General features: G+C 42.8%; 3 protein-coding genes and 1 pseudogene across 8 annotated transcripts; 1 reads left to right on the top strand and 3 right to left on the bottom strand.

Annotated features, from left to right (window-relative positions):
• Positions 1-2,090: 2,090 nt before the first annotated feature.
• On the bottom strand, positions 2,091-50,503 carry LOC112261751 (kinectin). 5 transcript variants are annotated; one of them, XM_024437344.2, is made up of 34 exons: positions 50,346-50,503; positions 32,769-33,412; positions 32,323-32,481; positions 32,028-32,132; positions 30,622-30,857; positions 30,354-30,485; positions 29,885-29,991; positions 25,383-25,527; positions 24,876-24,972; positions 24,516-24,694; positions 24,136-24,204; positions 23,988-24,025; positions 23,741-23,831; positions 23,264-23,332; positions 23,105-23,142; positions 22,771-22,861; positions 22,582-22,665; positions 22,436-22,473; positions 22,232-22,322; positions 21,904-22,013; positions 21,719-21,818; positions 21,582-21,619; positions 21,357-21,447; positions 20,333-20,419; positions 16,418-16,507; positions 11,269-11,388; positions 11,077-11,166; positions 10,890-10,982; positions 10,706-10,774; positions 10,517-10,600; positions 7,467-7,550; positions 6,077-6,166; positions 5,718-5,828; positions 2,091-3,087 (listed from the first exon to the last, which is right to left on the bottom strand). In XM_024437344.2, the coding sequence occupies exons 2-34, from the start codon at positions 33,409-33,411 to the stop codon at positions 3,058-3,060; spliced, it is 3,699 nt and encodes a 1,232-aa protein (XP_024293112.1). In that variant the 5' UTR covers position 33,412; positions 50,346-50,503; the 3' UTR covers positions 2,091-3,057. The 5 variants fall into 5 exon arrangements, with proteins under 5 accessions (XP_024293112.1, XP_024293114.1, XP_024293113.1 ...); XM_024437346.2 differs by having other exon boundaries at positions 22,582-22,650; XM_024437345.2 differs by having other exon boundaries at positions 29,885-29,985.
• A 363-nt stretch (positions 50,504-50,866) lies between these two features.
• On the bottom strand, positions 50,867-71,245 carry LOC121847829 (annotated as a pseudogene).
• Positions 71,246-82,721: 11,476 nt separating this feature from the next.
• vcpkmt (valosin containing protein lysine (K) methyltransferase) lies at positions 82,722-85,058 on the top strand. The gene is made up of 5 exons (XM_024437983.2): positions 82,722-83,012; positions 83,282-83,395; positions 83,584-83,656; positions 83,869-83,988; positions 84,140-85,058. The coding sequence occupies exons 1-5, from the start codon at positions 82,753-82,755 to the stop codon at positions 84,242-84,244; spliced, it is 672 nt and encodes a 223-aa protein (XP_024293751.1). The 5' UTR covers positions 82,722-82,752; the 3' UTR covers positions 84,245-85,058.
• Positions 85,059-103,361: 18,303 nt separating this feature from the next.
• LOC112261750 (ADP-ribosylation factor 6) lies at positions 103,362-107,599 on the bottom strand. 2 transcript variants are annotated; one of them, XM_024437343.2, is made up of 2 exons: positions 107,472-107,599; positions 103,362-107,230 (listed from the first exon to the last, which is right to left on the bottom strand). In XM_024437343.2, exon 2 carries the CDS (start codon positions 106,491-106,493, stop codon positions 105,963-105,965), a length of 531 nt encoding a protein of 176 aa, XP_024293111.1. In that variant the 5' UTR covers positions 106,494-107,230; positions 107,472-107,599; the 3' UTR covers positions 103,362-105,962. The 2 variants fall into 2 exon arrangements, with proteins under 2 accessions (XP_024293111.1, XP_024293110.1); XM_024437342.2 differs by having other exon boundaries at positions 107,375-107,597.
• Positions 107,600-118,111: the final 10,512 nt, after the last annotated feature.

The following is a 118,111-nucleotide window of genomic DNA, read 5'->3' as shown; positions in this document are numbered from 1 at the left end:
ACTTTTTCAAAGTAACTTTAGTTAAGTAAACTATATTTTTCTTTAGGGTAGCTTTAGTGTAGCTAAACTTCTTCCAGTGTGAAGTAATTGGTAGTTTGGCAAACAATATTTTCAGAGTAGCTTCCCCAACACTGGAGAAATCTAGTGACTGGATTCTTGGAGATCTGCAGTGTAGGAAAGTTAATCAACTGTGTTTATTCCATAGGTTGCATACATCTGATAAGGGGTTTGACAGAGGCACTGATGTACCATAGAAAAGGCCTCACCTGTATCATATCAGTGTATAGAGGGGTATGCTGAGGTTATGGTGTGGTGCCTGTTTGTCGCTAGCTTGGTCTCCATGACAGGCCCACAATCAGCTGACTACAGCATGACAGTGTGGGAGAATGTTTGGAATGTGCTGATCCTGTGCTGCTTTCTCCCCTGACCCCTTAATGTACAAAAGTTGTCTTGTTACTCTGTGTTGCTCTTCTACAGTCCTGAAGGACCACATGCAGATTTACAGACAACAACAACAAGAGCAGAGCAATGACTGTACTCACTGTATCAAATCAAATTGTATTGGTCACATACACATGGTTAGCAGATGTTATTACGAGTGTAGCGAAATGCTTGTGCTTCTAGTTCCGACAGTGCAGCAAATTATCTAACAAGTAATATCTAACAATTCCACAACAAATACCTAATACACACAAATCTAAGTAATTCATGGAATAAGAATATATAAATATATGGATAAGCAATGTTAGAGTGGCATAGGCTAAGATGCAATTGATAGTATAGAATTGTAGTGCTGGTAAGTTGACGCCGCTCTGATATCCAATAGTTCTTCCCGGCTGTAAGTAATAACACTTAAGATTTTCTGGGCAAACAATGTAAGAAATAATACATAAAAAAAGAAAATACTGAAACGTTTCCTAAGGACTAGAAGCGAGGCAGCCCTCTGTCAGCGCCATTTTCCTATATCTGTCTCACACACCGAATGTCAATCCCTTGGAACTGGCATTTCCTCTCCATCTAAGCTAATATAAAGAAGTTGGAGACAAACACTCACTCCACACAGACAATTCTTTAAGATCTTTCAGCTCTTCCCCACGTCTAATATGTTGAACTTCTTTGGGAATGGGAGGTAAAACTTGGACGTCATTCACAGATCCACTGCTTGTACATCTACCACAGTGACAAACCTGATGTAATTTCCAGTTGTAAAGTATGACAGGAGGGGGCAGTCCTTGGTGAGCCATTATGACAGCCACACAACAGCCATACCTCCTTTCAGTAAACATGATGAATCGATGTTGCACAATGTTTCGCAAGAGTGAGGTTAGAACCTCAACACAAAACAAAGTGACGTGTAGGATTCTGTTTTCACATGCAAAAGTGATTGCTTTACCTACCTTCCCAATGAATTCAAAAATATATTTTATGGAAAAGAGATGTTTCTGGACAACGCACCATAGACAACATGACCGCGTGGTGCAGGTTACTGTTCCATTTGGGAAGGGCGGTCCTCCCTCACTGCCTTTGACCGGTGCACCACGTCTTCAGGTTAATATAACTCCCTCATACAAAGAGCACATAACTAAAATTACACCCACCACATGACAGTAAGATGTTTGTCTTGAAAGGGGAGGACAGCGTAACATTATTCTGCTTATTAGTCAGTCATGCAGCCCGTAGCACGTTTGTCATCAGGGTAAAAACCAGAGCTGAGGGAATGGCCTAACCTTTTATTTGTAGTAAGTCAGGGTCTAATCAAATTGAATGGCACATTGCAGAGATACAAGATCATCCAGCCCAAAAGTCAACCCCTAGCCGCAGCCCGTTACTTCTAGTCTGATGGCTCTTCATAGGTCTGAAAGTATAAGATAAGTGAAAGCAAAAACAAACACTTCACTCTAGCCTCTAGTAGGCAAAGTAGTACACTACATTTGGAGGTGGTGTCTAGATGTGTTAAGGGGTTGATTTTGTATGTGCAGGATAGACAACATTTTAACAAACAAATAGAGGGATAAGGACATTGGTGCCCCACGGTGGTATGGCAAAGGAAGTCCAGTCAAGAGAAGCAGAACTAAACACAGGACAGTGAGCAGATTTATCAAGCATCCCTTTAATTAACTGTCACCTGTTACAAAAAAAAAGAAATATTCCATGTTAATGAAATTAGCAACAATATAGCGAGTGTTGATTACAGATGATATGGGACAGCTCTTCCTAAAGTAGTTACAGTAGGATTAAAACCTCCATTCTGTAGACCTGTCCTACTGCTCCCACAGCGAGGATGGGTCACAGCCTCCCTCCTACTGGCTCTGCACTTAGACTTCCTCCATGGTTAGTTACTTAGTGACCCGTCTGACATGCTGGGACCCTCCCTCATGCCCTTGCCCCCTCCAAAATACCTCAGCCAAAGTATGCATATACAGTACCTATGTATTCATGGATCAATGCACATTTACAGTTTGTGAGCTGTCAGCAAAGGAGATCAACAATTGTAGTGTAATGTCAGAAGGTCCTAACAGTTACTTTTTTAACAATACATTTTTCCTTTTTAACTTAAAAAAAAAGGAAAGAGAACCAAAGTTAATTTAATGAAGTAGGAATCCACTTCCATCACCCTCTGGACAAAGAAAACTAACAGAGAAAAAAACTACATCTGTATTCAAAGATTTCCATTGAAAAAAGGGGGTAAACAGGGGGAGATGCCACAGTCTGACATGTGTAGGATGTCTTTAGCGCTGGCTGTGCTACTGTAGGGATCATGAGGAATGTGGTGGGACTTTGGAGTAGTAAGGTCTGGTTTGGTGTCCGGAGTGTGTGTGTGTGTGTAGCGTGAGGGAGCCCCTCTCCTCTGGGGCCCAGCGAAGTCTCTCCCTGACCCTGCTGAGGAGGAGCAGCTGGAGGTCAGAGGTTACAGGTCAGTGGCAGGCAGTGACAGAGGATCAGCAAGAGGCTGCCTACAGTACAGGTGAGGGGAAAGAGAGGAGTGTGACAGGAGAGGAGGTGGGGAGGTTGGGGGTGGTCTTTGTAGTAAGATTGGGAGTGTCCATCCTCCCCTCCCTATACTTCAGGCGAGTCTTTGTCCGATTCCTGAGAGAAAAAAAGGAAGCACAGTTTAAGACCTCTTTGTGTGTTACAAGAAAGACTTGCTTGCCAGTTACAACCCCGATTTAACAGATGTGCTTGCTGAAAACCAAGCACAATTTTAGAAACTGTTCATACTTATTATTATTCTCCTCCTGCTGGAACCTGAAAAAAAACATTGATACTACTTGTACTTTTTACACGACATCCATATTTGCATAAATTCCTATGTATTTCAACAGCCATAGACTGAATGGTAAAACTTTGCACCGTGCCTAGATTTCAACCATTTATGCTTTTTGAACTATAACCATTTTAAAATGTTCATAAAAGATCCATGGGCTTCAATGGAAAGTATTTGGATCTGCCATTGCTCTTGAACCGTTAAAGCTACAAACACCAAACCAACGTTGAAATGTGCAGATTGACTCAACTTACAGTGCCTTGCGAAAGTATTCGGCCCCCTTGAACTTTGCGACCTTTTGCCACATTTCAGGCTTCAAACATAAAGATATAAAACTGTATTTTTTTGTGAAGAATCAACAACAAGTGGGACACAATCATGAAGTGGAACGACATTTATTGGATATTTCAAACTTTTTGATTTATTGGATATTTCAAACTTTTTTTGTGAACACAAATCAAAAACTGAAAAATTGGGCTTCCCATCAGTCTTCTCCTTGTGCAAAATTATTCAGCCCCTTTTTACTTTTCAGTGCAGCAAACTCTCTCCAGATTTAGTTCAGTGAGGATCTCTGAATGATCCAATGTTGACCTAAATGACTAATGATGATAAATACAATCCACCTGTGTGTAATCAAGTCTCCGTATAAATGCACCTGCACAGAGGTCCGTTAAAAAAAAATACAGTTTTATATCTTTATGTTTGAAGCCTGAAATGTGGCAAAAGGTCGCAAAGTTCAAGGTGCCTTACTTTCGCAAGGCACTGTAGATGGCTACAACCCAGCTTCTTGCAACCATTCATAAACTATAAAGATTGTTGTATCCCCATTCATTTCAACGGTGGAATGCTGGATTCAACATTATAAACTGAAATCACTGCCACAACTTTTAGAATGTTCAAACTAAAACATTTTGAGATCTTGAAAACACAATCTATGGCTTATGACGCTATAGTACTCACTCTAGCCTACTATACTAGCCAATTACAGTGCATCCAGAAATTATTCATACCCTTTCACATTTTCAACATTTTGTTACATTACAGCTTTCTTCTAAAAATGGATTAAAACAAAAAATAATCTCATCAATCTACACACAATACCCCATAATCACAAAGCAACATTTTTATTTTTAAAGTAAAAAAATAAATACTAATTGCACATTTTACATAAGTATTCAAACCCTTTACTCAGTACTTTGTTGAAGCATCTTTGGCAGTGACCACAGCCTCGAGTCTTCTTGGGTATGACGCTACAAGCTGGGCACACCTGTATTTGGGGAGTTTCTCCCATTCTTCTCTGCAGATCCTCTTAAGCTCTGTCAGGTTGGATGGGGAGCGTCACTGCACAGCTATTTTCAGGTCTCTCCAGAGATCTTTGATCGGGTTCAAGTCCGGGCTCTGGCTGGGCCACTCAAGGACATTCAGAGACTTGTCATGTCGTTGTCCTGATGAAGGTGAACCTTTGCCCCAGTCTGAGGTTCTGAGCACTCTGGAGCAGGTTTTCATCAAGGATCTCTCTGTACTTTGCTCCAGAGATAGTTGTCCATAAAGGAACTCTGGAGCTCTGTCAGAGTGACCATCGGGTTCATGGTCACCTCCCTGACCAAGGCCCTTCTCCCCTGATAGCTCAGTTTGGCTGGGTGGCCAGCTCTAGTTAGAGTCTTGGTAGTTCCAAACTTCTTCCATTTAAGAATGATGGAGGCCACTGTGTTCTTGGGGACCTTCAATGCTGCAGAAATGTTTTGGTACCCTTCCCCAGATCTGTACCTCGACACAATACTGTCTTGGAGTTCTACGGACAATTCCTTCGACCTCATGGCTTGGTTTTTGCTCTGACATGCACTGTCAACTGTGGGACCTTATATAGACAGGTCTGTGCCTTTCCAAATCATGTCCAATCAATTTAACTTACCACAGGTGGACTCCAATCAAGTTGTAGAAACGTCTCAAGGAAAATCAATGGAAACATAATGCACCTGAGCTCAATTTCTCATAGCAAAGGGTCTGAATACTGTAAATAAGGTATGTTTAAAAAAAAAAATGTATAATACATTTTCTAAAAAAAATCTAAAAACCTGTTTTCACTTTGTCATTAGTGTAGATTGATGATGAAATGTTTTTATTTAACCCATTTGAGAATAAGGCTGTAACGTTACAAAATGTGGGAAAAGTCGAGGGGTCTGAATACTTTCCGAATGCATTGTGTATATCCCACTATAATAACTACATAACTACAAACCACCCCAAAATAGGTCACTATAACTAACCCACAGCCTATGTAAACCATATTACTATCATTACTACTGCTGTCACTACCACTTCACAACCATAAATACTGCAAGAGTAGCAAGCGCACACACATTTACTTCAGTGAATGTCCTTTTCTATATTTTAAAGCCTTCTTTTGATGGCTGTATTATCTAAATGTGGATCCATAATAAATACGTCGTACCGCCTCCTGTCTCTTGGTGAGTTGCCGGTTGACGGCCTGTAGCAGCTGCTGCAGTTCCCTCACAGTTTGGTTCAGCCCTGCAGTCTTCTTCTCCTTCCTGTCAATCTCCTCCTGAGGGACACAGTGACAGGTTGGTTACTACCCTGTAGTCACTTTTAATATAACTTGTCAATAAAACTACCCCTATTTAAAGACTGGTTACATTTAATACACAACTACATCTAATAATTATGAATATTAGAACTCTTAGTAGCTAGATACCTTTGTTTTGACCATGAATATACACTACCTAGATCATATGTGCAATGGACTGTCTTTAACATATAGCCACAGACAGTTCCCCGTCCAGTGAGTCTTACGTGTGATGAGAGGTTGCTGTTCTCTATCAGGTCACCCTGGCCGGTCTCTTTGCAGACCTCCTCCTGGATCAGATCCAGAGACTGCTGGGCCTGAGGTGGAGCAGGGTGGGGGAAATTACAAGAAACATTTAAGCTTACATTTCATTTAATATAAGTGTGTTCAACTCATCCACGTATTCAAATGCTCAGTGTGTATTTATCTCCTAGTAGGGATGCACATTTTGGTCAATTTTGCTGCCGACTAACTGACCCTCATTAACCGGTCAACAAACTGTAGAAAAAATAAATAAATGAATTAAAACAGTAAAATCATGTGACCAACAAAAAAATACTATTAGAGATCGTTATATAATGATGAGATGCTTATGTTTCCGCCCTAACAATGAGAGTCGACCCAAGGCAGGCGACAAACTTAGTCCCAAAATAAGCCCATAGAAACGTATTAGGCTTATTTTGGACAGATTTTGTGGAGAGTGAAACCTCTCCCTTTGCCTCTTCCTCTCTGGTACTATGCATGCGCAGGACATTTTTCATTAAGCACTTAATAGAAACATGCAATAATAGCAAGCCTTTGTAAAATATTTGCCTCCACGTTTCTACAGATGGATTTTCACAAGGCTACTTTGAAGCAAGTTAAGACATGCCTCATTATTTGAAGTGAACTAAAACAATTCAGGTTTCAAACAATTCCACTGCCTCAAGCTCCCATTGCAAAGTGGTGGGTGACCTGCTGGTAGTCAACGCTAGGCAGGCTATAGCCTATGCAACCGAATGACAAATTGGAGGCGCGCTTTAATTACGAGTTGTGATGGAGGAATAAAAATAGCTCCTTTAATTCGTGGCCACCGAAGTTAACAGGTGACTGCATTTAGAATTGTTATTTGTTGTGCAATGACTGGGCTTACAAAAGCAGGTTTCATTCCAGTAGCTTAGACTTTTTAAGGAGCTAGTCTCACGCCGTCTGACATGTGGTAGGCTATTCCGCTCCTCAAACTGGTGTAGTAGGGACAGGTTATGAGAGCTCCGCCCATTTGGGTGAGCAAGGCTTACCAAATTCAGCTCCTCATTTTGCCTGACTGCTTCTGTATAAGAGCCATCAAGTTTGCTCTGCAGTTCAGTGTTGTGCACTTGTGATAAATAAGATGCATGGCGACTAACAAAAATACACACTCGCCAATTTAATACAGCACAATTATGCAAATGGCCCTATAGACCAATAAGCATTACCGGTCAAATGTTTTTTTTGGCGACTAACCGCTAACATCCTCAGCTCCTTGAGTAAGTTGCTTCTTTCTAGACTTGGACTGGTGACTAATTGTTTCTCTAACAGTAATGTAAATCCAAACAAACTAAAGGTAGTCCAATCCTAAGGGACAAGGGGCCGTCTTACCTTATAGAGATCTCCAGCCACCTTCTGCCTCTCACTCTCCTCGGTCTCCAGTTTTGACAGAGTCTCAGTCAGCTGGGTCTTCAGCTGCAAGCGAAAACACCAGCGATGAGATAAATGACAATCACAGACCCACTCCTGGTGAAATCTGATCTCAAACTGTTTGGAGGGGGGAATTTGCATAAACACAGAGGTGGTATTCAAATAGTTCTACCAAGACAAATTAGACCATTTTGCATACACCAAAACTGGTTTCACTTGGCTTTTAGAGTGGTTGAGACATGTATAGATAGCTACTTATGGCAACTCTGATGTCAGTTATGTCTCTACTAAACTCGCTATGCAATGATTAGCTAGAGACTGATAAAGATATTAAATATTGTATTATCAATGAAAAACCAGCAGAGATGCTTTAATTATCATTGAAGATGTTCACAGACAGAGGGTGGCAAGACAAGAGACAAACAAGACCAGACAGACATTGAAAATGTTTCAACTGTGTGTGGAGGCAGATGAATGATGAAAGCGTGTGCAGTTGAAGGCATAGAATGTATCCCCAAAGATGGCCGACATGGAAAAGCTCATTGTGCAGGAGTAGCAGTAAGCCACTATAAGCCTGTTAGTAGAAGTGATGGAAGAGTAGATAGTGTGCCGAGTGGAAACAGTAGTGTGTGTTAGTCTGTCCTCTCACTGAGTAAAAGTGGTCCATCATCTATAACCTATGATACTAATACTCCAGTCTAACATTACACTAAGAAAAAACTGGCTCCTAAAAAGCAAAGAAAACACACCTTATGCATGCCTCTTGCATATAAAAACAGTTTAGCCCATGTTGCATTTGAGCTTACATCACTATTGTATCCATAGGTTGTAGATCGATGAACTGACTCCCAGAGGACAAAGAGAACCCTGTATTCCCCAGGCAGGTGGTGATGGACACAGTAATATTTCAGTAGTGAAATGAGGTTTATTGGATGAACAGAAAATGTGCAATATGCATCAAAACAAAATTAGACAGGTTCATAAATTTGGGCACCTCAATAGAAAAATCACATCAATATTTAGTAGAGCCTCTTTTTGCTAAAATAACAGCCTCTAGACGCTTCCCATAGCCTCTAAGGAGTGTCTGGATTCTGGATGAAGGTATTTTGGACCATTCCTCCTTACAAAACATCTCCAGTTTAGTTAGGTTTGATGGTTGCTGAGCATGGACAGCCCGCTTCAAATCATCCCACAGATTCTCAATGGTATTCGGGTCTGGGGACTGGGATAGCCATTCCAGAACATTGTACTTGTTCCTCTGCATAAATGCCCGGGTAGATTTTGAGCAGTGTTTTGGGTCGTTGTCTTGTTGAAATATCCAGCCCCGGCGTAACTTCAACTTTGTGACTGATTCTTCAACATTATTCTCAAGAATCTGCTGATATTGAGTGGAATCCATACGACCTCTCAACTTTAACAAGATTCCCAGTACCGGCACTGGCCACACAGCCCCACAGCATGATGGAACCCCCACCATATTTTACTGTGGGTAGCAAGTGTTTTTCTTGGAACGCTGTGTTCTTTTGCCGCCATACATAACATCCCTTGTTATGACCAAGTAACTCAATCTTTGTTTCATCAGTCCACAGCACCTTATTCCAAAATGAAGCTGGCTTGTCCAAATGTGTGTTTGCATACCTCCAGCGACTCTGTTTGTGGTGTGTGTGCAGAAAAGGCTTCTTCCGCATCACTCTCCCATACAGCTTCTCCTTGTGCAAAGTGCACTGAATTGTTGAACGATGCAGTGACACCATCTGCAGCAAGATGATGTTGTAGGTCTTTGGAGGTGGTCTGTGGGCTGTTTTTGACCGTTCTCACCATCCTTTGCCTCTCCGATATTTTACTTGGCCTGCCACTTCTGGCCTTAACAAGAACTGTGCCTGTGGTCTTCCATTTCCTCACTATGTTCCTCACAGTGGACACTGACAGCTTAAATCTCTGCGATAGCTTTTTGTAGCCTTCCTCTAAACCATAATGTTGAACAATCTTTGTTTTCAGGTCATTTGAGAGTTGTTTTGAGGCCCCCATGTTGCCACTCTTCAGAGGAGAGTCAAAGAGAACAACAACTTGCAATTGGCCACCTTAAATACCTTTTCTCATGATTGGATGCACTCGTCTATGAAGTTCAAGGCTTAATGAGCTCACCAAACCAATTGTGTGTTCCAATGAATCAGTGCTAAGTAGTTACAGGTATTCAAATCAAAAGAATGACAAGGGTGCCCACATTTTTGCATAGCCTATTTTTCACATCTGATTTAATTTCATACAACTTAATATTGCTACATTAAAAATCTTTGTCTGGACAATACCCCAGTACTGAGATTTTATTAGAAAATGAATGGCATGCCACTGTGATAATTTTCTGTGACGACAGAGTAAATTATTATGCAGCCTCAGAGGGGTGCCCAAACTTTTTCATACGACTGTAACAGGCAGCTGTGGGATCGGAGGAGCCAGGGGACAGAATGCTACACAGCTGAAGCAGGGGAACGGGATGGTCGATCGGCTGCTATGGTGAGTGTACAAGCCTATAGCATCAAGGTGTTTGGTTGGTTTTTCTACATTTAATCAATGCTCTACAGCATCTGCATAAAACACATTCTCAAACAATGGAGGAATTGTGTGGTGATATGAATGAATGCAGCTGGCTGACAATGTTTTTGTTCTGTGTAACTGCAGTGACACCAATGTTGTAACAACAACGGGGCAGACTCAGTCTGTAGGTTACTGTGTAAAGTGTGTAAACCCTCTCAACCAAAATCTATAACAGAACATACCAGAATGAACTGTGTGGTGTGTGAACTGTGAATGTAATGTCTAGTTGTTGCATGAACAAACACTGGTGGATACCACAAACAGTAAACACAGAGACATGCACCATAAACATACAGTACAAATCCACCCACAAACAATGCAGAGGCGAATGACTAGATCTATGACGACATAGATGAATAACCACTATGACATGACCGAGTATGACTGGTAGATGACAGGAAGTCTAGTCAGCTCACCTCTCTGACCTCTGTCACATAGGTGGCGCTCTCACGCTCTGCTCTCTCCAGCGCAGACTCAAGGTGCTGCTTGTCTCTTATCAACTATGAAAGAACAAAACAAAAAATCACTTACATTTAGTGAGTCAACTGATGTAAAGTGCCTAATACAATTGCTGAGAGATGTGTTAAGTGTGTAACTGGACTGACGTTGTCCAACTCCCCGACGTCACTCAGTCTGTCTACATCCTGCTCCAGTGCTGCAACTTTCACGCTCATCTAGGAAAGAGAGGGTAGGAGAGTGACCATAAGCACCACACATACCAATTATATAGTGGTTAAAAGGGCAATATAAATACAAATTCAGTTTGATCGAATGGTCTTCAGTGTTCACCTCTTTCAGCTCTGTCTGTGACAGATCCAGCTTCACCTTCCATCGAGACTCCTCCTTCTCCACACTGCTCTGGAGACGTTGAAGGATGCCCTCCTGTGGACATTAGAGGGTATTACAGGTTAGTTTAAAAGACCTCATGACGCCTTTATAGAGTTATCTACAGGACACTGATAGAGCATCACCTCACCGTCTCAGCCAACACTTTCTTGTACGTCTCACAATCTTTCTGTAGAACCTTCTGGGCCTCTTCAGATTCCTTCAGCTTATCAGCCAACACCTGGTGTAAGGAACAGCCCGGGTTACACTTATTTTCACCTCAGTTCTCAGACATTTGAAAACACAACTATTTTTAAAGAAACAGTAAAGGCTGTGCCGTCACCTTGGTGTCCTCTGAGCCCTCTGGAGCAGGTTCAGGTGCTGCTTCAGGGGCAGAGTTGGGCTCTGCTGCCGGGGCCTCTTTCACTGCAGTCTCAAACCTCTGCAGCCACTCCTGGTGGTTCTGAAAGAGAACACAGTAGAAAAGATACAAAACTATAGGATATGTGGAAAAGATGAACTTATAATTTAATATCACATCATATGGTCCTCTGTAGTTCAGTTGGTACAGCATGGCACTTGCAATGGGTGTATGGTGGGTTCAATTCCGGAGACCACTCATATACGTCTGCTAAATTACACATATATACACACACACACACACACACACACACACACACACACACACACACACACACACACACACACACACACACACACACACACACACACACACACACACAGTACCAGTCAAAAGTTACACAAATCAAACTTTGTCACATGCACTAAAAAAAAGACTTTACTGCAAAATGCTTACTTACAAGCCCTTAACCAACAGTGCAGTTGAAGAATATTTAATTTAACATGTAGACTAAAGTAAAAAGTAATAATAAAACACAATAACGAGGCTATATAGAGGGGGCACCGGTACCGAGTCAGTGTGCGGGGGTACAGGTTAGTTGAGGTAATTTGTACATGTAGGTGGGGGTGAAGTGACTATGCATAGATAATAAACAATGGGGGGGGGTCAATGGAAATTGTCCGGTGGCGATTTAATTAATTGTTCAGCAGTCTTATGCCTTGGGGTAGAAGCTGTTGAGGAGCTTTTTTTGTCCTAGAATTGATGCTCCGGTACCGCTTGCCGTGCGGTAGCATAGAAAACAGTCTATAACTTGGGTGACTGGAGTCTCTGTCAATTTTATGGGCTTTCTTCTGACACCACCTATTATATAGGTCCTGGATGGCAGGAAGCTTGGCCCCAGTGATGTACTGTTCGCACTACCCTCTGTAGCGCCTTACTGTCAGATGCCGAGCAGTGCCATACCAGGCAGTGATGCAACCGGCCAGGAAGCTCTCGATGGTGCAGCTGTAGAACCTTTTAAGGATCTAAGGTCCCATGCTAAATCTTTTCAGTTTACTGAGGGGGAAAAGGTTTTGTTGTGCCCTCTCACAACTATCTTGGTATGTTTGGGCCATTATAGTTTTTTGGTGGTGTGGACACCAAGGAACTTAACTCTCAACCCGCTCCACTACAGCCCCGTCGATGTTAAATGGGGGCCTGTTCAGCCCGCCTTTTCCTGTAGTCCACGATCAGCTCCTTTGTCTTGCTCACATTGAGGGAGAGGTTGTTGTCCTGGCACCACACTGCCAGTTCTCTAACCTCCTCCCTATAGGCCGTCTTATTGTTTTTGGTGATCAGGCCTACCACTGTGCTTTTGTCAGCAAACTTAATGATGGTGTTGGAATTGTGTTTAGCCACACAGTCGTGGGTGAACAGGGAGTACAGGAAGGGACAAAGTACGCACCCCTGAGGGGCCACAGTGTTAAGTATCAGCGTGGCAGACGTGTTGTTGCCTACTCTTACCACCTGGGGGCGGCCCGTCAGGAAGCCCAGGATCCAGTTGCAGAGGGAGGTGTTTAGTCCAAGAGTCCTTAGCTTAGTGATGAGCTTTGTGGGCACTATGGTGTGGAACTCTGAGCTATAGTCAATGAACAGCATTCTCACGTAGGTGTTCCATTTGTCCAGGTGAGAAAGGGCAGTGTGGATTGCAATTGAGATTGCGTCATCTGTGGATCTGTTGGGGCGGTATGCTAATTGGAGTGGGTCTAGGGTGTCCGGGAGGATGCTGTTGATGTGAGCCATGACCAGCTTCTCAAACCACTTCATGGCTACCGATATGAGTGCCACGGGGTGGTAATCATTTAGGCAGGTTACCTTCGCTTCTTTGGGCACAGGGACTATGGTGGTCTGTTTGAAACATGTAGGTATTACAGACTCGGTCAGGGAGAGGTTGACAATGTCAGTGAAGACACTTCACAGTTGGTCCGTACATGCTTTGAGTACACGTCCTGGTAATCCGTCTGGCCCAGCGGCTTTGTGAACGTTGACCTGTTTCAAGGTTTTGTTCACATCATCCAGAACAGCTGGTGTTCTCTCGTACATGCTTCGGTGTTGCTTGCCTCAAAGCGAGCATAAAAAGGCATTTAGCTTGTCAAGTAGACTTTGCGTCACGGGGAGCTTGCGTCTGGGTTTCCCTTTGTAGTCACTAACAGTTTTCAAGCCCTGCCACATCCGACGAGCATCAGAGCCAGTGTAGTACGATTCAATCTTAATCCTGTATTGACGCTTCGCTTGTTTGATGGTTCGTCTAAGGGAATAGCAGGATTTCTTAAGCGTCTGGATTAGTCTGGAATAGTCTCCCGCTGGATTCGTCTCCCGCTCCTTGAAAGCGGCAGCTCTAGCCTTTAGCTCGATGCGGATGTTTCCTGTAATCCATGGCTTCTGGTTGGGATATGTACGTACGGTCACTGTGGGGACAACTTCATCGATGCACTTATTGATGAAGCCGATGACTGTGGTTGTGTACACCTCAATGCCATTGGATGAATCCTGGAACATATTCCAGCCTGTGCTAGCATAACAGTCCTGTAGTGTAGCATCCGTGTCATCTGACCACTTCCGTATTGAGCGAGTCACTGGTAATTCCTGCTTTAGTTTTAGCTTGTTAGCAGGAATCAGGAGGATAGAATTATGGTCACATTTGACAAATGGAGGGCGTGGGAGAGCTTTGTATGCATCTCTGTGTGTGGAGTAAAGGTGGTCTGGGATTTTTCTTCTCTGGTTGCATGCTGGTAAAAAATTTGGTAAAACTGATTTAAGTTAAGTTTTCCTGTATTAAGGTCCCCGGCCACTATGAGCGCAGCTTCTGGGTGAGCTTTTCTTCTTTGCTTATGTCCTTATAGAGTTGATTGAGAGCGATCTTAGTGCCAGCTTCGTTCTGTGGTGGTAAATAGATGGCTTCGAATAATATAGATGAGAACTCTCTTGGTAGATAGTGTGGTCTACAGCTTATCATTAGGCACTCTACCTCAGGCGAGCAATACCTCGAGACTTCTTTAATATTAGACATCACGCACCAGTTATTGACGAATAGACACACACCCCCACCCCTCGTCTTACCAGAGGTAGAGTCTCTGTTCTGCCAGTGCATGGAAAATCCCACTACCTCTATATTGTCCGTATCGTCGTCCAGCCACGTCTCAGTGGAACATAAGATGTTACAGATTTTAATGTCCCATTAGTAGGATAATCTTAATCGTAGGTCATCAATTTTATTTTCCAATGATTGCACGCCTACAGATTCTCAAAAGGCTGCCCGATCCGCGGCCCCTTTTCCTGTGTCTTTTCTTCACACAAAAGGCCGGATCTGGGCATGATCCAGTGAAAGCAGGGTATCCCTCTCGTCAGACTCGTTAAAGGAAAAGGTTTCTTCCAGTCCGCGGTGAGTAATCGCTGTTCTGATGTCCAGAATATATTTTCGGTCATAAGAGACGGTAGCAGCAACATTATGTTCACAATAAGTTAAAAAACAAGTTACACAAAGTGCAAAAAACTAACAAAATAGCACAATTGTTTGGGAGAATGTAAAACGTCAGCCATGTTCTTCGGTGCCATCTTCAGCCTACTCATTCAGGAGTTTTTCATTTTTACTATAGTGCAGAATAATAGTGAAGACATCAAAACTGTGAATTAACACATATGGAATCACGTAGTAACCAAAAAAAGTGTTAAACAAATCAAAATATATTTTATATTTGAGATTCTTCAAAGTAGCCACACTTTGCCTGAATGACAGCTTTGCACACTCTTGGCATTCTCTCAACCAGCTTCACCTGGAATACTTTTCCAACAGTCTTGAAGGTGTTCCCACATATGCTGAGCACTTGTTGGCTGCTTTTTCTTCACTCTGCGGTCCAACTCATCTCAAACTTTCTCAATTGGGTAGAAGTCGGGTGATTGTGGAGGCCAGGTCATGTAATGATGGTGCACTCCAACACTCCTTCTTGGTCAACTAGCCCTTACACAGCCTGGAGGTGTGTTCTGGGTCATTGTTATGATGAAAAACAAATGGATTGTCCCACTAAGCGCAAACCAGATGGGATGGCGTATCGCTGCAGAATGATGCGGTAGCCATGCTGGTTAAGTGTGCCTTGATTTCAAAATAAATCACTGATAGTGTCACCAGCAAAGCATACCCACACCTCCTCCTCCACTGTTCACTGAGGGAACCACACATGCGGAGATCATCCGTTCACCTACTCTGCATCTCACAAAGACACAGCAGTTGGAACCAAAAATCTCAAATTTGGACTCATCAGACTCATCAGATTTCCACTGGTCTAATGTCCATTGCTTGTGTTTCTTGGCACAAGCAAGTCTTCTTCTTATTGGTGTCCTTCAGTAGTGGTTTCTTTGCAGAAATTTGACCATGAAGGCCTGATGCACGCAGTCTCCTCTGAACAGTGAATGTTGAGATGTGTCTGTTACTTGAACTCTGAGGTACAGTTAGTTGCCCATTTCTGAGGCTGGTAACTCTGATTAACTTATCCTCTGCAGCAGAGGTAACTCTGGGTCTTCCTTTCCTGTGCCAGTCCTCATGAGAGCCAGTTCCATCATAGTGCTTGATGGTTTTAGCAACTGCACTTGAAGAAACTTTCAAAGTTCTTGACATTTTCCAGATTGACTGTCGTTTCTCTTTGCTTATTTGAGCTGTTCTTGCCTTAATTTGGACAGGTTATTTTACCAAATAGGGCTAACTTCTATATACCACCCCTACCTTGTCACAACACAACTGATTGGCTCAAAAGAAGGAAAGAAATTCCACAAATTAACTTTTAATAAGACACACCTGTTAATTGAAATGCATTCCTGGTGACTACCCCGTGAAGCTGGTTGAGAGAATGTCAAGAGTGTGCAAAGCTGTCATCAAGGCAAAGGGTGGCAACTTTGAAGAATCTCAAATATGTTTTGATTTGTTTAACACTTTTTTGGTTACTAAATTATTGTTATTTAATAGTTTTGATGTCTTCACTATTATTCTCAATGTAGAGAATAGTAAAAATAAAGAAAAACCCTTGAATGAGTAGGTGTGTCCAAACTTCTGTTTGGTACTGTATATATAATATCTAGATTATATTATTTGAGCACTTACCCGTTCAGTGGGCAGAGGCACGTTCGGAAGCAGTCTGTGCAGAACACCTTGACATTCTGCCTGGGCTATCTCCAGGGCTGTCTGGTTCTCCTGAAGAGGTAAAGGAGGAGGATAGAGAAGAGAGAACATTCAACATGGACTGCTCTCAGGGAACACACACACACACACTTGGGGAACCTGTACAGTAGTTAGCTGAATAGCTCTGCAGGCAAACATCCAACCTCAAGTCACTACCTCTGCTTGCTTGGTTTCACTCCTCCCATCTCAAGAGTACATACAGGAGCATAGCCTCTGACCAGCACAACTCCCTCTCCATGACACTCCAGTGAACAAACTGCTAACATTTACAATGGCTCAATTATTTAGTGTGCGCTCCAAGCAAGTATTCATACGCCCCTCTGTTCAGCAGCCACACACAACCACAAGACAAGTTCCTCAGGCTTTAGACCTCACCCTACACAGGTTAAATTATTTCAGATGTTTATCCTCTCAAGGAGGAACATCAAAGTCACTTGTGTTCATATAGTTGCAGCACAGTAATGCCCCTGAGTATCTAACATTCTGTCCAGAGACAGACATCCATAGAGCACCACACATACTTCTGTTATCAGGAACCCCAAAACGAAAGCCACAATGTTGGTGCGGTTAAGCACATTAGCCGCACAAGGCTTGAAACTCTCAGAAGGAGAGCGATGTCATGTATAACCCCTCTACCCTCCGATGGAGTGAGTCCTGTAACAGACAGCTGGCACATTCACTACTCCCATTAACACATCGTGTTGTAAGGGGAATAGGTTCTACACTACGACATATGCTTTAGGTTGTGTACAAGCATGCACTTTCCTGAGCGTACACAACAGGTGTCCAGGAACGCCTACATTTTTACTGTACCAAAATGGCAGAGAGCAGCTGCTGGGTAAATCAGTTCACTATGTGCCCTGTCTGCTGTATTGACATAGAGAGGAACGGGGGTGACAGCTTAGGCAAAAATTCCCTGAACCCCCCAACTGTTTATAGTAAGAGCAATCTGTTAGTCTATGGTTTACTAGTGCATCCCTAAATACATATGGTTAAGCAAAGGTAGGTGTGGCAGGTAGCCTAGTGGTTAGAGCTTTGGACTAGTAACTGAAAGGTTGCAAGATCGAATCCCTGATATGACAATGTAAAAATCTGTCGTTCTGCCCATGAACAAGGCAGTTAAGCGCATTGAAAATAAGTGTTTGTTATTAACTGACTTGCCTAGTTTAAAAAAGAAAAGAAAAAAGGGCTATGGCAGATCAGATTCTCACTGAAGAGGAGTGGCAGGTAGCCTAGCAGTTAAGCGCATTGGGCCAGGTACCGCAAGGTCACTGGTACGAATCCCGAGCAGACTACGTGGAAAAATTTGCCGATGCGCCCTTTAGCAAGACACTTAATCCCAATTAAAAATGTAAGAGGACAAAAAAATCCTTAGGAAACAACTGGGTGGATATAAACAGCAGTTAAGCTGAGGGGCTGTCTGGTTTCTTATGGTTCCATGCAATAAGTTGATAGACATGTCCACACAGAGTTAAAGTACCACCGTTGTTGTATAATAAATCACTGATATTCAGTATATGTTTTGTTGCTTCCAAAAATGATTGTACACAAAACAATTATGTTGACTAATTACACATATTCTGGACATAATTTCTCAAAAAGGCAACTCTGAAAGACCAAATTTATTTTGAAAATCTTATAATCGAATTTCATTAGAGGCTGATTGCTGTAATGATGACAGTATATACACAAAGCAGAATGGAACACATGCTGGATTTGGGAGAGAAAATGAGGAAAGCACATGACAGGGAGCAAGAGGAGCATCATGAAGACCATGGATCTCAAACTTATTATGACCATCTACAGGAAATCTGGAGTCAGTCACTGCACACTCATTTTCAAATGTCTATTTCTTTACTTTGTATTGGAATTGATGTACAGTGCCTTGCGAAAGTATTCGGCCCCCTTGAACTTTGCGACCTTTTGCCACATTTCAGGCTTCAAACATAAATATATAAAACTGTATTTTTTTGTGAAGAATCAACAACAAGTGGGACACAATCATGAAGTGGAACGACATTTATTGGATATTTAAAACTTTTTTAACAAATCAAAAACTGAAAAATTGGGCGTGCAAAATTATTCAGCCCCTTTACTTTCAGTGCAGCAAACTCTCTCCAGAAGTTCAGTGAGGATCTCTGAATGATCCAATGTTGACCTAAATGACTAATGACGATAAATACAATCCACCTGTGTGTAATCAAGTCTCCGTATAAATGCACCTGCACTGTGATAGTCTCAGAGGTCCGTTAAAAGCGCAGAGAGCATCATGAAGAACAAGGAACACACCAGGCAGGTCCGAGATACTGTTGTGAAGAAGTTTAAAGCCGGATTTGGATACAAAAAGATTTCCCAAGCTTTAAACATCCCAAGGAGCACTGTGCAAGCGATAATATTGAAATGGAAGGAGTATCAGACCACTGCAAATCTACCAAGACCTGGCCGTCCCTCTAAACTTTCAGCTCATACAAGGAGAAGACTGATCAGAGATGCAGACAAGAGGCCCATGATCACTCTGGATGAACTGCAGAGATCTACAGCTGAGGTGGGAGACTCTGTCCATAGGACAACAATCAGTCGTATATTGCACAAATCTGGCCTTTTATGGAAGAGTGGCAAGAAGAAAGCCATTTCTTAAAGATATCCATAAAAAGTGTTGTTTAAAGTTTGCCACAAGCCACCTGGGAGACACACCAAACATAGGGAAGAGGGTGCTCTGGTCAGATGAAACCAAAATTGAACTTTTTGGCAACAATGCAAAACGTTATGTTTGGCATAAAAGCAACACAGCTCATCACCCTGAACACACCATCCCCACTGTCAAACATGGTGGTGGCAGCATCATGGTTTGGGCCTGCTTTTCTTCAGCAGGGACAGGGAAGATGGTTAAAATTGATGGGAAGATGGATGCAGCCAAATACAGGACCATTCTGGAAGAAAACCTGATGGAGTCTGCAAAAGACCTGAGACTGGGACGGAGATTTGTCTTCCAACAAGACAATGATCCAAAACATAAAGCAAAATCTACAATGGAATGGTTCAAAAATAAACATATCCAGGTGTTAGAATGGCCAAGTCAAAGTCCAGACCTGAATCCAATCGAGAATCTGTGGAAAGAACTGAAAACTGCTGTTCACAAATGCTCTCCATCCAACCTCACTGAGCTCGAGCTGTTTTGCAAGGAGGAATGGGAAAAATTTCAGTCTCTCGATGTGCAAAACTGATAGACATACCCCAAGCGACTTACAGTTGTAATCGCAGCAAAAGGTGGCGCTACAAAGTATTAACTTTAATAATTTTGCACGCCCAATTTTTCAGTTTTTGATTTGTTAAAAAAGTTTGAAATATCCAATAAATGTCGTTCCACTTCATGATTGTGTCCCACTTGTTGTTGATTCTTCACAAAAAAATACAGTTTTATATCTTTATGTTTGAAGCCTGAAATGTGGCAAAAGGTCGCAAAGTTCAAGGGGGCCGAATACTTTCGCAAGGCACTGTAGTTAAAATAAATAGTTGTACTGTATGAAACAAAAAGATTGTGTCCTTTAAAAGAAGTCAATGCATTCTAGCGCAGAATAGCAAGCAGAACTCAAGTAGAGCAGTGTTTTTTCTACATAAAAATACATTAGAGTCTTTTTGAAATTACTGAGGGGAATAGATTAATGGAGATAAACTGCCAATTATTCAGGGCCAGAATGCAGAGGGAGGGGAGAAATGAGTATGCAGCAGCATGTAGAAATGATGGAGTAATCTCACTGGTCGATTATGGCAATAACTGTTTGGGGATGCATCAGATTTTCAATCTAGAGTGAAGCAGACTGGAAGTGGGATCCGAACCTTGAGGGCCTTGCTGAGTTTCCCCTGAAGCATGGACTCGGTGGCTGCCAGAGCCTCCATAGCGCTCCAGTTTTTCACCCGAAGCTCCTGGTCAGTTTCAGAGAGATATCACTTTCAGTTTAGCCTCAGGGAAAAGTATGCAGTGACCCACAAACACAATTTATATTGGGATGAACAGAGAACCATTAGCAAAAATAAATGTGACTCCTTTTCTTTACGGCTGTCCTGTCCTATCCTATCCTGTTTCGGAGTCTAGGTTTAAAGAAAATCCTCACTGCATTTTACCGGAAACCAGTCTAAGGGTCAAGCTCAACTTAACATGAGTTGGCCATCTAAAGATTGAGTCTTTAGAAGGATCAGACACTAAACTGTATTGTCAAAAACAAACAGTGAAACAGCTCTGATAGTAACACAGTAGAGAGGTCTTTGGCATAGACAAACTGAAATAACGTGAAGAATGAGAGCTGCAACTCACTGCCAAAAAAGTCCAATGAGTCTAGATAGGAAAAGCCAAATCACATAACATAGAGCTAGTCAACACGGTAGCTGTCTGTCTCTGCAAAACAAGGCCATTGTTAAGCCCCAGAGCATTCACACGCACAGACATGCATGCTGACACACAGAAATACAGTCCTTGTAAACATGGCAAAGGACAGAGCAGAGTAGACTGACTGCCCTAACAACTGTACTGTTTGATTGTAGCAAGCCTTAGCGAGCATAAGCATAGAATAGCAAATGAACCGCTCTAAAATATAAATGGTAAATGTATCATTGTCTTGAATAGTTTCAATTAGATGAATAAATATTCATAGTCTGCAATAAAATGCAACCTAACAACTTTGTAAAAGGAGTAGAGGGAGATTATGCATGCATAGTGTGACATCACTGAGAGGGTGTGGTTTAGGGGAGCACATCGAGGATGAGGTCTGCAGATGTATCGCAGGGCCAGACTGGAGATGTGGAGGGTAGGCTGGTAGTGTGGGCTGAGGCAGTAGCAGCACTGTCTACAGGACAGGACACCTACATTGTTCTTGTTCCTGTGAAGCTCCAAGGACTCCCTCAGCTTAGCCAGCTCTCCCTGGAGATCAGACACCTGCTTCTCCTTCTCTGCCAACCTGGAGGACAGAACACCACCACACATACATTACCAACACTACCACTACCAATCACAACACTGCTGGGTGGCCCCATGCCAAGGGACACCTACTGTATACTGAAGGGAATTCAGTGAAGTATTACAGTGACTCACGCTGTCAGCAGTTCCAGGCTTGGGGACTCTGTGTGGGTCTGCGAGAAGAAGAAAATAAAAGTAGTTAACTCTCGTTCTTTTTTCTCCCTCTCAGCCAATAAAGGTCACCAATCAACTGTTTCCACCCCTTCCCTCACCTGTTTCTGCTGTAGTTCCTGCACCTTGTCGCTCACCTCCTTGGCCCTTGACTCCAACTCACTCTGTAGTGTCTGGATCTCCTGGTCCTTAGCAGCAAGCCTGGACAAAGACTGTGTTAGTCTATCTTTTCAGAGTACAATGCAGTCGAGTAGGTCAGAGTAGAGGGATAGTACAGTAGACTTACTGTGTCTGTAATTCTAGGAGCTGGTCGCTGGCACTGGTGGTGTCCACAGCCTGCTTCTGTCTCAGCTGCTCAATGTCAGACTGCAGCCCTGCCACCTGCTGCTCCAGAGACTGCAGGGACAACACACACACACATTTACATAAACACCCAGCAGGGAGACACAGCACAATCGAGAACCAAAACCGTAACATTGGGCAAAGTCAAAACACACTATATACAATGTTTAATTTCACATTTGTTACAAGTTTGGCATTCCAAAATCACATGAATCCAAATGCAGAGTACATTGCTGTATGTCAGAGAGAGAGATGTACTACTATGAACACACCTCAATGGTCATCCCATTGCTGGAGCCACTCGCCTGTGCTGCCTGTAGGCTCTCCTCCATTGACATAATCTGCTCATCTTTCTCTTGGATCCTTGAGAAACACGGATTTACAAAACGTATCAAACACAGAACAAATTGTCTATGAATGTGGCAAGAGGTTTCATAGCAGTTGCTAGACAAAAAGTGGTATTTTCATTGACTTACTTGCTCTGTAGACCTTCCATTATCAAATCGGATGATGTCTTGAGAGTAGGAAAAGACAAGAGGAAAAAATGTAATGAGAATCCAATGAGGGAACGGGGTTGAGACTATCCAAAATGAAAACACAGGAGATCAGTGTGAGTACTTACCTGCTCAGTAGTCTGAAGAATAAATGCCTCCATTTCACGTTTCAGAGCCTTATTCTCTTCTCTTACAGTCTGTGACAGAGAAAGCTATTTGATTTTAAACAACACTTAAAACAATATTTGTCTAAACAACGACCAAAACAGTGATTTCAGGTGGGTCAAGCTTATTCCCGACCCTTGACCCCTACTCACCGTCAATTGCTCCTCCTTATTGGCCACCTCAATCATTCCCATCTTCAGCAGGTCCTCCACAGTCTTGATTTTCTCCTCCCTCTCTTGGACACTGCAGGGGGCACAACACAAAGACAGGGTTATAAGGGTTACAATCATAGCATTGTTTTCAGGTGTGGTATTAATACCACGTTTCTAAATAGAGGCAAGACAACACCATTTTATCTACTTGTAAAACTACCCAGCAATAAGGATCAAATTTGTGCACATTTGATGTAACTAGATAGAATGGGAAGCAGAACAGTCAACTCTCTGGCAGTATCTAAATTGCTTAAAAATGCTCTCACACACACACCTCTTCTGGAACTGATCCAAGGCCAGCTGAGAAACAGTCTAGATGAGGATAGAAGGAGAGGAGGGAGAGAGAAAGGGTGTCAGAGGGTGCACATACTGAAGGACTGGTAGATCACAGCAGGAGTTCCATCTAAGAAAACAGGCGTATTTCACTTCTGACCTGTTCAGAAATCTGAGCCTGCAGATTCTGGAGCGCTGCCTTCAGTGACATGTTGTCATTGTGCATGGCCTGTGGAGGCCAGAGAAGCAACATAGAAGGAAAATAGGGTGAGGGCAGGAGGCCAAGAGTCAACAACATTCATCTCAAATAAAGGAGACAGCTTACTATTACGTTGACAGTATGTATGTATGTAGGTCTACAGTAGTATGATAATATCTTTATACTATTGAATTTTTCAAGCTAATTCACTTTGCAAAATGGACAAAAGCGGCCCAGAGGGATGCCATATCTGTTTTATTACTGCATTAACTAATATGCTTCACGAAGACAGAAATTGCTTGTACAGTAAGCCCTTCAAATCAACCCACCGTACTGTGTGCAGCATTCCTGTAGCTCAACACATTCCAGCTGGTCAACAGACCATCATATATAGAGCAGGAGTAATAATGGGGGTTTAGACATTACTACTGTAGGTACCTGCATGTTAGTTTCCCTGCTGGCGCCACTGCTCCTCTCACTATTCAGGGAGTCCTCCAGACTCTTCCTCTGCAGCTCCTTCTCAGCCAGCCTGGACGCCACACATGACAGGAGTCAGCAACACAACCCACAGGACAGGGAGAAGAGTCAGAGAGGACATTATATGGAACAAATGGACATTCAAGGATCAGGCTAAGCACATGTGCAAGAGGTGTGGGCATTCATTTCAAACTTGCAAAACACTTACAGCTTCTGCAGCTCTTCAAAGTGGGAGACAGTAGTGGCCTGAAAGAGGAGGGAAGACAGTAGTCACAACATACTCACATACCGGTATACAAATAGAAACATATCAACTCTTGTTGATGAACTAAAGGGTGAACAATGTTCGTCCATACCTGAGAGCTCAACTGGGCCTGCAGAGTCTCAATCTGGGCATTGAGGCCACTTTTTTCACTCAGGAGATCCTGTCAGGAACAAAGGAGGTTATTTTCAATGCATACCAGAATATCTTTGTGCAAAAAAATATAAATATTACAGAAATACTTAAAAATAAGCCTATTGTTTTATCCCTGTTTCTCAACCAAGCCATTTCACCGTTTTTAATTACCCCTCTCCCTTGTTTCTGAAAGGTTTGAGAGTGTAAAGACGACCTGTCCACACCTGGCACAATAACCACAACATCCAAGTAGAACTGTCAACTGTAAATCCTAGAGAATGTGTTATTGTTATACACATCACATCTGTCATTACAACAATAAGGGCTGTGTTCCCCTACCTGGACCTGCACTGAGTCTTCAGCCAGGCTGTGCTGGGACACCTCCAGCAGCTGCATCACCTTCTGCTCCACCTGGTCCTTGGACACAATGGTGTCGGTCAGGCTGCTGTGCAGCGTCTGGATCTCCTTGTTCTTGTTGCTCATCTCTGTCTCCACCGCCAGTAGCTGGCTCTGCAGCTCTGAGAGAGGAGCCACAACAGATAAAATCACTTACTGGGTATACAACACAAGCCACTTATACATGTGGTGCTCATTACAATGGTGCTCAAAATTGGCTTACAAATACTATTATTACTTATTAGCAATGGGAGGTTCATTAGCTTGAGTTTAGAAGTCTGTTTCTAGAAACTCTGTGAGCACCTTCTTTAGCAGCATGAAGTTTCTCCCTCTCTGCGTTGACATTGTGGAGGTAATTCTGGAGCTCCTCCCAACCCCGCTTAGCATCCTGCAGTTGAGCCTGGTGACAACGGGACACAACATTTAGCATTTTAACAGTGTACATACACTGACACAACCTCTCACTGTACTGTATTGGTTATGAAAAACACAGGAAAGGCTGACCTGGGTGTGCTTTGCAGGGAAGCAGTGTTTATACTGAGCACAAAGCTTCAAACAGCCCCACTTCCTAAACCAACATATTCTCCACTTCCCTGTTCTATGACACACCACCCAGCCCTCCTTAGGATCGACGGACACAGGCCCTCCCATGGTTACAGTGAGAAACCCGAAACAGTCCAGGTCTCACCATGAAGGAGAGAATCCTTTGTGTTTCATCTCTGTGGGGCAGCCTAGTGAACTATGTGCTGAATAAATAACTAAATAAGATGCCTGTGTTAGGCACGGTCCCTCCCCTGAAAGACAGCACACCTCCAGCTGAGACACGTTCTGCTTGTAGTTGACCTCCAGCGACTTCCTCTGGTGCTCCTCCTGCTGCAGCTTGTTGTTGTTCTCCGCCAGCTCTTTCATCAGACCAGAGTACTCCGAGCGCAGCTGGTTCAGCTCCGACGACTGCCTGCCATACACACCACACCAACTATTACAACCCACACACTCATCAATGCCATGCTTCAAAGACAACTACTATTTATACGATGCGATACAATACCAAACAAGGCAACACTAAACATGTCATCCCCCAATCAGTGTAATTTTGTAAATTACAGATCTCTATGGCAAGACGCATCATTCACCCAAATTTCGTCAAAATGGGGCCAGTGGTGTATAGCTATGTTATGTGAAGCGCTACACAAATTCAACAGTCACAAGATGGGGACTTCAAATAGGACTATGGCACATCAAAGGAACTGTGTCCTACTGTTAAGATGGGTTAAATGGAAACTGAAATCTGGACACACTGTAGGTCAATAACCTCTTTCACAGCCTTAATATTAACTCCTGCAGAATGAAGCATTTCTTGGGAGTAAAATGATACACCAAATGTAGGCAAAATGTGGACTTGGGAACAGGAGTGGAGGAATATGATTTATTTATTTCAGCATCTTGAGAGAATGCAAATGCTCAGTTTGATACCATCTGTAGAGGTGCCATCTTTATTAGCATCATAAAAGCTGACAGTATTTCAACCACATGAAATATGCATCGAAGCCAAGCTAAAATCTTATCAGAAACACGTTGGGTCGTTTTCACAGCTTTCTATTTCCTTACAACCAGTCAAACTGATGTCATTTGGTATATTTTGCACTGATAATATTTGAAGTTTTGTTTTTGTTATTGCATTTTCTCCCCGGTCCTTAAACGTCTTTGATCCGCGAAAGAAGCAGAGACTACAGAAAACTTTACCGATGTCAACTAGATAGAATGAATGCTTCAATCGATTTATGACATTCTGGTGAGCAAGGGTTTATTTAGGCTTCTATGGCAACATATAATGACAGAAGAGAAGCTACATACATCTAACTAGACAAGTTTAATAAAAAAATAGCTTACGAAAATGTTGGAAATTATAAGCAGAAACATGTAAAAAAATCAGGCAAAACAAATCCTGTACCCCGTCAAAGAAATATATTCTGCCCTCTGACTTTAGCCTACAGCGCATTTTCTATATTAGTGGGTTAGGGTTGGTTGCAAGCCTCAGATTTTCACTTTATCACATATAGTCGGGCGGTTGCTGATGGGTTATTAGCAATTTTGGGCGGGTGCGAGTGAACAAACAGCTGACTATGTACAGTTGACTACTACAGCGTCCCCCTTGGGCCAATCAGTGTAATTTTGCAAATGGCTCATCTCTACGGCAAGACGCATTATTCACCCAAGTTTCATAGAAAGTGGGCCAGTGGTGTCAGATATCACGTGGGTTAGCTAGACTCATATCCCTGAGCATGGGTGCCAAATTTCATCAGAGTCAAACAGATCAAAGAGATAAACATGTGCCCGTTATAGCGTCACTGTGAGGTCAATATAACTGTTGCATATGTTTAGTCTTGACACTGTTTACAACATGTGTACCAAATGTTGTTACAATACGAATATCCATTTATGCATTTATGTGCCAGACCACGCCCACGGCAAAGTTTTATTGGTCAATATTGTTTTAGGTAGTAGTCTGGAAAATATTGTGTTGAGAGACCTTTGTCCATAGATACCACATATGTGATTCAAGACGGCGCCGGTGAAGACGTTGTAAAAACAGATTTTGTACATAATGTTGCTGCTACCGTCTCTTATGACCAAAAATAACTTCTGGACATCAGAACAGCGATTACTCACAATGAACTGGCAGAAGCTTTTTTTTCCTTTAACGAGTCCCGACGAGCCTGACGTGAAGGACATACTGCACGCCCAAATCACGCCCAAATCCCTGTCATTTGTGTGAAAAAAAATAATAAAAAAGAGGACGGAGGTCGGGCTGCCTTCTGAGAATTTGGAGGTGATCGAATAAACCCCACCTGCCTTCCGTTCTACTAACTAACGTGCATTCATTAGAAATAAGCATTCATTAGCATTAAAAACTGTAATATCTTATGCTTCACGGTGTCGTGGCTGAACAACGGCATTATCAAAATATAGCAGGCTGGTTTCTTCTCTGTATCGGCAGGACTGAACAGCGGTGTCTGGTAAGACAAGGGGTGGAGGACTATGCATACATGTAAAAAAACAGCTGGTGCATGATATCTAAGGAAGTCTCTAGGTTTTGCTCGCCAGAGGTAGAGTATCTCATGATAAGCTGTAGACCACACCATTTACCTAGAGAGTTTTCATAGATGTCTATATACCACCACAGACCGATGCTGGCAATAAGACCAATTCTAACCTCCTGATTTCGGTCAATAAAAAAGTGGGCAGATGAAGCAGATGCTAAGCTACAGGATTGTTTTGCTAGCACAAACTGGAATATGTTCTGGGATTCTTCCGATGGCATTGAGGAGTACACTACATCAGTCACTGGCTTCATCAATAAGTGCATTGATGATGTCGTCCCCACAGTGACCGTGCGTACATACCCCAACCAGAAGCCAAGGATTACAGGCAACATTCGCACTGAACTAAAGGCTAGAGCTGCCACTTTCAAGGAGCGGGACTCTAACCCGGAAGCTGATAAGAAATCCTGCTATGCTCTCTGACAAACCATCAAACAGGGAAAGTGTCAACACAGGACTAAGATCGAATCTTACTACACCGGCTCCGATGCCCGTCGGAGGTGGCAGGGCTTGCAAACCATTACAGACTATAAAGTGAAGCACAGCCGAGAGCTGCCCAGTGACACGAGCCTACCAGACGAGTTAGAAGTCATTTATCTTTGCTTCGAGGAAAAAACACTGAAACATGCATGAGAGCACCAGCTGTTCTGGATGACTGCGTGATCAGGCTCTCCGCAGCCGATGTGAGTAAGACCTGGACACCTTTTAAGAATCCTATTCATTGACTACAGCTCAGCGTTCAACACCATATTGCCCTCAAAGCTCATCAATTAGCTAAGGTCCCTGGGAATAAACACCTCCCTCTGCAACTGGATCCTAGACTTCCTGATAGGTCGCCCCCAGGTGGTAAGGGTAGGTAACAGCACATCCGCCATGTTGATACTCAACACAGGGGCCGCTTAGGGGTGCGTGCTCAATCCCCTCCTGTACTCCCTGTTCACCCATGACTGCACAGCCAGGCACGACTCCAACACCTTCATTAAGTTTGCCGATGCCACAACAGTGGTAGGCCTGATCACCGATGAGACTCTCCCTCAACGTGATCAAGACAAAGTAGATGATTGTGGACTACAGGAAAAGGAGGACCGAGCACGCCCCCATTCTCATCGACGGGGCTGTAGTGGAGCAGGTTGAGAGCTTCCACATCACCAACAAACTAACATGGTCCAAGCACACCAAGACAGTCGTGAAGAGGGCACGACAAAACCTATTCCCCCTCAGGAGACTGAAAAGATTTGGCATGGGTCCTCAGATCCTCAAAAGGTTCTACAGCTGCTCCATCGAGAGCATCCTGACTGGTTGCATCACTGCCTGGTATGGCAGTGATGCCTTCAGAGGAAGGCCCTAAAAATTGTCAAAGACTCCAGCCACCCTAGTCATAGACTGTTCTCTCTGTTACCGCAAGGCAAGTATGGGAGCGCCAGGTCTAGGTCCAAAAGGCTTCTAAACAGCTTCTACCCCCAAGCCATAAGACTCCTGAACATCTAATTAAATGGCTACCCAGACTATTTGCATTGCCCCCTTTTACGCCGCTGCTACTCTCTGTTATTATCTATGAAGTTACATGTAGGTAGAGTTATTAAAGTATCTATTACCTTGACTAACCGGTGCCCCCCCACACACACACATTGACTCTGTACTGGTACCCCTCCCTGTATAGTCTCGCTGTTATTTTACTGCTGCTCTTTAACGACTTGTTACTTTTATTTCTTATTCTTATTTTTTAAACTGCATTGTTGGTTAGGGGCTTTTAAGTCAATTTCACTGTAAGATCTGCAACTTTTGTGCAGTGCATGTGACTAATAGAATTTGATACCAAGATTCACGCAGTTCGGTCCTTCAGTGCCAGAACAGTAGCGTTTTAAGTGTTTTCCACTAAATTCTAAATGGCCGAAAATTCTTAATGGCAAAATTGCTCCTTGTGAGTAGAGGGACCTATGTACCAAATGTCATGACTCTAGGTCAAACGGGGTGAGCAGCGTGACCTTTCAAAGTTAGCATTTTCAATCTTTTGTTATAGCACCACCATCTGGCCAATCAGTGTACTTTTGTAAATGCAGGATCTCTTTGGCAAGACGCATCATTCACCCAAGTTTAGTCAGAATTAAGCCAGTGCTGTCCGAGGTATTGTGTGCGACTAACGTACGAACGTGGGGGACAACGAAGACCTTAACATTTTTCAAACTAGGAGGGCTAGGAAGTGGCTCTCACTTGCTCTCCATCTGGTTGGTGGCAGAGCTGACTGCGTCTCTCAGGATGCCGTTCTCCTGCTGCAGCCTGGCGATCTGACCCTCCAGCTGCTCCCTCAGCTTCTGGAACTACACAGTACAAATCACTGGGAGTCAATTTAACTTAACTAGGCAAGTCAGTTAAGAACAAATTCTTATTTACAATGACGGCCTAGGAACAGTGGGTTAACTGCATTGTTCAGGGGCAGAACGACAGATTTTTACCTTGTCAGCTCGGGGATTTGATCTAGCAATCTTTCGGTTACTGGCCCAACACTCTAACTACTAGGCTACCTGTTGCTCTAACCACCTAACATACAGCATCAGAAACAGTACTCTGTATACTGCCTTAGGACTGATGTCTGAGTATGAAGCATGACAGTAAAAGGGTGATGGTAGTTGAGGTTTGGCCTGTTAAGGTAAAGGTTGTATCAGTGGTGGATGGTGCTCACCTTCATCTGCATGCCCTGAAGCTCTCCCTGGGCTTTAGCCTGCACGACATTCAGCTCCTTCTCCATTGCCCCACGCTGGTCCCTCAGAACTGCCTCCGCTCTCACAGTCTTCTGCTTCTCCTGCTGCAGCTCCTAACAGAGGAAAGGGCAGAAACAGCAGCAGTGAAATGTCACCAAGCCACAGGTAGTCAACCAGTGATGTAGTCAATGGATATGCCATTATTGTACCGGTATCTTAGGGTTATCTTATGAGTGTGTGCAGCTGTACCTTGCTGAGCTGCTGGACCTTGTCCTTGGCGATGGAGGCCTCCTCCTGCAGAGTGGTGAGGAGCCTCTCTCTCTCCAGGGATGAGGGGTCAGTCTTCACTGCAGACTTCTGCCAAGCGTCCAGGGCAGAGGGGTTCTTTTCTTTAAGCACAGTAACCACACTCACAGCCTCTGCCTGTGACAGGGCCAGACTGCCCAGGCCCACTAGCAGCTCCTTCAGCTTCACCTCAGAATTCTCTGCAAATATACACACATACAGGTAGAGGATGAATTATATTATGTGTTGTATGGTAGCTGATGTGTTGAATAAATTAGTGCAGTGTAAATACATTTATAAAATATCACTGTTCATATGTCAGCTTTAATTAAGTTATAATGCCAGAGAAGCCGGTGTCTGGAGGATATATTGGCACAGGTGTTGTTTATTCATACTATTTCATCCTTCCACAAGTTATAGTCCGGACACAAATCTAGGGTTGCTACCCAAGCCGGCTGGTCGTTCGTTCTAATGGTTCGGTTGCTAGAGACACGACCCAGTCGTTCAGTCTTTTTGTTCTGTCTATGGACGCGACCCAATCGTTCATTCAAAATGCTCCATTGCCATACAGGCTGGCAACGTTCTTAAACCTTGCTTGCTAGCTAGCCAACTATGGCTAACTTACAGTCACTTCAAATAGTGCAGCCAGAATAACAGCAAAGTAGCTGCATTTGCGTTCGTTTAAGCTGTTTGCTAGTGACATTTATTTGGATACAGCCATAACAAAAGAGCTATGCACAATTTCGCCTGGCATAGAAAATGTGCTTTCTCGTCAGGACACCGTTGTTCAGAGGAGACAGCCAACAACCCAGCTAACACAATCACTTCCAACTGAAGCTGGAAAGATAGCAAACTAGCTGCACCTTGTTTCGTTTGACCTGTTTTCCATTGATAGTTATTTGTATATCCATAAAAATGAAGCTGATTCATGATTCCGACTGGCTGAGAAAAGCTGCCTGGCTGTCTGTCTCATCCCGACTCCTGAAACGTTCACAATATTACGGCTGGAGATCGAATTTGAATATTGAAACAATGTTGCAAATGTCGGAGAGACAGACAGCAAGGTTTATGCAAATCTCTGCTGTTGAAAACTAAATGTTAGTCTAAAAGAAATGTGAGATAATGTCTAGATGCTTTTTTATAATGGAGATCAAGTTGATAAATTGCCTGGCTGGGCTGATGAGACAGTGGATTGCGCAGTCAGATGGAACAGAGGAAATAGCCATTTTAACATCATAAATTTAGCCGGTGGTAACTTGCGGAATAGACACTGGCTGGAATTATGTTTTAACCAATCAGCATTCAGGATTAGACACACCCGTTGTATAAACATGGTATAGCAGCTATATGTTAGAGCGTAGGTTTCGCACCTTTGTTGGCCTCGTTCTTCTGTTTCTTGCCACTCCCCTTGGAGGGCGCGTCATCATTGTGGTTGGCAGAAGTCGCAGAGTCAGCCTGGACATCATCCACTGGGGCTGGGGGAGACAGAAGCACATGGTCATATTTGGTGCCAGACACATAAATCAAGATATTGTTGGCCCAAGGATTTCATTTTCAAAAAAAGGCAGATTTAGATATATTCTGCTTTTTGCTAGCAGTGTCAAACAATGTCTCTGAACCTGCTCTGACTTTGATTACACTACAGTAAGTATTCATCATCCTTACCATGCTCAGTCTTCTGCTTCTTGGCAGAGTTTCTTTTCTTGCCACTGGTTGTGGTGGTGTCTGGGGGGGAAGGACCATCCTGTGCTTTGGTTTCCACCAGCACTGGAGCCTCCTTTTTGACTGGAGCTGGAGCCTTCTCCACCTTAATCTCTTCCTCCACTAGACAGGAACGAACAAGAGGACAATTAGGTTTAGGAGATACGACGAAAAAGGATGCCACTATGATAGACACATTTGTGTAGAAGGTATTTTGAGGTTATGGCCATTTTAACAAACTCCCTCCCGCTCCCTACTCATACTGTGCTTTAAATAATCAGATTTGATTCGGGAGGATAGACACTAATGAGTGGCCTCAGGGAAGATGCTAGCCCCGTTTGCAGACACAGGCAAGTGCCCGGACACCACACATCCTCATCCTACTAAAGCCACTCTGGCCTTCTACTCACCAGACTCTGTCTTCTGCTTCTTCTCCTTCTTCTTCTTGCCAGAGGGCTGGGGTGGGGTCTGGGCCTGGCATGGGGTCTGGGTCTGGCATGGGGGCTGAGACTGGTGGTCAAGCTGGGGTGAGGGGGGACTGGGTTTAGCCACTGGGGCAGGGGGCTCTGCTTTGCGGCCAGCTGGCTTGGAGCCGTTCACCTCAGGTTCCTCGGCAGGGGGAGCAGCTGCAGCTTTGGCAGCTTTCTTCTCCTTCTTCTTCCTCTCCCTCACCCCTACAGGGGCCTCGGCTGGCGCTGCCACAGGGACAGGAACCGGGGTGGGCGGGGCCATAGGGGTAGGCTCCTCCTCCTCAGCGGTGGAGCTGCTCACGGCGTCAGCCATGTCAAAGTCCCGAAGGTCTTCCTCTGACTCTCCTCCTCCCCCTCCACCTCCTCCGCTACTGCTCTCCTTCTTCTTGCTCTTTTTCTTGTCATTCTTCTTGCGAGTGTCTGGTTTGGAGGGTGGCAGCTTGAGATCTCGTTTCTGCCTGGCTAGCACCTCATCATAAGAGGTCTCCTTCATGAAGAGCCAGAAGAAGAGGAAGATGAGGGCGATGACCAGGGATGGGGCCAGGATCACCAAGTACTGAGAGTCATAGATGTCCAGCGCCATTCTGAAGAGACAGAGCAAGAATGAGTCATGAATATCATGCACATGATAAGCCAACTGTCAACATAAGACATTTAACAAATGCGTCATAGCTGCAAATAATGCATAGCAAAATAGCTGATCAGTTCATTCCTAAATGTCCTATACCTCTTCTTCGTTGCCACATATTTTAGATGAAAAAGTTGATTCTCACACGGACTAGGTCAATTCCAAACTTCAAGGCCAGTCAGACACTGGCACAGCCCCATCCATGCCAGGGCAGCCCAGTGAAAGGGGAAATGGGGTAACGTGATTTACAAGATGAACAGCTACAGGCACTTCCAGACATCCCAGATCATTCTGACACGAATAGCTGTGGTGCCAGAACACATTCCACCTCTCCCAGTGCCTCCCTAATAAGAGGACGCTGGCGCTGCTGCTGACACTTCCTCAATACGTTATGGGTTTGATATACTACAGCAAAAATGCTAATGCCTTTTCCACACTGCATACATTTATTGGTAAGAAATATGACAACTCCTGGAGGTTATCTGCAGTCAGAGGGAGACAGCCCTGTGCAGAGGGAATGTGTGTGTGTGTGAGGGGTAATTAGCATGTACGGAGGACACCTTTGTGTCTTCCCTCACCCATAGTCCTCTCATCTCTGTCATAGGGTCTATTAGACTAGTAGAGTACACTGTTCTAGCCTACAGCCTAACACTTTCTTTACACACAAACACGGTAGACTAGCTACTAAAGTTGGTAACGCTTACAAACAATGTACTTACGAGAAACAATATGCACTGAATTAATCTGTCTACCTTTTATCATGTCCATAGTGTGTGTATTAGGTAGATGAAAGAAACAAAATGGACACCCTGATGGATTGCACCTCGAGGGTGACATGACACTCTAAACTCAATAGAGGAAGGCTTTGCAAGGGGCAAAAATACACCAACGTGTAAATATTGTCCCAGTGCTGCAGCTGCAGTTTTGCACCAGCCTGTTGGGAGGTGAAAATTCTCTTCTCCTGGCAGGCCCAAGACACAGCAATATGTCGTTGTCAAGCAAGGTAAAGCCTACGCATGTCCCTTAGCATTTACACAGGATGCTGGACATAAACAGTGTACAAAACATTAGAAACACCTGAGCGGTGTTTGAATACCCATACTAACATACTGTATACTACATACTTAATGAGTATATACACTACATACTATTAGTTCATTTTAGTATACTGTAAAAGAACGGTATCCTTTCAGTTGTGTGTACTAGTGCTCGCCTGTCTACCAGAAGTTGATGCTGTTGCTATGCAACCTTTTGCTAGCATAACAAATGACTAGCTATACATTTTACGACTTCGGGTGCGTTCTTAAATTCAATCCGGAGTGCCAGAGAGTGCTCAGTGTGCTCTGGGCATTAGTAAATTCAAAGCTTTGTCAGATTGTCCGTTTGTTACTTCAGAGCATTTCGCTCTCAGAGCGTACACTGAACGCTCTGGCCGAGGAGTAGGGTTGATCTGAGCGTTCTGACCATACAACGGCAGTCAATCACCCAAGCTAACTGGTTTGCTACTACCAGACACAAATGAGAGAACACCTCACTCTGACAAATCAAATACATTTGTATTTGTCACATGCACTGAATACAAAAGGTGTTGGTAGACCTTACAGTGAAATGCTTACTTACAAGCCCTTAACCAACAATGCAGTTTTAAGAAAATACCAACAAAGAAAGTAAGAGATAAGAACAACAAATAAGCAGCAGTCGGTTAAGCTGTTTTCATGTTATTCAGAGCGTTGACTGTGCTGCTGGCAACAATTTAATTATGCTTTTCTTGCCAACAATTTAATTATGCTTTTCTTGCCGACGTTTACTACCATCGACCATAGTCAACAGGTGTTGAGTGTTCGTAGATTCATCAGTTATTCTGGTCTCTGGTACACTCAGATAAGAGTGAGCTGAAATCGGAGTAGATAGCCAGAGCGAATTTACGCACCCGAATGAATGTCCATCGCTAACGCACGACTATACTACTTAGCTAAGCTAATTATGACGGGAATAATCAAGTCAATAAACGTTGGTTAGTTAGTTAGATAGCATATAGTTAATATACAGGTAAGTTCGATGTATTAATAGCCAACTAACGTTAGGCAGCTAGCTAACATACCGGTGGTACATACTGCTGTAATGATATTCTATGCGGTTCGTAAGGATAGTGTAGCTAACAAATTGTCAGCCGACATAGCGTCTAAGGTAACTTGTTTGAAAAGTCATTACTTTATTACATTGCTCAACATTTTAACATTTGTCATAATTAGTTAAAGCAATGAATTTGTATCCGCTTTTGTTGGACTTCGGCTGCATATTTCCACCGTTTTCTGCAATGTATGTAGTTCTGTCTGAGCTGGTCTTGTCTATTGATGTTCAGTATTATGTCATTCTGTATTATGTTTTGTGTGGACCCCAGGAAGAGTAGCCAAAAGCTAATGGGGATCCTAATTCCCCCCCCCCAAAATGAAACCGTTGTGAAGCCACGCCCATTTTCTGATCAATTGCATTATGGGCCCTAAAATCACGGAAATAGTGTCCACTGCTTGTATACTTCGTATTTTGGCGAATGTAGTACGACATATCGGAAAGTTTGGCATTCTAACTAGATCCATACTATGACCAGTAAGCATACTACATTTACGTCACAAATAGTAGAGTTAGTATGAGCATTCAAACACAGCTCTGCTCTTCCCATGACAGACGGACCAGGTGAAAGCTATGATCCCTTAATGTCCTTGTTAAATCCAATTCAAACAGTGACCATGTTTACATGTGCACAGTATTCCGTATAGTAGCTCATATCCCACTTAAGGTCTTATCCCACTCACGAGTATCCTTGTAGCCATGAATAAACAGAATATTCCTAATTTAAGTATATGGGTTAAATAGAATTGTATTTGAAATAGGCACACTGAGTGTCGGCCTATAATAATATTAACTCCTGCAGAATTATACATTTCTTGCAGTGAAATTATACAACAAATGTTAATTTTGTCTCGGGAACAAGAGTGGAGAAATAGGATTTCTTCCTTTCAGCATTTCTTGAGAAAATGTGTAAGCTATGTTATGTGTTCTTTTGACACTGGTGTTATGCAAGCAGATAGTATTTCAACCACATAAAATATGCTCCCAAGACAAACCGAAGTCTTAACAGAAACGTGTGGACTTTTCATTTCCTTAAAACTGGTCAAGCTGATGACATTTGGACATTTTGCACAGGACTAATCTTTCCACTGTTTTCTCCCCGGTCACTAAACAAAACAGACAACTTCACCAGCGTTAGATAGAATGCATGCATTAGTAATCTAGTTATGTAAGACAATATTCCGTTGAGCACTACTCTATTTAGACTTCTGAGGCAACAAGTTGTGGCAGAAAAGAAGCTACATGTATCAAACTACTGTTGACAAATGGCTACCAAATGTTGTGAATTATAAAATGGCTACCAAATGTTGTGAATTATAATATGGCCTACCAAAGCAGAAATGTCTAAATTAGGTGATGAAAGTGTCCTGCAGTAAAAAATATATATTTTTTAAAACTTTATTTAACTAGGCAAGTCAGTTAAGAACAAATTATTATTTTCAATGATGGCCTAGGAACAGTGGGTTAACTGCCTGTTCAGGTGCAGAACAACAGATTTGTACCTTGTCAGCTCGGGGGTTTGAACTTGCAACCTTCCGGTTACTAGTCCAACACTCTAACCACTAGGCTACCCTGCCACACATTATAGTATAGTCTACTTTTTGAAGTAATTTGTTTGACAATAAAATGAAAACATAAAATCACCCATGATTTGCAAAACTGAGCAGACTGCAAAAAACGACAGTAAAACAGGATAAGTTGTTTACATGCACAGTATCCAGTCTTAGATTAGCATTTCCCAGGCATCTTATCCGGGTTTCTCATAACCCGGGATAAAGCATTTTCGGGATATGTGTCAACTCAAAAACAGAATACTTGAGTATCCCGAATAATAACAGGATGTTGGTGTGCATGTAATGTGGTCAGTGTAGATGAAGGGGAGGAGACGGGTAAAGAAAGATTTAAGCCTTGAGACAATTGAGACATGGATTTTATTTATACAGTGCATTCGGAAAGTATTCAGACCCCTTGACTTTTTCCACATTATGTCACATTACAGCTTTCCTCTAAAATTGATTAAATTGTTTTTTCCTTCCCCCCTCATCAATCCCCCCACCCCCACAACCTAATAATGTCAAAGCAAAAACAGGTTTAAACTTTTTTGCAAATGTTTTAAAATAAAAAATAAATCACATTTACATAAGTATTCATACCCTTTACTAAAATCAAATTGTATTGGTCACATACACATGGTTAGCAGATGTTAATGTGAGATGTAAATGCTTGTGCTTCTAGTTCCGACAGAGCAGTAATATCTAACAATTCCCCAACAACTACCTAATACACACAAATCTAAAGAGGTGAATGAGAATATGTACATGTAAGTATATGGATGAGTGATGGCCAAGCAGCATAGGAAAGGTGCAATAGATGGTATAAAATACAGTATATACACAGTACCGGTCAAAAGTTTGGGGTCACTTGGAAATTTCCTCGTTTTTGAAAGGAAAGCAAATTTTTTTGTCCATTAAAATAACATCAAATTGATCAGAAATACAGTGTAGACATTGTTAATGTGGTAAATGACTATTGCAGCTGGAAACAGCAGATTTTTTAAATGGAATATCTACATAGGCTTACAGAGGCCCATTATCAGCAACCGTCACTCCTGTGTTCCAATGGCATGTTGTGTTAGCTATTTATTATTTTAAAAGGCTAATTGATCATTAGAAAACCATTTCGCAATTATGTTAGCACAGCTGAAAACAGTTCTGATTAAAGAAGCAATAAAACTGGCCATCTTTAGACTCGTTGAGTATCTGGAGCATCAGCGTTTGTGGGTTTGATTAAAGGCTCAAAATGGCCAGAAAAACAAAAGGTCTTTCTTCTGAAACTCATCAGTCTATTATTGTTCTGAGAAATGAAGGCTATTCCATGCAAGAAATTGCCAAGAAACTGAAGATCTGGTACAACGCTGTGTAATACTTCTTTCACAGAACAGCACAAACTGGCTCTAACCAGAATAGAAAGAGGAGTGGGAGGCCCCGGTGCACAACTGAGCAAGAGGACAAGTACATTAGTGTCTAGTTTGAGAAACAGACGCCTCACAAGTCCTCAACTGGCAGCTTCATTAAATAGTACCTGCAAAACACCAGTCTCGACGTCAACAGTGACGAGGTGACTCCGGGATGCTGGCCTTCTAGGCAGAGTTGCAAAGAAAGTGCCATATCTCAGACTGGTCAATAAAAAGAAAAGATTATGATTGGCTAGAGAACACAGACACTGGACATTTCTTTCAAAAACAAGGACATTTCTAAGTGACCCCAAACTTTTGAACGGTAGTATACATGTGATATGAGTAATGTAAGATATGTAAGGATTATTTCAAATTGGCACTGTTTAAAGTAACCAGTGATCCATTTATTAAAGTAGCAAGGGATTGGGTCTCAATGTAGGTTGCAGCCTCTCTGACTTTGATTTGTATTCAGATCCTTCACTCAGTACTTTGTTGAAGCATCCTTGGCAGTGACTACAGCCTCGAGTCTTCTTGGGTATGACGCTACAAGCTTGGCACACCTGTATTTGGGGAGTTCTCATTCTTCTCTGCAGATCCTCTCAAGCTCTGTCAGGTTGGATGGGGAGCGTCGCTGCACAGTTGTTTTCAGAGCTCTCCAGAGATGCTCAAGTCCTGGCTCCGGCTGGGCGACTCAAGGACATTGAGACTCGTCCCGAAGCCACTCCTGCATTGTCGTGGCTGTGTGTTTAGGGTTGTTTTCCTGTTGGAAGGTGAACCTTAGTCCCCAATCTGAGGCCCTGAGCATTCTGGAGCAGGTTTTCATCAAGGATCTTTCCTCTGTTCATGTTTCCCTTGATTGTGACTAGTCTCCCAGACACTGCTGCAGAAAAATATACCCACAGCATGATGTTGCCACCACAATGCTTCACCGTAGGAATGGTGCCAGGTTTCCTCCTCTTAGCATTCAGGCCAAAGAGTTCAATCTTGTTTATTATGGTCAGAGTCCTTTAGGTGCATTTTGACAAACTCCTAGCAGGCTTTCATGTGCATTTTACTGAGGAGTGGCTTCCGTCTGGCCACTCTAGCATAAAGGCCTGATTGGTGGTGGAGTGCGGCAGAAATGGTTGTCCTTCTGGAAGGTTCTCCCATCTCCACAGAGGAACTCTGAAGCTCTGTCAGAGTGACCATCGGGTTCTTGGTCATCTCCCTGACCAAGGGCCTTTTCCCCCCGATTGCTCAGTTTGGCCAGCTCTAGGAAGTCGGGGTGGTTACAAACATCTTCCATTTAAGAATGGAGGCCACTGTGTTCTTGGGGACCTTCAATGCTGCAGACAATTTTTGGTGCCCTTCCCCAGATCTATGCCTCCACACAATCCTGTCTCTGTGCTCTACGGGCAATTCCGTCAACCTCATTGCTTGGTTTTTGCTCTGAGATGCACTGCCAACTGTGAGACCTTATATAGACAGGTGTGTGTCTTTCCAAATTATGTCCAATCAATTGAATTTTCCACAGGTGGACTCCAATCAAGTTGTAGAAACATCTCAAGGATGATCAATGGGAACAGGATGAACCTGAGCTCAATTTCGAGTCTCACAGCAAAGGGTCTGAATCCTTATGTTTTAAAGGCACCTAAATCTTGTATCTTGCCCATTGACCTTTTGAATGGCAAACATACATTGCATTTGGAAAGTATTCAGACCCCTTCCCCTTTTCCAATATTTTTTACGTTGCAGCCTAATTCTAAAATGGATTAAAAATAAATAAAAAATCCTCACCAATCTACACACAATACCCCATAATGACAAAGTGAAAGGTTTTTAGAAAGTTGTGCAAATGTACTAAAAATAAACAGATACCTTATTTACAGGATATGGTAGTCTGTGGTAGAAAAGGAGATGAGGAAGGAGACCATAGTATCAATGCAAACATAGTAGGCTCTATTAGTTTCAAGAAACCACAATAGTGGAAGACAATATAGTGGTAAAACTCACCACGAGGATCATTACATTGCCAAATAACATTGGTAGAAAAAAATGCCTGTCCAACAACCACCTGAACAGAGATTGTTTTACTTAGTCAGGCATCACTTTATTTGTACACTGAATGGAAATTAAAACATTTCAGCCCTGGGGCATGGTCTAGTTTGAAGTGTACTATTGTTGTCAACAATACAAACAGTTGCGCACGTGGCTGACAGGACAATACCCGCTTGCTCTGGATTCAGATTGGTGTCAGCAATAGCACAGGACTCAGCCCCCTTAGGCCCTAATTTGGATTAAGCAGATTACCCATGATAATACATTAAGAATAACTTCCCGCTGCAGTGCTTCTCTGGGCCTGATGGGCTTGAGGTGCAACAGTCAGTTTCACCTAGGCCTGTAAAACCTCTCCCATTATTTCACACCTGACACACACACACACACACACACACCGACTCATGCACAAACAAACACACACATAGTCCAGCAAGCAGCCAGATAGATATCCAACAACTGTCATCATGTAAGGCTAACTTATCATTCACTTGTTCCTCATTCTGAGAGATTGCTTCAGACCATTTCCAATGACAAAACTTCTCCAATTAGAAATAAATTGTATTCAAGTGAGTTCTCACAGAGCACGAATGCATATGGGGGCAATTCCACACTAACAGATTTACCGTGGAGACTCAGATCTTTCACTTAGAATGTGTGCCAAACTAAAAACATTGATTTCAAAATTTAACAAACCATACAACTCTATGCACAATGACTACTTGACAATTTACACAGAAAGAAAACAAACAGCGTTTACAGTAACACAGCATTTTATCTGCAGTTCTTCTTGTAAATGTGTTTTTGTAAAATTCTGTGGAAATTGTTAAGTAGTCCTTGCGCATAGAGTTCAATGGATTGTTAAACTTTGAAATCAATGGCTTTTGTTTGATATAGATTTTAAAGTGAAAAATCTGAGTCTCCATTACCATGGAATTGCCCATGAGCTACATTTTGCGTGGTTGTTGTGGTTAAAGGTGAATTCATGCCAATATTTAAGAGTTCTATATATTAATGTCAACCCCCTGAAGGAGTATGCCACCTCACCAATTCCCTAATTACCCTCTGGACACACCCCTTCTCCTGCCAACTCACCACACCTGAACTCACTCTGATAATCAGCATTCCTCTCCCTTCCTCACCTATATAAGGAGCTGTTTTTTTGTGTTTTTTTTCACCTCATTGTTTGTGGTGGCTTAAGTCTTTTGTTGTGTGTCCTGGGTGCTGAAGTAGGTGTTTTTTATTTTATTATTATTATTATTTTTAACATGTATAACATTAACTTTGTAGGTTTATTGCCAATCAGTGACACTTTACTTAGACTACTTCCTTTTCTTATATTCTGAGTTCTATAGATCTTGACAATGGCCTTTTGATTAGCATGTTTTGTTATACTTTATTTCTCAGTTCTGGCACTGTCTTGTGTGTTAACTCTCAGCACCAAACCAGAGCACCCACCCTCAGTTATTTCAGTCTTGTCCTGCAAGAGCAGAAAACACTAGTTGGGACAATTGGAGATGTGAAAGTTAAGACCTCTTAAGCAGAATAGAACACTAGGCAGTGTGGACAGGATTGCGGTGGGTGAGTTGCATCATATCTGCCTGATTGCGTTCTGCCCTGACTATGCCTCAGACTGGAGGGTGCAAACATTTCCCATTGCAGCAGGAGCCATATCCTAGCATGGAAATGAGCCTGAAGACGAAGCTCTCTTGGACCATTCCCCGGACCTCCTGTTTTGGCAGGGACAGGCCTCAGGAACCCCCATGATAAATTGTCAACGTGGCGAACCAACCTTTCAGGGCACTACACCTGACCTGTAGCTTGTCATTTGTTAGTACCATCTATGTTTAGTAACTAGGCTTGGGCGGTATCCCGGGGTATTTGGAAAAAGACACAATAGTTAATACCTTTTCATTAGACAAAGTCAACTATTTACTGAATATAAATGCAACCATTTCAAATATTACAATTCATGTAAGGAAATAAGTCAATTGAAATAAATTCCTTATAACCTCATCTATGGATTTCACATGACTAGTTAAACAGACACGCATCTGTTGGTCACAAACCTTTAACTTGAGTGTAGGGGGCAGGAATTTTGTTTTTGGCTAAAAAACGTACCCATTTGAAACTGCCTATTTCTCAGGCCCAGAAACTAGAAAATGCATATAATTGTCAGATTTAGAATAGAAATCTAAAGTTTCCAAAACTGTCAAAATATTGTCTGAGTATAACAGAACTGATATTGCAGGTGAAAACCTGAGGAAAATCAAACCAGGAAGTGCTGTTTCTCCTGAAAGCTTTGTTCCATTGGATGCCTTGCCTCCATTTTAAAGGGATATCAATCTGATTCCTTTTCCTATGGCTTCCTCAAGGTGTTAGTCTTTAGACATAGTTTCAGGCTTTTATTTTGAAAAATGAGTGAGAAAGATATCCCGTCAGTGGATAGCTAGGTGTTCGCAGAGTTTTGCTTGCGCCACAGAGTGGGGCAGCCATTGTCAAATCAAATCAAATTTTATTTGTCACATACACATGGTTAGCAGATGTTAATGCGAGTGTAGCGAAATGCTTGTGCGAGTGTAGCGAAATGCTTGTCTCTCCCTCTCCTATTGAAAAAGCGACAGTCCCGGTTGATATATTATCGATTATATATTTTAAAAACCTGAGGATTGATTATAAAAACGTTTGACATGTTTCTGTGGACATTACGGATACTATTTGGAATTTGTCTGCGATGTCGTGACCGCTCGAGCCTGTGGATTTCTGAACATAACGCGCCAAACAAATGGAGGTATTTTGGATAAAAAAATCTTTCTGGAACAAAAGGAATTTGTAACTGGGAGTCTCGTGAGTGCAAACATCCGAAGATCAAAGGTAAGCGATTTAATCTATTGCATTTCTGACTTTTGTGACCAATCTATTTGGCTGCTAGTGTTTAATTTTGTCTACTGAGAGAGATGTTCTTACTTAAACGCTTGTTATGCTTTCTCAAATTCTGTATTGAAATCTGACACGCCAGGTGGATTAACAACGAGCTACGCTGTGTTTTGCTATATTGCACTTGTGATTTCACGAAAATGAAGTATTTTTAGTCATTTAATTTGAATTCAGCGGGTGTTGATAAATTAACCCGCTAAAGGGATGGGTGCGTCAAGAAGTTAATAAAAAAGTGCTGTGGATCAAAGTCAGTATCTGGTGTGAACATTTGCCTGATGGAGTGCCACACATCTCCTTTGAATATTTGATTAGGCTGTTGATTGTAGTCTGAAATGTTGCTGGTTATTGGTGGGAACTGGCACACGTTGATCCAGAGCATCCCAAATATGGGTGACATGTATGGTGAGTATGCAGGAACTGGGAATTTTTCAGCTTGCAGGAATTGTGTACAGGTCCTTGCATTATCATGCTGAAACATGAGGTGATGACGGCGGATAAACTGCTCACCCACACAACACCATACACGTGGTCTGAGGTTGTGAGGGCTGTGGGACAGCTTATGGTAGAGAAATGAACATTCAATTCTGGCAACAGCTCTGGTGGGCATTTCTGCAGTCAGTATGCTGATTTGCATGCTCCCTTTGAGACACCTGTGGTGTTGTGTGACAACTGACCTTTTATTGTCCCCAGCACAAGGTGCCCTGTGTAATGATCATGCTGTTTCATCAGCTTCTTGATATGTCACACCTGTCAAGTGGATGGATTATCTTAGCAAAGGAGAGATGCTCATTAACAGGGATGTAAACATGTGCACACAATTTGAGAAGCTTTGCATATGGAACATTTCTGGGATCTTATTTCAGCTCATAAAACATGGGACTAACAGTTGACATGTTGCGTCTTAAATATTTGTACGGAGTATGAAGTTTTTCAATACATGTTTTGTAGCTACTTTTAGTTAATACCTGTAGTCAACTTGTGAAATACATTAGGAGATTGTATTCTTTATTTCACCGTCACATTTGACATTATGAAGTTGACCAGTCACATTTGTAAATAGCACAACGGGAGACTGAGTCCATAGCGTTCTATGTCTGTGCGGTGCACGTGAATTTCCTACAAGTGTAACTTCATGTTTTCCTTATCGTATGTCTTTCCGCCAGAAGTCAGGGAGCTCTGGATGAGTTTGTACAGATATCATTTTTTCCCCCCTGTTCTTCCTATTAGCGTTTTTCTCCTCCCCTCCCCTCTGCTCCGTGTACACATGCAGCTCTTCCTTCAGAAAAGTATGCAACAAAATTGTGCAAATGAACAATCTTTCACCTGCAAAATGTCCACACCTCACCGACAATGACATTCGGTAGAAACGCTGGTGTAACTAACTCGGTCAATACCCGCCAGTCTGCAGAGCGCGATATCAACCCAGAGCATATCAGACTTCTTTTCTCTACCACATCACAGGATTACTGCCGCAAGCTCTGGACCATTACACCGGATCATTGCAGCTAGCTAGCTGCAAAAGAGTGGCTATTGTTGGCTAGTGCCTCTGTCCCGAAGCAAGCACCAGTTAGCCTTGGGCTAGCCTCATCTCCTGGCTAGCTGACAAAGTTTACCAGCTAATTCTTGTGCTACAATACTACTTTTGCCAATTGGCCTGGACTCTATTGTCGACACAGAGCCCCGCCGATCCATCACGACTGGTCTGCCGACGTCAATGTGGTTTCAACAGGCTTTTCCGTTGCGATATTGCTGAAGACCCATCTGCTAGCCCTGGCCCGCTAGCTTTCTGAACGCTGTGTCTCCTGCTCACCTAGCGTAGTAGCGACTACTGAACGGCTCCCTGACTCACCTATTGCTGCTCATTGAACCCTATGATCACTCCGCTACACAGCTGATGCCTGCTGGACTATTCACTAACACGGCACCTCGTTTTGTTGGTCGGCCCCAGCCTCAACTCGCTCCTGTATGTACCTAACTGACTGCCCATTCATTGCCATTTACCCGTTGTCTTAGCTCTCCTGATCAACACCCGTGATAGCTTTATGCCTGTCAATATGCCTTGTCTACTGCTGTTTCGGTTAGTTCTTGTTTTATTTCAATGCAGAGCCCCCAGTCCCGCTCAACATGCCTTAGACGGCTCTTTTGTCCAACCCGCCCCACCAAATGCGGAGACCTCACCTGGCTTAACTCGTGCCTCCAGAGATGCAACCTCTCGTCACTCAATGCCTAGGTTAACCTCCACTGTACTCATCCTACCATACCCTTGTCTGTACATTATGCCCTGAATCTAATCCGCTCCTTTCATTCTGTTCCCAACGTACAGTTCTTATAGCCTTTAGCCGTACCCTTATCATACTCTTCCTCTGGTGATGTAGAGGTTAACCCAGGCCCTGTAGCCCCCAGTACTACACCTACTCCCCAGGCGCTCTCATTTGTTGACTTCTGTAACAGTAAAAGCCTTGGTTTCATGCATGTTAACATCAAAGCCTCCTCCCTAAGTTTGTTTTATTCACAGCTTTAGCACACCACCAACCCTGAAGTCCTAGCCATGTCTGAATCCTGGCTTATGAAGGCCACAAAATTCTGAAATGTCCACTCCCAACTACAACATTTTCAATCAAGCTAGAACTGCCAAAGCGGGCAGAGTTGCAATCTACTGCAGAGATGGCCTGCAGTGTACTGTCAAACTAACCAGGTCTGTGCCCAAACCGTTCCGGGCTTTTTATTTTTTTATTTTTTTAATCCACCTTTCCAGAAATGTAGAACATTATCTCAGCTCACTGGTCACCATAGCAACGCACACGCTTCAGCAGGTATTTCACTGGTCACCCCCAAAGCCTATTCCTCCTTTGCCTGCCTTTCCTTCCAGTTCTCTGCTGCCAATGACTGGAACGAATTGCAAAAATCACTGGAGACTTCTCACTAACTTTAAGAATCAGCTGTCAGAGCAGCTTACCGATTACTGCACCGGTAAATGGCCTACCCAACTACCTCATCCATGTTCTTTTGCACCACAGTATCTACTTGCACATCTCACTCCAGTGTTAATGCTAAATTGTAATTTTTTCACCACTATGGCCTATTGCCTTACCTCCCTAATCTTACATTTGCACACTGTACATAGATTTTTCTATTGTTATTGACTGTACGTTTGTTTATCCCATGTATAACTGTCTTTGTCACACTGCTTTGCTTTATCTTGGCCAGGTCGCAGTTGTAAATGAGAACTTGTTCTCAACTGGCCTATCTGTTTAAATAAAAGGTATTTAGGACTAAAAGCATTGTATTTGGGACATTCACTAAATCTTGTAATAAATAACGTGGTGACAAACTGCTTTGTGTATCCCTGGATTGTAAACTGTCCTGGTCATAACATGTTGATTCAACAATAGCTAAGATGGGGAAGTCTGTCCATATTAAAGCACTGCTCTGCCTTTCTAAAAAAAAAAACGGTCCAACAGGCTCTAGTTTTGTTCCACCTGGAATACTGTTCAATCAGGTGGTCAGGTGCCACAGAGGGACCTCAAATTACAATTTGCTCAGAACAGGGCAGCATGGCTGGCTTTTAAATGTACACAGAGCTAACAATAACATGCATGTAAATCTCTCATGGCTCAAAGTGGAGGAGAGTGACTTAATCATTACTTGTTTTTGTAAGAAGTGTTGACATGCTGAATGCACCGGGGTGTCCTTTAATCCACTAGCACACAGCTCAGACACCATGCATACCCCACAAGACATCCCAAATTAAGAATAGCCTATGGGAGGCGCACAGTACTACATGGAACTCGTCTAAATCAGGCAACTGATGAAGTAGTAGAATCGAATTTAAAAAATACAACTTATGGCACAGCAGGGACTGAAGGGACAAGGCTATACAAGACACATGTATACATTTTTTTAAATTTGACCTTTATTTAACTAGGCAAGTCAGTTAAGAACAAATTCTTATTTTCAATGACTGCCTAGGAACAGTGGGTTAACTGCCTGTTCAGGGGCAGAACGACAGATTTGTACCTTGTCAGCTTGGGGATTTGAACTTGCAACCTTCCGGTTACTAGTCCAAAGCTCTAACCACTAGGCTACCCTGCCGCCCCATGTATTTTGTATTGTAGATGTGTGGTGGCCTGAGTTATTACACTGTTGGGTAAGGTGTTATGAAGTGTCACGTATTTAAACTCTAACGATCTTATGTTGCTGGACCCCAGGAAGAGTCGCTGCTGCCTTGACAGCTAATGGGGATCCATCAAAATACAGTATTGGTCCTCTAGGGCCTATATTCTCAAACAAGCATAATTTACAACTTCCAAATAAACCCAACAGATACTGTTTACATGCACAGTAATCATTTGATATTAAAACTGATGGCAGTAGGCAGATTATGCAATAGTCACTTTACTAATCTTAAATCTGCGTGAGATCAAAATTGAAGTAAGCATACACCAATTATAACCTGGCTTTCTGAGCAATCTTTCTAATTATTAGAACATGTAAAAACCTTATCGGCAGTGTATTTGATCTGCACCAGCCGAGCAGGCCTCTCTTTAGTGTGTCTGGAACAGCGGAACGCATGAGTCTTAGAGGTTTTCAAACTTTAGATGTCTGTACTCAAATGTTTGAGGTAGAACGTTCATTTTGATTGCTGGTTTTCTGCATATTTCAGATGTCCATGTAAACAGGATTGGGGAAATTGTTCTTGCAAAGCATGTAAACATTTTAATATAACTTATATTCATCCGACTTTCCACAACCACATTGGTGATCATGTAACCGCACGGGAGACGGTGACATTGATTAGAACCAGCCATTACATCCCTCAGTATCCAGGTTAAGCCATGAGGTTTACTCTAGCGTGGGTGAGTTCAGTATCCCACAATACTCCTTTCTGGAGCCAGAGGCTGATAAGGTATCTCAGCAGCCAGACCTGTGTGCGCACACAAATAGAACTACCCCCTCAAGCCATATCTGGAATAAGACTCAGAGGTTTCCATGCACACTGTCCTAACTGACCAATCACTACTGACGTAAGGAAAATGACCTGTGAGTAGGCTAACCAGTGACAATTTCTCTACTCAATGACTTAAAAAGGAGCAGGTCAAATACTTGCACTGGCCTCTTCGAAAGTGCAGGGGAGTGGTAAAGGCAGTTGGTCCTAAATGCCTCAATCTGTAAATCATTTAAATGATCTATTCTCTTTAATGGTCTCCGTTTATGAAAAATTGAGATGAGATACTGGGGGAGTGGGAGGGGAGAATTTTGTGCATCTCTCCATTTTTACATAGCCAGAGAATGCAGGAAGAGAACAAGGCCTCAAAGGTGAAATGGGGTGATGACGTGGTTCTATGAATGTGCTGTATACAATACAAACAGCATCTTGGTCAGTGATGCAGGCAGGACTGGTGGAAATATGGAAGTATATAGTCTACTGTATAAATTCTTAATGGCTGCAACATAAGGTGAGCATTTCCCAAATGTTATGCACTACATTTTGTAGATGGCCCCTGTCATAAGTCACTGTGTGTAAAATTACACAGCACTTGGGGGATTTAGCTAACCCAGTAAAAATGTTATGACATGCAGAGAGCATTTTTCAAAATACCTGTAGTTAAACACATACCTCAAGGATCACTCATTCTTCAATCGCAACAGCTAACGTTACTACAGATGGTAGGACAGAAATGTTCCTTTACGTCAGGCCCTGAACAATCACTATTAGAGATCATGTGATAAGCCTAACAATTCAAAATACATCCTGCTGTCCATTGAAACAGTGAAACGTTGCATAGCTTGTAATGATGTAAACCGCTAGCTAATGAAACTATTCTACAGATAAAGTAGTAATTTCTTTACACCTAAAAGTTGCCTACAAGGGATGTTTGTAGCATGTTTTAAGTACAGGCTAGTAGCATATGTTCTAAGCACAACTCTGGTATTGCCTAGTCTTAGGCTGATCAGTTCCGTTTCAAGACGATAATATTCAGTCTTTGCTAACATGTCATGGCCTTGCACTTAACTTAGCGTGCTAAGTAAGCTAGCGTGCAGCACTGTGGTTAGATATTACTCTATTAGCTAACGTTAATCACTACTAGTGACACTAGACTAGCTAATCATAATGCGAATGTATTATAACTAACGTTAACTTGGCTAGCAACGTACACCTGAGTTGGACACGACAGCGAAATTATCCTGGTTAAGATATACTGACGCGATGGCTACGAACCTGCTAGCTACAAAGCCGTGCTAATGTCATTATTTGACAAGGGGCGCACATGTTGGTGGCTAGTTAGCTAACCACTCCGGGTTTTCAGTGACGCCTACCTCATATTAGCTATAGGCACAAAAGGGGTAGGCCCAAAAACATTTTTGGGGGGGGCGGTCTGGGCGTTTTAGTTAACTAGCTGTTCTTCAACAACCCAGCTAACTTGCCAGCTACGAATCGTGACATTTGCGGAAAGGCTCGTCACTCACTGACAAGACGTCTCGAGATGCACGGACACAGCTAACGTTATTCTATATTTTAAAATAGGTGAAATGCTCTAGTCTAAACTACACACTTTATTTTACAAATAACGTTTAAAGAAAATCACAGCTAATGTTGGCTTTATTCTGAAACCCAACCCAGTGTACAGCACCTGAGAAGCCAATCCTAACAAAAGGCCTCGCCTATAAAGTGACCTAGCGCCCCCTCTATTCTGAAATCTCTGACCCACTCTCGCGTCCCTATTTTCAGGCAGTGCCAGGCCCAGATAACGGTTTCAGCTACGAAAATCCTTGAATGACTAGATCGGTTTAAAAAGAACAAATGTTGTAGGAGGAAATGCAATGCACATACCTGTATCTTAGTGCCAAAGTTCCCTAAATGTTGAAATGAAATGGCGAGTTCCCCGGAGCAGCTCCAACCCAAGCCCGTATCTTGTGTTTCGGTTTCGCGGGGGCGGGTCGGTCTGTCTCAGCACATAGCGTATGATTCAATGAAGGGATGGGACTGGATAAGAGGATGTGGAGAAGGCATGGCCTCTTGCTCTATGCACCCGATTAGACTACAACCACCCCGGGTGCACCAGGGTAGCCTGGAAACCAGACATTGAATTTAATTAATTCTATGTCGGGCATACATTAGTGATTATGAAAGTTTCCTCAAGACCTCAAGCAAAAGTGTTAAATTATATTTTAAATTACTTTGCCGGTTGGTCTAGGAATGTGGGACAATATCCACCAGAAAGCACAATTACAAACTTTTCAAAGCACTGGTAGTGCATTCGGATTTCTATCACCATAAGAATGCCAAGAACCATGTAAACACATGCACGAGCTCGGCAAGTATTTATCTTGTGATGCTTGAGGTGATAGAAATCTGAATGCACTACCACCAGCGCGTTGAATAGTTGTAATTATTCTTACACATTCCTACTTGCAAAAACCACATGGACAACCGGTAAAGTAAGTTAAAATACAATTTTATTCAACATGCTGGCTTGTAGTGGTCATGAGGAAACATTCCTGACCCAAATGCTCATTAATGCCCGACGTAGAATTAAATACCATGTCGGGGTTCCATGCTAGCTCTAGGGGTTTTAAACCTACATGGCTGTTTACATTTGGGCCCCTGTCCCTTGTCCCACATGTCACATTAATAATGAACTCTTTATTAAATATTACAGAAACATTGACAATATTACACCTAACAACTTGTAATTTAATATCATATAGGATATTTTTATTTAACCTTTTTTGTAGCGAACAGCATAATTTAAATCCACAAGCTTCTTCAATTCCTCTCACCTCCTTCATCGACCCATCCCAACCTGACATCCTCTGTCTCCATGGACACATACTCTTCTGTTTCATAGTGTCTTTTCGGGCCCTTTAGATAGATTCGCAGGCTGTCAAGGTCCAGTATGGAGTCCCTGGATGTTTACAGGAGCCGGGTGGCCAGGTGATACAGAGGAGGAAGACGACAGGTTGACAGACCAGCATGGACCACAGAATCTGCAGATGGAAGGTACATTTGATCTAAATAACAAGAAGAAATAGCCTACTGGGAATCCTTCTTGGATTATGGTTGTAGGCAGTGCAATCATCTCTGCAGCCCCTCAGACCTGCAAGTTAAACATTACAGTAAACCTTTTACTATTTAGGTTAATGATTGGACAATGTTAAAGAGTAACCTTACGTAATAAGCATCTTATCCTTTTGAAAACTGCCTTTGTGCCATCAATGAGTCAAACATTTATTCTAAAATTGACTTAGTGTTTAATAGGATCACTTTTACCAAAATGATCCTATTAAACACTATCTAATCCAAAACTGAGATTTGTGAGATAATTAGGGGGGAAAAAATGGTATGTCACAGAGTAACAGGCACCATAACAGTTTTACTTGGGTTAGGTTTATTTAAATCCTGCCCACAGCTGGCAGCACCTAAGTAATCAACAATTAGACCCAATTGTAATGCCCATGTCTAATTTGGTTTGACATTCAATATCCTCTAAGCCTAAGGGGCTAGTTGGGGACCTCAGTAATTTACACAATGTATATTTAAATGTCAATAGCACCAAATGACTTAGACCAACTATAAATTACAGAAATTAATATACAATGTTGAAAGCATTTAATGAGACAACTAAAAGGTGTGCAACATGAAAATATTGTCTAATTTACATTGTGTAATTTATTGACCGTCCTTAACTAGCCCCACAGATTGGATAGCCAACTTTTCTACTGTTGCACACAGCTGGCTGAAACTAATTGGCGAAAGAAGTTGGCTAGCTAGTCTAGGAAACCTCCAGACAAGATCTGATTAGGCTGTTTCACGTTTTCTAGAAGGGTGAGTGACTAACTGTGTAGTATTTGGCAAAGTTAAAGTACAAACGCTTTCCACATTCGAACACACACACACGAGACACCCACGTCAAAGCCTGCCTCCAAACCCAAATCTTGTTCTCAGTCGCATTTCCTAATGAGGAGAATTGCAACCGAGGGTAAATCAGGAAGTTCAGCTCCCCTTTAAGAATGTTCAATCATATTTCCTTACCCTAGGAAATATGAGCTTCCATGGCTCAGCAGGAAAGTGTAGACAACACTCTCTGTACCCGTGTTGCCAGTGTAGGTGTGCTGAACCTCCATGTGCTGGTTTTCCACATTGGGGTACAATGTCTCCAGCTCACATACTGTAGCTCCAGGAAGTGTGTGGCAAACAGAGTGAACACCTGAGACCACCAGGGAAACAGAGCGGAGTACACATTTAACTGATGATAGTTTGATCTGAGCAGTGCAAGTAACAGGAAGTCAAAGAAAATTAAGGCTTCTATGATTCATACACAACAATCCAATTAATCATCTATTGTTTCAGACAGAGGCACTGTGCTGGTTGGACAGTGTACCTACCCTGAGGCTAACGAGGAACTTGCAGATAGAGTGACATATGACTACACCCCACTCAGCACTGGTGCTACGCCCAAGCGCGTCTATGATGAGAGATTTGTCACTTCACATTATGGATTATATAAGAGACCTTGGGAATACCCAGACAAAATGAAACAAAACTATTTTGCCAAGATTTTAAAAGTCCATACCATATCACTGCATCAGAAAGGCCAGTATGTATTGAAAATGTACCACCTTCATTTCCACCATGAAGGTTGAGGAGTTTGTCTTAAAGTTGTCATCCACCCCGATTCTGGTGAAAATCTGTTCAGCAATGCGGAAGTAGGCACAAAAGAGCCTAGGACAAATCCGACTCATTATATAAATAACCTTTGAGTAAGCCTGTTGAATGGTTACAACACTGGCACACTGAAAATTCAGGTACTATAAAACAACATTCCATTTTGAATGAAGTGTGTGGTTTCTCCACCTACCTATCTGAGCCATGATCTGGCACAGCACCACCTGTTTGAGGTAGGTGGACTTGCCGCTCATGTTGAGCCCAGCGATGATGACAATGTTGCTGCCCTCAGAGATGTAGCTGTTGTTGCACATGGGCTGCTGGCCAGTGATAAGATCCAGAATGGGGTAACGACCCTGCTTGATGGCCAGTGTGTCTGTGAACTAAGGACGCGTTGCAGGCACAGAGCAGGATAACTTCAGGAAGACCACTTTGATAATTACATTTTTGGTAAATTTTTAAAAATCCATCTGGGTTGAATTGCTGTGAATGAAATTCAGTTGCGTTTGTTATTTTATTACTAATTTCATGTGAATTCCAAACACTACTAGTGTACAGTACATGCAGTCAAAACAGACATCTACAGTTGTCGTGTAATGCAGAGAGATTGGTCTGGTCAAATACAGTAACGGTTATGTAACTCGGGTCATCTGAAAGTGAGATGAATGAGACGGAGAAGGCCGGCAGTCAGCACATGTCTCTACAGAGATCCTTTCAGACAGCTGGGGGGGCCAGTGGTTACCAACCACATTGCTATTGGGGCTGCTGCCCAGACAACTGAAGCTGACAGGGCAACCAATGTTACATAGACAGCAGAGCACAGCAGCCTCTTTGTCAATCAGAGAGGAGAAGAGAGGGCGCTGCTGCTGACGCACTGTATTCAATCATGCTGCATTGACTGGCTGCTATGTGAGAAGGATGAGTGGGTGGTTGTTTCTTCAGATACTGACTAGACTGAGGTCAACCAACTCCAGGGATAGCTTGAATCTGACTGGATCATATGGTTAGCGTGTCTATGAATTTGAACAACTGTTTTATGTTCTATTGCAGAAATGTTGGGTGAAAAATGTTTAATTGATTACATTTATTCACTTTCCTGCTTGACTTAACAGTCTGAGATGGTGCATGCATTGGCTAGTGACAGCAGCATGTCTAGCATAGACACAGCATCGGACAGCTTGTATAGGCAGTGGATATGCTCATGAACTGTACTCAGCAGCTGGTACCACCCTGGGAAGAGACCGGTGTAAACAGGTCAACATGATCTAAAACTCCACAACAAACCAAACAGCCCCATCTACTGGGTAAACAATCAGTACATCCAATTTCCCCCAGTTTTATTTCATGCACTTGATAAATACAGAAATAAACGGTAGGTTGGTCAATCAGAACAAAGCAAAGAAACTATTTTTATGATCACATTATTCAATGAAAATGTAGCTCTTCCCCATAATTTTGGGCAACCAATGGCAGCACTCCAATGGATAGCAACTGTCATCAAATCTAACACCTTGGACAAGCTCACGTTTATATCGCATGAAAGCCAGTGAGTGCAATAGCAAAACAAAATGTTTCAATGGCTAAATAATTCAACTGTGCACCAGGACAACTTGCTACTGTGATTGCTGAAATGCAGAGCCTGTTTGAGTATTTTTTTAAATCAGAAATTATACTTTTGTTATAATGTTTGCAAGTTCAGTTGGTTAGCTACTAGCTAGCTCTCTGTCTCATTGACCACCAAACGTTGCTAAGCTAGTCACTTAATATAACTTTTTTCTCAAAATGTATGTTAACTAGTTAAGTTAGCAATGTTATGAATACAACTCTCATCTGCTGTTGACATCAGGATACGATTTGAGAGCACTGGTTTGCTCCAAAAGTAGTTATAGCTTTCACTGCACGCTGACTGAATTCAATGCCATTCAGTGGCTAGCTATACTACAAACATAATTTTACCAGGTTCCCCGTAAAGCAATTATAATGACAGTCCACCACAACATACCCAAGAGTTTCCTGATTAGCAAAACCTAGTTTGGATCAATGTGAGGGGATGTCGTTAGTGGTTAAATGGGCAGCCGTGAACTGCCCAGTGGCATGAGCCTACTAGACGAGCTAAATTACTTCTATGCTCGCTTTGAGGAAAGCAACACTGAAGCATGCTTGAGAGCATCAGCTGTTCCGGAAGACTGATTACCAGGACGGAGTCTGTAATACCAACATGTTTCAAGCAGACCACCATAGTCCCTATGCCCAAGAACACTAAATGGCAGACCACACGCAAGCATGGCAAAATAGATGAATAAATGTATGTTATTCAATTATTGCACGCACCATTGAGCATCTGCGTTGCCAAGGGCTGAAATAGAAATCAGTTCTATTTCTGACACAGATCTTGCCGCAAGTCCTGCCTCTCCCATCTCCTCATTGGTTATACCAAAGTGGGTGTGAAAGACTAACAAGGTCAGTGGCGGTAATGCACCTAATTTATGAAAGTTGCCCAACGCAATATGAAGTCAAGAGAAGAAAAGGCCTGGAAAGAAGAGAGATGACTAGAAACGATTTGGTTGACTGTTTTATGTGTGGATTAATTGGCAGAGTAGAGGTCCTTGTGCATTTCAGGTAAAATAACAACTCAATGTTTATATCCCAGGACAAATTAGCTAGCAACAGCAAGCTAGCTAAATAGAACAAATTAGCTAGCAAGTGCAAGCGAACTAGCTAAATTGCCATAAATGTTTAATGCTTTTTGACCTGTCCCCAAATTAATATAATTGGTTCAGAGTTTGTTTTGATATTTTAACCTGCGTGCCTTGATCACGTTTGGTGTGGGGGGACAAAATACATTTATGCACAATGGCACACGATGGCGCACGTGCGCAGCCAGTTTGGGTTCCGTGTAAGGGAACCTGCCTAAATGACTAATGACTACCGACGCATAGCACTCACATCTGTAGCCAAGAAGTGCTTTGAAAGACCGGTCATTGCTCACAACACCATTATCCCAGAAAGCCTAGACCCACTCCAATTTGCATACTGACTCAAAAGATCCACAGATGATGCAATCTCTATTGCCCTTTCCCACCGGGACAAAAGGAACACCTACGTGAGAATGCCATTAATTGACGACAGCTCAGCACACCACAGTGCCCTCAAAGGTCATCACTATGCTAAGGACCCTGGGATTAAACAACTGGATCCTGGACTTCCTGATGGGCCGCCCCCAGGTGGTAAGGGTAGGTAACCATATCTGCCACGCTGATCCTCAACACGAGGGCCCCTCATGGGTGCGTGCTCAGTCCCCTCCTGTACTGCCTGTTCACCCAAGACTGCATGGCGGCGGCAGGTAGCCCAGTGAGCGTTGGGCCAGTAACCCGAAAGGTTTCTGGATCAAATCCCAGAGCTTACAAGGTCAAAAAATCTGTCATTCTGCCCCTGAACAAGGCCATTGTTCCCTGGTAGGCTGTCATTTGTTCTTAACTAACTTGCTTATTTAAATAAAGGTTAAAAAAATATATATATATATATAATTAAATGGCCATATATATATATATATAATTAAATGGCCAGGCACGGCTCCAACACCATTATTAAGTTTGTGTTGTCGGCAAGACAGCCTATAGGGAGGTCAGAGACCTGGCCGTGTGGTGCCAGGATAACGAGCTCTATCTCAATATGTTCAAGACAAAGGAGATGATTGTGAACTACAGGAAAAGGAGGATGAGCACACCCCCATTCTTATCAACGGAGCTGTAGTGGAACAGGTTGAGAGCTTCAAGTTCCTTGGTGTCCACATCACCATCAAACTATCATGGTCCAAACAAATCAAATGTATTTATATAGCCCTTCGTACATCAGCTGATATCTCAAAGTGCTGTACAGAAACCCAGCCTAAAACCCCAAACAGCAAGCAATGCAGGTGTAGAAGCACGGCGGCTAGGAAAAACTCCCTAGAAAGGTCAGAACATAGGAAGAAACCTAGAGAGGAACAAGACTGAGGGGTGGCCAGTCCTCTTCTGGCTGGCCACGATGTTCAAATTTTCATAAATGACCAGCATGGTCAAATAATAATAATCACAGTAGTTGTCGAGGGTGCAGCAAGTCAGCACCTCAGGACTAAATGTCAGTTGGCTTTTCATAGCCGATCATTAAGAGTATCTCTACCACTCCTGCTGTCTCTAGAGCGTCGGGAACAGGTAGCAGGTCCGGTGAACAGGTCAGGATTCCATAGCCGCAGGCAGAACAGTTGGAACTGGAGCAGCAGCACGGCCAGGTGGACTGGGGACAGCAAGGAGTCATCATGCCAGGTAGTGCTGAGGCATGGTCCTAAGGCTCAGGTCCTCCGAGAGAGAGAAAGGGAGAATTAGAGGGAGCATACTTAAATTCACACAGGACACTGGATAAGACAGGAGAAGTACTCCAGATATAACAAACTGACCCTAGCCCCCAGACACAAGCTACTGCAGCATAAATACTGGAGGCTGAGACAGGAGGGGCCAGGAGACACTGTGGCCCCATCCGATGATATAACCCCACCCACTTTGCCAAAGCACAGCCCCCACACCACTAGAGGGATATCTTCAACCACCAACTTGCCGTCCTGAGACAAGGCCGAGTGTAGCCCACAAAGATCTCCGCCACGGCACAACCCAAGGGGGGGTGCCAACCCAGACAGGAAGATCACGTCAGTGACTCAACCCACTCAAGTGATGCACCCCTCCTAGGGATGGCATGAAAGAGCACCAGTAAGCCAGTGACTCAGCCCCTGAAATGGGGTTAGAGGCAGAGAATCCCAGTGGAGAGAGGGGAACCGGCCAGGTAGAGACAGCAAGGGTGGTTCGTTGCTCCAGAGCCTTTCCATTCACCTTCACACTCCTGGGCCAGACTACACTCAATCATATGACCCACTGAAGAGATGAGTCTTCAGTAAAGACTTAAAGGTTGAGACCGAGTCTGCGTCTCTCACATGGGTTGGCAGACCATTCCATAAAAATGGAGCTGTATAGGAGAAAGCCCTACCTCAAGCTGTTTGCTTAGACATTCTAGGGACAATTAGGAGGCCTACGTCTTGTGGCCGTAGCGTACGTGTAGGTATGTACGGCAGGACCAAATCAGAAAGATAGGTAGGAGCAAGCCCATCTAATGCTTTGTAGGTTAGCAGTAAAACCTTGAAATCAGCCCTTGCCTTAACAGGAAGCCAGTGTAGGGAGGCTAGCACTGGAGTAATATGATCACATTTTCTGGTTCTAGTCAGGATTCTAGCAGCCGTGTTTAGCACTAACTGAAGTTTATTTAGTGCTTTATCCGGGTAGCCGGAAAGTAGAGCATTGCAGTAGTCTAACCTAGAAGTAACAAAAGCATGGATGAATTTTTCTGCATCATTTTTGGACAGAAAGTTTCTGATTTTTGCAATGTTACGTAGATGGAAAAAAGCTGTCCTTGAAACAGTCTTGATAGGTTCGTCAAAAGAGAGATCAGGGTCCAGAGTAACGCCGAGGTCCTTCACAGTTTTATTTGAGACGACTGTACAACCATCAAGATTAATTGTCAGATTCAACAGAAGATCTCTTTGTTTCTTGGGTCCTAGAACAAGCATCTCTGTTTTGTCTGGGTTTAAAAGTAGAACGTTTGCAGCCATCCACTTCCTTATGTCTGAAACACAGGCTTCTAGCGAGGGCAATTTTGGGGCTTCACCATGTTTCATTGAAATGTACAGCTGTGTGTCATCCGCATAGCAGTGAAAGTTAATAATATCCTCTTACAGCTACCCACCTACTTTTTTCCATTTCCACCTGAAGACATACCCAAATCTAACTGCCTGTAGCTCAGGCCCAGAACCAAGGATATGCATATTCTTGGTTTCATTTGAAAGAAAACACTCTGAAGTTTGTAAATGTGAATTGAATGTAGGAGAATATAACACAATAGATCTGATTTAGATAACACAATGAAAAAAAACATACTTTTTATTTTATTTTTATTGTATCATCTTTAAAATGAACAAGACAAAACAAACATTCAGATAGGATGATGGGAACAATTTTAGTGAAAAACTTAAGACTGCAACAATACTTGTGCAAAGTTTCAGAATGATAACTTCCAAAATGAGTGTGCTACATGAAATTTATCATGAAGTCACCCAGGTGTCCCACACAAGTAGCCCAAATGTACCCAAGTGGCCAAATTGGTGAAGTTATACGTTTTGAATGGAATAATTATATACAAAATACCAAAATGGTATTCTAACACACCCCCCCCCAAAAAATTGAGAAAAAACATGAAAATATATATATATACATTTACAAAATAACACTTTCAATATTTGGAAGACCCTCAGTCCTCTACACAATATTGTGCTGCTGATGCCAGGTGCTATAGCAGTCTCTTTCTGCTGTAAAGCAGAGGTCACCAAGCATGTGGTGCAGGTGATGGGGGACTTCATTTTGTAAAGAACACAGCGACGCCTCCATGCTGTGCCCTTTTGGCCCTGAGGCACATCCATGCCTGCAGAAATACATTTGGGCAGAGGAACACCACTTGTGGCAGGAGCAGAAGGGACAGAGGTAGAGGGGCCAGAATGTGGTGCTGTAGCCAGCGAGCTGCTTGATGAGCAGCTCTCTGAAGGCTAGCTGTGAGATGGGGGGCTTTCCACAGCTCTTAGCCATTTCCTTGTGTAGGATGAATGCATTCACCACAGCAATGTCGATGAAATGATAGAAAGTCTTGTACCATTTCATCATCTTATGGAGAACATTGTAATAGCCTAGCAGCGCATCTGACAGGTCCACACCTCCCATGCTCTTGTTGTAGTCCTTTATTGCAGTTGGAATGGGGACATTTTTTGCGGTCCATGCCCCAGTAGCGCTGAGACAACCGGTGTCCGGCTGGATGAACCAGCTTCAGTGGGGGATGGACACCTTGGCACTGGGGGCTCCCATTCAGAGTCAGTGTCACTGTGAAAGAAAATGTTAAGTTAGAATAGTTTCACATATGAGCCCTGTATCAACAGGTATAATAAACAGATATATATATATAGAGTACAGGGAACATAAGGTTGAATATATTATTATAGACCTGCTAGATCTACAGTCTCATTTATATTATGACAGACCAGCTAGATCTACTGTCTCCATTTCACTTTGGCCATTGTTGTGGGCCTGCCCCCCCCCAACAGCCTCAAATAGGCTATTTCATGTGGGGTGGGGTGGGGTGGAGCGACAGACACGCATCTCGGCCATGCTCCCTCTAATCCACAATATGTACAGTATATATACACACACAAACATAGGCTAGGGGTCACACAATGTATAGCCAATGTGTACTTTACACATTTCATTTTTATATATTGCTACTAAAATGTTTTTAAAAAATCACAAATAATATTTTATATTATTAATTTCAAACAACGGCATTAGCATGAGAAGAACTTACCAGTCCAAAACGATGTCCTCTCTGTTCCAAAAATATTCCTCCATTTGGGAATCGCTAAATGAATCGTCCTCGCAACAATCTCTGTCTCACTTTCCCGATCAATTTCTTCTAAAATTGCATGTACATCTGTATATCTAGACTTAGATTTAGCGTTACCTGACTTAGTCGCCATACTGATTGATATATAAACAGCTGAAGATGCGCTTTACCAAAATAATGCTGTGCGTAACATGTGTGGCTCCTTCCGGTATAAATCTTCAATGGCGAATGACCCTCTTTACGCCGGAGTTTACTACATGGGTTGGTCTTCCAACACAAACATTACATATTGCCGTTTACCTCAGCTCATTGGCTATCTACCCAGCTAGATTTCAAGACGATCAGTGGTCATTGGGTTAAAATACAGTCAATCAATGAAACAGCGGTCATATAATTGGTGCACAATGATGTCATTACTTGTTGTCTTCAAATCGGTTTCTTTCAGTCAATACGTCCCGCGAAATGACCCATCACGTTTGGTTGTGTTACAAACAAACCAGTTGATTGCAATGAAACCAAACATGACTGGATAAAGTCACGTTTAGTGTGTGTATTTACATCGAATGTGTCGTCGTCAAATGGAATGAGACGAAATTCACGACACGAGGTTCACAAAATGTATCGTGTTAGGCTATAAAAATGGATTTGATCAAACAAAAGCCTATTCATTGTGTAACAATGAGCATTGGGATTGCAAACAGAGGAAGATCGTCAAAGGTAAACTATTTATTTTATTGCAATTTGTGATGTTGTTACGCCTGTGCTGGTTGAAATACTTTTTTTTAATGGGGCTCTATCCTCAGATAATCGTATTCTTTCGCAGTAAATCCTTTTTTAAATCTGACAAGGTAGTTGGATTAGCAAGACTCTAGGCTTTCGACCCATGTGAGACACTTGTATTTTCATGAATGTTTAATATGACTATTTATGTAGCGATCACCGTATGTTGTCGAATTTAATCCTGCTAACGGGTTCGGTGCGCAGAGAGGTTAACGTTATGTTTTCGAATGACATCCCCAAGAGGTAAAATATATATAGTGAAAACAATAGTGGTCCTAAAACGGAACCTTGAGGAACACCGAAATTTACAGTTGATTTGTCAGAGGACAAACCATTCAGAGACAAACGGATATCTTTCCAACAGATAAGATCTAAACCAGGCCAGAACTTGTCCGTGTAGACCAATTTGGGTTTCTTATCTCTCCAAAAGAATGTGGTGATCGATGGTATCAAAAGCAGCACTAAGGTCTAGGAGCATGAGGACAGATGCAGAGCCTCGGTCTGATGCCATTTTTAAAGGTCATTTACAACCACAAGTGCAGTCTCAGTGCTATGATGTGGTCTAAAACAAGACTGAAGCAGTTTGTATACATTGTTTGTCTTCAGGAAGGCAGTGAGTTGCTGCGCAACCGCTTTTTCTAAAACTTGAGAGGAATGGAAGATTCGATATAGGCCGATAGTTTTTTATATTTTCTGGGTCAAGGTTTGGCTTTTTCTAGAGAGGCCTTATTACTGCTTCTTTTAGTGAGTTTGGTACACATTCGGTGGATAGAGAGCCGTTTATTATGTTCAACATAGGAGGGCCAAGCACAGGAAGCAGCTCTTTCAGTAGTTTAGTTTGAATAGGGTCCAGTATGCAGCTTGAAGGTTTAGAGGCCATGATTATTTTCATCATTGTGTCAAGAGATTTAATACTAAAACACTTGAGTCTCTCTTGAACCTAGGTCCTGGCTGAGTTGTGCAGACTCAGAGCAACTGAGCTTTGAAGGGGGAATACGCAGATTTAAAGAGTAATTTGCTTTCTAATGATCATGATCTTTTCCTCAAAGAAGTTCATGAATTTATTTATTTATTTATTACTGCTGAAGTGAAAGCCATCCTCACTTGGGGAATGCTGCTTTTTAGTTAGCTTTGCGACAGTATCAAAAAGAAATTTCGGATTATTCTTATTTTCCTCAATTAAGTTGGAAAAATAGGATGATCGAGCAGCAGTGAGGGCTCTTCGATACTGCACGGTACTGTCTTTCCAAGCTAGTCGGAAGACTTCCAGTTTGGTGTGGCACCATTTCCGTTCCAATTTTCTCTAAGCTTGCTTCAGAGCTCGGGTATTTTCTGTATACCAGGGAGCTAGTTTCTTATGACAAATGTTTTTAGGGGTGCAACTGCATCTAGGGTATTGCGCAAAGTTAAATTGAGTTCCTCAGTTAGGTGGTTAACTGATTTTTGTCCTCTGACGTCCTTGGGTAGGCAGAGGGAGTCTGGAAGGGCATCAAGGAATCTTTGTGTTGTCTGGGAATTTATAGCACGACCTTTGGTGCTCCTTGGTTGGGGTCTTAGCAGATTATTTGTTGCAATTGCAAACGTAATAAAATGGTGGTCCGATAGTTCAGGATTATGAGGAAAAACATTAAGATCCACAACATTTATTACATGGGACAAAACTAGGTCCAGAGTATGACTGTGACAGTGAGTAGGTCCAGAGACATGTTGGACAAAACCCACTAAGTCGATGATGGCTCCGAAAGCCTTTTGAAGTGGGTCTGTGGACTTTTCCATGTGAATATTAAAGTCACCAAAAATTAGAATATTATCTGCTATGACTACAAGGTCCAATAGGAATTCAGGGAACTCAATGAGGAACGCTGTATATGGCCCAGGAGGCCTGTAAACAGTAGCTATAAAAAGTGATTGAGTAGGCTGCATAGATTATGACTCGAAGCTCAAAAGACAAATGTCTTCTTTTTTTTTTGTAAATCGAAATTTGCTATTGTAAATGTTAGCAACACCTCCGCCTTTGTGGGATGCACGGTGGATATGGTCACTAGTGTAACCAGGAGGTGAGGCCTCATTTAACACAGTAAATTCATCAGGCTTAAGCCATGTTTCAGTCAGGCCAATCACATCAAGATTATGATCAGTGATTAGTTCATTGACTATAACTGCCTTTGAAATAAGGGATCTAACATGTGAGGTATCACGATCACTTTCAATAATGGCAGGAATGGAGGAGGTATTTATCCTAGTGAGATTGCTATGGCGAACACTGCCATGTTTAGTTTTGCCCAATCTAGGTCGAGGCACAGACACGGTCTCAATGGGGATAGCTGAGCTGACTACACTGACTGTGCTAGTGGCAGACTCCACTAAGCTGGCAGGCTGGCTAACAGCCTGCTTCCTGGCCTGCACCCTACTTCATTGTGGAGCTAGAGGAGTTAGAGCCCTGTCTATGTTGGTAGATAAGAGGAGAGCACCCCTCCAGCTAGGATAGAGTCCGTCACTCCTCAGCAGGCCAGGCTTGGTCCTGTTTGTGGGTGAGTCCCAGAAAGAGGGCCAATTGGCTACAAATTCTAGCATTCCTACAGCATTTCCCTCCAGAAGCCATGAGAAAGTTGTCCTGCTGCTGGGACCGTGCAAGGGGATTTATACTGACGTTACTATCTGTACTTACTGGTTGCACAGACGCTGTTTCATCCTTTCCTACACTGAAATTACCCTTGCCTAAAGATTGCGTCTGAAGCTGGGCTTGCAGCACAGCTATCCTCGCCTTAAGGCGATCGTTCTCCTGTATATTATGAATGCAGTGACTGCAAGTAGAAGGCATCATGTTACTGTTACTACTTAGCTTCGGCTGTTGGAAGTCCTGACGAACCATGTCCAGATAAAGCGTCCGGAGTGAAAAAGTTGAATGAAAAAAAGTTGAGTGAGGGAAAAACGAAAAATATAAACGGAAATTAAAAATTAAAAACCGTAAAGTTGTCAGGTATCAAAGTAAGGTTGGCAACAAAACACACAGCAACACGTAAACACGTCTGGAAGTTGTGACCGGAAATGAACACACCAAACACACCAAGACAGTTGTGAAGAGGGCACAACAAAGCCTATTCCCCCCCTCGGATGACTGAAAAGATTTGGTATGGGTCCTCAGATCCTCAAAAGGTTCTACAGCTGCACCATCCAGAGCATCCCGACTGGTTGCCACACTGCCTGGTATGGCAACTGCTTGGCCTCAAACCGCAAAGCACTACAGAGGGTAGTGTGTACGGCCCAGTACATCACTGGTGCCTAGCTTCCTGCCATCCAGGACCTCTATACCAGGCGGTGTCTGAGGAAGGCCCTAAAAATTGTCAAAAAGACTCCAGCCATCCTAGTCATAGACTTCTCTCTGCTAACGCATGGGAAGCAGTACCGGAGCACCAAGTCCAGGTCCAAAAGGCTTCTTAACAGCTTCTACCCCCAAGTACTCCTGAACAGCTAATCAAATGGCTACCCAGACGATTTGCATTGCCCCCCACCCTCTTTTACACTGCTGCTACTCTCTGGTTATTATCTATTCATAGTCACTTTAACTCTACTTACATGTACATATTACCTCAATTTCCTCGACTAACTACCGCACATTGACTCTCTACCGGTAACTCCTGTACCGCTACTGTTATTTTACTGCTGCTTTTTATTTGTTATTTTTAACTTGGCTATTTTTTACTTCACACTTACTATATTTTTCTTAACTGCATGTTGGTTAAGGGCTTCTAAGTAAGCAATTCACTGTGAGGTCTACACCTGTTGTATTGTGACAAATAACGATTTGATTTGGGCTTCCCAGGGAAAATTATGGCCGAGGTTGCAATATTAACTAAGGGGGTCAGGGCTTAGCAAAGGGTCAATTGTGAGGCTATTTAGTGCCTCTTTACTCACACATAGGACATGTGGAATCACAGAGATCAGTAATCTTCATCAGGTCTGCTGTGGTGAAGCTGTAGTTGCCCTTGTGCTTTGTCACCTGAGGGAAGAGTCATTTATAAAAAACAGCAAAGGTATAAAAATGCATTACTATAGAGAATGCTGACGTGTGTTGTAATATAGAGCCACAGCAATTCTGACAGGTACAGCCCAATTTAAATAATAAACATGAAGCAATGACACCTTGTAATGAGTTTCCCTCACTTAAAGCTCTGTATAACCTATTCATCATTGCAATTGTTCAGTATTGCCAGTTATAGAGGTGTTCAAATAGGCTATTAGAGGTACCTTGATGAAGTCAGCTTGGATCTTCCCATCAGGTGAAGCCACCCTTCCAGTTTCATCTGGATGATCCCTCGAGCTGTGTTAAAGCTCATCGGCAACCCATACTTCTCCCCCACCTGGTCAACCAGCCCTGTGCATCATTTATTTATTACATATTTTTTATTGTCACACATACTTCTGACATGCCCCCCTACCTGTGGTCCTTTTGTTGACAACCAACTCCAGGTTAGTGGCAGACGTTGAGCTGAAGTGTAACCTTTATTTAACTAGGCAAGTCAGTTAAGAATAAATTCTTATTTACAATGACGGCCTACCCCGGCCAAACCCGGACAACACTGGGCCAAATGTGCACCTCGCTATGGGACTCCCAATCACGGCCGGTTGTGATTCAGCCAGGATTCGAACTAGGGTCTATAGTGACTCCTCTAACACTGAGATGCAGTGGCTTAGACCGCTGTGCCACTCAGGAGCCTGAGTGGTCATGGCAGTCTGCTCACTACCTTTTGAAGCTCACTTTCAGTGATTTGGGTGCATAGATGGAGTTCTGAATGAACTCCAAGTATCTCTGGGGCACACATCTGCTGGATGTACTCCAGCCCTTTTCTCTCATTGCAGTGAAAGCTACTGACTGAAACATAAAGGTTAGGAAACAAATAACACATAAGACATAACAAAGGTGTCTCACTTCAGCAGTATGGGCAGACCACCTAGTACCTGAATGTTTTCTGTGATGAGGTTGTATGGTTTGGTCCCTTTGCCTTTCTCACTGGCAGTACTGGCAGTGTCTGGCATTAGTATCTCCAGTGGCACCAGGATGTGAACCTTGGTGATAACCTGGAAGTGGATGAGAGACAAGTTTAACATACTTTCAGTACAGACTGAGATAAGCATGCACTTAGCTAGGCCTCATGGAGATGAATTTGCCTGCCTCTCCCTGTTCTGAGATACTGCCGATAGTAAACTAATTCAGCCTGTTTGTTTACTATGTTCTACCTTGGCATAGGTCCCAGTGTCTGCAAACTGAGAGAACCAGTTCTGCACATTTCAGGTTGATACTGGCCATGCCAAAATCTCCCCTCGCAACCCATGCCCTTCTACCACCGCATCAATCACAGAGGCAGCAGTGGTGAGGTCACAGAGGAGCAGCCAGTGGTCACTGCAGGCATGGAGAGAGCGGAATAATTAAACTCTCAAACTGCGACAGCCTAGTGAAAACCAACTCCTCTGTGTGTGTCTGAGCTGTAGCTTTACCAGAGCGTTCAGTCTGTGGCATTTATGCAGTGTATTCCTACAGCCCCAGCTGAGCCTGGGGTCCTCCTAAGTCTGGGGGTTCCCCCTATGGGTCTGGAAGTCCCACTAACAAGGAGCCAGAGGGTGGGACATATTAAAATGTCCTTCCCCCTCTGAAGCTGTGATTCACTTGACCTGGGTCAATCAACTTGTAAGTTACTAGGCTACTGTACATCTCAAAATAAGCCTGCCTGGCTAAGTCACTTGTGCCTTGTAATTAAAAATATAAAAATGTGTATAAGCTTTATTTACAGAATTTAGCAGTCCTCAAATTTGCGAATTTAGAGAAACTATACGCTGGTTGCATGAGCTGAAATAAAAGACCCCATACATTTTCCGTATGCACTAAAAATGTATTTCTCTCAAATGTTGTGCACATTTGTTTGCATCCCTGTTAGTGAGCTTTCTCCTTTGCCAAGATAATCCATCCACCTAACAGGTGTGGCATATCAAGAAGTTGATTAAACAGCATGATCATTATACAGGTGCACCTTGTGCTGGGTACAGTAAATGGACACTCTAAAATGTACCGTTTTTTTCACACTATACTGGACTTGCTAAACATACAGTAGTCCTTATCCAGCTATCCAATTAACTAAACACTCTTAAAAATAGTCTGAGAAACAGGCTGGCGTTTTGAAGTTTACTTGAATCACAGTGTGAAACTGCAATAAACACAAAAATACATGTTTTCAGTTACTGTAGTAAGGGCACAGAATGTCTTACACAATAACTGCACTAAATTTATGAAATAAGGAATAAGAGTACTCCATTTAGAGTCAAATATAAAATAAAGTTTCTAGAATTCAACTGTATGCTTAATATTGCTAAACTAGGTGTCCCTAGGGAGAAATAGCACTGAAGCTAATGCAAAGTAGCTAACAGCTAACTAAATCTTTTACAGAAACAGGAAAATTATGTGATAAACATTTATCCTGTGTTAATAAACAAATGTACTTACAGACATTGCATCTTACAAAGCTTAAAGAAGGATGTTGAAGGATTGTAACTACTGTCACACACTTTGTGTCATGTGTCACATGACACAAAAAGGTACATTCTACACTGCTGCACTTAAACTGCCACTAGGGGGTGCTAAACAACTAACAGGTCCAGAACACTCATTAACGATCCCATATAAACCTAACTTTGACCACTGGGATATTATGAAGTAAGAAGGACAACAACTTCGGAGATAGGCCGAGAGAAGATCTTCAGAGTTGTCAAGGAGGGAACTATGAAGTTGACTTTCCTCACCATCCCATCCCGGCTGTGAAGGGTCTTCACAACGATGGCCATTGGCCATTAATTTATTTTAGCCTGACTGTCCTTCATTAAGACCATATTCCCTTCTTTAAGATCTAGCATCTTGTCCTGCCACGTACGTCGGCTCTGCAGCGTGCAGAGATACTCCCGCCGGCACCTGTTCCTAAAGGTGTCCGCTAGACTTTGTACCTGCTTCCACTCTTGCTTGTAGAGTTCAACGTCCCAGATCTTGCTTGGTGGAGGAAAGGGGGACGACAGTCTTCTGGGTCAAGAGCACTGCTGGAGTGAGGATAAGGGGTTATTCTGGGTCTGAAGATACTGGGACGAGGGGCCTGGCATTCATCACAGCAATGACCTTGGCCGTCAGGACTTCATTTGTAAGGCATGAAGATCCACGTTGGAGGAACATGCAGTCAAGTATACGACGTGCAATGCCAATCATCCGCTCCCATGTACCACCCATATGGGATGAGTGAGGTAGGTTGAACACCTACAGTTGAAGTCAGAAGTTTACACACACTTAGGTTGGAGTCATTAAAACCCGTTTTTCAACAACTCCACAAATTTATTGTTAACAAACTATAGTTTTAGAAATTTGGTTATGACATCTACTTTGTGCACGACACAAGTAATTTTTCCAACAATTGTTTACAGACAGATTATTCAATTTATAATTCATTGTATCACAATTCCAGTGTGTCAGAAGTTTACATGCACTAAGTTGACTGTGCCTTTTACACAGCTTGGAAAATTCCAGAAAATGACGTCATGGCTTTAGAAGCTTCTGATAGGCAATTGGAGGTGTACCTGTAGATGTATTTCAAGGCCTACCTTCAAATTCGGTGCCTCTTTGCGTGACATCATGGGAAAATAAAGTCTGGTTCATCCTTGGGAGCAATTTCCAAACGCCTGGAGGTACCACGTTCATCTGTACAAACAACAGTACGCAAGTATAAACATCATGGGACCACGCAGCCATCATACCGCTCAGGAAGGAGACACGTTCTGTCTCCTAGAAATGAACGTAGTTTGGTGCGAAAAGTGCAAATCAATCCCAAAACAACAGCAAAGGACCTTGTGAAGATGCTGGAGGAAACAGGTACAAAAGTATCTATATCCACAGTAAAACGAGTCCTATATCAACATAACCTGAAAGGCCGCTCAGCAAGGAAGAAGCCACTGCTCCAAAACCACCATTAAAAAAAGCCAGACTACGGTTTGCAACTGCACATGGGGACAAAGATCGTACTTTTTGGAGAAATGTACTCTGGTCTGATGACAAAAATAGAACTGTTTGGCCATAATGACCATCGTTATGTTTGGAGGGAAAAGGGGGAGGCTTGCAAGCCGAATGTAACATTATAACTTTAGTCCGTCCCCTCGCCCTTACCCGGGCATGAACCAGGAACCCTCTACATACACAGACAACAGTCACCCACGAAGCATCGTTACCCATCGCTCCACAAAAAACATAGCTCTTGCAGAGCAAGGGGAACCACTACTTCAAGGTCTCAAAGCAAGTGACGTCACGGATTGAAACGCTATTAGCGCACACCACTGCTAACTAGCTAGCCATTTCACATCGGTTTCACTCACCCCCCTTTTGACCTCCTCCTTTTCCGTAGCAACCAGTGATCCGGGTCAACAGCATCAATGTAGTAGTATAACTTTAGTCCGTCCCCTCGCCCCTACCCGGGCTCGAACCAGGGACCCTCTGCACACATCAACAACTGACACCCATGAAGCATCATTACCCATTGCTCCACAAATGCCGCAGCTCTTGCAGAGCAAGGGGAACCACTACTTCAAGGTCTCAGAGCAAGTGACGTCACCGATTGAAACGCTATTAGCGTGCACCACCGCTAACTAGCTAGCAATTTCACATCGGTTACACGAAGAACACCATCCCAACCATGAAGCACAGGGGTGGCAGCATCATGTTGTGGGGGTGCTTTGCTGCAAGAGGGAGTGGTGCACTTCACAAAATAGATGGCGTCATGAGAAAGGAAAATTATGTGGATATATTGAAGCAACATCTCAAGACATCAGTCAGGAAGTTAAAGCTTGGTCACAAATGGGTCTTCCAAATGGACAATGACCCCAAGCATACATCCAAAGTTGTGGCAAAATGGCTTCAGGACAACAAAGTCAAGGTATCGGAGTGGCCATCAGAAAGCCCTGACCTCAATCCCATAGATAAATTGTGGGCATAACTGAAAAAGCGTGTGGCCTCCTTGCTTGAAAAAGCGAGCAAGGAGGCCTACAAACCTGACTCAGTTACACTAGCTCTGTCAGGAGGAATTGGACAAAATTAACCCAACTTATTGTGGGAAGCTTTTGGAAGGCTACCCGAAACGTTTGACCCAAGTGAAACAATTGAAAGGCAATACACTCAATTCGTATTTGGTAGCATGTAAACTTCTGACCCAATGGGAATGTGATGAAAGAAATAAAAGCTGAAATAAATAATTCCCTCTACTATTATGACATTTCACATTCTTAAAATAAAGTGGTGATCCTATAACTGACCTAAAACAGGGAATTCTTACTAGGATTAAATGTCAGGAATTGTGAAAAACTGAGTTTAAATGTATTTGGCTAAGGTGTATGTAAACTTCCGACCTCAACTGTAGGTACATTTCTGTTCTTGGAGATACATCTCTGTGCTTTCTGAACTAGAACTTGATCAATCCATCCTCAGGTCTCGGTATCACCAACAAAGTTTGTACCGCAATCTGAACGTACCTGCTTTGCTATGCCTCTGAGAATAATCTTCTCAGGGCGTTTATGAAGCTGGAAGCACTTAGTGATTTAATTACTTATATGTGAACAGCTCTTGTGCATGAGACCATCACCGCGCACCTTTTGCTCTTGGTATGTCCTCCTCTGGTGCGGCGTGAGACCACCGCCCATGTGCCGAAACCGTCCACAACTACGTTGTTGAAAGGTGGTGCTACCTGCAGCCGCTCATTTGGCAGTTCTGCCATCTGCTGGTGTTCCGTCTTCCCGCGGAGCATCTTCGTCCATCTGCTTGGATGGCACCCTCTGTGAAATGTCTCTCAATGCTTCACAGCCTCATGGTGGTGACGCACAAGCAAGATTGCCAGGTGGTGACGACCTGGAATGATGATGGGGTTGACATCGTTTGTTCTTAATTTAGATGGAGGCCAAATCGCGCAAACTTTGAGCAGTCCATCACTGTCAACGATAGGATTCAGCCTTCGTAGACTGCTGTCAGTAGGAAGACTGCGTTCTGCTGCTATGCACCTAATTCCTCTGCATAACACTCGTCTGGGCTCTTTCCAGCTATAATGAGGATTCTGTGTTATGCACTATAGCCTGTTACCATATGTGATTGAATATTATCTGCTGTTGGCTTGTGTGGATGTATATAGGTGTTATGCAACATAGCTGACTTGAAACATTGTTAACAGTTTCAGGACCATGGGCCTTTCTCATGATGGAAAAATACAGAATAACATAAAAACACATACAGAACGTAGTGTAGCAAACCATAGACTGTTTTTGTTAGAACTCAAACTTAACAATAACAGAAACCAGATATGTGATAATGGTATCTAGGGAATGAGCGCATAGATACTCGACAGAGCAAGTTACATCTATCAACTGGAGCACCCGGGGGCTGGTACCAGCTCGTACGACAACAATCAACGATAGGCTGGGTGAGTTTAAACCACGCCCAGTCTCTACTCTGACAGGCCGGCTTGGAAGCCGGAACTACTACTGTCATCAGGGTATATTATAATATCTTTGTCAGGAACAAGTCAGTTCTCTGTTTTGCACTGTGAGGTGGGACAGAGAGCCCGTATATACGAAAATTGCATTACCACTTATTGCTTAGCTAATAAAAAATACATAGTATACAATCGGTGACTCATTGTCATATTTATCCTGATACCAGATTCGAATTGATGCAATTCTAACACTATTCTTCAGTGGGTTTCTTCTGACAGATGTGCCATCCATGGCAGGTACTCTATTGTGCAGGCTGAGAGAAGGTCCGAGCTATGTGTATTAAGTGTGCTACTGTACTTATGAGACTGTTCCACTTGGAGAAACACTCAAAGCGTTTGGAGCTCAGAAGGTTCTTGGAGATTTGAGTGACATTAGTCACCTGTGGGCTATATCAGAAGCAGAGTTGATAAGGTCAAACAACACTAGAGGTTTGGAGGAGTGCAGGGCTGGATTCTGAAGAAAGTCTGGTCCTGACAGCCATGCCATGTTGCTGTGGAGGGCTACTGTTACGGCTCTATACCCATGGTGAGCTGGGTTGAGATCTGTGGGCATGTAACTCCATTGGTCTGGGGATATGATTGGCTGGATACACAGAACTCTGTTGCTCACAGATGTAGAACTGCCTTGTTTGGTTGTGGATGTACCCAAAGCACCACTTTGATGTCCGAATAGTATGTGATGCTGTCAAACTTCAGATCCATCTCCTCAACTATCAACTCTCCTCACTATCCCAGTCTGGGGATAGTGAGGTCTGGCTTCACTTTTTCCATCTTGAGTGTTGACCTTCAGGTAAGCTACAGCTGTGATAACTTTCACTGATGCATCTGCGAAGACACAAAGCTCATTGAGCTGAACATTAGAGGTAGAGTAATACGTGTAGGTGCGAGGTATCTGTAGCTCCTGTAAGTCTTGAAGTGAATCTCTCCATTTGTTCTACTCTTCCATGTCTGCAGCAAGGGGTGAATCCCAATCTTCCGCTCGCGTAGAGCTCTCTGAGTTGTAGCATGCCTTGTATGGTGACAGTGGCTAGGAAGCCAAGTGGATTAAAATAGGCTATTGACCGTAGAGAGCACTCCCCTGCGTGTGTATGGCTTCTTGTCGTCTACAGCTTGGAATGTGAATATGTCTGCTGTGATGTTGCAACACACTTCTAGACTGTGCTGTAGGGGGAGATCATCAGTGAGGAGGTTTATATTCCTGTGCTCAAGGACACTGATGGCTTCTGTTTCGGTTGCAAATGACTTCAGTGAGTCATCGACATAGAACACACGTTCGATGAACCTTCTCACATTGCGGCCAAAGTCATCTTTTTCTTCCTTGGCAGCGCTCCTTAGGCCGTATATGACGACAGAATCTGACGGCTATTGCCGAAGACATGGACACACATTCTGTAGTCCACAATGTCACTGCTGGGGTCATTGTTGCGATACCACAGGAAGCGGAGGAAGTTTCTGTGATCCTCCCTCAACACGAAGCAGTGGAACATGTGCTGGATATCAGCAGTGATGGCCACGGGTTCTTTCCTGAACCTCATGAGTACCCCCAGCAGGCTGTTGTTGAGATCAGGGCCTGTGAGGAGTACATAATTGAGGGAGACTCCTTCGAATGGTGCACTTGAGTCGAACACCACACGGATCTGGTCTGGCTTTTTAGGGTGATTGACTCAAAATGAAGGGAGGTACCAGCATTCTAGACCTTCCTGGAGTGGTGGAGCTACCACTGCATGGTCGTTGAGGAGAATTTTCTGCACAAACTCGAGGAAGTGCTCCTTCATCTGAGGCTGCTTTTCTAGAGTACAATGGAGTGAGGTGAGATGACTAAGCGTACTCCCTATTGTTAGGCACCCGTTGTCTGGAAGGGCAAGGGCGTGACCCAGCTGTTGGAGCTGTCTTGACAGACCTTAATGTCCATGATCTGAAGGAATCTCGTGTCGTTGATCGAAGGTGCAAGTTTGTGATCGCTAGTGGTGCCACAGCAGATTGACTGACCCAGGTTCTCTGCAGTAAGTGTCAGTGACTTGTCTTGCAGGTTTGGCTCGTCGAGGATCTGCTGCTGTGCTCCGTAACTGAGCTTCTTCTTCAGTCTAACCTGACTGTTGCATGGGCTGAGGTAGGTTGGACAACCATTTTCCAAGATGGATGTATTGAACGAGCTAACCTGAGATGGTTTGTGGGCACCTCTTAGACACACGTCGCAGATGACAACCCAACCTAGGTCTAGTTTCTGGGCAAATGGAGCATCGCAGGACCGTTAATTTGGTTCCTGACTTTATGTACTCTCAAGCCATCTCTGCCTGGGCCTCCCGGGTGGCGCAGTGGTTAAGGGTGCTGTACTGCAGCGCCAGCTGTGCCACCAGAGACTCTGGGTTCGTGCCCAGGCTCTGTCGTAACCGGCCGCGACCGGGAGGTCCGTGGGGCGACGCACAATTGGCCTAGTGTCGTCCGGGTTAGGGAGGGCTTGGCCGGTAGGGATATCCTTGTCTCATCGCGCACCAGCGACTCCAGTGGCGGGCCGGGCGCAGAGCGCTCTTACCAAGGTTGCCAGGTGCACGGTGTTTCCTCCGACACATTGGTGCGGTTGGCTTCTGGGTTGGATGCGCACTGTGTTAAGAAGCAGTGCAGCTTGGTTGGGTTGTGTATCGGAGGACGCATGACTTTCAATCTTCGTCTCTCCCGAGCCCGTACGGGAGTTGTAGCGATGAGACAAGATAGTAGCTACTAAAAACAATTGGATACCACGAAATTGGGGAGAAAAAAGGGTAAAAAAAAAGACATCTCTGCCTAAGAGGAGAAGTATGTCTGTCAGGATCCAGAGGTGGGATCTGCGATGCATATCATATGACTGTGGTGGTGAGCTGTGTTTTGGAGTGGGAATTTCTAAGTGGTTGTTAGGGACTAGGTTACATTTGATGAGTGTGGGAAGTCAGAGACTCATCTTCTCACCGACTGACTCCACAACGTAACCACAGGCCCTCCTACCGGCTGTCTCTGTGAGTCCCGCACACGCCTTGACTTTGAAAATGTCAAAGGACTCTGATCTTGCTAGAGACCGATTGCTTTGTTCATCCAGTTTAGCATACATCCTTTTGGAATCTTCACAACGTCCTTTGGGGAACACATTAACGAGGCTTATCTTGGAGGATGCTCTCGCGCTCATTTCTTCTCTACACACCTTGGTGCACTTCGATGTGATCTCCTGATTGGCCGGTTCCTCTTCCTCCCCGCCATGCTCTGAAGAGGAAGGGGATGAGCTTAACTTCCATGGAGCTGGGCCGGGATGGAGTGCTGAGTGGTCCCGGTCACTTTCGCATTTGTTGCATTTCCCCCGTTTCCTTCCAGTTCTTGGCGAGATGATTTGTGGAAGAGCAACACTGAAAACACACAGCGTTCTCTTTGAGGAACTGTTTGTGGTCTTCTAGGGACTTATCTCTGAAACCTCTACACTTCTTTAACAGATGGAGCCTATTGTGGATGGGGCATTGGTTATTCAAATCCACTTGTTTTTTCTTATTCCCCGTGTTTTCAGTTGAAGACACTGTCTTGTGGACAGATATTGTCTTCCCATGTCTGTCTGGCTGCTTGTCTCTTCTGACAGGTTGCCGCATGGGAGGAGAAGAGGTTAAAGCTGGGGTCTGACTTGACTTTGGCTTCTCTACGGATAAAGTTGGCGAACACCCAGAATGGAGGGAAGGTGACGTTGTTTTCTAGCTTGAATTTTGAGCTTCTCTACAATTGGGCTCACCCCTCTGGATGTGTCCTGGAACGATAAACCAGGTAGGTAGCCATCTTGCTTTGCAGCTTCAAGCTCCAATAGTAGATCTATAAGGTCACAGATTCTCTGGGATTCTTTATTTGTCACCTTGGGTAAGTTATCCAACATGGCAGAGAGACCTTTCAATGGCTTCGGGTGAGCCGTAGCTTTCCTCAAGTCTCTCTCAGAGCATCATCAACGCAAGTGGAGGATGTCTGACATGGACTGCCTTTATTCTGCGTGCCTGCTCGGAGGACTCTGCGCCAAGCCATTTGATGAGAAGGACAAGCTCCTCTCCCGCTGAAAGGCCTAACTCTGACGGAAGGAGGCTTTCCAGGCCCAATAGTTCTCTGGTTTATAATCTAATGTGGTTAACCTGGTAGTGGCCAACTGGCTGCGGGCAAGGTCGTAGGTGGTGGAGGTTATGCCATGGTCACCTTGAGTAGAGGCTCTGCAGGGGATCCCACGGGAACGAGTAGGAGACTGCTGGTGACTTCCTTCTTGTATCCCTCCATTCCTCTGGTTGTTGACTTTGCTTGTGCTGGCCAGGATCGTATGACCAGGTGTAAGCTGCTCATCTGTCTGCGTTTGGTTGGTGGCACAGGGCATGTTATCTGATGTATCTGTGTCGGCAGAGTCAAGTGGTTTTTCGTCCCTCACTCTGTTGAACTGCTGACTTGAACTAAGGCTAGCGTGGTCTAAGGTGTGCTGAAGGCTTTTCTGATGTGGGATTGGGGGTGAGACCCTGCCAGCTAAACCAATATCTACTTCCTGTAGAGCTGCCTCCAGTATTTCTGCCTCAGCAAAATAAGCATTTTTCTCTTTCTCTTCCTGCAGGGCATCCAAGGTAGCTTTGAGGCGGGCCTTCTCAACCTTAATGCCTATCTCTCTCTTTGCATAAGCTGCTCTGGCTTGCGCTGCTTCTGCTTTGGCTCTGGCTTTGGCACCCTTGAACTGGCTGACGACCTCGAACTGACTGATGATTTGTAAGAGCAAGAACTTATAGACTGTGCATCGAATTCTCCATGTCTCTGTTTTCGTCTTGCTGCATAGCATTTTCCTTACTACTTTCTGCTAGGATGTGAGGTAAGTGTGGCACGGAGGATCAAGACTTAAGCTGGCGATGTCGTGATGGCTTGCTCTGCGCCAAGATGACAGCCCCTTAGCTCTCAAATCCTTGCTGCTCTATGTGGAGGTTCCTCTCTTACAGGTAGCTATGCCTGTCTTTTCACTAGCAGGCTGGCATTTTGGAAGTTTACTTGAATCACAGTGTGCAACTGCAACAAACAAAAATGACATTTTCAGTTACAGTAGTATAGAGCACAGAATGTCTTACACAATAACTGCACTAAAATGTACGCATTAAGGAATAAGAATACTCAATCTAGAGTCAAAGATAAAGTTACTAGAATGCAACTATGCTTGATATTGCTACGCTAGGTGTACCAAGAGAGAAATAGCACTGAAGCTAATGCAAAGAAGCAAACAGCTAACTCAGTTCTTAATCTTTTACAGAAACATAAAATGTATGTGATAAGCATTTATCTTGTGTTAATAAACAAATATACTTACAGACATTGCATTTTACAACGCTTATAAAGGATGTTGAAGGATTGTAACTACTCTGTCACACTTGTACATCTTACACATTGCTTCACTTCTGAAATGGCTCTCTGTCACATGACACAAACAGGTTAGTTCTACACTGCTGCACTTAAACTGCCACTAGGGGTTGCTAAACAACTAACAGATCCAGAAAACACACAACACAATGCTACAGATGTTTCAAGTTGAGGGAGCGTGCTGCGTGCAGGAATGTCCACCAATGATGTTGCCAGAGAATTTAATGTTAATTTCTCTACCATAAGCCCTCTCCAATGTCATTTTAGAGAATTTGGCAGTACGTCCAACCGGCCTCATAACCGCAGACCATGTGTATGGCGTTGTGTGGGCGAGTGGATTGCTGATATCGAAATTGTGAACAAAGTGCCCCATGGTGGTGGTGGGGTTATGGTAAGGGCAGGCATAACCTATGGACAACGAACACAATTGAATTTTATCAATGGCAATTTGAATGCACAGAGATACCATGACGAGATCCTGAGGCTCATTGTCGTGCAATTCATCCACCGCTATCACCTCATGTTTCAGCATGATAATGCACAGTCTCATGTAGCAAGGATCTGTACACAATTCCTGAAAGCTGAAAATGTCCCAGATCTTTCATGGCCTGCATATTCACTAGACATGTCACCCATTGAGCATGTTTGAGATGCTCTGGATCGACGTGTACGACAGTGTGTTCCAGTTCCCGCCAATATCCAGCAGCTATGCACAGCCATTGAAGAGGAGTGGGACAACATTCCACAGACCACAATCAACAGCCTGATCAACTCTATGCAAGGAGATCTCACGCTGCATGAGGCAAATGGTGGTCACACCAGATACTGACTGATTTTCTGATCCATGCCCCTACCTTTTTTAAAGGTATCTGTGACAAACAGATTCATATATGTATTCCTAGTCATGTGCAATCCATGGATTAGGGCCTAATGAATTTATTTCAATTGACTTATTTCCTTATAAGAACTGTAACTCAGTAAAATCTTTTAAATTATTGCATGTTGCGTTGATGGCTACCTCAACGCTCAGGTAACCTTCATTTAAAACTTTCCCACCAGGCCTAGGTGGAAGGTCATTGGGGGCGAGTCAGCTAGCAGATTCAGCGCACTAGCGCAATGTCATGCTAAGTTCACCCACAAACGATGTTGCGTTTGTCATCGCGAAGGCAAAGCAAACATTACAATAATTTGCCAGGGTCATGTTTGTCTGGCCCACACACCATAATTCATCATCATCACCATTTGGTTGCCAAGTTTGTTGCCAAGGAGGGTACCACTACCAAGCAACCTACCAACTTTGAAGAAGGTAAAAGAGCAAGGAGAACTAAAAACCCCTGGTGAGAGGTGCTACACGTCACAGTGGCCATAATAAGGAAGCGGAAAACAACTGTAGAGAACAATATGGCGTTCAGAGAGAAAATACCAGGGGTGTATTCATTACGGAAACCATTTACCATTTAAGAACCAAACGGGAGCAAACGGAACCAAACGGGGAGGGACCTACCATAGAACAGAATCGGCATAATGACTACACCCCAGAAAATCTCCCAGAGGAACTACATTGTTGCCAGTGGCAGTAGTGCAGACCATTTCAAAACCTGTACTGTCTTTGGCAGGAGCCTACTACGGAGCTAGCTAGTTAGCCAGCCAAATGCGGAAGCGGACGATGAAGTGGATTCTGAATCTAATGGCGGTAGAATCAAGGAGAATTCGAATATTGTCCAAAAGAATGGGAAACGGAGCAAAGTAGACTACACTTATGAGAATGTCACATTGTGTCTTGTAGGAGAATGGCTTGTAAATGAGCAGCTGATCAAATTACCAATCTTGAGGAATCCATTTGAGATATCTAAACTGGTGGAGAAAGTGCTGGGTAGAGTGAAGGCTGTGAGGATCATGAGGCAGGCTGGTTTAGATTTTTTGTGCTTCTGAGAATCAGAAAAAATGTGTTGCGTCTCACCCAAATGTATATGTTTGAAGGGTTGTGTGTGTCTCTTAGGAACAGGGCACCCATCAAAGAGGTTATATCTGGAATCTCGTGGGAAGTAGATGTTGAAGAGACTATAAATATTCCTGGAGTGATTGATGCACGTCGGATGAATTGAGTGGTGAATGAAGAAGTGAAGTCTCTCTGTTCTTTTGTTTTTGATATGGAGTCCCCCTACTCAAGTGCAGTTAGGGTATCTTAACTACAGAGTCAGAGCCTTTATCCCAAGACTAATTCAGTGGGATCATTGTAAAGCTTTAGGTCCTTTCAAGTGTTTGCAGAAGGGAGAAGCCAAGATGTCCAAGTTGTGGAAAATATCATGTTATGTGTTATAAAAGTAATGAACATGTGACATGTTGCAATTGTGGTGGGAACCATGAAGCCACATCTTTCAAATGCCCCACAAGGGTGAAAGAGAATGAGGAGTCCAAAGTCAGGGCTATCCAGAGCATATGTGCAGCAGCTGTTAAAAGGGTTGAGGATGTGAATGGGGGCACTTGAAGAGTCCATGGTGGTGGATAGGCCTTCACTGCATGGTGCAGGGGTTGCCTTTCACCAGCAGGATCCTGACATTTTAAAGGTTAAGAAGGTGGATTTTGTGGCCTTTATATGATAAATGACACTGCCAAGGTGGAGAGGAGGCCCATGAATAAATAAATAATTGTGGAAGCGGAGGAGCGGTTCCTGGGGCTGTAAGATTTCTTGGCGAAGAAGTTACATGCTATATTGTCACAAGCCGTACCACCTTCTCAGGCCCTAGAACCTGAGAAGGGAGATATCAAATTTTATTTGTCACATACACATGGTGAGCAGGTCTTAATGCGAGTGTAGCGAAATGCTTGTGCTTCTAGTTCCGACCATGCAGTAATATCTAACAAGTAATCTAACCTAACAATTTCACAACTACCTAATACACACAAGTGTAAAGGAATGAATAAGAATATGTACATAAAAATATATGAATGAGTCATGGACGAATGGCATAGGCAAGATGCAGTAGATGGTATAGAGTACAGTATATACATATGAGATGAGTAATGTATGTAAACATTGTTTAAAGTGGCTGGTGATACATTTATTACATCAATTTTTCCATTATTAAAGTGGCTAGAATTGAGTCAGTATGTTGGCAGCAGCCACTCAATGTTAGTGATGGCTGTTTAACACTCTGATGGCCTTGAGATAGAAGCTGTTTTCAGTCTCTCAGTCCCCGCTTTGATGCACCTGTACTGACCTCGCCTTCTGGATGATAGCGGGGGTGAACAGGTAGTGGCTCAGGTGGTTGTTGTCCTTGATGATCTTTATGGCCTTCCTGTGACATCGGGTGGTGTAGGTGTCCTGGAGGGCAGGTAGTTTGCCCCCGGCGATGCGTTGTGCAGACCTCACTACCCTCTGGAGAGCCTTACGGTTGTGGGTACCAGGCAATACAGTTGCCGTACCAGGCAATACAGCCGGACAGGATGCTCTCGATTGTGCATCTGTAAAAGTTTGAGTGTTTTTGGTGACGAGCTGAATTTCTTCAGCCTCTTGAGGTTGAAGAGGCATTGTCACCACACGGTGATATGTACACCGAGGAACTTAAAACTTTCCACCCTCTCCACTACTGTCCCGTGGTAGGGGGCTGCTCCCTCTGCTGTTTCCTGAAGTCCACGATCATCTCCTTTGTTTTGTTGACATTGAGGTTGTTTTCCTGACACCACACTCCAAGGGCCCTCACCTCCTCCCTGAGGGCCGTCTCGTCGTTGTTGGTAATCAAGCCTACCACTGTAGTGTCGTCTGCAAACTTGATGATTGAGTTGGAGGCATGCATGGCCACGCAGTCGTGGGTGAACAGGGAGTACAGGAGAGGGCTGAGAACGCACCCTTGTGGGGCCCCAGTGTTGAGGATCAGCAAGGTGGAAATGTTACCTACCCTCAACCTGGGGGCGGCCTGTCAGGAAGTCCAGGACCCAGTTGCACAAGGTGGGATTGAGACCCAGGGTCTCGAGCTTAATGACGAGTTTGGAGGGTACTATGGTGTTAAATGCTGAGCTGTAGTCGTTGAACATAGGAATACATAGGTATTCCTCTTGTCCAGATGGGTTAGGGCAGTGTGCAGTGTGATTGCGTCGTCTGTGGACCTATTGGGGCGGTCAGCAAATTGGAGTGGGTCTTGGGTGTCAGGTAGGGTGGAGGTGATATGGTCCTTGACTAGTCTCTCAAAGCACTTCATGATGACGGAAGTGAGTGCTAGCTTTCTTGGGAACAGGAACAATGGCTGCCCTCTTGAAGCATGTGGGAACAGCAGACTGGGATAAGGATTGATTGAATATGTCCGTAAACACACCAGCCAGCTGGTCTGCACATGCTCTGAGGACGCGGCTGGGGATGCCTTCTGGGCCAGGAGCCTTGCGAGGGTTAAAAGGTTAAGTTTTACTCACGTTGGTTGCAGTGAAGGAGAGCCCGCAGGTTTTGGTAGCAGGCCGTGTCCGTGGCACTGTATTGTCCTCAAAGCGAGCAAATAATTTGTTTAGTCTGTCTGGGAGCAAGACATCGTGGTCTGCGACGGGACTGGTTTGTCTTTTGTAGTCCGTGATTGACTGTAGACCCTGCCACATACCTCTCGTGTCTGAGCCATTGAATTGCGACTCTACTTTGTCTCTATACTGGCACTTAGCTTGTTTGTTTGCCTTGCGGAGGGAATAGCTACAATGTTTGTATTTGGTCATGTTTCTGATCACCCCCAATTTAAAAGCAGTGGTTTGCTCTCAGTTTTGCGCGAATGCTGCCATCAATCCACGGTTTCTGGTTGGGGAATGTTTAAATAGACGCTGTGGGTACAACATCACCGATGCACTTGCTAATAAACTCGCTCACCGAATCAGCGTATATCAATTTTGTTGTTCGACGCTATGCGGAACATATCCCAGTCCACGTGATTTTGAAGCATGGAATCTGATTTGTCGGACCAGCGTTGAACAGACCTAAGCGCGGGTGCTTCCTGTTTTAGTTTCTGTCTATAGGCTGGGAGCAACAAAATGGAGTCATGGTCAGCTTTTCCGAAAGGAGGGCAGGGGAGGGCCTTATATGTGTCGCGGAAGTTAGAATAACAATGATCCAGGGTTTTGCCAGCCCGGGTTGCACAATCAATATGCTGATTGAATTTAGGGAGCATTGTTTTCAGATTAGCCTTGTTAAAATATGGAGAATTGAAAGAAGGAAGATGTGGGAGTTTTGTTTTTTATTATTATTATGTTGTATTATTTGTGAGTGTAGTGTTAGATGGTAGAGTATTTCTTGTGTTTTTTATTTGTTTTAAAATTATATTTTGAATATTAGTTTTTTTTGTATTCATAACACTCCAGTAGGTGGCGGTAATGCAACATTTATTGGATGCCAACCGCCGTTATACCTCAACGAAGAAGAAAAGATGGCGGAGCATACGTTACACCACAATAATTATTTTACAAGAGACGTTGAGAAAAACGACGGATCTGTCTTGAAAATCAAACAGTGCTTTAAAGGAGACGTCGGTTGTGTGGTGTGGGATGCAGCAATTGTCCTGTCAAAATATTTAGAAACTAAACCGTTGTATGACCCTTGCTCGGGTGTGAACATGTGGGCTAGCAAAAACATTCTGGAGTTAGGAGCAGGAACAGGAGTTGTGGGCCTTATGGCAGCATCTTTGGGGTGAGTAACTTTAACTAGCTACTAAATGTTATTGTGAGCCTTTTATCTATATGAATCGTTGACTATTTGCTTCGCTTCTAACTAAAGTAAACTATCTAACATTAGTTAGCTCGCTAACGTTTCTGTCTAGCTGAACTGTATATAAATACATAGCTACGTTCGCTACCTATCGAATGGTCTGAAATTACATTGGTACAGAATTGATTGATGAAATTATTTTAATCATAATGAACATATTGTCTTAATCCCTCTCTCTTTCTGTCCCGTAGGGCTCAGGTTACTGTGACAGACCTCGAGGACCTGCAGTCTCTACTCCAAGTCAATATCCAAGACAACCAGGAACTTGTCAGCAGTGGATCCATCGAAGCCAAGGTACTAAAATGGTCTGTACTGTACTTATCCCAGTACTTGTTAGTTAATATAGATTCTATTTCCTAAGAGAAGGCAAACTACAACCATAGTTATCACAGTAGGCTATAATGTGTAAGCAAACCATGGCTTTTCTATAGATGGGCCATGTAATCTAGCCTTGTTCATGTCTCAAATGTGGAATTCTCTTACCTTTTTAAAGGGGTGAAAATGTGTCAGAGTTTCTACCACACCCACATTTTATCCTGATGGCGGACTGCATCTATTATGAACAGGTGTTGTACTGTTGTGATACTGAATTTGTGCAATTTTAATTTTGGGGGGTACTAACCTAGGCTCATTTTTTGTTGGACTTGCTTTTTATTGCTTGAACACCTATACAACTGCCCAACACATTTAGTAATAAAACACTATTGATAGTGGGATGAGTTACTTTGAGTTCAATACATGGGTGAAAAATAACTTTTTTACTGTCTGTTGTACTTAGTCCGTGAAGCCACTGGTGGAAACCCTGAAGCACCTGGTTGGACCAGAGACCACCATCATATGCTGCTATGAGCAACGCACAGTGGGTGTCAACCCCAAAGTGGAGAAACAATTTTTTGAGGTGAGAAATCTGTCAGTTCTTGTTATCATATATACTGTTGTGTAAGGAAATGTATTTAGCTGTTATATGTGAACTTTTCATTTCTTTCTTCTTCTTATGACCATCTTCCTCTTCAATGACGTGCTGTTCCTCTGTTCTGTTGTCCAATCAGTTGCTTCTACAAGACTTCCAGTCTGAGGAGATCCCTTTGAACAAGCAGGACCCAGAGTATAACAGTCCTGACATCCGCATCCTTCACATTCGCAGAGCTGTCTGAGTGAATGGGTGTCTTGTGTATATGTGGTTGTCAGGGTTGTGGTATACAAATAATTGAATTGCACTCATGTACAGTTCACATGGTAATTTAAATTGAATGGACCCCAGGGGAGAGCACTAATGTTGAAAGAACTCATTTGAAAATCCTTTATCGATATATCCATGTTGTCTTAGTACGGACTATGAGTTTTACCAGACTGTGATACTCATTGCACCATGATTCTAAAACAAATCCCAGTTAGAGGTAGATTCCACGATATGACTTGGGTGCACAAAGTAAACAGCATAGGGGATCAATTTCCGCAGCAGCTAAGAGTGTTGAAGCGTGAGGCTAAACTTCTCAGCTGTTTTGGTCCCGTACCACGAGACGCAAACTCATACACATGCAGATACTGTGTGTGACTGTGGAAGCGAAGTCTTGCATCTCACTCATCGCAATATATGTGGTGCTGAACGTGGCAACGTCATTTCGCTGGGTCTACCTTTGAAAAGGAAAAGAAAACATTCTCCTTCAGAACATTGTTTTTCTCATTGCAGTATTTAACTGTTGGAACACATTTGTGGGATGATTTAAATTAATTTTTAATAGAAGTTAATGAAATATATAATTTTAGCTAATTAAAGTGTCATACACAGACTATACTGAGTTGTCAAGTTGGCTGGATGTCCTTTGAGTGGTGGACCACTTAATACACAGGAAATTGTTGAGCATAAAAAAAACCAGGAGCATTGCAGTTCTTGACACAAACCGGTTCGCCTGGCACGTACTACCATATCCCGTTCAAAGGCACTTACATATTTCGTCTTGCCCATTCACCATCTGAATGGCACACAATCCATGTCTCAATGCTTAAGTATTCTTTAACCTGTCTCCTCCCCTTCATCTACACTGATTTAACAAGTGACATCCATGTCAGTCTGGATTCACCTGGTCAGTCTGTCATGGAAAGAGCAGGCGTTCTTAATGTTTTGTATACTCAGTGTATATCATGTTCAGCAGCAGAGTGCTAGTGTGTGGATATAGTCTTCAGAAAGTATTCATACCCCTTGACTTATTCCACATTTTGTAGTTACAGCCTAAATTTAAAACATTTTTCTCACCAGTCCCCACACACTATCCATAATGACAATGTGAAAACATGTTTGTAGAAACATGCTAGAATCACCTTTGGCAGTGATTACAGCTGTGAGTCTTTCTGGGTAAGTCTAAGAGCTTTGCACAACTGGATTGTACAATATTTGCATACACAAAAATATTTAAGCTCTGTCAAGTTGGATCATTGCAGGACAGCCATTTAAGTCTTGCCATCAATTTAAAAAAAATCTGATTTAAAGGCCACTCAGGAACATTTAATATGGTTTTGGTAAGCAACTCGTGTATATTTGGTCTTTGTTTTAGGTTATTGTCCTGCTGAAAGGTGAATTAGTCTCCCAGTGTCTGTTGGAAAGGAGACAACTAGGTTTTTCTATAGGATTTTGCCTTAGCTCTGTTCTGTTTCTCTTATCCTAAAAAACGCTCTAGTCCGTGCCGATTAAAAGCATACCCATGACATGATGCAGCCATTTTTCTGTACAGGCTTCTTTCTTTTCACTCTGTCAATTGGATTACTATTGTGGAGTAACTACAATGTTGATTCATCCTCAGTTTTCTCCTGTCACAGCCATTAAACTAACTTTTAAAGTCACCAATGGCCTCGTGGTGAGGGCTGTTTTCCTTCCTCTCCGGCAACTGAGTTAGGAAGGACGTCTATCTTTACTGTGACTGGGTGTATTGATATACCATCCAAAGTGTAATGAATCATTTCACCATGCTCAAAGGAATATTCAATGTCTGCTTTGTAAAATGTTCACCCATCTACCAATAGGTTCCCTTGTTTGCGAGGCATTGAAAAACCTCCCTGGTCTTCGTGGTTGAATCTGTTCGAAATTCATTGCTTTACAGAGGGACCTTACAGTGATCTGTATGTGTTGGGTAGAGAGAAGAGGTAGTCATTAAAAATTTTTAATAACTTATTGCACACAATCCATGCAATTTATTATGTGACTTGTAAAGTACATTTTTACTCCTGAAATTATTTGCACTTGTCATAAAGTGGTTGAATACTTATTGACTCAAGACAATAGATTTATTTTTTATTAATTTGTATTAAAAAAAAAAAGGGAAAAAAAGAACATAATTCCACTTTGACATTATGGGGTATTGTGTGTAGGCCAGTGACACAATCTCAACTTAATCCATTTTAAATTGAGGCTGTAACACAAAGTCAAGGGGTGTGAATACTTTCTGAAGGCACTGTAGATAGCCGACAATCACTATTCTCTGTGATGCACTGAGCTATTTGTTCAGTGTGTGCACCCTGTCCAGCCCTTACACATTGGTGCACAGCATGGAGCACTGAACGTTAAATCATACTGGCTCTGAGCCATACCCTGCTCGTTCTATTGTGCATGATTTTATTTAGCCAGGCAAGTCTGTTAACCGGCCCAACCCTAACCTGGACAACGCTGGGCCAATTGTGTGCCACCCTATGGGACTCCCAAACACTGCCGATTGTGATACAGCCTGGAATCGAATCAGGGTCTGTAGGGAAGCCTCTAGCACTGAGATGCAGTGCCTTAGACCGCTGTGCCACTCGGAAGCAACTGGATTCCATGCAAACAGATTGCTGCAGAACAGGCCTGGTGGATGGGAATGGTTCTAGATCTGTCCTTTCAGGTGACCTGCTTCTAGAATTGGCACCCACTGCCTTTCATATGCCTCAAACGGATGGGTCCACTAAACCAGTGTTTCCCAACTCTGGTCATCAAGTACTCCCAACAGCACACATTTTTTGTTGTAGCCCAGGACAAAAACACCCGATTCAACTTGTCAAAGGCTTGATGATTAGTTGCCAAGTAGAATCAGGTGTTTTTGTCTGAGGCCACAGCAAAAATATGTAGTGTTGGGGGTAATTGAGCACATGACCCTCAGATGAGGCCCAGGATGATTTCCAAAGAAAGGACCAGTTACTTTCATTTCTGAGCACTAGGGGGCAATAGTTGCTCACAATGGGAAACAGCAAGTTGTGCTGGTTAACATGGAAAGGTAACATTTCTAAATGTAGATGTTTAATGTTGATTTGATTCAGATTTAACATTTAAGCTAAAGTAGACATTCACCATAATTAATACAATGAGCCACCAAATAATTTACCATGTTACATGTCATAGTTATTCTATACTCCATACTGTAGTTCAATGTTCATGCATCACCAAGTAGATCAAGCATAGAGCCAGCTTCCCTGAATGGCCCTCCATGCAGGGGGAATTCCTCATCAAGCCCCAGATTAGTAGGAAGATTCTCTTTTTCAAGCATAAACCATGAAGCGCGCTGCATACTCCCACAGGCATGCATGGGCCCCCTCGCAGCCTTTCATGCATATCTCTGTTTACATAGTGGGGCTGTAGTGTTGTTGGTTGGCAGGTCTGCCTCCAATGCCCTCTCTTCAGCTATATGGAGAGACTCAATGACATTTACTAACAAGCAAGTCGGGGTTAATCTCCATGTTAAGTGTTTGCTGACTAATGACTTTGTATTTTTATTTTATTTTTGTTTCTAAATCAAATTTGGCAGATTCATTAATGATGATTAATAGGGATAGTAATATACCAGTCATTGTCTGGGTTCAATCAAGTGATCCACTTAGCAGTGAAAAACCTACTATCTTAAAACCTGCTTAAATGACCATCTGTGATGTATACTATTCACTCCCCTGAGTTTGGCCTTGTTTGTTAAAGTAGGACATTTTGTATAAAATAAAAAAACTTCTCAGATTTAAAAAGGATTGTAATCTAAAGTGAATACCAAGAGATTTGTTTTAAATCTAAAGCGGTCGGACAGCGAATGAATAAATTCTCCATAATCCAATTTTGAATGACTAAACAGTGGATTTACTGTAGATTTATCATTGTCACAGTTGTAAACATATAGTATAATTGTTATTGTTTCATTCACACCTGCACTGTTGGGGTCTCTGTGCTTAAGAATCACTGTACACTGAAACTACATGTGCATGTGACTAAATAAAAATGTTTAACCAAATCAGAATACACACACCTCCCTTTCCTATCAAAAAGACACTCGAGAGACAAAAAAAGTGCTGGATATCAGAACCTTTTACAAATGCACATACTGTACATTCTAAAATGTCCTAGTCACAAACACACACAGGAGACAGATGAAAGTGTGCATGTCAGTTGACTGAATCACAGACCCCCACCCTCAAATCCCTCAAGCCCTTCTTGCTGATAATACATAGCCTCTAAGTCCTTCCACTCAACAGGAAAAGGCAGGAGGAATGTGGCAATTGCACAGAGATTAATTGCCATTTGTTGCCTTTGCTATAAATAACCAAAACAGATCATTTGAGAATTACTGCTAGTGGCTCTCTTTTCTCCCTCTGTATGCTGTCCAAGTGCCACTGGACTGTAGGGCTTCCTATTCAATCCCCTCTTCTCCTTGGCCAGGATATGTTTAGCCTAATTACTTTGACAGAGAGCCGATATTGAGTGTCATCCTCCTCCCCTCTGGGTGGTGAGGACAGGGCATGACAGGGCAGAGGGATGAAGGGGAAGTCCAGTACATGGTGTCATTGAGCAGCATTTCAGATTGTCCCTCTCTCTCCTCTCCCTTACAATTTCTCCTGCAATAAAATGTTAACGCTTACGTTCTCTTAAAATGTATCCTTGTTTTCTTTATTTAGGCTAGCACTACAGTAAGAAGGCTTTCACTGAAATGAGAACAGCTGCCATGACCAGAGGAGCGCTGCGATTGCTGCATTCTGATGATGAACTTATCTTTTTGGACCTGACTGTTTCAATTGATAGTTATACTGTATGTGTGCACCTGTCCAGTGTATACGAGAATCCTTTTTTTATTTATTTTTTATCGTATAACATTTTTGACAAGCAGAATATTACTGCTTAAAAAAAACCAATAAGGACTGCTGGTGGAAATACTTTTAGTATTTCAGAGGCAATTTGGAGCATACTCAATGTGGAGCATACTTCTGTAAACCTGCCTACACATTGTTACTGTGAGATACAACTTCCAAATACCACTTCCTCTGTATTTCACAGTTCTGTGAAAAGGGAAAACATGAAGTCATAATGATGAAGATCATGTGATGGGGCTACTGTTTCCAGTGTTGCATGTAGGTCATCATTCTCATGTTATGGAGTGCTCTGTAAAGGTGCTAGCCATTCTGGAGCACATTCCCAAACCTCTGCATAAATTCCACAGACAGCGAGAAAGAGCAGAGAGACTGCTGCATCACAGCCTAGTGACACAGAAGATCCTTTGTGTCATCCTCATCAAGCTGCTGCCAATTCATCCTAGCCAGGAGATGTTGTCGCTGCTCCACAAAAGAACACACATTTTCTTGACTACTTAAGAATAGAAATCAGATTGAGATGATTAAAAATAGACTGGTACCAGTAGTGTAAAAGTGGGGCTCCTCTGATACAGTGGAGGCTGGTGGGAGGAGCTATAGGAGGACAGGCTCCTTGTAATGGCTGGAATGGAATTAATGGAACGGTATCAAATGTATGTAAACCCCATGTTTGAATCCGTTCCATTGATTCCATTCCAGCGATAACAATGAGCCCGTCCTCCTATAGATCCTCCCATCAACCTCCACTGCTCTGATATGACAAAATCCCTCCCGAAAGACCTCCTCCTTCCCCATTGTCTGTTTTTACAGACCCAGCTCTCTGATTTCAGACTGGCAGGCCCATAGAGTCATGTACACAAAAGCTCAAAATTATCTGACAATGTTCTAAATAGAGCATAACATTTTATTGTGATGTTTTGTATTTGCATTGTGTACAGCAGTGTCCCGGTCTTGGATAAGAAGGTACAGATGGCTGATTATTTTCAAAGCTCAGTTTTATAAGAAAGGAGTGTACAGTGCCAATGGAGCATAGCCCAAATCTAGAGATTGAATGGATAGAGCAACGGCTGTAAACGGCTGCCTTAATCCACATCCACGTCATCACCCGGGGAGCAGTTGTTGTTGGGGGTTCACTTCACAGATTTTCCCCACCTTGATGGCTCTGGGATTCGAACCAGCAACCTTTCGGTTACTGGCCCAACAGCTTGGCTGCCTGCACGTTGTCAGTCTGAACCCTGACACTACTCCAATTCAGTGGGGGAAAAATACCCAATACTTGAGTATAAGTAAAGAGACCTTAACAGAAAATGACTCAAGTGAAAGTCACCCTGTAAAATATTACTTGAGTAAAAGACAAAGTATTTGGTTTTAAATATAATTAAGTGTGAAAAGTCAACGTAATTGCTAAAATATACTTAAGTATCAAAAGTAAAACTATAAATAATTTTACATTCCTTATTAAGCTCACCAGATGGCACCCTTTTATTCTTTTTTTTATTTACGGGTTTGGTATCGTAACACTCAGACATCATTTACAAAAGAAGAATGTGTTGTTAATTGAGTCCCCTACATCAGAGGCAGCAGGGATGACCAGGGATGTTCTCTTGAGAAGTGTGTGAATTGGACCATTTTCCTGTACTGCTAAGCAATTCGAAATGTAACTAGTCATTTTGGGTGTCAGGGGAAATGTATGGAGTACAAAGTACTCTTACTTTCTTTAGGAATGTAGTGAAGTAAAAGTTGTCAAAAAAATAAATAGTAAAGTACAGATACCCCAAAAAACGACTTAAGTAGTACTTTAAAGTATTTTTACTTAAGTACTTTACACCACTGCTCCAATTAGAGTCTGACATTGAGTGTGACAGTGTGGTGGTGAGCTCCTCTGTGGATGGAGCGTAATGAGAAGTCTCTGAGCGGTGAATGCCTTATATCCGCCAGCCTGTCACTGATGGAGTAGGTTAGTCACTGATCATGGCCGCCAGTGACACTCAGTGAATATCACCACCAAACACCAGTCGCTGAAATGCACCACTTATATACGTATGATAGTTACTCAACATAGATAATGAAAGACAGTTATTCAAAGCCCAGGTGTCAGTATCAGTCAATTAACCTCAACTGAGCACGATAAGTTTCTCTGTTCTAGGTGCACATCTAAGTGATCCCATTATAACAGAGGTGGACTGACACCCCACTGGGTAGGTCAGTGCTGCACCTCTACTTAACAAAAGTGCATGGCAAATATAGGCCCTCTGACTCACAAGATCTGATACAAAGACATACTGTACACACAAGCACGCATACCCTCAAAAGACATCCAACTAGAAAATGATTGTGTATTACACTAGATTTATAAATGAGTTATTTTCCCCTCAACAACAGGTGTAGTCTAGAGTGCTGTTCTTCCTACTATACAACACATCTCAAAGAGAATGGGGGATCAGACACTCTTTACTCATGTCCTGTACAGCTGGTCAAACACAGTGCTCTCTGCATATGAGTCCAGACATTCTGGGACAAATACTGTATAAATCAGCTTTTCTGTGTGTTCACACCCTTACACAGCTGTGATAGATATACTGCAATACCCCAGAGGGCCAATACAGACAAACTTGAGGCTTTCACAGAGTAGGATAGAAATAGAAGCCCCCTACCGGGTTCCTTACAAAAGAGTGTTATGTGAGGCATAATGCATTGCTGTTGCTGATTATGGGTCAATGCACAAGCTGCCAACTAGACTGGACTCTTCATTTGTTTAATGGATCAAATTGCTATGGTGGTTAACAGGCTCATGTCACCACCTCAGTACATTAAAGAGCACTGACCACCAGTCGTTAATCATTTATAACAGGACTTTATTCAACCTCTGTATTCTGGAGCTATGCCCAGTGTGCATCTATGACTTTCTGGCCCTAATTCTCACTAAACTGGTCCACTGCATTTCAATATTTACTATGTATTTAAACTAAAATACATTCAGCAGTGATAACCAATCCTCAACCTCAAGTCAATACTTGAGCTGTATGTATTTTTTTCACCCTGGTCTGCTGAGAGCTTGCAAGTATGACTTCATTCAAGCATTTTAGCCCCGGCAGGAAACCCAAAGCTAAATTCAAAACCACTTCCTGTCCCATCTTTAAACTGAGCACTTTTGTGTGTGTATATTATTGACAGTGTGTCGGAGGTAGCTATAACTCATTGTGGGTTGGGATTACCAGAGGAGAGAGGTTCCGTAATGGATGTTTTACTGTACTTGAGGATAAGCAGTTACCCAACAAAGCTTTGTGCAATGTGATTTTGAGTAGGGCTCCCTCTACTACTTGGCAGATGTCAAATAATCTACCATAGTCACTGTGTGTGTGACTCACAAACCACACTGCTTATCCCTCTGGGTGTGGTGGCTGAATGTAAGCTCCAGCGTTGGGCCATCAGTTGACCACACTCAGCCCAAACTAAGAGCAGAAGAGAGTAGGCCAGAGGTGAGTTACTCACAGGGCCTGATGCTTTAGTAAGCCTAACACCACAGACAGGGGTGAGGCCTAAGTGCATGTCTACAATGCTGTACTACTCACCATGTTTATCCACATGCCTTTGTTGAAATATTAATCTGAAATATTTGCCTAGAGGGCAAAGACCTCAACCTGGCCAAGAGTGCAATGTGAAATTGTTCACAGGTTTGTGGTCTCTCGTTTTCTTCGCCGTCTTCCCCTTTCCAAATAGCACAGAGGAACTCCACTACGGGAAACAGTTCAAACTAAATGACCTCAGTGTTACCAAAACCACTCCACTGGCCCCATTAGGGCGTTACCATACCCACCGGCCCAACAAACTGATGAATTTGTCTTGCACATTCTTGGAGAAACCAGTGAAAGGGTGTGCACGTCAAGCTGTTCCCTTTGCATATAGCTATGCTCTCGCCCTCCTGCTATGTCAGTTTACCATACAGAAGTCAAGTGATACTGATGATCGAACCTTCAGTGGCAGGGTTCCAAGAACACGTGGCTGTACATCACTGGTAACACTGAAGTTCAGTGAACACATGCTTCCTGATCCTTTTCCATTTCCCTGTCATATGCAGTGGTTTTATTGGGTCCTGGAGCACTGGGACGACACATGCTCCATGACCACATCTATGATCATTCCACCTTCTGTGGTAAAGGTATTTTGGCAAAGCATCTAAGGCCAATCCCAACTGTTGAGACATCTGAACATGTAACATCTACCAAGTAAATATACATCTTCGTTCCTTACACAAACGCATGAAAATATACAGTGCATTCGGAAAGTATTCAGACGCCTGGACTTTTTCCACATTTTGCTATGTTAGACTTTTTCTAAAATTGAATAAATTATATTTTCTCTTCAAACTACACGCAATACCCCATAATGACAAAGTGAAAACAGGTGTTTAGAAATGTTTGCAAATGTATTAAAAATAAACAGAAATACCTTATTTACATAAGTATTCAGACCCTTTGCTATGAGAGTCGAACATTGAGCTCAGGTGCATCCTGCTTTCATTGATTATCCTTGAGATGTTTCTACAACTTGATTGGAGTTCACCTGTGGTAAATTAAATTGATTGGACATGATTTGGGAAGGCAGACACCTGTCTATATAAGGTCCCACAGTTGACAGTCCATATCAGAGCAAAAACTAAGCCATGCGGTTGAAGGAATTGTCAGTAGAGCTCAGAGACAGGATTGTGTCAAGGCACAGATCTGCGGAAGGGTACGAAAAAATTCTGCAGCCTCGAAGGTTGCAACGAACACAGTGGCCTCCATCATTCTTAAATGGAAGAAGTTTGGAACCATCAAGACTCTCCGTAGAGCTGGCCACCCGGCCAAACTGAGCAATCGGGGGAGAAGGGCTTTGGTCAGGGAGGTGACCAAGAACCCAATGGTCAGTCTGACAGAGCTCCAGAGTTCCTCTGTGGAGATGTGAGAACCTTCCAGAAGGACAACCGTCTCTGCAGAACTCCACCAATCAGGCCTTTATGGTAGTGTCCAGACAAAAGCCATTTCTCAGTAAAAAAGGCACATGACAGCCCACTTTGAGTTTGCCAAAAGGCACTAAAAGTCTCTCAGACCATGAGAAACAAGATTATCTGGTCTGATGAAACTCTTTGGCATTCAGGACAAACGTCACGTCTGGAGGAAACCTGGCACCATCCCTACGGTGAAGCATGGGATGTTTTTCAGCAGCAGGGACTGGGAGACTGGTCAGGATCGAGGGAAAGATGACCAGAGCAAAGTACAGAGAGATCCTTGATGAAAACAGGCTCCAGTGTGCTCAGGACCTCAGACTGGGGGCGAACATTCACCTTCCAACAGGACAACAACCCTAAACACACAGCCAAGACAACATAGGAGTGGCCCCCGGGACAAGTCTCTGAATGTCCTTGAGTGGCCCAGCCAGAGCCCGGACTTGAACCCGATCGAACATCTCTGGAGAGACCTGAAAATAGCTGTGCAGCGACGCACCCCATCCAACCTGACAGAGCTTGAGAGGATCTGCAGAGAGGAATGGGAACCCCCCCAACAATTTTTTATATTGTTATTTAATCTTTATTTAACTAGGCAAGTCAGTTAAGAACAAATTCTTATTTACAATGACAGCCTACCAAAAGGCCTCCTGCGGGGACGAAAAATACAATATAAATATAGGACATAACACACATCACAACAAGAGACACAACACTACATAAAGAGAGACCTAAGACAACAACATAACAAGGCAGCAAAACATGACAACACAGCAATGGTAGCAAGACAACATGACAACAACATGGTAGCAACACAACATGGTAGCAGAAAAAAAACATGGTACAAACATTATTGGGCAAAGTCAACAGCACAAATGTCAAGAAGGTAGAGAAAACAATACACCATACAAAGCAGCCACAACTGTCAGTAAGAGTGTCCAGGATTGAGTCTTAGAATGAAGAGATGGAGATAAAACTGTCCAGTAAATAAAGGTGTGCTAATCTTGTAGCGTCATACCCAAGAAGAATCGAGGCTGTAATCGCTGCCAAAGGTGCTTCAACAAAGTACTGAGTAAAGGGTCTGAATACTTATGTAAATGAGATAGCAAATGTATTTAAAAAAAACATGTATAGAAACCTGGGGTACTGTGTGTAGATTGCTGAGGGGGGACAATTTCATCCATTTTAGAATAAGGCTGTAACATAACAAAATGTGGAAAAGGTCAAGGGGTCTGAAAACTTTCCGAATGCACATCTCCCTTCCTTACATAAAAGAATGAAAACCCATTGCTAGCCATCTTTTCCTCTCAGGAAGCCTCTGGGATTTCAGCCAACCTCAGCAGGAATAGAGAGGGGGGCAGGGGGTCTCATTTTCACAGAGGAATGGTCGTAAAACCTGGCTGACTATCTCTGTCCTCGTATGGCTGTCATAAAGGTTGTAGAGATCATCTGGTAGTAATGAATCAGGGAGAACCACAGTAGTCAATACTGCCCAATTAAACTGCAATCAGTGTCCTAATGGAGGCCCTTGACTGAGCTCCTACTGGGAGGAGGGTGATGGAGTGTGTGTGGACACCAACACACAAGCACACTAACTGTGTCTGAGGAAATGCAAGTCAGCATATGTTTAAGTGTTTGTATGTGTTTTATCAGTGCTGTAAATCACACAACACCTTCCTGACCAGTAGCAAATACCAAGCAAAGAGGAATTCACATTGGAACTCAAACTTGTCTGCAATTTCTAGAGACAGTTTGACAGCACAGCTGAAACATGTTCATCCTTTTCCATCTAAGTAAGAATGTTCATGGTATGCCATACATTCTATTGACAACACTAGAAATGCTTCTGAACAGTAAACATGTATATATCCACTAACTCAGCTGTGTGGGGTGCACATTTGCTTGTGGCATGTGGTTTGTATGATACATTTATCCAGTGCCTTATCATGTGGGTAGATGTCACCTGACCTGTCTGACCGAAACTGAATGAGCCAGAATCAGTCCATGGTCAACTGAAAATTTGTCACTTGTTCATCCCACAATGATTGTGTTTTCAGCCACCAGTAGCTTGTGGGTGCTTTATATGCGCTACAGTCAATTATGATTGCATGTCCACTTATATTAACTATAAATATTAATAAACGCCTACAATTTCCAAAAGATAACCAAACAAAAACATATTTACAAGGTGTTTGTGCTGTCATGTGCATTTAGTAGTACAATTTCTAACTTATTTGCATTCGTTTTTACTTACACTTGTATGTTGCCTTCTCCATTGGTGTTGTTTTTTAAAGTTTTGGATTGACTTTCTTAACGGATGTACAATCGTCACGAATTGAATTATGAAGAGTTTCAGGCATAATTGTACACTCGCAAAGCCGACTAAAAACGAGGGCTGAGGGGCTAAGGTTGCTTGGCTAATCATTTGGACCACCCTCCAAGATGGCGACGGGGATTACCCCAAGGGCATAAGGCGAGTGTAAATGGACGAGGGTGTGTCTTTTATGAGTTTGCACCACAGCCTTAGTGTAATGAATCTTGTCCAGGAGAGAATGACTGCCCCCTCGCATTGAGGATTTCAAGCTAAAGGCCGACCGCGGTAGTTTTTTCCCCTCATTGAGATAACATCTCTTTTCCAAGAGAGACCTGGTCCAACAGCAGCAGGGGGAACAATGTTTCATACACAACAACTTACATACTAACAACATTAAACAACTAAACTCAGCAAAAAAATAAACGTCCTCTCACTGTCAACTGCGTTTATTTTCAACAAACTTATCTTGTGTAAATATTTGTATGAACATAAGATTCAACAACTGAGACATAAACTGAACAAGTTCCACAGATATGTGACTAACAGAAATTGAAAAATGTGTCCATGAACAAAGGGGGGGGGGTCAAAATCTAAAGTAACAGTCAGTATCTGGTGTGGCCACCAGCTGCATTAAGTACTGCAGTGCATCTCCTCCTCATGGACTGCACCAGATTTGCCAGTTCTTGCTGTGAGATGTTACCCCACTCTTCCACCAAGGCATATGCAAGTTCCCGAACATTTCTGGGGGGAATGGCCCTAGCCCATACGTGCTCAATGGGATTGAGATCCGGGCTCTTCGCTGGCCATAGCAGAACACTGACATTCCTGTCTTGCAGGAAATCACGCACAGAATGAGCAGTATGGCTGGTGGCATTGTCATGCTGGAGGGTTATGTCAGAATGAGCCTGCAGGAAGGGTACCACATGAGGGAGGAGGATGTCTTCCCTGTAACGCACAGCGCTGAGATTGCCTGCAATGACAACAAGCGCAGTCCGATGATGCTGTGACACACCGCCCCAGACCATGACAGACCCTCCACCTCCAAATCGATCCTGCTCCAGAGTACAGGCCTCGGTGTAATGCTCATTCCTTTGACGATAAATGCGAAACCGACCATCACCCCTGGTGAGACAAAACCGTGACTCGTCAGTGAAGAGCACTTTTTGCCAGTCCTGTCTGGTCCAGCGCAGGTGTGATATTCGGATGTATCGATCCTGTGCAGGTGTTGTTTCACGTGGTCTGCCACTGCGAGGATGATCAGCTGTCTGTCCTGTTTTAGGCATCTCACAGTACGGACATTGCAATTTATTTCCCTGGCCACATCTGCAGTCCTCATGCCTCCTTGCAGCATGTCTAAGGCACGTTCACACAGATGAGAAGGGGCCCTGGGCATCTTTCTTTTGGTGTTTTTCAGAGTCAGTAAAAAGGGCCTCTTTAGTGTCCTAGATTTTCATACCTGTGACCTTAATTGCCTACCATCTGTAAGCTGTTTGTGTCTTAACGACTGTTCCAACGGTGCATGTTCATTAGTTGTTTATGGTTCATTGAACAAGCATGGGAAATAGTGTTTAAACCCTTTACAATGAAGATCTGTTAGGTTATTTGGATTTTACGAATGATCTTAAAGACAGGGTCCTGAAAAAGTGGAACCCTGCCACGTTTCTTTTTTTGCTGAGTTTATAAACACACATACAGTACAACAATGACATATTACGTTAAAAACACAAAAGTCTTGACCAAAAAACAGCTGTCCTAAAGACAATTACACTATTCTATGATATATACATTGATCAAGTGTTTAAACTCCACCAACAAAACTAGATGGGGCGGCAGGTAGCCTAGTGGTTAGAGCATTGGACTATTAAGCTACAAGGTAAAAATCTGTCGTTCTGCCCCTGAACAAGGCAGTTAACCCACTGTTCTCTGGAAGGCCGTCATTGAAAATAAGAATTTGTTCTTAACTGACTTGCCTGGTAAAATAAAAAATATTATCAAATTTTTAAATGTTCAGGAGAGAATTCCAGGACCATGGAGCTGAGTAACTAAAACTATTACTACCATAACCTGTTCTAATTTTTGGTACCGTTGGAAGCAAATGAGAATGGGACCGTAATTGATATTTATTTGCAGGCATTGTTTCCAGAAAACAGGATCCCCCATTAATGTGTATGGGGAAATGGCGATCTTCGTGGTCAATATTAGTGAATATATAAAAAAAACATCAAACACAATCATGGTACCAATAATTGCTTCTAATTTCACCAGATGTATGTCCTTGAACCAATTACTTTCAAATTTCATACAGACGAAGTTAAAAGGATAATTTAGTAGCTAATGGCAGCCTGCAGTACCTCAGTCAGCCTTCAACTTGATATATTCAATGAGGGGGCAGCACTGAGCTAGCCTGCAACATCACTTCCTAGAATAGCTCAAATGCATCTTTCTTTTTTCCAACGCAGTTAAGCTAAAACCACACCCCGTTTTTCAGAGGGGCGTTCTATGCTCACATTGGCTAGCTAGCGTTGTCTCACTGACAGGCGATCAGCGCAGAGACAGTGGTAAGGATGGAGTGTAATTTAACAATTAGCTGCCTACCGTAATAAAGGCCTATTATTATCATCATGTTTGGTAACATTTGCCCATGTATTTATTTTCCGTTTCAATGAGTTGCAAAAATGTCTCAGAACTCAGCTGACCTTCAATTGAGAAGACTTTAGCTAAGTTAACTTGGGCTACTTAACGTTACTAGCTCAGTATTTGAGGTTGTTATATTATCATTAGTAGTGTATTATCAGGTAAAAGCATATGCTTATTATTCACAATTTCTCAAATATTTATTCGCTAATCATTCAGTCGAATACGCTATACTACAGCCATTGAATCGGTCTTTGAGCGTTAAGGGACGTTAATGGCTAGCTTGGTCCACGACATTATGTTGTTATATTTTTCAATCTCGAAATAGAAGGGCAAATGTTATTAATCAGTGACTGGAATTTTGTGCTACGTGATATTCACTCCCGGACTTGGAGAGCGCTCAAAAGCGTTGAAGAACGGCCCTCTGAATAATGAGGCGTGGTTTTGGCTTAACTGGGTTGGGAAAAAGAAAGACGCTGCTCCAACTGGGCATTGCAATGGTTCCAAAAACACCCCCATGTTGCAAGACGGTGACACGCTGAAATTACACTTCCTGGTCTTCAAACACCACTGAGCATTTTCATAGGAAACAATTCGTCCATATTTTTTGTACAGTCAATGGTCGTGTACTGAGCGATTTCCACTTACCTGTAAATAGGCCAGCTGCTATGTCAAAATTAGTTATATTTAAAAAATTCATGAAAACTAAAATGAGCTTTTTGATTTTAATTTAAGGTTAGGGTTAAGCATGAGTGGTAGCAGCGTGGTTAACTTCAAATTCAGATTTTATGAAATGTATGGAATACAGTGATCACCGTCATTGTAAATAAGAATTTGTTCTTAACTGACTTGCCTAGTTAAATAAAGGTTCAATTTAAATTATATATATACATTTATTGCTAAACCTATCAAATCTATAAAAGGACACTGTCCCGTGCTGTACTGCTGAGAAAGGAAATACCCGTTGCTGAATAAAACTAACAGATCTTCTGTTGCCCAAAACCCCAGGGCCTACCCGCATCAATCCTGTCTTTGTGAGGACTGTAAACACTCCCTTTGTCCTTAATCAGATTTAAATGGGAGAACTAAAGCATTCCTTCCATTGCTCCTCCTCAGTGTCTGTCTCGGTCTGGCTCCAATGGAGTCCTATTGCTGGTGAATTGTAATTATTATTTTTTAATTGTTAAAACAGGGGGCACACCAGATGAATCATATTCATAGTCCCCGTGACCACAAGAAATAAGACCTCAGCACAATAAGCCATATATATTTTGTATATATTGTAGGGGTGCACCACAGTGCATGCACTATTTGTATTTACATTCACATTACTATTTCAGGCAACCAGTTAATATACAAACACTCAATCAGTATGTTTTATATACATGACATCTAGAGAAATGCAATCCAGTCAGTCAGATAATTAACAATAAAGAACCGATATGAAAATGATTGATAATGTTAAAAATGACAGTTGACCATGAAAACTTAAAAGTTGGAGGGACTTGGTCTGTCTTGACTTGTCCTGCCCTATAACAAGCATGTGGGGTTCGAACAATTCTATTAAAATGTATTCATCAGTCCCACCAAGCCACTGCAGTTTAAAACAGGGATCAATAAATATCCCAGGAGAGGCCTGCCTTCACTCTCTGTGGCACTGCCAGATATTGACTCTGTGAGATGCTGCGAGTCCTCCGTCCTTCAACATCGATCGAGGGGTGGATCACTCTCCTCCCACTGTTGAGGGATGCCCATCACATCCCAGGCTGATGGTGTTCTACCCAAACCATCCATCCTATGTCGAGGGACAGGAGACCTATCCCTGGGCCTTGTTGACAAATAAGTATGAAACTCATCCTGTACCAAATGCTAGGGCCAGTTCGAGCACCCCTTTCCTTCCACAATCCTGCTCAGGTTCAAATTCCCCCTACTATGTAACTGTATCCTCATCAGTACAGTCATGGTGCTGTATTTAAACAAGGCACAATTCATTAAACATAATTTCTGGACATCAGTCCTTTCCCACACCCCACTCTGCATACAATGTCCACATCCTCTCAACAATGGCCACCCAGTGCTAGAGAACCCACCAACAACCCCTTCCTGACTTGTAGCAACTAGCAAGCAAAGAGAAATCCACTTTGGAACTCAAACTTCTCTGCAAGTTTTAGAGACAGTTTGACAGCACAGCTGAAACATGTTCATCCTTTTCCATCTAAGTAAGAATGTTCATGGTATGCCATACATTCTATTGACAACACTAGAAATGCTTCTGAACAGTAAACATGTATATATCCACTAACTCAGCTGTGTGAGGTGTATAGTTGCAAAGGCATGATTCATAACTTCCTGAAGCTAGACTATCAGCTGGTGTCCCATGTGATGTGACACCACTGCCTGGGCTTCTGCAGTGTCAGTCAAAATACACCAACCAGCAGCGGTCCATATTAGACACCGAGTCAAACGAAGCCATATCATTTATCGCAACTGTATGACAACCTCCCGCTGCCTGGGCTATCACTGATGTTGTGCATCTGTCCTATGACTTTCTTAGGTTTAAAAGTCAAGCCTGCCTCTACTTCTCTGGGCTTTGGACTCTTAGTGAACCAATAGGTTGACTACAGACGACCAACCAGATAAGTTCATGCTGGTTCTTCAGCTGATCGAGTCAGTGTGTCTGAGTATAGAGGCTACAGTCTCTGGCCCTATTATTTTTACTCTTGTAATGAGGCCCACTCAATAAGATTCATTAAGTCAAAGACTTGGAAAACACCTTGGGCTGGTACAATTAGGATATGGCCTAGTGAGACCCAGAAAGACAAGGCACCATTACTGCCTGGTGTGGGATAATATAGAAATTAATGAGTAACTAGAGACCTTGTCACATTGTGACCTTTAATTTGATTCCATAATCTACATTTACCTCTAGGCAAATATAAAACCTAATTCAAGAAAAAGCACATTTAGCAGGGCAATTTCTACAAACAAAAATATGTTTTTCTGAGTTTAACCAATCTGGTGGACAGTTTACAATATTCACAGGACCCCAGACAAGATACAAACCAGCACACAGCTGGATTGCTTACTGGAGAGGACAACAACTTGGTAGCAGATGTTGGTCTGTTTTTTTAAAACAATATTGTACACTATCCCAAGAAACTATATATATATATATATATATAGTTTTTTTTAAATAGCTTTTTAATCTTTGTTTTGCAGTCGGCATGCATCATAGTATGTTCCTTCTAAACAAATATTGGTGGGTTGGGGGAGGATTATTAATTTCCAGCCTGTTTTGAACCACAGCTGACAGAATTCAGAAACTGCTGTATTGCTCCAACATTTATGCAGCCTGTCAACCCCCAATGCAGGCTAGCAATGTGGCTCTGTAGTTATTCCACTGAGACCATTTGGACTTCCTGTTTTGTATATGGGGTAAAAGGAAAAACATATATTTCCCAATTCAATGGTGGCGAACAGTGACAAAAGGCTTTGAGGGTGGACAGCTATATAAACTGCCTGAAAAGTCTCAATGCAACACACCAACAAGACATTTTGTTCTTCACATAAAATATAACAGAATGAGTCATTACCTAATGTGAATAGAATGCTGAAAAACACAGGAAAATTACATTACGTTAAAAACATGTAAAAAAATTGTTGACCAATTCACATCAAAGAGTAGTCCATTCATCTGGAGGGAAATTGCATTCTTGGTAAAGGTTAAGCTTGCCACACCTTAAACCACAGCTTTTAGTTATGCAGTTAAAATAGGTCTCAACATATACTGGCAATTAGCCTATGTAAAAAGAACATCTTTAAGCACAGTACTGAAGCACTGAAGGTGTTTTGTGTTGGATATTTTAACACCTGGCAGTTTGTAGCACAACAAACGTGCAAGCTCTGCAAATGTCATTTCACCTTTATTTAACCAGATAGGCAGGTTGAGAACAAGTTCTATTATAAATCATTCCTCAAGGGGATAAACGCTCACATAAAGCAGATAAGAATTTCCCCAATGCAAGGGTGGTAAACTATAAGCAAAGAACAATCACAATCCTATCTCTAGCATTTTGTACATACTTTCTTATAATGGATTTTGAGTCCTTGGGAAGCTGTGTATTATGATAACTGTGTTCCTTTGTATTTATTATTGATCCCCATTAGCTGCTGCCAAAGCAGAGTCGAGCAAAATGAAGGCAATTTATTCAATTAAATCACTTTTGGTCAAGTTATGATCAACATAAGAAAATGAGACATTTAAAATTACTTTTTTAATTAGACATTACAATGACATTGTTCTGTACATGGTTCTCCAAGTCAACATAGGAATAAGAGAGCTGAACCAAAATATAATTTCACCAGGGAGCTGCTCTCTCCCATTGCATGACAGGCCCACTCTGCTGAAGGGTTACTATACTTCTGTACTCATGCTGCAGATACAGGCTAGTAAAAGGTCTCGCATCCTGAGACATATGAATGGTAGCAGGTTGAGAGCTCAGAGCTGAATGACATTCCTTTGGAAATATTGAGTCCATTGGCTTCATAACCATCAATGTTACCCTATGAACAAAAGCTGCATTCTGAAAAGCATGTTTGGGTTAACAGAGACCTGTTTGCTTGAGCACAATCTGGGATCAAAACACGAGTACACAAAAAGGCCAATTAATTCCCAATATAGCCCACTATAGGGAATCACTTGTGCAACTGGGTTCCAGATGGTGAGTCTAAGCACTACACTCTGGCTGTGTCCCAAATCGGTCTTGTTTTGTTACTTACTAAAACTGCATACTGTCTACTAATCGTACTAAATACTATTTAGAACGTACTGTTCAGTAAAATCGAATACAGTAAGCAACAAATAACATACTAGGCTCATCCATACTGAGAATGCATAATCTAATGCTCAAATTGTATTGATTCCTGCCATTTGTTTATTTTTGGTAAAGCACATCGCCATGTCTGATTATCAGCTCTTATCAAACACAAGTGGGTCTCGAAAAACTATTCTCTTCCTTAATAGTGTGCAGTAAATTTTACTAGATGAAATGCCCGAAATGAGTATGACATCCTGGCATTTAAGGCATACACAATTTGACATTGCACATACTATGAAACATTTTTGCATACCCAAAACACCTACTATTTTGAATGCAAGTATGGGTATTCGGACACAGTCAATGTCTTTCCTGACAATTTTGTCACAACAATGTCCAGAATGTTGACAATTAAATGTACGCAATGGCGAAACTTTTAAATCACACCTTGCAGTGTTTGTCAATACAAATACCTACATTTGCTAAATGGTTTCTGTATTAAAAACATGTTTAATATAAGGTGTTGTAGTTGTCCCAAACAAGCTAGACTAAACATCAGACTTTAGTTCTGAAAGGAAAAACTATGAATCAGACCCTTATGTTACTCATAATCCAACAGTATCTTTAAAGCATACATGAACCAAGCTTGAGCCCTAATGAAAATACAAATCCAGCTCCATTAGAAAATATATAAAAATGTGATAAAGAATAGGCAAAGTTGGTAATCTCTGTAGCTTTGAATTATGAACACATTTAATTGATATTCATCAAGCCACATAATGTCCCCTAGGCTTGCTACAGAGTAGAAGCTAACACTTATTCATGACTCCAATTCCACTGCATTACATTGAGCCATTGGACTTGGCTCAATGCCAACACTGCACAAATGCTCTGCCTAAACTCAAATACACCTTGCACGTGATACCGTTTTGGAAACATTTGGAACTTTTTCAAATACAAAATATACACGTACTCTAAGCAGTTTAGGAAAGTTGCACCCGGCTGTATTTAAGAACACCGCCTCCAACAGGCTACACTTTCTCCCCTCCAATTTCCACTTCAAAAGTCTCCAATGGCGCGTAAAGGTTACTACAATCTTCACTTTGTTGATCTATGTGCGTGCAAATTTTGGAGCAGCGGACCCCTGTTGGTAAAATGATATCTTCACCGGTCCCACTCTAATTCACAAGGGGGCGACAGCATTTATTTTTTATTTTTGTAATTTCCTTTTGTGAAATCAAGGAAGAGTCGCCTTCCCTTGCTAGTAGTAGCTAGTTGGCAGCCTGGCGTTAGCCTGACTAAAAACACAGCTAGCCTTTTTAGCTTCTCACATCTCCATGCGAAACGTACAGGAGGGTAGCTCTCCGGGGAACAGGGTTGGAGAGCCCGGCATACAGCATTGGTCAGATCAAGGAACCATGCGGCAACACTGCCCCCATGTTGCGGAAGGAATGGTACAGCTCTCCAAAATGTTCAGGTAGTACAAAAGTACGTTGAATGCCGGAGCGCATTACAAGGAGCCTCCTGTACGCTACATGGCTTCCGCAATGTGAATTTACCATAACCGGGAAGGAAGTTTCATACCTTGGCAGAGGGCCGTTTAAAAAATAATAATGCCAGGTGCAACTTTGCTAAACTGCATCATTTGTGTTTGAATGATTATTTCACCCTGATCTGAAAGTTTGCAACTAAAGGTTTCCAAAACTGTATCGCAAGCAAGGATTATTAAAGTTTCTAAACGTTAAAACAGAGCATATGTAGTTCACATGGAGCCAGCTGTCCTCCATATCATCAGCTAAGAACCCAAGACAGGGACCGGCTTTAAGACACCTTGGGTTCTCAAAAGCTAAGTAGAAGCAAACTATAAGCCAGAAAACCAAGTTTATAAAGATAAATTAGTTATAGGGTCATCATAGTAATAAAAAATAAATGGAGATCAAACTTCTCTTTATTATATATTTATTTGAGAAGTAAAGTTGTGTTACTTGCCTCAATTTGACTTTTTTGTAGTTGAATCTAAAACAGTAATCACTCAATCATTAGGATTTGTAATTTGATGTTAGCCATGTCAACCCCTCATAGAGTCCGTCTCCCGTGGTCGCACAGGAGGGCTGAACATACCAATTCCTATCTCTAATGCGGGTCAATCCTAGTTTCTCTTGGATTTCGTGTGGCTTCATGGCATCGGGCAGGTCTTGCTTATTGGCAAAAATCAAGATGATGGCGTCCCTCATCTCACGGTCATTAATGATGCGATGGAGTTCCTGCCTGGCCTCATCAATGCGATCTCTGTCTGCGCAATCCACAACAAAGATTAACCCTTGAGTGCCCGTGTAGTAGTGTCGCCACAGGGGACGGATCTTATCTTGGCCTCCAACGTCCCATACATTGAATTTGACATTTTTGTAAGTCACAGTCTCAACGTTGAAACCAACTGTGGGAATTGTAGTGACCGACTGTCCAAGTTTCAGTTTGTAAAGGATGGTGGTCTTTCCAGCAGCATCAAGTCCAAGCATCAATATTCTCATCTCCTTGTTGCCAAAGATTTTCGATAGCATTTTCCCCATCATGTAAACAGTGCATAAATATTCCGTTCAAAATGAAACAAAATGGTTGGATTCTTCAATATTTCCTTTTTAACTTCCTTAATGCCAAAACCATGCAGGTTAACTTTATTTGCTTAACCGGGCGTAACTAGGCAACTAATTACAAATGGACATTGTGTGAAATATGATGCTCAAACTGAGTCATGTGCGGGTCTATCAATGCTTCACAATGTGTCGGCCTAAGAAAGGAATCTCAAACTGGCAACAATAATATTCCTGGTGGCAAATCATTAGCTAACTTGTAGTATTGCTGTTCATAACTTAATTCTCAGAGTTTGAGACATCCAAGTTCAAATGTGTACCCAAAGGTGAGATAAGTAAATTGTATGACAAGCCGTCTAAGTATATTGTTACTTCTTAATTGTAGCTGTCACAAAATGTTCATACTATTGATTTCTATTCTCTTCAGGGTCGGGAGGGGAGGGGTAGTGGATCTGTTGATAGAGCAAGGAAGTCAAATAGGCCCTCCAAAAAACCTGCGGTACTTCTTACTTCCTCTTGGTGAATGTGTCTCGAGGTCCCCCTCCTCGTCCTTGTTCCGATCAGGAGAAAGGCAATGTTTCCAGAGGAGAAAGGCAATGTTCTGCAGCTATTCCATCAAACGTCACGCTGGGCTACACACTCGTTCGTAGGAGCCCGTTCTCCTAAAGTCCCGGCGACTAAGGTCATTGATTCAATAAAAAAAATCCCTTCTTGTCCTCCTGAAACAGAAGAGGATCATGAGGAGTGTCAGAAAGCTCAACTTAGCAAGTTAACAGCTAGCTAGCTGACACTAGCTTGCTAACTTAGCAACCTACATGCTGCATTGTGGATAGCTCAACAAAATTGAAAAAAATGCAACTTACGTTCCGTGTATTTTTAACACAAATCTTCCCAAAATATATATATTACATTCTGTTTCCCCCCTCCTCTCTCAGTAATTTGCAAACCGCTTTCGTCTACCTCTCTCTCCTTTTCAGCCGAGTTGCAACGCTACTCTGATCTACCGGAAAGGTGTGGACAACATCACCAGTCACTTCCTCTGGATCGTTCAGTAGTTAGTTGGTTTGCGCACGAGCTTCCACAGCTTGAACTGTGACCAGAGGACGCCATTTCGGCTCCGCGGATTACTCTGACATTACGTGCATTGTCCGAAATGCGGTCCATTGATTCGTTTAAAGTAAATGCATGGTGCGAATTTAACCAGTACTGGTCCAGGTGCAAATGTTGTAAGGAGCAGGAAAATGTAACGCACCATACAATGATGTATATAAACCCATCGGCACCATACAAGGAAGTGGATGCATTTATTTGGTGCACGTGCATGGTGCTAAATAATATCTAACAAGCTATTAGCTAGTCAAAATGTATTGGGTAAATTTATAAAATTACAATTACATGATGGAAGACCAATTCATTCGTATCAATTTTACAGCACATAAAACACGTAGGCCCATGGTTACAACACGAAACATGAAATTGCAACAGTATTAATATGCATTTTTAAATGAAAGTAGTGCATTTGGCATGCTTAATAAACATATATTTTAAAATATAGGTTACTTTCTAGCCTTAAATGAAAACAATGCATGCAGGCTAGGTTACTGTGTGAAGCATAGACTGCACAAATATGGTATGTAGGCTTGGTCTACGTCCTCAATACAAACTGTAATAACACCACCATGTGGCATGCATTGGCACTGCTTCTCATTTTACTGAAGTTATTGACCAAATATGCAGGTTCGCATAGCCACATGGTGGTCACTCACAAGTCTGTCACTCAGTTTACAAGTCCTAGTCTATCTCTTGGAGCACCAATAGTGGTGGGTAGGTTGTCTATTATCTGCCAGTTTTATTAAACTGTTTAAACCTCTGTGTGGATGCATGTGGATGCACTCTCTGTGTTCTGATGCTGGCTGACCTCATGACCTGTGGGCTGTTTGGATCTTACTGGTTCCAGCTAGGCTCTTGGTTGTTGTCTGGCTGACATGTAGATGACAACATCATGTGTTTCCATTTCCTGAAGGGTTCCATCATTTGGATCATGGCCATGTGTCTGTGTCTTATATCTGCAAACGTCAAGGTTGCCCATCCAAATATGTGGCCATCTGGGCCCTGGTGCACCCCATTCTCCAGCTCCCTGTCTGTGCACTGTGGAGGGTAGGAAGAGTGGAGCTGCAGGGAGTCTTTGCTCTAGATCTCTGGGATGAGGGACAGCAGCCAGGCCCCAGTCTCCACAGTGCCCTGTAGTACTGTCTCTGCTGCTGCTCGATCCCCCTCATACAGTATCTATGCTCCAAATCCAGGCGACGGAGCAGGCCCTTATGTTGTTGGACTTGGTACCTGTGTAGTTCATGCTTTGTGGCAGTGAGCGGCTTCTGCATTTACATGGCGGATGTGAGTAAAACATTTAAACGTGTTAACCCTCTCAAGGCTGCCGTCCCAGACAGCATCCCCAGCCGCGTCCTCAGAGCATGCGCAGACCAGCTGGCTGGTGTGTTTACGGACATATTCAATCAATCCCAATCCCAGTCTGCTGTCCCCACATGCTTCAAGATTGTTCCTGTTTCCAAGAAACCTAAGGTAACTGAACTAAATTACTGTCTAAATGACTGTCGCCACGTAGCTCAAGATTGTTCCTGTTTCCAAGAAACCTAAGGAAACTGAACTAAATGACTGTCGCCCCGTAGCTCTCTGTCATCATGAAGTGCTTTGAGAGACTAGTCAAGGATCATATCACCTCCTCCCTACCTGTTACCCTAGACCCACTCCAATTTGCTTACCACCCCAATAGGTCCACAGACGATGCAATCGCCATCACACTGCCCTATCCCATCTGGACAAGAGGAATACCTATGTAAGAATGCTGTTTATTGACTACAGCTCAGCATTCAACACAATAGTACCCTCCAAACTCATCATTAAGCTTTAGACCCTGGGTCTCGACCCCGCCCTGTTCAACTGGGTCCTGGACTTCCTGACGGGCCGCCCCCCCAGGTGGTGAAGGTAGAAAACAACATCTCCACTCTGCTGATCCTCAACACTGGGGTCCCACAAGGGTGCGTTCTTAGCCCTCTCCTGTACTCCTTGTTCACCCACGACTGCGTGGCCATGCATACCCCCAACTCTATCATCAAGTTTGCAGACAACACTACAGTGGTAGTCTTGATTACCAACAACGACGAGACAGCCTACATGGAGGAGGTGAGGGCCCTTGGAGTGTAGTGTCAGGAAAATAACCTATCATTCAATGTCAGCTAAACAAAAGAGATGATTGTGGACTTCAGGAAACAGCAAAAGGAGCAACCCCCTGCGATGGGACAGCAGTGGAGAAGGTGGAAAGTTTTAAGTTCCTCGGTGTACATATCACCAACAAACTGAAATGGTCCACGCACACAGAGAGTGTGGTGAAGAAGGCGTAACAGTGCCTCTTCAACCTCAAGAGGTGATGGGAATTTTATGAATAATGACTAAACAATATCTACATTTAAATAGAACTATAACTAATTCGACTCTACCCTGTTTTACAATATCTGATTAATAATGTTAGTTCATAAGGAAGAGATTATGTAGCATGAACAAGGAGTAATTAAATTTAATAAACACCATTCCAACTTTGTTGGAGAGGTATGTGTTGTGTGTTTTAAGTAAGCAAAAGAGTATCATTAACTTGTGTTTGAACCCACTCAGCTATAACTCTGTGGCGATTAAATAAGACAGCGAGAGCCTCTCCAGGTTTTCCGCATCTGGAACTGTCTGCTAAAGTAATGATAGATAATGGTGAGACTTCAGAAGTTAATCTTGATATAGTGTGTGTGTCAGGAGTGTGCGCTAGTGGGTTGGAATACACTTTTGAACCTGCTTTGTCTTGGTCGAGAGGAGGAGATTCATTCTATAACCAATGACGTCATATTTGATATATAAACTGTTGTACATTGTTCTATGGGTAGTGCGCTCCGAGAATAAATACTATTATCTAATTTTAATAAGACTGGTCTCTGTCTATTTTATGCAAATAAGGATCTTACATTTTTTTAGAAACAGACAGAGTGATTTCAATTGAATTGGTTAACGAACACATATAGGAATTATGAAATTCAAGAGGTTGAAAAAATTTGGCTTGTCACCGAAACCCCTCACTAACTTTTACAGGTGCACAATTGAGAGCATCCTGTCGGGCTGTATCACTGGTACGGCAACTGCACCGCCCACAACCGCAGGGCTCTCCAGAGGGTGGTGCGGTCTGCACATCGCACCACCGGGGGAAAACTACCTGCCTTCCAGGAAACCTACAACACCTGATGTCACAGGAAGGCAAAAAAGATCATCAAGGACAATAACCACCCGAGCCACTACCTGTTCACCCTGCTTCCATCCAGAATGCGAGGTCAGTACAGGTGCATCAAAGCTGGGACAGAGAGATTGAAAAACAGCTTCTATCTCAAGGCCATTAGATTATTTAACAGCCACCACTAGCGCAGAGAGGCGGCTACCAACCTATAGACTGATATCATTGGCCACTTTAATAAATGGAACACTAGTCACTTTAATAATGCTACTTTAAGAATGTTTACGTATCTCGCATTACTCATCTCACACGGTTGAAGTCGGAATTTTACATACACCTTAGCCAAATACATTTAAACTCAGTTTTTCACAATTCCTGACATGTATTCAGAGTAAACATTCCTTGTCTTAGGTCAGTTAAGATCACCACTTTATTTTAAGAATGTGAAATGTCAGAATAATAGTTGAGAATTATTTATTTCAGCTTTTATTTCTTTCATCACATTCCCAGTGGGTCAGAAGTTTACATACACTCAATTAGTATTTGGTAGCATTGCCTATAAATTGTTTAACTTAGGTCAAAGTTTCTGGTAGCCTTCCACAAGCTTCCCACAATAAGTTGGGTGAATTTTGGCCCGTTCCTCCTGTCAGAGCTGGTGTAACTGAATCAGGTTTGTAGGCCTCCTTGCTCGCACACACTTTTTCAGTACTGCCTACAAAGTTTCTATAGGATTGAGGTCAGGGCTTTGAGATGTTGCTTCAATATATCCACATAATTTTCCTGCCTCATGATGCCATCTATTTTGTGAAGTGCACCAGTCCCTCCTGCAGCAAAGCACCCCCACAACATGATGCTGCCACACCCGTGCTTCACGGTTGGGATGGTGTTCTTCGGCTTGCAAGCATCCTTCTTTTTCCTCCAAACATAACGATGGTCATTATGGCCAAACAGTTCCATTTTTGTTTCATCAGACCAGAGGACATTTCTTCAAAAAGTTAAATTTTTGTCCCCATGTGCAGTTGCAAACCGTAGTCTGTCTTTTTTATGGTAGCTTTGGAGCAGTGGCTTCTTCCTTGCTGAGCGGCCTTTCAGGTTATGTCGATATAGGACTAGTTTTACTGTGGATATAGATTATTTTGGACCTGTTTCCTCCAGCATCTTCACAAGGTCCTTTGCTGTTGTTCTGGGATTGATTTGCAGTTTTCGCACACCAAAGTACGTTCATCTCTAGGAGACAGAATGTGTCTCCTTCCTGAGCAGTATGATGGCTGTGTGGTCCCATTGTGTTTATACTTGCATATTCTTGTTTGTACAGATGAACGTGGTAACTTCAGGCGATTGGAAATTGCTCCCAAGGATGAACCAGACTTGTGGAGATCTACAATTTTTTTCTGAGGGCTTGGCTGATTTCTTTTGATTTTCCATGATGTCAAGCAAAGAGGCACTGAGTTTGAAGGTATGCCTTGAAATACATCCACAGGTACACCTCCAATTGACTCAAATAATGGCAATTAGCCTATCAGAAGCTTCTAAAGCCATGACATCATTTTCTGGAATTTTCCAAGCTGTTTAAAGGCACAGTCAACTTAGTGCATGTAAACTTCTGACCCACTGGAATTGTGATACAGTGAATTATAAGTGAAATAATCTGTCTGTAAACAATTGTTGGAAAAATGACTTGTGTCATGCACAAAGTAGATGCCCTAACTGACTTGCAAAAACTATAGTTTGTTAACAAGAATTTTGTGGAGTGGTTGATAAACAAGTTTTGACTCCAACCTAAGTGTATATAAACTTGCGACTTCAACTGTATGTAATAACTGTATACTGTATCCTTCACTATCTATTCTTTACTATCTATTGCATCTTAGCCGATCTGTCACTGCTCTACCATATATTTTATACTTAAATATTCTCATCCCATTCCTTTACTAGATTGTGTGTATTAGAGTTGGTTGTGGAATTGATTAGATATTAGGTTTTGTGGTGGAATTGTTAGATATTACCTGTTAGATACTGCTGTACCGACGGATCTTGAAGCATAAGCATTTCGCTACACTCGCAATAACACCTGCTAACCATGTGTATGTGGCCAATAAAATTGGATTTGATTTGATTTAGTTGTCAGTGGCTTCTATAGTATCACCTTGTGGAGGAAAGGATTGCAAAACAATATAATTTCAATAATTAACTACACCAGTGAATTAACTGTGTATTTCCTGTGGTATCACCATTGTATTAACAAGTGATAATTGCTTCATAATGGAGTTGAGCATTTCATTATTTATATTATTACAACAATGTAAAAAGGAATGGCCCTTACTCTTGTGTAATAACAAAGGTCTTCATCAATACATCTTTCTCATTTTAAAGGAATGTAAAATCATACTATGGATAGACACCTCATACAAATATCCTTGTTCAAACTAATTTATTAATTTTACTCATCAAAGGTTGTTTCAGAGTAAGTCAAATAAATTGCACTAACCTGAGAATAAAATCAGTATTCCTTTGATGAATTTGATTAGACATATATCTGTTACTGTGTCATTTCCCCAAATCTCAAGAGGAAAGTTGGTTGTGTTTTCTCTACTTTATAGGGAGTCTCTCTCTCTCTCTCTCTCTCTCTCTCTCTCTCTCTCTCTCTCTCTCTCTCTCTCTCTCTCTCTCTCTCTCTCTCTCTCTCATTATGTAATCTGATCCCCTGGCCCATGTAGATGTTGGTAGTCATGTGATCTCTTGATAAGCTTTATTTACAGCCCTCTGGATTTCATTCACTTTGCACAAAGTAGAACAATTTAATCCCTGCTAATTGACAGGTGACAGGTGAGGCTAAATCCAAACCCAATTGTATTTTAAAGAGCTTGTAAACCCCAATATTGAGAGTTGGTATGTCCATTATTTAGCTATAGCTCTCAGGACATTGCAGGGGACTATACATGTGACTTACGTTATTGTTGTGGTGTAAGAAAGAGGCTATGACAGACTTGTGGCTATGAAATATTTACAGCAGAGTTCAGATGACTAAGGCGCCTGTGTAGAAGACGGTGTGAGTAGCTCATCATTAAAGTTTCACAAACTGGATTTCATTCACTGTCCTTTAATTATATAAAACTGCCAGCTCTAACTGCACAAGACACACATTTCAGAGGATTTTCATTTCATTTTCCAACGCTTGTGTTGCAAACTCAGAACATACTAGTAATTGTGGAATAATAGCGGAGGCCCTTAATTAATCGTAGTGGAATCACTTTAAATTCCATGGATCAATCTCAATCTCATGACCAGTGAATGTATATGTCTTATGGCTTGTGGGTAGAAGCTGCCATGCGGTAGCAGAGAGAACAGTCTATGACTTGGGTGACTGGAGTCTTTGACAATTCTTTGGGCTTTCCTCTGAAACTGCCTAGTATATAGGTCCTGAATGGAGGAAGCTTGGCCTCAGTGATGTACTGGGCCGTACGCACTCCCCTCTGTGGCACCTTACCCATGCCAAATCTTTTCAGTCTCCTGAAAGAGCAAAAGGTGTTGAGGTGCCCTCTTCACAACTGTTTTGGTGTGTTTGGACCATGATCGTTCATTGGTGATGTTCCAAGGAACTTGAAATGCTCGACCCACTCCAGTACAGCCCTGTTGATGTTAATAATGGGGGCTTGTTCGGCCCATCTTTTACTGTAGTCCATGATCAGCTCCTTTGTCTTGCTCACATTGAGGGAGAGGTTGTTGTCCTGGCACCACACGGCCAGGTCTTTGACCATCTCACATCATTGTTGGTAATCAGGCCTACCACTGTTGTGTCGTCAGCACACTTTATGATGGTGTTGGAGTCGTGTTTGGCTATGCAGTCGTGGGTGAACAGGGACTAAGCATGCACCCCTGAGGGGCCCCAGTGTTGAGGATCAGGGTGGCAGACGTGTTGTTGCCTACCCTTACCACCTGGGAGCGGCCCATCAGGAAGTCCAGGATCCAGTTACAGAGGGAGGTGTTTAGTCCCAGGGTCTTTAGCTTAGTGGTGAGCTTTGTGGGCACTATGGTGTTGAACGTTGAGCTGTAGTCAATGAACAGCATTCTCACATAGGTGTTCCTTTTGTCCAGGTGGGAAAGGGCAGTGTGAAGTGCGATTGAAATTGCGTCATCTGTGGATCTGTTGTGGCGGTATGCGAATTGGAGTGGGTCTAGGGTATCCGGGATGATGCTGTTGATGTGAGCCTTGACCAGTCTTTCAAAGAATGTCATGGCTACCGATGTGAGTGCTACGGGGCGGTAATCATTTAGGAAGGTTACCTTCGCTTCCTTGGGCACAGGGACTATGGTGGTTTGCTTGAAACATGTAGGTATTACAGACTCGGTCAGGGAGAGGTTGAAAATGTCAGTGAAGACACTTGCCAGTTGGTCCACGTATGCTTTGAGTACATGTCCTGGTAATCCGTCTGGCCCTGCGGCCTTTGTGAATGTTGACCTGTTTAAAGGTCTTGCTCACATTGGCTACTGAGAACGTTATCACACAGTCGTCCGGAACAGCTGGTGCTCTCATGCATGCTTCAGTGTTGCTTACCTCGAAGCGAGCATAAAAGGCATTTAGCTCGTCTGGTAGGTTTGCATCACTGGGCAGCTCACGGCTGGGTTTCCCTTTGTAGTCCGTAATAGTCTTCAAGCCCTGCCACATCCGACGAGCATCAGAGCCGGTGTTGTATGACTCAATCTTAATTCTGTATCGACGCTTTTTCTGTTTGATTGTTCGTCTGAGAGCATAGTGGGATTTCTTATAAGAGTCTGGATCAGTGTCCCGCTCCTTGAAAACCGCAGCTCTAGCCTTTAGCTTGATGTGGATGTCGCCTGTAATCTATGGCTTCCGGTTGGGATATGTACGTACGGTCACTGTGGGGATGACGTCATCGATGCACTTATTGATGAAGCTGATGACTGAGGTTGTATAATCCTCATTGCCATTGGATGAATCCCGGAACATATTCCAGTCTGTGCTAGCAAAACAGTCCTGTAGGGTAGCATCCGCATCATCTGACCACTTCCATATTGAGCGAGTCAATAATACTTCCTGCTTTTTGCTTGTAAGCAGGAATCAGGAGGATAAAATTATGGTCAGATTTGCCAAATGGAGGGCGAGAGAGAGCTTTGTATGCGTCTCTGCGTGTGGAGTTAAGGTGGTCTAGAGTTTTTTTTCTCCTTTGGTTGCACGTGACATGCTGGTAGAAATGAGATAAGACAGATTTAAGTGTTCCTGCATTAAAGTCCCCGGCCACTCGGAGTGCCACTTCTGCATGAGCATTTTCTCTTTTCCTTATGGCCTTATACAGCTTGTTGAGTGCGGTCTTAGTGCCAGCATCGGTTTGTGGTGGTAAATAGACGTCTACGACGAATAATATAGATGAGGACTCTCTTTGTAGATAGTGTGGTCTACAGCTTATCATAAGGTACTCCACCTCACCCCTGCCCCTTGTCTTACCAGATGTAGCTTCTCTGTCCTGCTGACGCATGGAAAAATCCTGTCAACTCTATATTATCTGTGTAGTTGCTCAGCCACGACTCTGAAACATAAGATATTACAGTTTTTAATCGTATATCATCAATTTTGTTTTCCAATTATTGCACGTTGGCCAATAGACATGTAAGCAAATGTGTTTTTGTTGTTGTTGTTAATTGCTATATATCCATTGTTTATCTGGAATAGAATGTTTGTTTCCTGCATATACATTTGCAAATGACAGGGGTGGCAAGGAGTGGAATGTAATAGCTGAACAGAGATGGAAACCAGGCTAACAGCAATCTCACTGAAGATTGAATTCCTGCATGAAAGTCAAGATAATACATAATGCAACGAATGATTTTAGAATTCAAAATAGGTCAAAAGAGTGATCTGAGTTTAATGGACACAATGTGTCATAATGTTATTGTCCTTTGTAATTACATTATGTGTAATTGTGTGCCATCTGCTGGCAAATAACAGAACGTCCATTCAATGACGACAACGTTTTAGTAGCTGGAAGAAAATATCAATACATGCAGTGGTAGGACAAAAATACTGCAGAAAAATAAATAAGGAGTTAAAGAGAACAGGTTTTGGGCAATTTGTTTTTTTTTGGGCAAAGCAGAATGACACAATTGGGAGGCAGAAGTGGCAATTTGTGAACTGCTAAAAAAAATGACATGTCAACCATTCTGGTTTCTAATATATCTGATGTAGATCTTGACTTTTGTACCAGACTCATATAGTCACTGGCAGGACTATAGATGAGAACCATGGAAACTAATAAAAAGCCAAATGATAACAAGAAGAAGAAAAAGAAGAGCCTTCAATTATGAATGAATACACCCCTTGCATGCAGGGGTCCTGTCTCGTGAGTTGTCAAATGAAACTGCTGCTACACTTGTTTTGTAAATTGTAACAAGCAACCACTTAGACGTCATTATCTACCTGTTCAACAAGGATCATCACATTGATTCAGCCGCGGATGGTCGGAGAGCGGGAAAACATCATTACTAATTTGCAGACTGCAAATCGATAACAAGAAGCCCAAACAGATATAATGTTTGACAAACAATCATTTCTAACATGGATTAATTGTGTGTATGGTCAAGTGGCTCTAATACGCAGGGGAATACTTGAACAGAGTTCGAAAATTTAAGTCACTTGAGCTGATTTTCTGGTGTTTTTACAGTTGATATCCAACAATAAAAATACAACTTATATTAATTTAGCTCAAAAAACGTAGTGGGGAATAAAACCACCCACAGGCCAAATGTGGGCTGCCAGTAGGGGAACCCTGCTGTAGAAGATCATGTGAACTTCTTGCAACATATATTGGTTGCACCTTGAAAATCATGATCATGTTTGTCCATGCATGGTTAGTGAAGATTACATTTTCAACTCACTTCCTTCCTCCCATTGTAAGATGGATTTGAGAACACACACTCCCTATGTGCAGACAGAGTTCAGTGTGTCAAATCGGAGGGCATGCTGTCCGGTCCTCTGGCAGTCTCTATGTGGGTGCCACAGGGTTCAATTCTCGGGCCGACTCTTTTCTCTGTATATATCAATGATGTTGCTCTTGCTGCGGGCGATTCCCTGATCCACCTCTACGCAGACGACACCATTCTATATACTTCCGGCCCATCCTTGGACACTGTGCTATCTAACCTCCAAACGAGCTTCAATGCCATACAACACTCCTTCCGTGGCCTCCAACTGCTCTTAAACGCTAGTAAAACCAAATGCATGCTTTTCAACCGTTTCGCTGCCTGCACCCGCACGCCTGACTAGCATCACCACCCTGGATGGTTCCGACCTTGAATATGT

The sequence above is a fragment of the Oncorhynchus tshawytscha genome, linkage group LG11 (assembly GCF_018296145.1).
Source record: "Oncorhynchus tshawytscha isolate Ot180627B linkage group LG11, Otsh_v2.0, whole genome shotgun sequence".
NCBI classification, from domain to species: domain Eukaryota; kingdom Metazoa; phylum Chordata; class Actinopteri; order Salmoniformes; family Salmonidae; genus Oncorhynchus; species Oncorhynchus tshawytscha.
Note: the sequence above shows the minus strand (reverse complement) of the source record. Positions and strands in the feature narration are given on the sequence as shown.

Bases quoted from the DNA above. Each gene is read 5' to 3' on its own strand.
- LOC112261750 (XM_024437343.2), bottom strand. From the start codon at position 106,493: ATGATGGGGAAAATGCTATCGAAAATCTTTGGCAACAAGGAGATGAGA.
- LOC112261751 (XM_024437344.2), bottom strand. From the start codon at position 33,411: ATGGCGCTGGACATCTATGACTCTCAGTACTTGGTGATCCTGGCCCCA. The intron at 22,862-23,104 runs GTGTGTGTGTGA...TGCCCCCTGCAG, and splicing joins TTGGATCAGTTCCAGAAGAG to TGTCCAAGAGAGGGAGGAGA. The intron at 21,620-21,718 runs GTGAGGGAAGGG...TTCTTCTCGCAG, and splicing joins AGGAACTACAGCAGAAACAG to ACCCACACAGAGTCCCCAAG.
- vcpkmt (XM_024437983.2), top strand. From the start codon at position 82,753: ATGGCGGAGCATACGTTACACCACAATAATTATTTTACAAGAGACGTT. The intron at 83,013-83,281 runs GTGAGTAACTTT...TCTGTCCCGTAG, and splicing joins CTTATGGCAGCATCTTTGGG to GGCTCAGGTTACTGTGACAG. The intron at 83,396-83,583 runs GTCTGTACTGTA...ACCTTTTTAAAG, and splicing joins GAAGCCAAGGTACTAAAATG to GGGTGAAAATGTGTCAGAGT.